Source organism: Triturus cristatus, chromosome 12, assembly GCF_964204655.1.
Source record: "Triturus cristatus chromosome 12, aTriCri1.1, whole genome shotgun sequence".
Classification (NCBI taxonomy): domain Eukaryota; kingdom Metazoa; phylum Chordata; class Amphibia; order Caudata; family Salamandridae; genus Triturus; species Triturus cristatus.
The window spans coordinates 754,176,070-754,320,248 of record NC_140595.1 but is presented as its reverse complement, the minus strand read 5'-3'; the positions used below and the strand labels follow the sequence as shown (position 1 = coordinate 754,320,248).

Here is a 144,179-nt window from a genome sequence, read left to right as displayed (position 1 = left end):
TAAAAATGTCCTCCTCTGTCTGATTCAATGGTCACTGGGAACCCATACCTTGGGATGAACTCTCTTAACAGTAACTTGGCCACTGTTATCCCATCATTTCTTCATGTTGGGTAGGCCTCCACCCACCTGGAGAACAAACAGACCACCACCAGGACATACCTTAATCTATTGACTTGGGGCATTTCAATGAAGTCTATCTGCATTCTTATGAAGGGTCCTCCCACACTGCCTATTGTTCCTAGGCTCACCACTGTTTTCTTTCCAGGATTGAACTGCTGACATATCAGACATCTCTGACAAAGACTCTCTGCTATCAGCCTGAATTTTGGACTATACCAGGTCTGCTTAAAGGCCCTTATCATAGCATCCCTCCCCAGGTGTCCTTGGCCATGATACATCCTTGCCATTGTTGACAGCATGCTATTTGGCATGACTGGGCTTCCATCCCTAGAGACCCACACATGGTCTTTTTCCCTTGGTGCACGACCTGCTTTCACCCAATCTTTCATTTCCTCATCTCCTGCCTCATCCTGCAGCTGCTTCACTTCCTCCCATGTTCCCACCGCATTAGTAAACTTTGAGGAACAAGAAGACGTTTCTCTTTCTTTACTCCGATTAATGGAATGATTATTCCTTGCACAGTATTGTGCTATGTCATTGGCAAATTTGTTCCCAACGGTGACAAAATCATCACCTTGACCATGAGCAGCGCATTTTACAACTGCTAGTTCTTTAGGCAGCTGTATCGCCTCTAGCAATTTTCCAACCACTTCAGCATTCTTTATGGGAGTTCCACTTGAGGTCAGGAAACCTCTTTGTAGCCATAGCTGGCCAAAATCATGGACAACTCCGAAGCCATACTGGCTGTCAGTCATTACAGTCACTCTCACATTTCTTCCAATCTTGCAAGCTTTCGTTAGTGCCACCAATTCTGCCACCTGAGCGGATTTAACTCCTTTCAAAGGTGATGCTTCCACAACTCCTGAAACTGTACACACAGCATATGCAGCACTCAGTGTTCCTTGATCCGTTCTCAAGCAAGATCCATCCACAAACAACACATGATCACTCTCAGGCAGTGGCAGAACTCTTATGTCAGGTCTTGGTTTTGTACAGTAATCAAGCACATCCAGGCAGTCATGATCAACTTCATTTCTCACTCCCACACATTCAGCATCAGGCAACAGTGTTGCTGGATTCACATTCACACATCTCTCAAGGCTCACATTTGTTGCACCAAGAATGACTTTCTCATATTTAGTCAGCCGACTATGAGACATAAACTGTGTGCGGCTCCTTGTTAAAAGGATTGCCACATCATGAGGTACGAATACCCGTACAGGATATCCCATTATGATTCCCTCACTTTGTTCTAGACTTCGGCATGTAGCAGCTACTGCTTTCATGCAACCTGGTAAACCCACAGCTACTGGGTCAAGTGTCGATGAGAAGTTTGCAATTGGCCTTCTCAGACGTCCATGTTTCTGGATTAACACTGAAAGTGCACATCCATTTCTCTCACTACAGTACAGCTCAAATTCTTTTTCATAATCTGGCATTCCCAGGGCAGGAGCTTCACATAGCCTGTACTTTAACTCCTTAAATGCAGCCATTTCTTCTGGGTTTAATTCCAATGGGTCTTTCACCTCACTTTTGGTCAATTTAATCAATGGCTTGGCAATCAAGGAAAAGTTACTTATCCACTGACGACAGTAACCAACCATTCCCAGAAACATTCTTACTTCTCTTTGTGTCATTGGGGCCATCATTCCCCTGATGATATTAATCCTGTCAATGGTCACTTTCCTCAGGCCTTTCTCGATATTATGTCCCAGATACTGGACTTCTTTCTTGCAGAATTGCAATTTGGCTGGGGGTACTTTTAATCCTCCATCTGCCAAGTGATTCAGTAAAGCAATGGTGTCTACTTCACAGGCTTCACGTGTTTTTGATGCCACAAGCAGGTCATCAATGTATTGGACCAAAACTGAATTTTCAGGCATTGTTAAACTCTCCAGAGATTTCTTCAGCAATTGATTAAATATAGAAGGGCTCTCTGTATACCCCTGTGGAATTCGGCACCATGCCAAAATTCGCTCTCCAAATCTAAATGAAAAAATTGGCTGGCTGTCATGATGCAACGGGATTGAAAAGAAAGCATGACACAAATCAATTACTGTATACCATTCTGCATCATGGGGAATCTGATACAAAATAACTGATGGATTTGGCACAATGGGACAGCATGACACAACAATCTTGTTAATTTTCCTCAAATCCTGTACTATTCTGAACTTTCCATTAGGTTTCTTCAGTCCCATTATTGGTGAATTACATGGGCTGCTCAATATTTCCCTTACCACCCCCTGCTGGATCATTTTCTCGTTTATAGGTGTTATACCTTCAATTATTTCAGGTGTCAGTCTGTATTGTGGAATGTTTGGGTAAACCACTCCTTCTTTTACAGTAATTTTTACTGGATCTACATTTCTCATCAGGCCCACATCTTCTCCAGTAAAATCCCAAACTGCTGCTTTCACTGTCTGTTTCAATTCTGGGGGTAATGCATCTGGATTAAACACAGCATATGTTCCCAAAGCTTCACTTTCCCTGTTATCTAGGGTCATTCTGTATAGGACATCCTCATCTGGTGTTTCAAAGGTTATTCCATCTGGTGTACAGAAAATAGTGCAATTCATCTTGCACAGCAGGTCCCTGCCTAGTAAGTTCACAGGACTAGTGTCACACACCACAAATCGGTGCATGTCTGAGAATTTCCCTATTCTAACCCTTACCGGTTCAGTAAGAAGAGTTTTAATCTGTGTGTTAGACACACCAACTACTTGGATTGCTTCATCCGAGAGAGGAAGATTCTTTATATCAGCTGACCTGACAGTTGATCTCGTAGCTCCTGTGTCAACTACAAAAGTAACACTTTCACCATTGATTTTTCCATCTATAAAAGGTCCTGCCTGGTCTCTTTCTAGAGTTGCGCCAAGTACGCACTCCTCCTCCTCTCTTCGGCACCGTCAGAAGTCTCCCTCAGAATCACTTCCCTCATATTTCAGCCAATATTGAGACACAGCGCTTGCGCGTTTTGGCTTGTTTACCTGCTCTTCATCGTAGAACCCCGACTCTTGACTCTACTTCTGGGATCCTCTTCTCTGTGGCAAGGGTGGTTTTGGCACCTGATTCTGCTGCTTAACAGCCTTCTGCTGTTGCTGATGCTGACCACACCCCTCACTCTGCACCTGTGAATTCAATGATGGATTGTCATCATTAGTAGACGGTGGATTCTTACACTCGGATTTCCAGTGCCCTAATCTTCCACAGTTGTGGCATGGAAATTTCTTCTTGGCTTCCTCAATATTGCCTTTCCCTTTTCCTGGACCAAACCTGGGTTTATTTCCTGGGTTATTTGCTTGTTCAACCAACTGAGCTTCCTGTCTTTCTGCAACCTTCACCTGCGCCCACATTGCCTTTTCTTTCAGTTTCCTTTGTTTCGCCTCAATCTCATCACTGAAGTATTTTGCATGTCTCAGGATCTCATCAATCATTTTGCTCTGCCAGTCTACGGTATGCTGCCTTATCATTTCACTGATTTCTGGTCGCAGGCCATACACAAATCTATATACAAAATGTCTCAGATCCTTGTCACCCAGATGTTCATCTCCACTGAATTGTTTGAAAGCCAGTATTAGTCTTTCATAATAAGCATGGAGTGATTCTTTCACTTCTTGATGTGTTGGATCTATTTTAACCCAGTCTGTTTCCTTGGGGGGTACCTTATTTTTCAAGAAGGCCATAACCTGCTCATACTTTTTCATGACCTCCGGATCTGGAGCTCCTGTCTTTGGATCTCTCGGGTACTCTTTAGTGGGCCAGTCTATGACTATCTTACATTCTGCCCACAGGTCTGCTGGTACAATTATATCAAACAGACTATTCAGGTCGATCCACAGCACTTTTGACAACTTCACAAATCTGTCGACCTGTCTATACCACTCAACGGGCTTTTCCCTTAGTCGAGGGAAATCATTTGTAAATGACAAAATATCCTGTCTGGTCCATGGAACATGTACATACCCACCTCCTGGAATCTCCCTCATGGGTTAAGCTGTCACTGCTTTCTCTTTTTCTTTCATAGGGAATGTTAAGTAAGTTCTGTCTGCGGCATCCTCTCGCTTTCTATACCATCTATCTTTCCATCTTTCCACATCTCCCCATTTTCTCAGCAAAGCAATCATCTCCTTAATCTGCCCTGTTCGGCCTGCATTGTTCAGATTCTCAATGTCCTCATCTGTAAAATCCACTCGGTAAGGCTTTTGTAAAGCTTTTACCTTTTCCATGTCGATCCCCATTTCACTGGCTATTCCTTTCAACCTGTCATGTATGTTCTTTGCTCTCCATGTGGTACTCTTACACAGAAATAGAATCTCCCCTTCCTGATAATTTTTCAGCATTTCTGTAGGGATTGTTCTTACAATCAGCTCCTCCATTTCCATACGTAGTCTAGCTACATCAATTCCCTGGTATTCTTTTTCTTTCCTCTGCAAAGCCTTCAGCCAATCATTCAAATCTTCAGCAGTTATTCCCATGGATTTTTCTGCACCCCCTAATTCTGTCACTCTTTGTGGTTCTAAGATTGATCCTCTGTTCCCTTCCACACATCCAGGGTTCAAACCTGGGTTAGTCCGCACATTCAGCTCTCCTCCACATATGATATGTCTCCACTGATTTTCTCCCGTTCTCCACTGATTTTCTGCTGTTCTTATTTCTGCCTGCTCTGGAGGAACAATCAATCTATTGCCCACATATGGAACTGTCAAACCACTTTCAACAGTCCTCTGCTTGTTGAAAATCGGCATAACCGGACCTATTGTCACAGGCCCCGTAACTGCCTCAAGATTTTTAGTCAGTTCTCTGATTTTCTCTGTCAATTCAAAGGTAGTTCTTGCTAGTTTTCATCCTCAACTTTATTCTCCCTTTCTCTCTCTCTTTCTCTCTCTCTTTCTCTCTCTCTCTCTCTCTCTCTTTCCGCAAGAGAACAACTGTTTTTCAACTCAGGGGTGGTAACCTCTGTCTTTATAATCCGCAGGGTGTCTCTCATTGGGGTAACTGCTGTTCCTACCTCTGGTTCTCGTCTATACGGGGGTGGTCTTTTGTAGAGCATGTCCTCTAGGACATCGTCATCAGACTCATTCGCCCCATACCTCCTTGTTTCTACATTATGTTCTTTTTCTGTACACTTTCTCCCTTCAGTCTCCTCTGCTGTTCTTACAGGATATAATCCCTCGGTCATACTGGCATCACGCCATCTTCTCATCCGGTCACGATCATACTTTCGCCCAAACATATACAGGTAATTTCCTCCACTCCTCTGCTTTTCTCGCTCATGCATTTCATCTTCCCATTCAGTCAATGCCTCAAATTGCGTTGGCCTAGGCCGAGGCTCTAGACACATCATCTGCTCCCGTAAATTCCTCAGTATGGCCAGATTAAATGAGCCATGTTCCGGGAAAGCTAAAACTCCATCCTCTTTAGTATACTTCACCCAGTTGTCTAACCAAATACAGGTATGATACCCATACTTCGCAACCATGAAGGATGCGGGGGTTCTTATCGGGGGCAGTAACTGTCCTTCCCTAGTCACAATATCCTTATCCTTGTCAAACTAGTTCTTAACCTTACTAAACAAGGATTTATTTTTCTTTTCCTCAGCGTGGTAATACATTTTCTTATTTTCCCCAACCCTTTTGTCCTTCCTACAACTGTACGATCTCCTGTCCAATTGCAGCGCGACTCACACTAACGCACCAATCCTGGAGCATCTACGTCACTGACTCAGTCCTCGAATCCCAGCGCGACTCACACCAACGCACCAATCCTGGAGCGTCTACATCACCCTGGATGTCTCCCAATCCTTGCGCGGCATACACTAGCACACCAATCACCGTGCTTCCACCGTTCTTACCCACTGTCCAATCACAGCGCGGTCTCCCTGACATCAGCAGTCGCTGCAGCAGCTCCTGCTCCTGTCTCCTGTCTCTCTCGTCTACCCCTCCTTTACAAAACTAGTCAGTAGACTTTGTTTCAACTTCTACGAGTCTGTTAGTTACAACATACAAACATCTCCATTGTCTGCTTCGCTAGCCACAGAACAGCAAAAGACCTTTCCCACGAGAAATCCGCCTTTCCCGAGAGCAGCGCTTACCTCTGCCCTACTACGGAATCGTTACTTCCGTTGATAAAGTAGCATATCCCTCTACTCTACCCTTCTAACAAGCACCAATTAACTGTTTTCTCCGGAATGCTCCTAAGAGTTTCACAATTAACCAGAATGCCTTCCCATTCACGCACTTTCATACCAGAAAATGTAGTACATTCACACAGAATTCTGTCTTTCCCGAGAACAGCGAACAGTCTGTCCTACTACAGAATTATATCACACGTTAACAAAGCAGCGCTTACCTCTGCTCTGTCCTTCTAACAAGCTTAGAGAATACCTATTACCTTTCTAGTGGTAAGCGTTAACGGAATGCCATAAGGATCCCTGATACCTAAGACCAGAACTTCACAGATAACCTTCGCTATCATATACACTTCTCTCACACAGAAAATAAGTTTCTAATGGCAACACACGACAATGCTACCTCATCGAACCCAGACAATGCGACGCGCAACTTCAATTGTCACATGTTTTCCCCTGTCTACATACGGGGCCAACAATCCTGCTTTTTCCGAGAGCAGCGCTTCCCTCTGCCCTACCACGGAACTGTCACCGAGTTCCTACGTCCCAGAAGCCGTACACACTACATAAACTCAATACGACTTCAACATACAGTGTTAGTACATATATCAATACCAATCAATAATCAATATGCTTATATACACGCAAAATTTACCAGATCAAGACAATAGTTAACCATCATTCTGCTACCAAGAAACTGGTGCAGATCAGAGCTTCCGAATCCCCTCTACTTCCACGGACGGTGTGATTTCACAGTCACACACGCACACACACATCACACGCTGGTGGGGACCATTACACCAACATTCATCCTACCACCCTATCCGTGCCATGTATAAGGGGAAACACTTTCGATACCTAACCAATCTGCATGTATCCTGAGGTCAATAGCATCAACTAGTTGCTATAGATCTGGTGAAACATTTTACAACAAGCAAATAAATTCAATAAACATGACAATAAATAACCACCCGACTCAGTAATTCAAACAGAATATTGTTTATCTAAAATTGTAAGAAAAGCCAATTAAATGCAAGATCATTCTTTCATATTTACCTATTCTGGCTAAAAGTGGTTTTCTAAGTCAGAACTGGTCCTCAGCAAAATAATCAAAGTTTCTAGCCGTCATGTAGAGTCACCGTCCTCCCCGTCAACATCGGGACCTCTGATCATCAGTTCGGGAAGAAGTGGCGCTAGACCTCTCTAGTCTACTAATATTTATACCAATTTTACATACCAAATGTTGCAATCATATCTTAGAAAACAGTCGAATGGCGGAAATCATGTTGTCTTGGTACATTGGGATACATCGACAGTTTTTCTCATACATTGATCGTCTCAAATAATTAATAGAAATAAGGAGTCCATAACTAATTTGTTACTTCTACGGATGTCTCTTTAGGGTAAATTGTATCCCATTCGTGGGACCACTATAAGTTCAACAAGTCGGTATTTGGATTTAGCAACAATCTTCACGTTCAGGGGCATTTGGCATCTCTCCCGGATTTGTCGTCATGATCATGGCTCTTCAGTTCACCAGGAGGGCAAGGTCACAGTCAGCGCGAAGCCTCCTTGCAAATTTTCCATCTACTCGAATGCAGGCTGCGGGTGGTAGCCATGTTTTAGTAGGCCACATTGGTCAACTTAAGTAAAATGAAACACAAAACAAAATTACTGCACGGAAATGATTATACAGTGTTATTCCCCTGCTAATACCCTTAGGTGTATGTATTTATCTAGCCATTTGCGACATCAAAAGTCATTAATGCATATTAATTATAAGCGCAAAACACAATAACATCACATAAGCAACATCTATTCTGTCAATTTGCTCACCAACTTAGTTCACTTATTATTTTAGCCATGCAATAGCATTCCCACGTGTAATTCTTCTGTTAATAAGATTGATTAGACCAGACTCGAAAAATCTTTAGTAATTATTAATTTATCAGTAGTACTTTTAATAATAACATACGAAAATGAAACAGATATTTGGGTTTAAAGTAAAAACCCTGCTCCATCACAGGCAATCCCCCATCTACCTTGCTTTAAGGATCTATCCACTGCTTTTGATTCAGCGGACAGAACCAGGGTAGAGACAATGTTGCTTGATCAAAGAGTGGACCCCTCACTGATTCATTTTTTATTTACATTACACTTGGATTTCTCGGCTACAGTGCGCTTAAATTCCTATGGCTAGCTTTCGGCTGCTTTACCCCTGAGGAGTGAAATGTGGCAAAGATGCAGATTGGCCCATCTATTATTGATTTTATAGATAAATGGGCTAACATCTCATTTAACTTATCACCCCTTAGATATTCCTAGAATAGCAGGCTCTCAAATCCCTGTGCGATTCTACTCTGATGATGCGGTGCTGTTCACCCTTACTCCAAATTCACAGATGCTCCAGGTAGAGATATTCACCTCTTTCATTTCAAACCTGAATCAGAAAACCAATTACACAAAGTTGCACACCATGTCCTGTGGACCAGGGAAAATAAGGCTGAAAAAAATCTGCCTCAATGGGCAAGATTGAATGGCTCTGGACAACTTTTGCAACCTAGCTTTAACTTTTAGCTTCTCAGGGCCTTGGAACCCCCACCAGGTGCAGGCCATCCTAAAGCTTTGTAGATCTGCAGGGACTGTCTGCAATCTGTCAAGAGCAGACTCCAGAGGGACTGTGGGGTGGGTGTCTGGGGTTTTAACAAGTCGGGTGGCTTTCAAACCATGGAAAAACATTTTCTTTGGCGGTTGCTGAGTTTACCACCAGTGACTTCCAGGCTTATTATGCACTCTGACCTAAGTCAGGCCTGTATTTTGGACAAAGTATTAGTGGCACCACTCCTACTATGGATCAGCATTTGGACAAAGCCAGTGGCAAATATGTAGGGATCTCATATTCAACTGCATTGCACACAAAAAATCCTCTCTATCCAATGGCTAATTTACATTCGGAACACCTTAGGAACCCAGGGTCCATCTGCCTGGTTCTCTGAACCTAACAGCATTCGTAAATCTGCAAAGGCAGAGGTGAAAGCAGCATACGTGGAGCATAGTGAACACCCAAGAACAACAAGCATTTGCAATGCAATAGGTCTCGCATTTATACGAGTTTGAGCTATTGGCATTGTAAATGACAATGCCTTTTATTTATGTTTTAAAAACCCACACATAAATAAAAGGCATTGCCATTTACAGTGCCAATAGCTCAAACTCTTAACAACTGCGAGACCTATTGCATTGCAAATGCTTGTTCATCATAGGATTCGCGAAATCTGTGCACGTGTGGCTATCCCCTGGCGGGAGCGAGCAAGGACACCATATGTTTGTAATTAACTTGCAAACATATGGTGCCCCTGCTCGTTCCCACAAGGGAAACATGCGCAGGCTTCATCCCGTTTAGGCAGCTGCTTCTGCGCCTCTAAGCGCTAAGGGTTACAATGCTAGAGAGGCACGTAGCAAGGGTCACATTGAAACATCAGAAACCCAAAACGTGGGATACTTAAAATTCGATATAAGATCATATGCAGACTTCAATTCCACAGAATACAGGCAGGTGATTCGTGTTGAGAGGGAAATGAAAAAAGATGCGCCCAGAAAATGAATGACTGCGGCCTGGCTCGTTACGGTCACATAACCATGGCCGGGCACCCAGTTCCGTGCGCTCGTCATGTATCCCCGTTGCACGAGAGTGCTTTCATACAGCACAAGAGCAAATCAAACAACAAAATCTGAAACACATAACAAAATACACGGCCCTGAAAGGGTACACTTCTTAAATTACAAAAACGTTGACACCTTTTATGTATGTTTTTTTGTGGGCTTGATGTAGAAAAAATGAGGGGGGAATAGGGAATCCGTCAATTGTAAATGTTACTACCTACTTTAGAGGAGCAGTATCGTTACAGAAGTGGACGCACAACCCCCCCCCCCCCAAATGCGCGAGGATTCAGCTACTCAAGGCTTCCAAGCACACCAACAGCCACTGTACGGAGCGCCCTTCCCAGGAACGCAGCAGAGCTCGGATGGGCACAGAGCCAAGTGCAGGGATAGGAAGCGCACCGCGCAGCCAATTAAGAAAAGTCCCCGCTTTGCTGAATATGGCCACCACCCAACGACCTTAGTCAAGAAACTGAGCGTCCCCGTTTGTGTATTTTAGTGTGTCTTCAAGCTGCTGACAGTGAATATGTACGATTGGTTCAGGCACGCACTGAATATGGGTAAACTGATTGCGCTGCATCTCGCTGCTCGTGAACATGTAAATATAAAACTAAAATGTATTAATAAGGAAAAACCTACTTGGTCAAGCCGACGCTATACAAATACACACCAGTCAGGTGGGCAATGCAATGACATTCTATAGTCTAACTGTAGTCATTCTATAGTGTGGTCTAACAAGCGCGCACTGAAGCTGACGGAGTGGGAGGGGGAGTGGGGGCGGGCACGCAGGCTGCCAAATGGTGCGATGAATAGTGAAAGCGAAGCTGACGGAGTGGGAGGGGGAGTGGGGGCGGGCACGCAGGCTGCCAAATGGTGCGATGAATAGTGAAAGCAAACAAGTGGTTGCAGGACTCCAAATGGTGCGCGCGCCCGGACGGGTCACATGCACTGTAGTTGGAGGCCTGCAAAGCCACTGTTTGCACTTCCAAAACGCGCTTACTATAAGTCTCGCCAGAGCCAGCGCTAAAGCGCTGGTCAGGCGAGACCTAAAAAGCGAGCTGGTAAAATCTTCAGTTTCGACCCACTACAGATTCTTTTTACCAGATGTACCTCCTGTGTATCTGTCTTTAGACCTTACAGGATGTGAGAGATCGCTTCTTTTCAGTTTCAGGGCAGGATCCATTTATTAATGTTTTTTTTAAAAATCCCTCTCCTTCCGCTGATAACACAGACTTGATCTGCCACCACTTACAGTTTTTAAGCTCATTCGAAATTTCATACTTCATGTGTGCTTCATTGAAAGCAGCCATTTGGGCCAGAAAAACTATGGATGGACAATTTTCTTGCACTGGACCCTCCTTTTGTTTCTATCTATGTCTGTGTTTGTGTCTTTGTGACTTGATTTGCCCTGTGATAATCAATCTGCACATTCATTTTTGCACTTCATGTTTTTTTGCAAATTGTACAGTCTATCTAGTACATACTCACTTAATCCAGCTTTTGTTACGCATGCTAGGTTTTCGACAGAGTAGGGTAGCCCTGCTCCACTTACAGTTTTTAAGCTCATACAAAATGTCGTACTTTGTGTGTGCTTCTTTGAAAGCATTCATTCGGGCCAGAAAAACTATGGAAGAACAACTTTCTTGCACGGATCCTTCCTTTTGTTAGATGGTATTAGGTCAAAGTGTTTTCGCTTCTAATTTTAAAATTAGCTAGGAGCACATGGCGGACCCAATTTGAGGTTTTTGTCCTCCTTTTTTGCCTAATATTTGCGTCCTTGTGTCCTTGTTTGTGTCTGTTTGTGCCTTTTTTAACCTGGTTGTACAATGCTCAGAGACCTACAGTTCACTGATGTAATCACACTTTTACTCGTATTTAATGTAAATTTGGATTTATACTATTGTTACACTGTGGATTTGTTTCTGATATTATGTGCTTTTATGGTCTTTTTTAATTGGCCCAATAACGCATTTGAAATTAAATGAAATTGAAATGAGTGCACTAGTTATATGACATCTCTTCCTTCTTACCACAATTTGTGCACCTTTGTTGAGTCGAGTCACTGTCCTTGTAGCACCATCATCAGTATGGTGCAGGCGGATGGGGAAAGTTTCCCTTATTTTCATGAACAAACCTCCATTAAAATGAGAATATGCCCTCTTGGGATTTCCCAGGAGTGAAATGTGTATCTAAGCAATGTATATTACTGAAGAGTCTCTACATGCATCTGCAGCCCTTTCCATATAACATACGTGCATGGGTGAATGGAATGTTAAGGAAAAATAATTTGTGAACATTCTCGTTAAAAACAACTTAAGTTCTCTTTGTTAGTTTGACCAAATATGTTGCTTGTGGGTTAACATTTTCTAAAAGCCTTTTCTTTATTATTTAAATGAAATACAATAAAACAGTCTAGTTTTGAAGGACATATGCATCTACAGGCCTTGATTCTGCATACGTGTAGGGGATCAGCCCTGAAATTGGAATTTGCCTAGCATTCAGGGATTGGTTGGAGCCCTTAGTAAGTATGTCAGTGAATAGATGCCTGTTCACTGATGCATACACATTGGGTCACACCGAGTATGCTAACTCCACACGCTTTTGTGGCATTAATATTTAACTCCACCGGTGAACAACCTTTACAACGAAACTTTTACAACGCACTACCATTACAACGAAACTGTTACAACGCAAATGCATTGACAACGCATGCCATTACAACGCAAGTCTTTACATCGACTTGCACTAGATGGCGTGCTAACATTAAAAATAGTGTAGTTTACTATCCAAACACCTTCCCTACTGTTACGTGGACTGGAGTTAGAATAGTAAATTACACTTTTTTAATGTTAGCACGCCATCTAGTGCAAGTCGATGTAAAGACTTGCGTTGTAAAGACTTGCGTTGTCACTGCATTTGCGTTGTAAAAATTTCGTTGTAACAGCATGCGTTGTAAAAGCATGCGTTGTAACATCATACATCCAACTCCACCACTTCCATAGGACAGTATGCTTCTTGCCTAATGCAGGTAAGTAAATACCCATAAACAAAGGGGCCCAAATGCCCATTATTGTTCAAGGCATCACTGAAAGCAAGATTCAGCTTCTCAGGGGTTGCCTCACTCTGAAACATGTTGTATTAGATTGATAGCTGAACCAACACTGGTTCCTGAGGGATGGATTTTCAATTGATGGAACATTAGCTCACTAGAGAGTCCTAAGAGTGAATAAAGCGGTGATTTTATTTGATTCAGGTGACTAAAGGACAATGAAGGTAAAGGTACAGAGAAAGCCAATATGTGTTTCACCCCATAGTGTGAGTCCTACCTGGGGTTGGAGCCATATTTAAAGCCACATTTTAACTCACGAAGATTGCCATATTACTTATCTCTGACAAAGATCCTATAGGTCTGGGCGAAACTGTAGTCATGTGGTCTGCATTGAAAAATGTTTCTAACTTCGCATATGACCACTGGTTGAAGCTAGGAGGTGTACTGTATGCCTCTGGATTAGCTTTGCTGTAATCTTAGTCGACAATATTGGGGTAAATAAAATAGAGATTTTTCTGCTTTTGTAACAGTTGTTTCTGTTTTTCTCAGTCTTGCAGCTATTTTATGGTTTGTGAAACTGCAATGATGTCCCTGCTTATGATGTCATCAGAGGAAAATGTCAGTGACTTCACTTCCTAGAATGACATTGGTCGTGTAGTGTCCAAGAGCAGGTGATGTCACTTCCACTACCTCTGGGATTTTAGGGAATTGATGTCCATGGTTATAGCACGAAATTTAGGCAGTGGACAATTTTTCATTTTTCTGTCAGATCCCAACTCCCTGCCAATTTTATACCCTACTATTATGTCCGTTCCAAAATGCCCTTTTAATGTGAATTCACCATTAGATTTGCAATATGTTTGTACCACTCTACTTACTGTTTTAACACCGTTTTGTAATGCATGCTCAAATCTTATTTAACTACCAATTCAGTGCAGTTATTTTGTTTATTTAGTTGTGTTGTGAGTGCATTTTAATGGCGAGTTTAGGCGACCAATGTATCTGCTCCAACCCCTCCTTCACCTGCTTTGGGAACTGGTGACTTTGAAGCAACTGCGTCCTCTTTCCAAACAGATTCACTCCCTGGTGGCCTTCCGGGCTCTGTGCCTGTCAGATTGCCATATTCCAGAAGGAACAATTAATTTAACTGCATTCTCTCCCCGACGGGCCGCAGCATCCAGGCACTCTGGCTATAAAGTGCACGCGCTCTCTGCAGGTCTTTCTGACTGATCTTTGAATGCCAGAAGAGGGACTGAGTTCCGTCCGCCACATTCACTCCTTTGTCTAAAACTACGAAACAAAGAAGATGGAAAGAGTAGATGTTTCAAGCAGTTCAAATCAATATTTCTGCCAGGCTGCCATTGTACTGGCTCGCATGATGAGGGTGGAAGGAAGCCAGGTCTGTTTTTAAACGGTCTAATCTCTGGTCTTGCTGGAGAGTAGCCGTTATGTGATCTTGTACAAATCATGTTCTCGCTTTCTGAGTCTAAGGGGTGCTTGATAAGATTTAGAGTTATTTAAGGAGTGTTATTCTGCCTAAATCTTTACTTTGGGACAAAGGAAAAGACATATCTGAGTACCAGGCTCCTCCAACCACGAGTCCCCCATATCTCACAGGACTGTGCTTCCCACAGATGTGGCTGCTTTACCTCCTGACTCCCTGCCTGCTCCCGGTGTCTGGTACCCAAATGATGCCCCCTGGCTGCCACCTACACACCCCGAAAGCAGCAGGGTTCTCAAGGACAGGGGATGTCCTGATTGGTGCCACCTTCCCCGTTCACGGAGTGAAGGTGAATCCTGAGGCGACCTTCGAGGACAAACCAGCGCCCGTCGCCTGCCACACGTGAGAATCTTTATATGAAATATTTTATTACTTTAAATACTTTGGGGCAGATTTACAAGCCCCTTGCCCTGCCAGTACGTCACTTTTTGTGATTCACCGGTAGCGCATTTCTTTGCCCCATATTTACATAGGACAGGAAAAGCCTTTTAATCTACCATTACTTGGCGGCCACTACTACGACTTACCATTACTACGCATTTTTTACTTAGCAGAATCTTTTACTTCGCATGCTTTAAGTTTGCATGCTTTTACTTCGCATATACCTTTACTTAGCAAAGTCAATTACTTTGATGACTATTCACATCGTTGTTTGGAAAAAGAGGCGCTTCTGTTTCCAAACAATGACGTGCAGCTCTGACGACGCCTGAAGCAGGAGAAGAGAGGAAGCATGGTGAAGCGGGGGACCACGAGGAGAGAGAGGTAAGTGGGGAAACATAGTAGTAAAAACTTGTGAAGTTATAGTCTACTAAGTAACATCATATATTCCGCAACACCCATGGAACCAGACACATTTCCAGATTTGCGAGAAATCGTAAACCTGGAAATGCGTCAGTTTGCTAAGCCACCCTAGGGGTGGCATAGCGATGCACAACCAGGAGAAATGTTTTCATTTCTCCTCGTTTTTCCCTCTTTCAATGCGTGCTGCATTCTACAGCACGCATTGAAAGAGAAAATGGCTGTAGTGTTTGAACAATCTTCCCATGGCGCAGGCATCTTTAGACCACGGTGCAAGGGTGCCTGCGCCGGCACATGGCAGATGTTTGTGCACCAGCACAGGGGAGAGCACAGGAATGTGACATATCAGTGTAGCTATTTCGCATTCCTGTGCTCTGAAAGTTCCGCTGTGTGGCGCAGCCAAAGGGCTTGAAGTGCTGCGCTGCGGCACTTTCTTGTAGATCTGCCCCTAACTTTTTGCAAAATTAGCACCCTTGCATAACTTTCCTATACAATATCTTCTAGTGTCTTGCCACTTGCTGCTGCACAGTTTATGTAAATTGTTAAAAGTGTAACGCTATTAAGTTTCTCTACATACAGATAATTTGCTATCTCTATGTTTTAGAGGCGGGATGTACAGTAATGGTATACATTGGAAAATCCACTGGGTTTATTCTGAGATCTTGGGTATGAGGATTAACCCTGGACTAAAGATAAAGAAAACTTAGCCAAAGGATGAGTAGCTAGGCCAGTCTACGTGGAAATGAGAGCGGCATCTTTCAGATGTTTATCTAAATTGATTTAAATGACTGATGAAGGGTAGAATGCATCTCATCACCCAATGCAAATTTGAAGTTTCTTTCTGAAAAAATAATATTGCACTGAAGATGTTGTCAATCATTGGATAATGCTCCAATCCAACTGGATTTGATGACATTGAATAATCGCAACACTAGAAGTGGTGTATGCCACTGTCCGGAACTGAAATTGGCGAATCAAGAGAGAGTCTGTCCTATTTCCCGCATCTTGTTTAATTTTCAGATTAATGTGATAGTGACTTATATTGAACATGATCGATAGTAATTCATTCTGAGAAGCTTAGAGCCCTGATATCAACGAATAATCTTCATATTTGCAGATTATTGCTTTAACACTTGAAAGCACACCTATTGTTATGCGTATAAGGTTCACTGTAAAGAGGGATTAATCAAAGTTACAGAAACAAGCAGATGCAATGAACATGCGAGTGTTTTGCACGCGAGTGCACACTCTGGTTGGCATCCTTCAGACCTGATTCAGAACACGCGATGGAAAGACACACAAATCCATCATCTTGCAAAATGTTGAAGGTGGGGGATGGGAGAGGGAATGTAAAAGGACCTTGGAAATGCAGATTTTTACGCTTATCCAGGGCGGGTTGTTGTTGCTAGAAAGGTAAGATCACAAGGAAAAAGACATGTTTCAGCTTGCACACGCCTAGACACAATGCATTGTGTGGTAGTACATGGTGTGTGGTGCACATAAACAAAGGTAGGATCAGAGCAGGCGGTTACCGGAGAGGGGTGATTGTGCACTCACAATCAAGTGTGATTTCTATGTTCTTGAAGCTGCATACATGGTTTGAGGCTTTTGGAAGAGTGACTTTCTCACCTCTCGTCTGTGCTCCACTCCTTTCTCTCCTCTACAATCACTTTTGTTTGCCTTGTGGAGATCCAGGTGTCTCCCCTGCAATTGCAGTTCTTTTACCTGTGAAGATACTGGTTTGCGATCACTGTTGATGCACCTGTGAAGATACCGGTGTTTCCCCTTCGATCACTGTTGTTTTACCACTCAAGATCCAGGTACCTCTTCTGTGATTGCGGTTGTTTTACCTGTTACATGCAATTGCTGCTTCTGTCTTGGGCAGTGAAAGGACTGGACTGAGTTTCTCCAAGGGCTTTGAGTAGAGCTTGCCTCCTTTTGGCAGTATCAGGAACATCAGATACTTCAAGTTCATTTGCCAACAACACTGGGAACTGTGTGTTTTTTGCTGCAACAGAAGAAAAACCACTACAACACTGTAAGCAGACTAGGCTTTTTTAGCGGGTTAACCTCCCTAATATTTGCTTTTTGACCTCCTTTTTGTTAGTTTTAGGACTCTGGGTAATTTTACCCCGCTATTCAGGGCTAAAGTGCAGATGTTATCCAGGTAAATTGTGTTACTGATTAGTATATCTATGATTGGCATATTTAATTTAAAAATAAGTCCCTAGTAATGTGCACAGATGTTTCCAGGGCCTGTACATCTTATGCTACTAGTGGGCCTGCAGCCCTGATTGTGCCACCTACAGAAGTAGTCTTTCAAAGGTGTTTCAGACCTTCCGCTGCAGTGTCTGCTTGCAGTTTTTACTGCTATGTCAACGCATGTGCACCCACTTGCCAGGCTCAAACCTTCCCTTTTCTTATATGTAAGGCACCCCTCAGGTAGGCCCAAGGTACCCCCATGGGCAGGGTGCAGTGTAAGTGAAAGGTAGGACATGAACTGGTGTGTTTTACATATACTGATAGTAAAAGACTGTCTATTTCGTTTTTCACTATTGAAAGGCTAACTGTCCTATAGGTAAACATGGGAGTTGCGTTGTAACATTTTTACAATCATAACTCTTCATTTGGATAAGATAGAGAAATGGAGTTTAGTATGCCTGAACTCAGAATAAAAAAATATCTTTTCGTGAAGATTATTTTTATGTTGTGTGTTTAAAAATGCCTCTTTTGTTTTAGAAAGTGGGCATTTTCTTGCTTAATCATCAAGTGTGTCTCTGCTGTTTGTGTATTCCCTGTGACAGGAGCAGGGGATGTGCATTCACACTGGATATAAGATTTGTGAGCGGTATTAGAGGTCGTCATAGATGGTTTGAGGGGAGTTAGGGTTTTCCAATGGAGGTTGTGGGGGTTCTGACAGAAGCTCAGATGTGAGTAAGAAGCAACATTTATCTATAGGTATTTCCTACAAACTATGTTAAACTCATAAATGTGTGAAGTTGAAAATGTTTTAACATGCAGCAAAATCCAGTGGGTGCTGCAGCACAAGAACATTAAGGCCTAGGTGAGGTGTCCTTGACAACAATACCAGAGGTACTGTGCAGGATGATTAAGGTTTATTATCAGATTCCTCCATTCTGGAATAGCAATGGACATGCCGGCAAGATTGAGATGCACTGGCTGAGCTGTGAATGAGTCCCAGTTTAGGAATAGCTGAGTTATTCCAGAAATTCACTGAGGACAATTGGCTGAGCCTCCCTCTGCCAGATGGTTGCTGCTTAGGAGTAGAGTGAATCTGGTGGCTGGAATTAGATGAACTGGCTGACCTGCGTGTGGCTCCTAAAGCAAGAATAGCCAAGCTATTCCAGGAGATCACTAAGGGCAATTGACAGATCCTTGATAAGGTCTCTATTCTAGGGCAGAGTGAAGTCACTTTCAGGAAAATTATACATTGGTAAAGCTGTGTGCTAGCCTAACCACATAACCCTTAACGTATATAGGTCGCTATTAAGCACTTTCTTAGAATCTGAATCCACATACTTTTATACCAATATACCCCATACCAATATAGAATGTCGTTGACTCATTTGCCCACATTTTGTGCTTATCACTTTTGTTGAAATATTTGTGTTTTTGAGTGCCCTAGGTTTGAATCACTGAAATATCAGTGGCTGCAGGGCATGACCTTTGCCATCGAGGAGATCAACAGTAATCCTGACCTGCTGCCCAACATCACCCTGGGATTCTGGATTTATGACTCCTGCAAGACACTGAAAAGGGTACTCGAGGGAACAATTTGGATGCTAACAGGGCAAGAGGAGACCATTGCAAACTACCGGTGCAAGGAGAAACCACCCCTGGTGGGGGTTGTGGGTGATTCTGCGTCCACGCGCTCAATGATCATGGCACGACTGCTGGGACTTTACTGGATCCCCCAGGTGAGTCTACTAAAACACAGACCTTTTTTATTAATAAAAACATCTTTCAATAAAATGTAAGCACTTGTAGAAAACTCTGAATCCTACTACCAGTTGAAATAAAGCTAAGTCATCCGAGACACACACAGTAGCCAGGATTTTCTAAGATTTCACTAAAAGTAGCACAGCAAGGGAAGTTGCGTCACTGCATTGCCTGAAGGGGAGACAGCAGAACTGTCCATATTTGCAAAGATAGCGTGCAGTTCTACTCTCTCCTAGTGCTGGTGCATGTGTGTCTGATTAGCACCAATGCGGACAGCTTTGCTTCATGTCACAAAGGTGCAGGCGTTATGGTCAGGATAATCATTATACAGGAAGGTACGTCTTCCTGTAAAAAAACTATTATTTTAGGATATTTCCTCTTTGTATGTGTGATGCAAAATTCAGGACATATGCAGATAAAAAAACGGAGGAGAAATAAGGTCATTTGTCCTCATACACCAGCCGAGGGTATATACCCCATTTTGGAGCAAACCCATTTTTACATTTCTTTGTAAATATTGGTTTACCTCAAGATGCATGGGTGGGTGTATGGGAATGCACATGCTCCACCCATGTAATGCCTACTGGACGCAAGATAATCCAAGGCAGCCCTATGTGCCATCTTGCGTTACTTTTGTTTATGAAGCCAGACAAACTGGGCTTTGCAGTACTTTGTAAATCACAAAATAGATTTTGCATCAGCGCTGTGCCAGCAAGTGATGCAACCTAGATGCAAAATCTTAGTAAATCTAGGTCTGAACATCCACCATCCTCTGATGGTTCGTTGGCCTGTCTGTCTCAATTGTTGGTCCAGATGAGATTCCAGCAAATTTTCTCCCAAGTGGATCTGTTCTAGGTGGGATCTACAACAAATCCCTATACCTGATCCAAGAGCATGAGGGAGTCTGTGCACTAATGAGTGAGAAGGCAGAAGCATATGAGACAGCGATAGTTGAGCGAGTTTGACTGAGCAATGTTGTATCTGTGTAAGTGTGTAAGAGACAGCAACAGAAAATGACAATTTTACTGGGTGTTTACAATTTGATCTCTTTAAAAATGAAATTCACACTATCCTTTGTTGGAAACATTGTGAGCAGGAAAATGTTCAGGCATTGAAAGCACAAGAAAGTTAACTTTGCACAGAGATAGGTTTTGAAAGGCCAAGGAAAAGCAATGCACCTGACTAAAGAGAAAACAGACACATGCCACCAGTAAAAAGTCATGTGCTTTGATTTCAGCAATGTACTCCTTATAAAAACCTTTAGGCCAGATGAACTAAGTGTTTTAATGTTCACAAATGCTCCAAAGCGGAGTTTGAATCCATTCATTAAAATGCTTTTTCGGATGAACGAATTCAGTATCGTGAAAGGGCGTGCTCTAGGCTTCCTCAATATAAACATTTTCAGATCCAATTCCAATAAGAAATCATTGATATTGTACCAAAACCTAAAAGGAAGTGGTAATGCAATCGCAAAAGAGACCTGTGCCATTTGTGAATAAAACAAAAAAACTTTGTTGAAGAGGAGGCAGTGGTCCAGAGGACCACTGACAACTCTTTAACAAAAAAGTAGTACACTTTACTTTCTAAATGCAGTCATGTTTCCTTTATGGAAAACCACTGCATTAAAAAAATAGCTTTATTAAAAAGAAATCACAAACATGTTGCCTCTTTTCCTGTTCTTAAAATACTGAATAGCAATTCTGGCCCTTTACTGGTACAAAGTTGAGAAAGGGAATTGCTTGTGTAAGCAAATAATTGGTTGCTCAGACTTGACTTATTGTGGTATTAAATTGAATTAAGAGTAGGGTACCAATTTAATCTTGCACTCTAGTCATAAGTGAGCAATTCGTTTTTTTAGGTTGAGCCTAGAGTCAGTGCACAAGCGCTGCTCTGTTGAAGATCTGCTGTAGGTCAGTATGTGAGGGAAGCCCTGCCCACTCTCCTGCCCATATTTTTCATTGACTTGTGTCTCTGTCCTTTGTAAATGCTGCCTTCAGAATCATTTATTGGCTTGTTAGTCCCTCCTCATTACTGCCATTTTGTCATTTGTATCCTCCCATGGCTACTGTCCCCTTTACTTAGAGTGTTACACGGTAAGTGTTATTTAGACTTTGAGCACTATGTTCTTTAAAGAGGCTCTCCTGCTGCCTTCAATTCTCCCCCCTCCCTCCCGTTGTCCGTGCCTTTTCACCACTGCCGTCACTCCTGTTGTCCATGCCTTCTTGCCCCTTCTACCCCCTTCCCCCATCCGCACTCCGGTTGCCCGTGCCATCTCCCCCACCCCACCCTCACTCTCATTGTCTGAGCCTTCTCCTCTCCTCCGCCCACCCGCACTCCCATTGTCTGTGCCTTCCCCTGCCCTCCGTCCCATTGCCCGTAATGACTACCGTTTGCAATGCGATAGTTCTCACGAAAATGCGAGTCCTATTTTATTGCAAATGAATGTTTGACATTTATGTTGCCACCCCGTGCAGTGCAGTGGCTGAACCGTGTCCCTCCATTGTGTGTTGGTCACGTCGAGTGATGAAAGAAAAGTGCTTCCAGAGGACGGGCAGCGCAGAAGAGGCACGGCGGAGGAGGAGGAGTCTTGAACAGAGGAGAGGAGCCTGAAAGGGATTGGAGGAGCAGCAACTGGAGGGGCGGGTCACAGGGTTTCAAGCTGAAGCCTGCATTGAGGCCCCGGATACCAAGAGCAGTGGTGCAGGGCTTAGCTGAAGGAGGATTTCCCTCCATAGCTCTCAGGTTGGGGTCAGCCCGGAACTGGTCCTCCATGTTTTCCAGCAGTCAGGAAGAGTCCTGTGGGCCGCACAAGGATGCGCTGCAGTATGGGCAGCTAGTGCTTTTGTGGTGAGTGAGGGCTCCTGAAGGCGGAGGGGAGTCTGAGGTTGTGGACATGTCCTGAGGCAGGATGTCCAGCGCCACGATACCCTGTTCCTGGGAAATCTTGAGCTGGGAACTTAAATGCTGTTTGTAAGTCATGCCCAGGGAGGCACAGTCACAGGACACTCTGGTTTGGGAGTCTTAGTATGGGAGTTCCTGACCTGCTTCTTCCACTTTCGGATATTTCGGATGGGTGTCTTGGGGGAGAGGAAACTCTGTGGGTTGGGGCCAGCAGGAGGGAGCCAGAGTTGGGCCTTTAGGAAATGGTTCAATTGGGGCGTCCTGAGGTACGAAGTTCGATATGAGCAGTCCGGGAAGATCTATAGTGACAGGCTTTAATGTTGGAAGAGCATGTGCTGGGAAATAAAAGGAAGGTAGAGAATGTGTTTGGACGTTCTGTCGTGAATTGATGGTAGTAGGAGGCTCTGATTCGGGATTCTTGGATCTACGAGACCCTGTATTAAGAGGCTTCATTTGAGAAGTTTTGGATTGTGAGGGGCTAACAAGGAGAATTGGTGGGGATGGAAACACGGGATGGGCATGGTAGATTGGGAGGCTCAGTTTGGGGTGTTCAGGTTTAGGAGGCTTCAGTGTTACAAAGACCTGCCTGGACTGGGAGAATGGGCGTTGCATGGTGCTGGCTTAGCAAACTCATGTAGGTTCTCCCAGAGTGGTATTGCCACCTGTGCATGGATGTACTGAACAATTGTAGATTTATTTTTGGAAGTTTATATAAGAGCAGACAAATCCTCAGGTGGTTTCAGAGCCCTCACATCTGCACAGTTTTTAATACATTATATGACATGAAGTATATATGAAAGAGATAATCACAAATGTGAACTGTGTGTAACAGAGTTAGCTTTTAGAGTCACAACTTTCCAAATCCCAAGACACTTGCTCAAGAATTTCAAGGGTTGAAATAAAGAGTTAAATAGTTTACAACACTCTAAAAACAGGTCTTTATAAATAGATACATGCTCAGAAAACACAACAAGGGTGCATCAGCTATATACGTAAGGATATCAAGTATTACATTATTTTACAAGCAAGTGAGATTTAAGGGAAACTTGAACACATTGAAAGAGTTGAGTAGTCAATTGAACACTGAGAAAGAGTTCCAAATCTTGGGTGCATGCCCTTAAAAGGAGTGGCAGTGGAGAAGCTTTTCATAAAACATTTGATCAATAGTTGATAGTTAATTTTAATTCTAACTATGATGGAGTCCCTGTAGATGGCATGTTTCTGAATGAGGTATTTAGCTGTATTTAAGTATAAAAACTTGTAAGTTAAATAGGCTGTTACATAAACTGTTTTTAAGGATGCGGAGTGTGGTGGATTCTGTGCAAGTACTTAGAGTGAATTAGCCTCAGTCAATTGTTGGGGGAGAGGTGCTTCATCTGGTTGCAGCAGTAGAGCCACTGCTCAGGAGGGAGATCCCTTTCTAAGTCCACACTCCATGCGATGCAGGCTCGCTCAGTGTTAGTGGAGGAGGCAACCAGTGTAAGAACGTATAGTCTAGTGACCAACTTCCACGGGGTGCTGGAGGAATGGACAAACTCTAGGGTCGCTCTGATCTAATAGTGCAATAGCTTATCGAGTGAAGCAGCGCTATCAGGAAGATGCCGGCTATGGTGTTGAGGCCTAGGTGCACTGCGCTGCAGGCCATGCCCGCTGTCTGCAGTGGGGGGAATGCTGGGTTGTTAGCGAGTCTCATGGAAGCTGCATACAGTGTGCTGGCACCAGTATATTTACGCAGCCTGTCCCAGGCCCAACAAAGTCATTTAACCATTTCGATGTCGCCGCTGGGGGGGTTTGGGCAGGAGAAACAGTGCAGTCTGAAGTGGCCATGGGGCAGCGAGGACCGTCTCGAATGCCACATGGGGTTAGAATGGAATGGGGTGGAGCCAGAAGTGGAGAATGCTTGCTTGGGCGCACAGCACGTAGAGCTTAAAATCAGGGGCCCGCATACCGCCCCTGACCAGGGGTAGTGTAAGGATATCATAAGCATCAGAGTGATAATGTTGGAACATAGTTTTGGGAAAAATGCGATGTGAGAGGGACAGGGATGTTTAAAAAGAGGTACAAGAATTTTGGGAGCACCACCATTTTTTGCAATGGCAATGCGCCCGGCTAGCGATAAAGGGAGTCTTTGCCATGTACGGATCCTTGTCTCCAGCCAGACCATCACCCGTCAAAAATGGGACTTCCAGAGTTCATCTACATCCCTGCTCAGCCAGATGCTGAGGTATCTAGTGGGACCCAATGTCCAGACAAAGGGGTAGTCAGAGGTGAAGGACTTTGTAGCATCCGTAAGGGGAGAAAGGACCAATTAACTTTGACTCCTGAGAGGCAGCCAAAATGCACCACCTCCTTGGTCATGGGCGCAAGAGTTTCCTGAGGATCTTGGACATACATCGTGACATTGTCAGTGAAAATGGATGTGACAAAGGCACGGGTCTAGAAACCGATGCCCCGGTGGGTGTGATGTTGGCGCAATCGCTCTGCGAGGGGACACCCCTGCCTAGTGCCTCTCGAGATAGCGATGGGCTCAGTAACCTGCACGTTTATCCTAATGTGAGCCGTGGGGAGTGTGTAAAGTAACTGTCTCTTACGTATGAAGTTTAGACTGAATCCCAAGCGAGGAATGAGGTTGAAAAGGAAGGGCTACTCCAGTGTGTCGAATGCTTTAGTACCGTACAATAGGGCAGCAACAGCCAAGAGTGAGGGGTTGATCTGGTGGAGGACTGAGAAGATGGTGCATAGGTTGTGAGAGGTAGCATGCTCCGGAATAAAATCATATTGATCTGGGCCCGCACTTAGCGGCATAAGGGGGAGGAGGCGGTTTGCCAGCAGTTTGGCGTAAATTTTATTGTCAGTGTTTATGAGGGACAGTGGGCGATATGAATCGCAGCACTCAGGAGGTTTATCCTGTTTTAAGAGAAGAGTATGCAGGGCCTCACGGAGGGATGGAGGGAAGCTACCACGTTTGAGAGAATCGTTGTACATAGCAGCTAAGTGGGGGACTAGAAGAGGGACATTTTATTTATAGAATGCAGGGGTGAGGCCATCCGACCCAGGAGCCTTATCACCCGGGAGTCCTGCAATGAAAATGGAAATCTCCTCCTGAGTGAATGGCTAGTCAAGGTAGTCTTGGTGATTGTTACTAAGCCATCGAAGTTCAATGGTATCAAAATATTGATCCATAACCTCACGTGGAGCTGCCTCTCCAACAGTGTACAACTGGGAGTAGAAGGCAAAGATTCTGTCAAAGATTACTGTGGGAGAGGTCATCCTGCCAGCGGTCTCATCTTGCAGTGCTGTTATGTAGGAGGAGGCATGCGATAGCCTGAGGAGATTCACAAGAGTGTTTCCGGGGCGATCACCCTCACCATACCGACGGGAGTGCGCCTCTCTACCGAGATATGTGATCTCCCTTTCCCCTTCTTATGGAATTTGGTATTTTGGCTCTGATTGACGCAAGTGTGGCAGAGCAGGGATCTCGAGATTGTTGGAGGTCCAAAGTTCTAACCTCGGTCTCCAGGTGCTCCAACATGCCCCAGATGGACCCAGCACCCCAAACTGCTTGGCAATCCACTCCCCCTGAATCACAACGTTAAATCCCTCCCAGAGGATCAAAGGTGACTCCACTGAGCCGACATTGTTCACAGTAAGCGGTTATAGCGCCTCAAACTTCTTCATAGAAAGCAGGGTCTCGGAGTGCGTTGGAGGGCAATCACCACGCAAACATACGGCGCAGTGTAAACTGGAGCTGCAAGCATATAGGAGCATGATCGGATAGGGTGAGGGCCATGTAGTCCACTGAAGTGGTCCAAGAAGAAACATTGTGAGTAGTGATCCAAAGATCAGGGCGAGACCAAGAGCCCCGCGAACCCGTGGCGCAGGTTCCCTTGCGCCTGTCAGGATACGCATGTCGCCATGCATCCAACAGTGAGTTGTCTGACATAATATAGTGGAGGAGGGAGGTGGCCTGGGTGTGTTGGGTACGATTGCCAGAGCGCTCCAGCGTCTGTGTAGGAGCTATGTTAATGTCACCCCCCCAGATCAGGGAGTGAGGTCCCAGGGAAGAAATGAGCTGCCAGACGTGCATGAAAAAGTTAGGGTTGTCTGAATTGGGGCCATATAGTGCTACCTAAATCAGATGCTGATTGTAAAGGGTGCCACCAAGGATCACATACCTGCCCTTTGAGTCAACGAAAGAGTGCGTGTTGCGCCAGGGGAGACCTTTCCAAAAGAGATTTGAGATGCCCCAGGAGTAATTATAATAGAAGGAGGAGTAAGATTTGCTCCAGTGTCGACACAGCAGCCGGGAGGTGGTGGCAGGAAGGAGGTGTATCTCCTGGAGGAAACAGACATCCACCTGGTGTCTAATAAGCTGCACATGCATAAGACGTGCCTTGCAATGGTTGTTTAGGCCTTTAATGTTCCAGGTCCTGAACGTAGTGTCCATCATGTAGATGTGTGGAGTGATTTAGAAGTGGAAAACCCACGATGTGGAGTGTAAGTGACCGAAGTAAGTGCCACGGTGTACAAAACAATACGGAGTGCAAATGTCAGTAACATGCCTAACACAAAACAGAATGATGAGAAGAACAGGCCTCTTGCAGGAGGTGCAAACGCCGTCGGGGGAATCTCCATCCCACCTGCTGCCCACTCCAACCCCCCAATTAGGTTGAGTATCAAAACCCCCCCGCCCAGGGAACCCAAACTTGGAGAGAGAGCCATGTAAATGGGAAAGGGAATTATCCCAACGGGGCATGGTTCCACCTGGCATACACCCCTGCCACATAGACAGGGTGGCCATTCCACGTTGATGATCGGATATTAATGAAGCAAATTATAACTTAGCATAGAGGCGTCCCACCCCAAGCAAAATTCGACACTGAGCTCATGACATCGTCACGTTGGATATTCTGTTACCTAGGCTGCATTGCAATAAAAAACAGTGAACTGATTCCAGCAGCATGAATTAGTCAATGTCACTCAAATGTCCTTTATCTTCATTGGCAAGGCTTTTAGCTGCATGATGTTTCTGCGCTTCTAACTTTTGGGCAAAAGCAGGCGCAGCCTTAGGGTTGCTGAATATGTGTGTTTGGGCGCCCCTCTGGATCTTGAGCTCGGCAGGGTAGAGCAGAGCGAATTGTACCTCAAGTTTTTGGAGGAGTTTTTTTGCGGGGAGATACTCTCGACAGGCAGCCTGCACCACCAAGGTGAAGTCGCGATAGAATGAGAGGAGATTCCCCAGGTGCCGCACTTAGCCCATCTCCCGCGCTGCTCGCAGCACAGCGTCGTGGTCACGGTAATTTAACTCCTTGGTTATGATCGGGCGGGCTGTCACCCCCGCCGGGGGACGCGACTCCAAAGATCTGTGTGCCCGCTCTACAATAAAGACAGAGGAGAGCACTTTGCCAAAGAGGTCCCGCAGCAGCGATTCCACATAGTCCTCCATCCTCGCAATGTTGGTAGATTCGGGCAAGCTTGTGATGTGAATGTTGCCTCACTATCATTTCCAACACCTTGTCCATCTTGAGCAGTTGTTGCTTGTCCGGCGTTGTTGCATCTTCAACCTCCGACACTCGTGCCTCCAGCTACGCTATCTGTGCCTCGTGTGTATCCACTCTTGCCTTCACCTGGTTGAGGCAAGCAGTCAGGCGGTACAGTTTGGAGTCTATCATGCCAAGGCTGGATTTGACTGCCAGCAGGAGTGCCTTCAGGTCGTCGTCTCATGCTGCGGTGGCATCTGTCTGGGTGGACTGCTCTTCAGCGTCTTGTGCGGGCTCCTCTTGGCTAGTTTCGCACCTATTTTCGAATGAGATTTTGGTCTGCTTCGCATCCGCCTTACCCATGATGCACGGCACCGGTGCCTAAGCGAGAGAATAGATGAAGAAGATACTCAATGCCTCAGGGCCGGTCCCTCCATGTAGGTGCTTGTGCAAAGCAGAGCGCAGCACTGATGGGCCATCGCACTAACGTTGCTGTTAGGGAGTGCATACCCTCTTCCCAGTGACTCACGGGTGCCGCTGGCCGCTGTGTCCACCCTTAGTGCCAGGTGTGCACCATCAGGAGGGGTAAAAATGCTGCCAAATGTGCTCTGTTACGCTTCTGCCTGGAAGGTAGTGGCCGACGTCTGCCCAGCATTGCCTGTGTGCGCTTGTCGCTCCAGCTGGCTTTACCGGGTCCCACCCGGGGGTGACCCACACAGCAGGGATCTTGGCTATGAGTGGTCCACCATCCGTGAATTAGTAGTGCTGTGTATGCCCTGCGTACCAATCAATCAGGCCATTACAATGAATGGTGTGGGCAATTCGGCACTGCAGGCACTCGTGGCCTCTTGTGCAGGTCATTGCAGGCGAGCCCCGATGGGCCGGAGACCCATCCATGAAGACACCAGGGCACACAAAGCATTTAGCAAGGAGTTGTAGGGTACGGGCTTGTTCTGTGATGCCTGCACTTCGCGCTTGCAATACTCCCAGGATTAGGCCATGAGACGTGTAGGGCTTCCAGACACTGTGCATACTATGGCTCCTGTAGCAGGAACACTCTGAGCAGGGAAGCCAGGGAGGTGCAGCGCTCCCATCGCGGGAAGAGCACAAACACACCAGCAGCCGGGAGGAAAGCTCCCTCTCCTCACCAGGCCTCGTCCGCTCAGCCCCAGTGGTGCAGCGCCCACACCTCTACCATGCCCGCAGCCCCACACTGCCGCAAGCCGCACCACTCACTTGGGCCTCTCAGTGATTTGTGGATCTCAACGGTTTAGTTGGTGGGTTGACTCATTTGCATTCTCCATGAACTTTACTGCTGTCTTTTGGATATGTGTGTAGCTTTGTTATTATCTGCTTCTGCTTGGAATTATATAGGTATGATAGAGATTATATGCAAATGTGCTTTTCTACCACACACTAGCAGTTGCCTTATATGAATTTGCACCCATAAATTATAATATTACACCATGCATGTGTAATGAGTAATAACCCTGAAGAATAAAATATCAGGTGTGAGCAAATTTACTCAAGGGGCGGGTTGTGCACTTTTGTGTGTGGTGTCCAATCTCAGTATCTGAACATCAAAATCTTGAGAGCTTGTGGGTATACAAAAAATCTGGTCAGGGACATTCCCATCATTCCTATGGTCTGAGACTTAAAAATAAAAACATTCAACAAGTGCAATGACACTAAGGCAGCACATTTCCACATATGTAATTACACAGTAGAATCCTAGAGCTACACATGGTAATTAAAATTGTCACAGCTTTTTTCAAACCACTCATGGATTTTGTTTGGAAACTCCTGAAACGTTTGCAATTTACTCCACAATTAGGTACATGTTAATGGGAGTGAGGCCCCATTCACACAGCTGTTGATGATCTCACTCTGGTGTGTTATTGTAGGCAGAAAAAGTCACAAATACACCAAGAATACTTCCATTTAACCTATTAGTACTCATTGATTCCAAGGATCTCCAGCATTTGGCCGTGAGTATTGGATCTATGCCACAATTTCAGAATATTCATGCAGGTTACATTTACAAACAGTGAATGTAAATGGGAATCATTACATAGTTATTACAGAGATCTGTTGTGAGTTGCATACTTATAGGCTAAAGATGGACACCCCGATTGATGCCTAAGTACAAGAGTCCTTTTGTGAATTGTTGACACCAAATGTCTTGATAAATTAATTATGTCATTAGATACTAGATGCCCCAAAATTAGATGAGGACTAATGGCTTGATTTACAAAATTTCCATTACCAAAATGTGGTATCATTGTGCACCAACTTTATGGACATGGATAAGAATTTTGAGAACCTACCTATGTAATAATAGGTCAGTCCACTAATACCAAATCATAGCAGATCACAGATCAATATTCATGAGGTAGTTCGCAAATTGTGTCTCACTACGATTGGAGGACTTCACAGGAATGATGGTCTGTTGAGATCAGCAGACTGCCATTTACACAAAGTGAACCTTTCTGTTTAAATGTAGCCTATGGTTTCCTAAAGGAATTGTGGCTGCATTCATAAATAAAATAATTTTGTTGGTTTGATGGCTGATAATGTTCCCCTAGACTGCTTCCTATTCACCAATAATGTTTTACTTTATTTGCTAAGGGGAATGGGTCACTGGGGCACCTCTTCCATTTTGGTAATGTTTACACCCCCACCTAGGAAGTAAGTAACTTTATATTGTTTTCAATTGGATTTTGGTCACAAAACATTTATACATTTCATAACAAATCACTGTTTAGAAGGGACACCCTAAACAAGTTCCATTTGTTGTGCCTTTCTAAACTCAATTTGCAATTCAGTAACCTGTTCCTGATTTGCACAATGGGGTTAATACAATTTTACAAATATCAATTAGCAAATCATCAGATTTGTGAATGCAAAATGGCTTTGTATAACAGGCCACTAATATAGTTTGCTTAGTAGTTTGCATAACTAACCTAGAGGTAAGACAAAACTGAAGATTAAGTTAGGCCTGCATTCAACAGCAGAAAATAGACAATCTAAATAGGCTTTGCTGTTTTTATCTGCTGGCAGGTGATTTTTTTTCTTATAAAATTCAAGGCGTGGCTTATAGGAAAATTAATCAAATGATATTTTTGGCAATAACAGTTCTGAGAATTTAGAACCCTATTTAAAGCGACTTCAGTGAATTTTTATTTTGTATATATTTTGCAGATATTATGCATGCACTAATACAACGGTTCTCACCTTTTTATCAAAATCAAGACTTACAAATGTACATCGATACATTAACCAAATATTTGGTAAAACTACAATAGTATGTAAATAAACAAAGAATAAGATTGTGTTACAATAAAGATTAGCACTATAAACCGTCTGCCTAATTTGTAATACAGGATTGAGGGGGCATGGACAATAAATAAACAGAGGTATTTAGAAATGATTTAATCTCAGTGCTAGATTCATAAGTATAACAAAACTCACAAGGCTTCTTTCAGTTTTTATCTGACAAGTAAACAGCAGGATATAATAATACAAGTGGTATATACAAGTTCCAGAAGGTATATGATTATGACTAATTACAGTGGTTTATGGACATTCATGTCAATGATGCTTTGTGGTACATTCAAGCCAGTAGAACATATATCATTAGATACATTTGAAGTTAAGGGAGACTATGATACAGAATGTTTTGGAGCTAGATTCAAGAGGGATATATGCACTCTATCAAATTTGTGACTGTGAAAAATTGAGTTCCACCACACACTATAGGATAATCTTGCAACATCTTTCCAGTTAGTAGAAATACAATGCAAGGCAATTGCTATTAATCAGTTAGACAATGTTCCTCTTTGTAGCAGATTCTCATAAATGTTGTGATAAAGCTACTAAGATATTTGAAAACATTTCTGAATATTCAAATTTCTGTTTTATTAAATGCAACATTTACACGTGTAAACTATATGTTAGTGAAAAAACATATGATCAAGTGAAACATAAATAGTTAAACAAGACCAACAGTTAGAGTTATTTATTATGTCCATGTTGAGCAATACCTGGGGAGTTGAAATGTAGCTTATTATATTTAAAAAAACAATATTTGAGTAGTACGTGCTGATATTTTCAAAAATATCCTATGTCAATTCTTAATGGATTTTTTCATTTTCAGTCTCTTTTTCCATATACATTTTCTTTTCGATGTATCCCTATTTTTTGTTGTCAGTTAAATATATGATGGTCTAGGTGCTATAAAAAATGAAGAAAGAGAAGACATATATTATACCAAGATTCTTCCTCATTCGATTAACTGATTGTTTGATAGAAAGTTTGGTATAGCGCTCAAATATCAGACTGGTGCTACACATTCCCAGAAGAGGAAAGGATAAGTGAAAAAAGAGCTAGGGAGGAAATACTTAAGATCCGAGGGATTACTGAAAGGTAAATAAGTGGTGTAATTTCTGAAGGCCGGGGACAAGAAAATTAAATGAGTTAGGAACAATACATGTTAAAGATGGGATACCATTCTAGAATGGTGAATCTTGTGAATAACAGGAGAGTTCACAGATGCAAACTCAAAGGAGCAGGATGGGATGCAGTGACTCTTCTTTTCCTGAGGGTAATGAGGTTGAGTTGCATTGAAAACACATTGGCATAAACATTCTAATTTGAATAAGCAGAACCAAGTAAGAGGAAGCCAATTACCTTTTTGAAAGACGGTGAGAAGTGAAAGAATGAAGAGAGATTGTGGATAAGGTGAGTTTGTAATTAAAAAGAAGTTAGTAAAGGAGGCCAGTTAAGTGAGAGTTGCCATAGTCTACGCAGGAAAGAATGACTGGTTGAACCACAGTTTTCCATAATTCAAGAGGAAGAAGAAAAACGATCTTACTCAAACATCTGATGTAGTTGAGTCAGCTAATGGAAACTTTGGAAATCTGAGGAGCAAAGGTAACAACTGAATCAAATGCAGTTTGCAGATTAAGTATCAGTTTATAGTAAATAGCAGTAAAACTATCTACTATAATAACCTCCCTTTTAACAGAAATTAGTTTCAAGCAGTTGAATGTCATCAAGCATGCGAGCTCAGACATGGAGATCATTGTCAAGCCTAATCATGACCTAGTATACATAAGATTCAGGAGTCAACAAGGACCTCTTCAGGACACAAAGAATAAGGTTTTAAGTGTTAACTTGAAGGTGCCTGAGTGGAGGAGGTGAGTAAAGATGAAAACAAGCCAAGGCTTGTTTGCAACTTCCAAATTCAGATAGGAAAGAGGAAGTGTGATATGGTGTCAAAGCTGCAGGAAGATTCAAGAGAATCAGTGTGGCAGAGCCCTGTGGTCTGCAATCATGCAAATGCAACCTGCAGCAAATAGAGCAGCATCTGTGCAGTGAGATTGTGAAAACTTGACTTTCGGGGGGTCAAGAAGCTTGTATACCTCAAGATTAACAAAATCAGAACAATGTGGTTGCCAAGATTGTAATTTAATTACACAAGAGGGATACAGGGAGATACTAAGAGTGGCAGAGATTGTGGAGTATTTCAAAATTGCTTAACCACAAGTGTAGTTCTCCAAACACAGAGGGCTCCAGTGGCAGATTTTACTGAAGAATTGACTAAATCCATTATGATGGAACTAATAGAAGACCTTGCTTTGAGAAGTAGGGAATGAAGGGCAGGGATCTGTAGGAGATCCAGAAGTAATAGAAGGGAAATGTTGAGAGATACATTCAGTGAACTGGCAATGAAGTCATTACAGATAGAGGTATTGGAAGAGGAATGGTTGTAGTCAAGTTGCTAGAGGCAGGGGTATCACAATTGTTAGCAATGGAAGTAATATTATTTTTAACCCTGGGCGTAGTTCGCGAAGTAGCACTTCGCGAAGCTACGCAAAGTGCAGTTTGCACTACGTGAGCTATGCGTAGCACTTCGCAAACTGCGTAGTACCTTGTTCGCACTGTGCCAGATGTCGTTTTCAATGATTGCACAGTGCGGACAAGCAGCCGGCACTGTGCAATCAATGAAAATGGCATCTTGCACAGTGCGAGCTGTAGTTTTCTGCTGCTCAAGTAGATTTTTACTCGAGCGGCAGCTTTCTCAACGCAAACTGGTAGTTTCTCATCGCGAGCGGTCGCGAGCATACGCGACCACTCGCAATGAGAAACCTGACCTCCTCGCGTTGGGAATCTCACCGGGAGGTTTATTTTCCATGCTCGCGATCGCCAACTTGAAGTTGCTGATCGCGAGCAAGCAAAAAATGAGCGCAGCACTATGCAACACTACGCTACGCGTGTTCACACTGTGCTACGTGCAATTTGCGTAGAGCGAAGTAGCGCGAACTTCGCAAACTACGCGAGCGTAGCGCAGTGCTTTGCCCAGGCTTAATTATTTTGCAAAAGACAGAACCTCACAGTACTGAAGAGACATTTATAAGGTAGTAATAAGACCACCTGACCAGTTTTGAGAACTTCATAAATTAAGTTATTAACCTCCTCAATTTTAGAGCAATAAAAGGAGGTATGTGCCTTTTTACTTTTTTTCTTATATGACTTAAAGATAGTTTGAAAAGTAGCTGCCTCCACTAAAATAGGAATTTTATGAGGTACTTACAGTGGTGTTTCATGAGCATGTTTTAAGGAGTGTACTACAGGGAGGACGGATGAGTACTGGTTTTGTCATAAGGCCGAGGGGAAATGAGTAAATCAAGAACAGAGAAAAGCCAAGAATTATAATTGTTGGCAAACTAAGTGGAAATTTGATTAGCCACCCTGATTTGGGATTCTGGAAAAGTAATACAATTGGTGGATTCAAGATAGGCCCATCAATGAGAAAAGTTATAAAGGTGGAAGGAGGCGAAGGGGCCAAGGGAGAATTGACAAGAAGCCCAAATGGGAAAAAGAAAGTGACCAGTCCATGTTAATCGGCATGAAGGACACTGTTACTTCATCATGAGAAGTGAAGATCGGGTTTAGGCAAGGTGGATGGAACAGGAGAATTTCTGAGAAAGGCTAAGTTGAAGAAATGTTCAGAGGTGTAGAAGTAGTAGATGAAGTGAAGCTGCTGTAAAATATTATTTTCATCCTCTGGAAGGAGGATTTTTTTAACTTTATTATTCCATCCTTGCATAATACACATGCCTTTGGCATACAAAATCAATGCAACTCATGCAACATATTCAACAACATACATTTCACAACCAGCTGCGGCCGCTGCAGGTAAGAGCAGTGGGGCAGCTGGGCCAGGTGAGGGGGGATTTTGAGAAATGACCACGAAGGGAAATTAATTATTTATTTAAATTCCTCTCCTCCCTGCAGTGGCCATGGCTGTTCACAACTGAACATGCAGCGCAGTACATCCAGTTCAAGCCAAAATCCGTCAACCACTACATCAGGGGCCACGATCACCCCTGCGTTTCTCATGTAGGTGTCAAACGCCACTTCTCTAGAGTCCATAATTTGTGACCTCATTGCAGCACATCTGGGTGCTCCAAAAGGAAGATTGTCACAGGGTCCCAGATATCTTTTGGCCTGGAGGCAGCCGGCAGTTCCTCAGCATAAATGTCCAGTTGTTCTCTGCAGTACAAAAACCAGAGCAAGGGACTCACGTCTGAGCATACCTTGCCAACTTATGGCGAACAAAGCAAAAACCAAAGGAAATGATGGACGGAGTGTTGAACATTGCAAGCTCTCACCCCCAGTCAACTGATCTTGGTTTAATCCATCACCGTTCTTTAGCCCACTCTGCCACCCCAGTTCAGACATGGCCATATGCAAATCAGTCTGACCTGTGCCTCATGGAAACAGTCCAGCCCGAACTGCCAAGCCATGTCTTCCCTGAACCGGAAACAAGCTTCCTAGGACCGGTTTCTGGCATTTCAGCCGTCTTCAGCCAGGCTTGCTTGAATCCAGTGGCAAAGTGAGCAAGGGACTCACGTCTGAGCATACCCTGCCAACTTATGGCGAGCAAAACAAAAACCAAAGGAAATGATGGACGGAGTGTTGAACATTGCAAGCACTCACCCCCAGTCAACTGATCTGGGTTTAATCCATCACCGTTCTTTAGCCCACTCTGCCACTCCAGTTCAGACATGGCCATATGCAAATCAGTCTGACCCTGTGCCTCATGGGAACAGTCCAGCCCGAACTGCCAAGCCATGTCTTCCCTGGACCGGAAACAAGCTTCCTAGGACCGGTTTCTGGCATTTCAGCCGTCTTCAGCCAGGCTTGCTTGAATCCAGTGGCAAAGTGAGCAAGGGACTCACGTCTGAGCATACCTTGCCAACTTATGGCGAACAAAGCAAAAACCAAAGGAAATGATGGACGGAGTGTTGAATATTGCAAGCACTCACCCCTAGTCAACTGATCTGGGTTTAATCCATCACCGTTCTTTAGCCCACTCTGCCACCCCAGTTCAGACATGGCCATATGCAAGTCAGTCTGACCCTGTGCCTCATGGGAACAGTTCAGCCCGAACTGCCAAGCCATGTCTTCCCTGGACCGGAAACAAGCTTCCTAGGACCGATTTCTGGCATTTCAGCCGTCTTCAGCCAGGCTTGCTTGAATCCAGTGGCAAAGAGAGCTAGGGACTCACGTCTGAGCATACCCTGCCAACTTATGGCGAACAAAGCAAAAACCAAAGGAAATGATGGACGGAGTGTTGAACATTGCAAGCAGTACACAATGTCATTCATCCAGCCAGTGACAGTAGGTGTGGGCTTCCCTCCCCAACTCTTGGCTACTAGTCTTTCAGCCAGCAGCAGTGTGATAGCAGCTAGTCTGCGGTTACATGGTTGAATGGATTTGAGCAGACCCAGCAAACATATCTGAAGGGTTCAATCTACCTGCTCCATAATCATTTGTGACAGAATTTGCATCACTTTAGCCCAATATAGGAAGACATACCTACAACCCCAAGTAAGGTGCATAGAGCCTGCATCTTCTGTGCCATATCTCGCACAGCAGGAGTCCTCCCGCAGCCCATATCTATGTAGTCGCTCTGGCGTAGAATACATTTGATGAAGAAATTTAAAGTAAATTATCCTGAGATTACAATTCACTGTGAGGTGACCAATTAGTGCACAACATGACACCCAGTCCTTCCACAACTTAAACGCGCCAAACAGTTTATTCCTTCTATCGTGAGCCCCAGAAGTAATCATTGGATTTTCAGTGAGTGCTGTATTGTATAGTCTGGTTATCAACCCTTTTCTATTCTCCTTGGAGAATAGCATTTCAAGTGCATTTAACACCAGCAGTTCACTTTGGATCTCCGAGTACAGCACCCTAATAGCCTCACCTAATCTAGATTATACAAAGCCCATCATCGTCGTATAAGGCTTCTTAGCATTGAGTGTTTCTAATGTTATGAATAGCCTGCTATGATATAGATCACCCAGTGTAGTTACTCCAACTCCTTTCAATATTTCCAGTGATCCGTGTTCATGGGTAATTGAAATGTCGGGGTGCGCCACCACCACCAGGGCCGGAGCATATATATAATCTCTACTCGCTCTAATGCACAGCTTCTTCCATGCATCAGAAGTGCAACTTACTATGTTTATGTGCGACCTGGGATTCATAGGTCTGTTATAAAGTATCATAGCTGGGAGTGGGGTTGGATAAGCATCATCTGCTTCCACAGCCAAATGTGGTAGATATTGCTTCGGATACTACCAATAATGCACAAAATGTGCTTGCGCACATAGATAATACAGTTGCATTTCTGGTGCCCTGAAACCCACCGTCTCTTACGACTGTATATTATAGTTTTCCAGTTACAGCACAGCTGTTTGACCACCTACACTAGGGTGAGCAAGCACAAATTGAGAGACTTGAAGAGCATTCCAAGCAACACAATGGGAATATTTACAAAAAGATAAAGGAATTTAGGTAATATCGTCATTTTAATACCTACGATATGATCTGAAAGAGATAGTGGAAGACAAATCCATCTAGCCACCTGATCCGTTAGATTCACTATCACCCACCCATCATTCATATTTACCACAGCTTCCGGATCCCTGTGTATCCAAATACCTAAATATATTACCTGCTCTGTAGCACAGGTCAATGGGAATTCCAGCTCATGTGATGTAGTGCATTGTGTGAGGGGGAATATAACAGATTTTTTCCCCAGTTGGTATTGAGGCCTGAGTACCCTCCAAATTGCACATACTCCCTGAGCAAGGCCACCAGATTCTTCCCAGGCTCCCTCACACCGAAGGATATGGCTAACGGCTGCTGTCTGAACCCCAGCACAGCCTGCCCATTTCTTTGCCTTATTTTCCATTCTAGAGGCTCCAGCGCAAGAGAGAACAGCATTGGTAAAAATGGGCATCCTTGCCTAGTTCCCCTACCAATACGGATAGGATTTTGTACAAACTTGTTGACTCCGGTCCTTGGTGTAGGACCGGAGTAGAGAAGATGCACCCATTGCATAAATGGAGGTGGGATCCCCATACGACTCAGCACCGTGAACATGTAGCTCCACTGTATGGAGACAAATGCCTTAGCTGCATCTAACAGCACCACAGCTGCCTTAAGCTCAGGGCTCAATTGATGCAGCACTGCAAATAGGGTTCTTAGATTAGGCGTTGTGGCTCTATCTTGCACAAATCCAGATTGATTGGCCAGAACTAGAGCTCGCACCAGCGGCTGCAGTTTTGGAGCAATTATTTTAGCTGGAATTTTCACGTCTATGTTCATTAAGGATAAAGGTCTAAATGATTCACATCTCTTGGGGTTCTTGTCTAGCTTTAATAATATGACTATCAGAGCCTCATGTAAAGTGGGGTGAAGACAGTATCCCGCTATAATATGCTTCTGCATACACCTCTGTCAGTCTTGGTGCCAGTCTATCCTTATATGTTTTATAGAATTCGCAGGGCAACTCATCCCCTCCGGCTTCCTTCCCACTAGGAAGCTTTTGAATGGTCTCCTTAACACCCCAGCACTACATCATCCGAATATCTAGCTACTTCTGCATCCATAGCAGCCGGTCGGTCCGCATATAGATCAGCATAAAAAGCAGCGAACACAGGTAACATCTCCGATGTCGTGTAATGAGGTACATCGTTTTGATCTGGTATTTTAACTACATTACCCTGTCCATTTTGCTCTGATAACTTGGAAGCAAGTATTTGCCCTGCTCTTCTACCCTCCCCATATGTTCTTGCCGTCCAGCACCTGGACCTATGTCGCACCTCTTGCTCCGAAATCTCTGCATGCTTAGAAAACAATACTCTCATCTGTGCAAGTGTATCGTCAGTTGGCTGCACTTCATATTACCTCTCTAGATTATGCAACTTGCTCTTGATATCTTGATGTTTATTGCAAAGCGATTTTAAAATGCCAGCCGGGACCCTCATATATTCCCCATGGATAGTAACCTTAAAGGCTTCCCATAATGTTCCTGCTCCTTCCACCAATCCTTCATTTTCATGACAGAAATGTGGGATGGTTGACCGAATTGTGGTATGAAATACAGTGTCCAATAGGGATATTGGCTGCAATCACCACTGAAAACGAGGTCTGGCATAAATTGGGATTACCAGCTGCAACAATGCAGGAGCATGATCAGATAATGTTCTGGCCAGATGTACCGCTCGTACTGTCCATGTACACACCTCTCTGGAGACTAGGCAGTAGTTCAGCCTTGACCATGAGTTATGCACAGAAGAGACAAATGTGCCTTCCTTTACACTTGGATTTCTAGCTCTCCAAACATCCATCAACCCCTCTGCCTCCATAATCTCTCAAACTGTTTTGGCAGCTTGCTTTCCATGCCAATTCGTGGTAGCAGATCTATCTAGCACTGAATCTAAGTATATGTTTAGGTCCCCTCCCCAGATAACCATTGATGTGGAAAGTAGCCCCAATCGCCTCCAGATCTCACTGTAAAATGCAGGATCATCAAAGTTAGGCCCATATGTATTGACAAACACACCACTGAGCCTCCTAAGGAGCCTTGTGCTAGCAAGAACCTGCCCTGCTCCTCAGTTTCAGTGTGCATCAAGGTGAATGGGGTACCTTGTTTACCAGAAGCATTACCCCTCTTGAATATGCCAAGTAGGATGAGTTCATCCGCACAACTGCCCATCTCTTCCACACGTTCTGTTATGTGTATTTGGTCAGGTGGGTTTCCTGCAACAAAGCCACTTGGATAGTGTATCTGTCCAGATACGCCAATAATAACCTAATTTTTGAGGGGTTATTAAGACCTCCTGCATTCCACGTCATCATTTTGATAAGGCCTCCCTGATTGGCCATTTATGAGGAACAGTCACCATAACCACATGAGATGCCACACCCCCCAACAAGCATCCAGCATAACACGCCCACACACATCATGTACTGCACCTGCAGAACAATCAACTGCGGGTCATATCCAAGTTGACCTTGTCCTTACTCTGATATCCCCTGTCTCCACACAATTTCAGTCCTATTCATCGTTCCTCTGTAGCGTTTTTACAAATCCCATTGCACTCTTAGGTGTTGTGAAAATTTTCTGTTTGCCCTCCACGTCAATCCACAGCCAAGCAGGGTATAGCATGGCATAGGGAATGCGCTTAGCCTGCAATTTCTTTTTTACTGGGAGAAATTCATTCCTCACCACCTGTACTGTGGCAGTGAAATCTGGATAGAACTCAAGTACATTGCCTTTGTAGTTGATGGTTTGCTTCTCCCTTGCAAAGTGCAGAACTGCGCCCCTATTGCAGTAATTAAGCAACAGCGTTATTATTGGATGTTGCGGAGCACCCGGGACTGGGCACCTGTGGGTCCTTTCTACCAGTAGCACCTCTGACAGGCCGACTTGCCCAAACACTTCCTGGATCATTGAGTCTATATAGAATTCCATCCGGCCCATGCTTGTGGTCTTCGGCAGCCCAGTAATGCTGAGAATATTCCGACATGACCTCGCCTGCAAAACCTGTTTTTTATCCTGAATCACCGCTAACACCTTCTCCATGTTCAGACTTTTGGATGTGACGACTTGAAGATTGTCCTTCATGGTCAAATTGCGCTGCTCCTCTTCTCCCAGCCAAGTGCCTTGTTTATCCAGTCTAGTTGCAAAGTGGTCCATTTGCTTGTTAAGTGCATCTATTTTCCCACCATTAGCGTCGCCACCAGTGTAGAGGTACTTTTTTCTGGCAGTTCCTGTTCATAGTCAGATAGTGCTTGTTGCTGAGACCTAGCAGGTTTACGAGCCTCAAATTTAAGGCAGTTACACAATATTGGGGTTGACCCAGACACGTCACTAGGACCTGGGTGAAACTCTGTACAAAAGAGGGGGGTGATCCCAGTGGAAACACAATATTACATTGACATCAACATGATCAGATCAATCAATTACAAACAATGTTTGTAATGATTGATCAGGTGATGTTGATGTCTATGTAATATTGTGTTTCCACTGGGACCACCACCCTCTTTTGCATTAAATGTAAGGCAGGCCAGCTGTTTGTCCGTCTTCCCCATATTGGTCCTAGTAGACACCTCTTGCGGCAGTATCTCACCAGTACTTGTAATCGGTATTCTACAATAGGAGCGATGTCACATACATGGGCACTTCACAGCATGCTCTACTCAGATGCCTCAACATGCATGTATAATGGTGATAACAGCCTGCACCCTTTAGGTCAATCTGAAGTTACTGCCTTCTGCAGGTAATTTTCATTTATTGTTTACATCATATGGCATGCCCATGATGGCCCAGCTCCAGTCTCGACCTCGCTAGGCAGAAAGTCTAGTTTCCTCCAGGCTAGCAGGTGCAGACATCCAGCTGTTTGCCAGCCAATAGCACCGTTATTCCAGCTGACCTTTACCGGATCTGCCCGCTGGACCCGAAGACACGATTCAACCGCTCTCACAGACCCTCAATCTCCTCATCACATGGCTTCCATGCAGCCAGGGTGGTGCGCAGCTCCTTCCACAGTCACAGCCTCTACCTAGCAATGTCCACCCAGTCAATCCGAGCAGGGATCCAACCGCACCTTACCCTCGCTCATGTCAGCTGTCCGCAGCTTTGTCCCAGATCACCATGGCAAATCAATCCAACCGCTATTGTGCATCCGTAAGCTTATCGCGATCAGTCACTTCGATCCCCTGCAGCTGGCAGCTCAGCATCGGCATCCTTCATTCTGCAGTTTACGCACCACTAGAGGTCTCAGGTGGCCACCATCTTGTCACCTTGTTGTGCGGCCAGGCAGAGTTGAAAGAATACCCTGCTGCTGTTGTTGTAGGGGTGTTTTGTTGCCAAATATTTCATACAGTGCCTTGTTTAGGCAGCAACCATGTCAGACAGCTGTGTATGGCAGCTCATTGCCAGGATAGTTGCCGGATGGTTGCACTCAGCCAGCTGAGCTACTCTAGAAAGCAGCCATCTTGCCAGCGGCACTCTATCACCCCTCGAGAAGGTGGATTTTAGAGGCTTTTTCAAACTAAATTAGTCATGTTGTGATCTGAGGCAAAGATCACTGATTAAGTAGCCAACAGTTACAGACACAGTATAGTCAGATTGAAAATATACATACAACTAAGAGCTAGATAAATTGCCAATATTAATTCAGTTCATTGACCGAAAAAACGTAGCTGTATGTTAAATTCTTTCTTTAAAAAACTAAAAATCTTTTCTCACTTGAAAATAAATAATTTGCAATCTAATATATCTTAACTAACACATTTACAGGAGGCACAAGGAATTGTTCTGAGTCTCCTTGAATAGACAACTGCTTGTAAGGACAACTAAACTAAGGGGAATCACTCCATTGCTTGACTCTCCTACCCTATCTCCATCATAAAAGTCCAGGGGAGTTGATTGTGATAGGCTTTTCACACACTGTAGGACCCACATACCACTCCTGGACCTATGTGGATCATAAGGAGGACTGCCCTGCTATTTGAAGTACCAGAAGGAAGACTGGGTCTGCTTGTCCTGGACCCACAACCACAGAAGTGACTCCAAGGGTCATTTGGCTGACCTTTTGTTTGAGCTACAACTTTGCAGTGGCCCTCCCTCTCTGCATCTGCCCAGCTGGTCAGTTTCAACTGGATCCTTTTGCTGGCCTTTGTTGGAGTGTGTTCTAATCTCCAAATGGTGTCCACAGATCCAAGAACCTTTGCTGGTGCTAAAGTGTACTCCTCCTTTCCACAATACAAAAACGTATGCATGAAAACGTTTTGTCAACTTTTCATCTAGAGAACTGGTGGGATACCGGGATTGTTTGCAAGCTGAAGCCATCAATGTCAATTCATCTGATGGATTTACCTAGCTGGTTTGCTTGACTGATGGAGGTCCGATTCCCAGAAAAGTTTCTTAGTCCGAACATAAAGTGCCTATCGGGACCGATGCAACCCAATGACATGGAGGTTTCCTTGGGACAGGCTTAGGACTTTGCCCTCTCTGAGCTCTCTGTACCGGAACCTCGCTTTTCAGCAACCCATTGTTATCTAACCCTGGTTCAGATCCAGCTTGCAGTTGTCCTTCAGTGACTTGTCAATGACCACTTTTTCTGCATAAATGTTTCTAAGTTAGATCTTAAACGTTACAACAGGATGAACTTGGTCCCTGTACCTGAGCCTGAACCTATGACTTTGGCCCAGCCTAGCATGACCAGATAATCACCATTAGCACTTTGTTGGTAATTTTCATTCAAGCTTGAAAAATAATATCCGTGTTTCTACACAATAGATTTATGTAATTATGTGTCACTTTATTTATTAAAATGTACTCTGTTTTTCTAAATATATTAGGGATTGAGTGCTGATTAAACTCCTGATACATCGCCTCTAAGTTTGACTAAATGTGTGCAAAGCTATCAAATTGTTAAACACCGATTTATTTAGTTTACCTTCATAGTTCACCCTGACAAGTATTGTGATTATTGTTTGAGGTGGGTTCTCACCCCCTCAATTTATACTCCCAATTTTGGAGTCTTTGAGGTGAGCACAGGGCATGTTACAGTTTTATCAGTTCCTGTTACCTGCTAAAGCTGTTATAAATGTCTTTTGAGCTGGCCTTTGTTTATCTGACTGGAGAGTTTTTACAGGATACCACATGGTGTCCATTTGAAACTATTTTGTATTAAGGTATCTTCTTGTGCTATGCTGCAATGAAGTGTAATATTATCCATCTATTCCAATGCGATGAGCAAACCAAAACCTTCAAAATTAAAGGATGTGACTTGAAAAGTGGATAGTTGTGCAAAAGTGTTTGTTCTGGACTCGGTTTCACCATTGATTCGTTAATAAAGTTAACCCAGGAAGAAAACTGACCTTTATTGTGTTTAATTTGCAGCATTCATGTAACACTTTTATTTAAACATAGATTAAGTCTAATTTGTGTTTTAGAATCCTATTTTGTATACTATGATCTTCATTACAAATCGATAATCTTATGGGTGCTTCAGTATCTCAAAATTGAATCACATTCAAACTTCATTTACTATATAATCAGAGACACTTCTGAAGCTGGCGTGATAATTGAGAGCGTAGTCATGTATGTGTTTATGAACCAGGTTGAAAGCTCATTACAGTGGAATCAGTGAAAACTTTGCATGCTTCTAAGATAGCTCAGTGGGTTGATTCTGAGTAAATTATCCTGATCTGTAATGCAACCTTGGTACTCCTGGTGCTGTGTATTCTATGAATGGTAAGCCATGGCATAATGTATCTGTGAAATAAACCGTCTGTATGAAAATCTGCATGATGCAATAACAATAGTGCACTAACTCTGGACTAGTGTGAAATGAAAAAGTTGTGGAGACTATAGACTAATAACAAGATCTGCTCATCTCTATATTTTTTGCTTTGCCAATGCTTGTTTATTATAGATTTAATCAATTACATTTCCAAATAAGAAGACATGTTTTGTTTTCAAAACAAAATCTGTAATGAGACTGGTTTTGAATAAGCCCTTTTGGACCCAAGTTAACCACCAAATTATTGTCCAATTCAATTGCCACTTTGCCAGTAATGGCTAAAATAAACCAAACAAATGGTTGTAGCTGAACTTCAAATACTTTGAATACATCAGGACTTTCTAGATTGAAATCAGTTTTGTGAATGACTTTCCTTATGGTGTGACAACTCCTTGCTAATGGAGTGAGTTTTATGGTGATGTTTAAACGCTTTGAACTAAGCATAGCATTTCACACAGGGGAGCATGGTATTTTACAGGCAAGGCTCCACCCTGGCAAACAGATCAATATTAGCAATGGAATTATTGAAGTGACTACTAAGTAAAAAGGAACAATAATAACAGAAAATACATTACCAATCTTCAAGTGACACTATTCATTGTAATATCTCTCAAGACCGACCAATGTTCCCAGATGTATTTAATGATCATATAATATCCACACTTTCCATAATTGTTTATGTTGTCGTAAGTGTTGCATATTACATGAATGCCATTCAGCTAGATCTTGAAATATAATGAATCCATATTCCAATTTAAACAAGTACAAGTATATCTGAACAATTACCCAGACTTCTTTGCTGAATGCTTAGTTGCAAATTGATGCAAAACAGACTATATCCTTTAGAGTGCTCCATAACTGAACAAGGATGGATGGATAGATGGATGGAGAGATGGATGGGTGGATATCTAAAAATCATGTTCTATTATTTAGCCTCTCTTCTTGAAATTGCATGCTGATCTATTTTTAATATAAACCATGATGAGGAGATACCTTCTTTGCTCTGCATTGCTCTACTGAGAAAGCACTAAGATTTATAAAAATAAATTCGGTGCCAGTAGTCTGCCTTTGTGCTTCTGTGTTTTTTGGAACCAATGTAATCTCTTGAAATTCTTCTTCTTTAATTTGTTCTAAAGGTCAGTTATTTCTCAACAAATCCACTCCTGAGTGACCGGAAACAGTTCCCTTCTTTTTTCCGAACCATTCCAAGCGATGACTTCCAGTCTCTTGGGCTCGCCCAGTTGGTAATGCATTTTGGGTGGACCTGGGTGGGTCTCCTGGCAGAAGACAGTGATTACGGTCAACAGGGAATTCAAATTGTGAAACAAGAACTCATGACAGCTGGTGTTTGTATTGCATTCTCTTTGAACATTATCCTGGGAAAAACTGATAGAAATGCCTTACACATCACACAGGTGATCAGGGCCTCAACTGCCACAGCCATTGTTGTCTTTTGCCTTGATGCAGACCTGGCCATCATTTTGGATGAGATGGTGAGACAGAATGTGATAGGAAAGGTTTTTATAGCCAGTGAGGCCTGGTCCACATCTGCACTCCTATCTGTAACAAAGTACTCAGACATTGTCACAGGCACTATTGGGTTTTCCATCCGTAGTGGTGCAATGCCAGGATTTGACCAATATCTCAGAAGTGTCCACCCTTCAAAGTATCAAGATGACATTTTCATTCATGATTTTTGGGAAGACACTTTTGCCTGTGAATGGTCAGACAAGCAAAATCACTTGGGTTCCAGGGCAAATGCCAAACATCTATGCACAGGAGATGAAAACCTGAGCAACCTGCCTAAATATTGCAATGTCACCTACCAGGGGATTACCTACAATACCTACATGGCAGTTTATGCCATCGCTACAGCTGTGCATGATCTGATGTCCTGTGAAAAAGATACCAGTCCTTTCATTCGGGGGACCTGTGGAGATCTAAGTCATTTGAAACCATGGCAAGTAAGAAATTCAAACCCTGCACATAGAAAAATTGTTATTTGGTCACACATTTATATCTTTCTGTACCATTTTACAATGATGTTATTGTTTAATACACCTGGACTTGCCATACACCATAGTAGACTTTATCCCTGCACATAATTCATTGTCAGTGCTTGGGTACTCTGTCACAAATATAATGGGTCGCATGTCTGCCTTTCTACAAGTGCATTAGGGTGTAATGCATTTGTAACAAGGCAGCCAGGATATCTGTCTCATTTGTGATGCTGAGTCCACCAAACTCTAAATCAGGCCCCAAGTCTCTCTTTACTAGGGGCGGGCGGAATTTGCTAAATTAACTTTCGCAAATTATCGCGAACATGTTTAAAATTATCGCCAACAAGCGGAAATATCGCGAAGATGCAGAAGTTTTTTTCCGGCATGTTCGCGAGATTTTCTGCATGGTTGCGGGTCGCCATCTTACCCATGTGGTTGCTTGCGGGCGCAGCCATCTTGTTTTGAGTTGTCTCGCCGTGCATGATCGCGAGAAGAAAGACGTGATCGCGCGACGCATGACGTCACTGCGGGCGCGAACTGTCGCGAGACAGCGCAAATGGCTAAAAACAATACATCTCATGGAGAACGCGACCGGATCAAGAAAACTTGTCGGTGAACGCAGGGATTCAGGTAAGGCGATCGCGCGCGCGCGAGAATGTATTATTTTACAGCGTGAGCAAGAAACAAATTATCGCCAAGCTGCGGAAACCGGAATTTTTGACATTTTCGCGCTCTCCGCGGAACGCGAAAATGTCAAATTATCGCAATTTCCGCGAACGGAACAAAATTTTTGCCCAGGCCTACTTTTACCTCGCCTTACAATACAGATTTTTGAAATCTTTCACTGTGTGCAAGATTGAATCTGCAACTAGAGTACACTCTGAGAAAAGGTTTGTGAACTTCATTTAGATGAGTAGCCCACTCGCATTGGACCCTCCTTACTCCCCCTGGCTCAGAAGCAAAATCTCCCATTGCCTAAATTGTTGAAACAATGCTTTTTAATCTTTCTTCCCTGGAAAAAAATTGTCCTTTTAATGTTTATTTTATTCATTTTCATTTATAGAACACTGGGTCTCATTAGGAGCATGGCAGAATGTGGGCATATGTCAAATAATAATGAAAGCTCCATCACCCAAACTGCTGCTATCCCATGAGGAAGTGGAGGGTTTCTACCAACTGTTGGCAGTTGAAACCTGTGACAGGGCATCCTGTCCACCACTGGACTGCTAGATTATTGTGAATGCTAGCCCACCTTGTTAAGGGTCAGACACCCAGCCACAGGTTTCCCTGCCTTGGACTATCATGCAAGATGTGGAAAATAAATTTGCAATGCATGAAAGTTTTTGGGATTCGCAATATAGGTAATTGCAACTTCTTGCGGTTACCTTAATTGCACATGCAAATAGGGAATCACAATATGCCATTCCCTAATGCATATGCAAGAACCCTTTCCTAAATGCAAACTGTGCATTTAGGAAACGCTAATTAGCATGAACTTCAAGGTGATGCTAATATGTGCATACTTTGAAAACTGCATAAAACTGCATTTTTCAAAGTGCCAGGTAGCACACACATGCCCTTAGGACAGGTGTGTGCCTTACATGCGCACCTGTTTTTTGTTGGTGGCGCCTCATGGGCCTCATGGGCCTTGAGGACCATAGGAAAGAATGGAGTTGCAATAGCAAATAGCTACTCCCTAATTGCGTTTGTGATTATTAAGAAATCACTATTAGAGAATCGCTATTTCAATACTGTTTTAATGCATTGCATTTTGCGCTTACCAAATAGCGATTTCTCAAAAATCGCTATTTTGTAATCGCAAAAAAAAAACTTTGATGCATATGCCCCAGTATCCTTAAATACCCGAGCCTCAGATTTCCTGTTTTACTTTAGAAAAAATCCAGCTATGGGATTTTGCACCAGGGAAACAAAAAATTGAAAAAGCAGGACAAAATACATCAGCAAATTACTCATTGAGTGCAGGGAGATCGCAGCTTGGGAGATGGGCATCGATATTTATGGTGGGCAGTTTCCTACAAGGGGAGCAGACTCTGGAGCCTCTACCGCCATTGTGGGCCAGCTGGTCACCCTTCATATTAAAAATGAGCTGCAATGTGTATACAATTCTGTACATAATTAGAAAGTGCAGGACACACACCCACATTTCTGTATGGCATAAAACTCTTTGGAACATAGAATTCTAGTGTAAGGAGGGAAAATGGTTACAGAAATGTGTGTTTTCCTGGTAAACTGTAAGACAGAAACAGATAAATAATGTGAGATTAATCAGTAATTTAACTGAAGACTGTGGCAACGCTCAGAAGCATTAAGAGAAACAGCTGACAATTGTAGAGGTACACAGAGGAATAAGCGGCATAAGAACGGATGAAGAGGTTGAGCATAGAGTGGGAGACAGAAGGAAAGGATTGGGTACAAAGGGAAGATTTTAGTTGTAAAACCTTGAATATATATGAATGAAATACTGTGTAATAGTTATTCAAGAAAGAAATGAAAGCGAATATGGTAGGTAGACCCAAAGTAATGAGGGACATGTGAGGAATGATTGTGTAAGAAATTGGGTTATTTGTCAAGGAGGGTGGCTAGCCAACTTGATTAACAATCAAAATCCTTACTAACTGAGCACAACACCATAGTAGGTAGGACAAAGTTCAGGCAAGCTTAACTTAGGGTAATGTGTAAAACATTTATGCAGTTCCAAAACAGTAATAAAGTTAAAAAAAAACATTCCAGACCAGATTCGAAAAAATAGAGTAAGTTTTAATACATAAAATGACATGAAAGCACAAAAAACTCAATAGGAGCAACTGGAGATATGAATTTTAAAATAAAAATAGAGCCAAAAAGGGTTTAATGCCAATTGCAGTCAACTGGTCACGGTAGACCACGACCTAGATGCGATTCCAGGCAAACCACAAGGGAGCGAGGGTCAGATACAAAAACCATGTTCCACCCAGGTGGAGTTTTACCTTGGAACTCTAGAAAAATTGAATTACAAAATCTTCATCGAGGCAAGGCAGTAGGCTGTAGCCAATGAGGCTCCACAGAGCAGAAAAATAAACGGTTGGATGTAGTCCCAGTGAAGCATTTGTCTCTTCGCTGGAAAGCCCTAAGTGGGAGGAGTTTTGAATTTTGCAACCTGGAGTCCCTCTAGCAAGCCATAATTTTTGCGTCTCACCCAGTCAAGATTTATCCATTTGTACTTAGTCACTTGTTTGAAACTCAGAATCCTTCAGTTGGTACTGGCTGCAGTCTGTAGCCGAAGAGGGCTCCACAGGCCAAATCATTTCTCTGTTGAGGTTTTGCTGAATCAGATTTGCAGCTGTGGAAAAGCTCAGAGTGGGAGAAGCCTGAATCTGCCCAGTAGTAATGAACCTGGGCAGATAGTCTTGGCAGTTTTTTCCTGGCTCTCCAGAAGTCTCAAGGTTGGAAAGGTTTCTAAGTCCCTGGCTTTTGAGGCTGGTAAAAGAAGTCCAGGCTGACATAAGCAAGGGTTCCAGGACCTCAGAATCTTGGGGGTCAGGACTCACTTCAGCGGGGGCCAACAGCAAAGTCCAGGGCAGGTACAGTTGACTCTAGTCAACTTAACATTTGTAGGAAGAGGCCTCTTGCAGCTGTCTCTGTAACTTGAATAGAAGGTCAGACGTATGACCCTTGGAGCTACTTATTTGTCTGGGGTACAAGAGAAAACAGTCCTGTCCTCTTAAGTCACAGACAGCAGGTTCTGTCCTCTTATGATCATCATAAGATCTCTATTGTGTTTTGAAGATGGTGCCAGGGGTTGCCACAATTAAGCCTGTGGGTGGCGGTGACTCCTAGCCTCTTTCTAACTGATGGAGCACAGGTTCCACGTGGGAACCCTAACGACTTGTGCAACAGTTCCTGTCTGCCCTTCTGCAAACAATCCTACTGTTCATCTCACTCCTAAATTCTAAAGTGATGAACCCCTTCTCACTATGTGCAGAGCCTGTCTGCTCAACTATACATGTGGCTAGGGTTAAAGAGAACACCCTCCTCTGTGGTCCACCCCAACTAGATCTGGACCAGATACCTTCCCAATGTGATTGGTGCCTGACTGAGGGAGCAAATAAAAGGGTTTGTCCTGGTGTGATCTGATATCTACCTATGACAGGTGAGCCACATTTAAAGTTATTTAACTTCCTGGGCATAGTCTAAATCTTCCTAAATCTAAATCTGGACTCGGACAGTAAGCCTTGGGCACCGCTGAATGCCCACCTTCCCAATCTAACCCTGGCCATGGGCACTGGTGCAGTAAGGAAAATGGCCCTTATGCCTGGTGTTGTGGTAGTAGATAAAAATGTGATCAGGATGCAATGGACTCCGAAGGGCGACGGCCCCCGTGCCACTGCACCTGGTATACCAATAGTAGCTATGCCCCTGATGGTGGGCCATACACCTGCTTGACCTTCAAAAACTCCCAGCTGACAGCCTATCTGCCACAGACGGATATCTACGAGTGGGAACGTCCTCCCATCTTGGGACAGGCCTTCCCATACAAAGAGTTTACTTTCTGGTCTGCCATGCTAAGCAATGCAGAATAGAATCAAAGTGTATACACTGACCAGGAAAACATTCTCTGGGCAGGCTGAACAATATATTTTTTGTCTTTCCAAAACAAAGGACTGCTTCTCATTTTATTTTTTAAAAACCAGATGCATGCCACTTATTATTTCTATGTTTGACTTGCACAGCTAATTCGTATTTGGAGACAGCTTTTCTGAATGGCTATCTTAGTCTAGCTGCTTGAAAAATGGTTGTAATGTAAAACCTGACAGAGGAGAATCCTTCCTTTTTAACGCATACATCTTATCTCATACCCTATAGCAGGAATTTAGTTAGATGGTGAAACAAAGACAACAGACAGGTGCTCTGCAATTAATCATTGATTACAAGATACAGTTGATCCATGATCTATTGTGTCGGAAGGTCGTTCTCTGAGAAGTTGGGCTTTTTTTGTTTTTTTCTGAATTGCAGGAACTTTACAGCCATTCTACTGGGATTGTTGTTCCAGATCCTGTCAGAAAATCGGATAAGAAATCTGACACTTTAATCACTATCTCAAAACACTAAAACCTGAAGACACTCTGGGATGTGTGACTGTGATCTTCCATTGTATTCTTTCTCTGGTGCAGGTTCTCCACTACATAAAGAATGTACAGGTTTGGACAAAAGCTGGTGGCAAATTACATTTTGACAAGAATGGCAACCCCCTCGCTCAGTACAATGTTGTGAACTGGCAAAGGAATGCTTCAGGCACCATCTCCCATGTGATTGTGGGAAGCTATGACTCTGTGGTTTCATCAGGAACGATCCTAAACATCAACAGAAGTGCCATTCTTTGGGCAGCAGGAAATGTTCAGGTGCAGTATGGATCAAGCAAAATCTCTTTTGTGAGCTACAATTGTGAAAATCTGGATCACCGAACACTGGGCTAGCTTGTCTCCCTATGACTTGAGACTATGGGTAGTGCTAAATCTGTGCAACTTGGGCAAGGTTGATAGTCTAAGTTTGTGTTGGGTTGGCAAAGGGTGGTTGGTTTATAACATATTGTTTGAACGTAGGCTTTTTAGTACATGTTGTAATAATAAGAATAATCCACATTTGTAAAGCACAAACAATCACCAGTAAGGGTCTCTAGGCGCCGTCAGGAAGATTAAGCAAGCTATTGCCCAGAGTCACATGGTGCTGGGCTAATCTGCCACCGGGGATTGAACCGTGATCCCCAGATTCCAGAGTCAGTCGCCCTGGCCGCGGCTCCACACCTCTTCCCCTAACTAACAAAACAGCTTATATCATTATTGTCTTAGATCCTCAATGCCCACATAAAAGCTGTTGCCTCATTTATAAAAACCATGATTTAAAAAGGTTTCTAAACAAATATATTTATTCTATATTATGCTTTCAGGTTCCTGAATCTATCTGCAGTCCCAGCTGCTCTCCTGGTTTTTGGAAAGTTATCAGGCCTGGAGAACCTGCCTGCTGTTTCCAGTGTGTCCCATGTTCAGCAGGAGAAATTTCCAACCAAACCGGTATAGTGATAAGAATGAAAAATGTCAAAGTGCTTTAGTCTTTATCATTTCTATAACAGCTGTCAATGAGTTTCCTAAACAGCCTGGTTGATTTATTGTTTCAGATTCCACTGAATGCATCAGGTGTCCATTGGATCTTTGGCCTAATTGGAAACAAAATCACTGCATCCCAAAGACTGTAGAGTTCTTATCTCACAACGACTCATTGGGGAGCACATTGTTGGTCACCGGCACTTTTTTAGCAGTGTTACCTTTAAGCATCTTTGGACTCTTCATCCATTACAGAAACACTCCTATCATTAAAGCAAACAATGTTTTCCTCAGCTATCTTTTGCTCTTGTCCCTCTCACTTTGCTTCCTGTGCTCATTGGTTTTTATTGGTTATCCCACTACAGAGAAATGCCTAATTCGCCAGGCAACCTTTGGAATCACTTTTGCTCTTTGTATCTCTTGTATCTTAGCCAAAACGATCACAGTGGTTGTTGCTTTCAGAGCCATTAATCCCAACAGTAACCTAAGAAAATTGTCGGGACACAAACTGTCCTACATCGCCATTAGTGTTTGCACGCTCATCCAGGTTCTTCTATGTGTCTGCTGGTTAATTCTGTCCCCCCCTTACTCAGATTATAACTTCCACTCTGAGCCTGGAAAGATAATCATTGAATGTAATGAGGGATCTTCTTTTGCTTTATGGAGCATGCTGGGATATCTTGTTTTGTTGGCATTCATCAGTTTCATTGTGGCTTTTCTTGCTAGGAAACTGCCTGACAGCTTCAACGAGGCTCAGTTCATCACCTTCAGCATGCTCGCCTTCCTCAGCATCTGGGTCTCATTCATTCCAGCCTATCTGAGCACAAAGGGGAAGTACATGGTGGCCATGGAGGTTTTTTCTATTCAGTCCTCCACTTTAGTCATGCTTTTGTGCATATTTTTTCCAAAGTGCTACATCATACTCATAAGGCCAGATTTCAACACAAAGGAAAATTTATTGGGGAGGAAAGTAGCCAAAGATGATATTAAAGTTGAATGATATCCCATTGATTGGCTTTCAGCTGTTTCTCCATATTATAGTTAAAATGGATTTGATTTAGAGAAGGATAGCAGCAGATAATCCTTCACAAAGAAGTGGTATTTACTTTGGATTCCTGATTTCCACTGTCATAATGTGCATGGCAAATTCATTCCATGAGAATAGTGAAAATTAAAACGTAAACAGCTACTGTTGGAGGATTTTAAATTGTCACCATTGTTAATGCACATTAGAGCCTTTCAGTTTGTTTCTATCTTTTCTGAAAGTTACATGTCATTGATCATAATTAATACATTGACACATATAAGGGCGTTATCATACATACCAGGGTGAAAAAAAGAACTTTAGTCATTGTGGGGTTAAAATTACTTAGTATGCATGGGAAGGACTTATCTCTTTATTAAATGAAAAAGTTATCATTGTGGATAAACTTATAATCCTAGTTTGAATAAGTAAAAAAAGAACTTAGACTCTTAAGTAGCTGGTGATTGTTGTAAGTTGTTTCTTCCACCCTTCGCTCCCAGTGTTCACACTTTCATGGTTAATTGCTGGGAATTTTGACTACTGGACCAACTCCCAGGGAAATCTTCTCTCGCAGTTTACCTCTCTCTGCAGCCACAAACCTATCCACTTACAATGTCCTCCCTTTCCATAACTCACTGGTAACCTACCTCCTCACACTAACTGCTCATTTCCCCTACTACATTGCTGAACCTCTTCTCTTTCCTCTTTTTGTCTCAACACTGATTCTTCTGTAATCCTTCAACACCTTCTAATTCCGCTGGCCTGCATTTTCCCAATAACCAGATTCACACCACTTTGCCTCCTACCAACACTAACACTGTCAAAGCACTTATTAAATTTGTGAGCCAAGGAGATAAATATTCCAACTCGATTTCAACTTTAATTTTTCCTCTCCATCTTTCTTCTGAAGAGCAATGGTTCATTTCCACTAATCCCCCACCTCTATTTTACAGAGCAGTCCTCTCCTCACCACACAATCAATGAACAGTAAGCACTTAAACATCTACAATCGTACTTAGGACACAAATCTGGACCGCTTTTTTGTCAAAACCTTGCAAGGACATGATGCAACCACACACAAGTGAATTTCTCCTGAAATAGAATCATCAATACTTCCGCAAGAAGACCAGAGAAAGATAAGCAATAATTTTCAAGGACAGCTTAAAATCCACAAACTTTCTTGAATATTTTTATGGCTGAATACAAATATTTTCTTACAAATGTTCTATTTCCCATACATTCTTCTGCTCCCTCCTGCTACTATATAAATATCTGCTAAACAATTAAACATTTGAGGAAACTAACTCAGTAAAGAAAAAAAAAATTCTGCATCCTGGGCGACCTGAACATCTGGTTCAACTATCCCAACCTCACCCAACTGAAATCTCTCACCATGAAACTAAAGCACCTCAAACAATCTAAGCTTGTCTCTTGACTAATACACTCAGCAGGATACATCTTAAACCCAACCGTTTCTCCCCAGGACTCATCATAAAAACAGGAAACCTCTGATAATCTAGTGTGATCACTGCATCCTGCTCTTCTTTGGTCATCTCCTCACAAGAACAACTATTGTTAGTATTAGTAACCAATGGCACTGCCTACAGACAGTGGAATAATATCATCCTCTCATCACTTGACTTTCATCTCACCACCATCTTTACTCTTAACAAGAACATTGGTTTATCAAAGACTGAAATAAATGAATACCCTTTAATCCATCCATAGTCTGCAGATATATAAAAAGGACCGATGGATAAAAAAAAAAGACAAGGATACTGATGACAGAATTTGGTAGTTTAGAAAACAGTGTCAGAAATCAAACAATACAAATGTCAAACTATGCAACCAGCGCAAAACAGGATTGACAAATCATCCATGAAGAATGTAAAACTTCACTATTATGCCAAGTGTATCGCCATAGCCAAATCTCCTTTCAAGTAACTATTTAGTATCCACTTAGATCTCTGCAACCCATAGTGCACTTTGCCAAATTCCCATTCTGCAATGGCAATGCAGAAGGGTTAGATGTCTCTAAACCAAAGAGTCTTTTTTCAGAAAGCTGACTTCAAAGAAGGCTCTGACCTACTCTCTGACAGCTAAGCTCCCCTCTCTGAGATAGAAGTACTGAAATCACCCTAATGTTAGGCCAGGGCAAATATTAAAATATGTCAGCATAATTTGCGTAATTTAAGGTACTTCACGTTATGCTTCTTGTGGGTAATTCCAGAAAGAATGCTCAATCAATCAGTCAGGGTTGGAAAGAGCAACTACTTACCCGTGAAGGTCTCAAGGTGCTGGGGAATATGCTATTATGCCACTTTGTGTAACAGTATGACATTTGTGGTGAACATTTTCTGTGAATGGAGCAAATTGCAGCAACGCACAGGAGCTACAAAACGTGAGCAGCTTTTGCTCAATGCATCATTGTGCCAAGAAATTGATGCAAGGATGCACTTCATGCAAAAATATAGTACAAAATCACAGACTTCCATTTAGGATAATAACACATAATATTTTATAATTTTGCTGTAATTTTGCATAATTGCTTGAAAGCAAAGGACATTCCTCACACTCGTGCCTGTTCTCAAAGTAGGATGACCTAAAAATGACTTCTACTAAAGCTTAATATGATGCCACCTTTAATGCAATGTCATGTCAGACCCTTCAGAGAAACCTAGACTGGATCTATTCTTCATTGTATGGCAGGTTTAGCATCATCTCCTAGACCCAGGATCATGTGCGCTCCTAAATTCAACATCTCACCACAGCCTCTACATCACTTCACTGAAAAGCTTCATATAATCCTTCATTCGAACTTACAAGTTTGGTGGTCCTACTGTGGACGGTGCAATGAGCTGTCTGCTGAAGGACCGAAAACCTTTTGTGCAAACACCTGCCAGATGAGGAGTTTATTCCATGCGGCGTGCGGTCATTTAATGGTCTGACAGTAGTGGTCTGTCTGGCTCATAGAAGTGCCTAAAATGCAGACCTCTGCTCTCACAGCACTGCCTGCACCTTCCTGCATGGTGTGGCATGCATGCCACACCATGCAGGAACTGGGGGTGCATATGGGCAAGGGGGCCCTGTTAGGACTCCCTTTGTTGCCTCACCACCACCGTTTCCTAGTGGTCTCACCACCATGGAAAGGGTGGTGTTGAGGCAACTTTTAATATGCTCAGCTGTGCTGCTGCAGCACTGCCAGCATATTACTGCCTCTGCCTGCTGCAAGACAGCCGCAGGATCCTGGACCACTGACAGTTGCAGTGTTCCTGTGGCAGTCCAACCACCACACTCTTAATACTGCAGACGGGCCCGCAGTGTGGCGGCTGTCAGACGGCCATCACAGTTTCGGTGGCCCTATAGACCCCCAAAATCATAATGAGGCCCTAAGATAATATCAGTGAAACAGATTATCTATAACTTGAAATCTCTAAGGTATATAGACCTTAGATCTTGACCACTTCTCCTATTCCATTGATCAATAGATGGGGAAACAGTGTTTACAATGTTGTCATTACATCGTGTTACCTTCACAATGTGATACCTTTGCATTGCAAGTCATTAGATTGACTTTCTGCCGGGGCACTCTAACCTAAGGAATGGTATAATTTACTATTCCAACACCTTCCCTACTGTTGCGCAGGCTGGAGTTGGACTAGTAAATGATACTATTCCTAAATCCAGCGCGCCCCCTACAGCAAGTCGATGTAATGACTTGCTGTAGGAAGGTGGATATCTGACTATGGTTACCCCCAAATTTTTGCCTAGTGTCTAGCTGGTTTTTCGACTTAGTTGGCCTGAGATCCTGCCATTCAGGCTCTCAGGCTATCTGCTCTCTCTGTAAAATGGACTCCATGTACCCTAGGTACATACCCAATTGGTTGGATCACCCTGTCAGCCCCTGTACCAGTGTACACTAGGTACCCAGGGCATTGGTGTACCCAAGGCCTGCCAGGGGCTGAAGCATGTATTATGCCACCCCAGGCTTGGCCTAACAATTTGACACAACTGGCTGATCACTCAGCTGGGGTAAGTTGGTGTAATCACCTCTTACTTAGGTGTAGTATACCTATACCTAACCTTAAATGGGACACCTGGTAACCTATAAGTCACTCCTATGGCAGGCCTTAACAATCCTGAAGGCAGAGTGCGTGGTTCCATGTGAGATGGTGCTCTGGCATGAGCTGAGCCTGTCTGCAGTGGTCGGAACAACTTCCTTCTACTGTTTCCAGATATCGTCATACCATATACTCTTAAGTGCATTATGAACCTCGCGGTTAAATGCTATCTTTGGTTTGGCTTTATCAAAACATGTCGAGTAAGGTGTCATACGAATTGGAATACTAACCCCTCGCCAATTCTGGCGACGGGGTTAGCATTCCACCCTTCTAGAGGGACACGACATGTACAGTACCTGAAACCCGGGTAAAATCAGACATAGCCTCAGCTCCACAAAATGGATGCTGCCACCACAGACACAAGTCTGCCCTCCTGCTGCTGGGAGTCCTTCCAGCTTGGGAGGTGTGGACAAAGGGTTTCCTGCCAGGGGAGGTGCGTGCACCACCCCAGACAGGATTTTGTGTATTGGTCAGGTAGGGCTTGAAAGAAACCAGACATGCCTGTGGCTCACAAGGAGCCTCGGTGCATATGCCAGTTCAAACCGGTCCTGGGGCACACCAGTCCCGGGCCTGGGGCGAGCTGGACAAAGGATTGGGGGTGTAACCACCCCCCTTCCTGGTCCCACCCATAGGGAGGGACCTAGCAGGTAGTCCGGCCCCTAGAATCCGAATAAAGGTAGGAGCTGTGTCCTAAGACTTCAGACATCCTGGAATCAACTTAACACTAAGAAGAAGACGGGAACTTCGACGCTCTGCTGCACAGAGGACTGAAGCCAATCTCCCCTGTGGTCAGGGAGTGACCACCTTGCTAACGCAAGCACCATCCAGCGAATCAACGTCTGCTTTGCCGCCGCCTCCCGCCGGAGCCCGAGCCCAGAGACTGACAAGACCTGGACCTCCAGACCTCTCACCGCCCGATCCACAGTCCCTGAGAAGAGGAGACCCATGGAGGCACCGAGACACGTGGAGCCAGCCATCTTGGATCGACTACGACAAGCTGACAAGTGCAACAACCGAGGCTCCCTCCAAGTTGTGCTTTGGGATCTGAGAAGCCCAACTCTCGAGCAGCACTTGCACCAAAGGTGAGCCCTCCAGCATCTCCACGATCTGCGTGGGGCCCTTCTGCATTTTGCCACTCGACGCGCCTAACCGGTTGCTGGCCCGCTGGCTAGTGGCCATCTTGGCGACGAACTCTACGAAAAACACCGCTGGTCTGGTTGCTCCAGACTGGCCCTTGCTCCTCTCCAAAGGAGCAATCCCTCTGACCTTGCTGGTCAGAACCAACAGCTGATTTCCGAATCCTCCTACAATTGCTTTTGCCAAGGCTTGTTTGCTTCGACCAAGTCGCCGACACCGCCGACAGCGAGAGCCTGCGTGGGACAGCTCGTGAGCCGACTCCTGGACGTCGTCGACCTTCAGGGACCACGTGGCTGCGGAGACAAGCTACCCCTCATCACCTGGTTGCACCCGACATCGCCTGGTACCTACCTGGTGCCACGCCGGTCACTGGCTAGTGACTGTGAACACTGTCCCCTCTGCTTTCAGGTCTTCTGCAACTCCGATCCACCCTTGGATCCACCACATCTCTCCCGGACCGACCGCCTGCAGCATCTTTGTCCCAGGCTCAACGGAACCGATAGAAGAAACCCGACGCACTTTGAGGCCTATGCACCCGCTTCCTGTGGGTGAGGTAAAGCTGGTACTCCGGTGCCCAAGTGTAGTAATACATCTCTAGTGCCTGTGTTCCAAATCTTAAGCTCCTAGTTAACCCGGAAGATCTCCTTTGCAGTAACTTTGTACTTTTTACGCACCCATTGAAACCTATGGGAGCACGCGTGTGACTATTTGCTCTGCACACGCCACTCGTGGACCTCCTGGTCACTAACTGACGTTAGCTCCTTGTAGGCCCAGCGATTCTAGAGGCCCTAGGCCTTTTCCCTTTCCTGTTCGTGGTACTTATACCACTATTTTAGTATATGGTTCGAGTGGCCACCAGGGCCTATCCATATAAAGTGCAACTTCTGTGTATTCTGTGATAATCTTGTTTGACGATTTGTGCTCCTGTGCTCATAAAGAGACTAGGGGTTACTTTGAGAAATAAATACATATATATTTTGAATATATATCTGTGTGGTGTCCTTTCATTGGTATAAAAGGGGGTTGCATTTGGTAAAACAGCTGGCTTAACACGCATCACGAGTTTAGCCTCAAAGACTGCTTAGCCTACGCTACCACTAGGGCAGCTAGTCCGAAAAGGTTGACTTACAACCACACCATAAGGGTTGCTTGGCATGGTACAAGGTGATCACTTTAACTAGTGAGCATCATATACCAGGCCAACTTCTCACACTTGCGATGTAAAGATATTGCATTCTAACAGCGCAGTCGAAGTAACGACCGCCTTGTAAAAGAATGCGATATAATAGCATGCGTTGTAACATGCTATATTCAATAAATGCTGAGGAATCATCTTAAACTTAAATATCAAAATCTGAATCCCTTAGCAGTAATATGATTAAGGAACTTCAAACGTACATATCTTTAGTCAAATGAACTCAACCTGTCACACGCAAAATTAACTGAAGTAAAAAAATACCAGAGTAAATATAAAGTCTAGCCTTTTCCTAAATCTCCAAATAACCATCTTGAAAAGCACATTTTACACCCTGAAAAATCTTTGACACATCTTCTTTTATCTAGATTAACCATAGCAGCTACAGACCAAGATTTATAATCTCATGTTTCACCTAGGTTTCACAAATTGTCTCAACTTGGAGCCCTGTTCTACATTGTATGAAATCTTCAAAGAACCCAAAACACTGCAAAAAGACAACCCCAAACTTTTGCATATGGGAGCAAATCATTCCTGTTCTCCAATTGCTTCAGTGGCCCTCTAGGCACAGATGCCCTCCATTGGACTTGGCCCTCTCTGCTGGGTCATACCTAAACTTTTTGCCTTCACCCTCCTGTTTTCTGAACCCTTTGTTTGGGAAGTGGGGGGCTTTTAGGACTCTGCATACTGTACCACTTCTAACCATTGCTAAAGTGCTTGTGCTCTCTCCCTAAAACATGGTAACATTTGCTTCCAACTAACCAGCACATTAAATTTTCTTGCAAGGCTCTAGTAAAGTGGTACTGCCTGTACCCATGGCGTGTAAACTAAATGTTACTGGTGGGCCTGGAGCACTGATTCTAAAACTTGTAAACATGTCTCAGGCCTGCCTTTTCAGCCTTTGTGTGCAGTTTCAAACTGCCATTTCAACCTGGCAAAATAAACCTTTTGCCAGGAAAAATCTTCCTTTTTAATACATTTAAATCACACCTAGGTTAGGCCCTAAACGGCCCATAGGACAGGGTGCAGTGTATTTAAAACGTTTGAACATGCACTTGTAACTTTTACATGTCCTGGTAGTGAAAAATCCTTACATTCGATTTCAACTACTGCAGGGTCTGTCTCTCCCATTGGAATACACTGGCTTACCTTATTTTATTATATTTAATAAGTGATGACTTTCAATTGGGAGCAGGTAGGATTTTTGAGTTTGGTGCCTAAAAAAATCATAATTTAAAATCCTCTCTAATGGTACTGTTGAATTTTAAGTCACTATTCTGAAAATGCCACTTTCAGAAAGGTGGCGTTTTCTTGTCCCACCCACTTGGTGCCTGGTGTTCTTATGACTAAGTGTAGCTAGCAGTTGGTCTTTCTGTATTGCTCCCAGACAGTGAGACAAAGGGGGAATAGGTGTTGGCAGGATGGGCCATCTCTGACTTGATAGGGGTATGGAGCTATCACCTACCATGCTTGCACATCACAAAGACTCAGCACACTTAAAAAGCGTTTCACAATAGTGATTTGTGGTCCAGGCAAGCTGGGCCAGGATAGAAAGGCAGGAAGTTCAGACTTCTCTTTAGGGGAAGGACTCTAGAAACCTCTCTCACTTCAAAGTGGGCAACAGGTATAAATAGTGGACCCTGAAATCCAACTTTTCAGATCACTTCTGAACCTGTGGACTCTGCCAGGAAGAAGGACTGCCCAGCTTTGAAGTCTGCCCTGCTGACCTGCTTGCTGACCAAGCACTGCTTTGCTGTTCAAGGCCTATTATTGCTGCACTAGAACTCCTCTAGTGCTGTTAGCTACCCCACAAAATCCAGCCACCTTATGTGGACCCTGAACTCCAAATAATCTCCATGGTTCAGTTGGCTGGCTCCATGTTTAAAGACACAGTGCATAACAGGCTTCATTGACATTGACACATCTCCACACATCGTAACGCAGCCCACCGTCAACGCCGGCCCGGCACCACCCAGCTTGGGTTCAATGTAGATGCACCTCAGTGCCAGTCCTTGCAAGTACCTGTGGCTGGTGCATCCTGACTTCGAGACCGGACTAGAATAACACGCCGTGCCCCCTTGCCGAAGCATCGCACTGCAAGTCTCAGCAGTCCCCATGGGCTTCCTTGACGATGACACAGGACCTCACATCGCAGCTCCTTGTGATGGTCATTGACTCTACTGCTGTGCAACGTATCTCGATGTCGTACCTCCCATCACAGCTTCTCGTAGATGGCTTCTCGATGCCAACCTGCACATCTCGACCCCAGAACTTCGCATTATGACGCCCAGGCCCACAAGGTGTCTGCCCCATGCTCGATCGGGATCAGCCTGAAGCTTTGACTTGGACCCAGTCTACCATGTCCAGATAACTGGGAGTGGTGCTTTTTACTTCTTAGCGCTTGATCTTCAAAACACTTTTAAAATTGCATATCTAAGGTTCTACTGATTGGATTTTTTTGTCTGATGTCATATAAGTGATTAATTTTACTCTATTCTTGGTGTGGGTTTTTTCTTGTGTTGTGTTTTCACTTTTACCTTACTGTGTGTTTGCTGCTTACATTCTTAACACATTGCCTCTAGGGTAAACCTGACTGCTTTTGTGCCATTCTACCAGAGGGTTTAGAACAGGTTAATTTGGGGTTTGTTTGTGTTTTACCTTGTCAAGAATTATGGTTGAGGTTTCTCCCCCCTCAAACAGTAGCCTAATTGCCTACACCCCTCTTCAAGGTACATTGTTTTTCTAAAAGGGTTACCCACAGTAAGAGCTCATGATTCATCCATGCAAAGTTCCAAATATACTTGCAGAGCAGAAGCCTCTTCTAAAAACTGACACCTCAGTTGTCCTTCTCCCTCCAATGAGAAATGCATCAGTAGTACCTCATGCTCCATGCAAGCACCATAATGATGGAATTATATCATGACAAGTAGAAGAATTATCTAAGCTACTTAGAATTCAGGAGGGTTAAGACATGACTGTTCCCAAAAAATAGTGCGGGTTTCCGGATTCACCAATAAACTGATCCACTCTCCAAACAAGAACATGAACATTAGATGACTCAAGATCATACCATCCCAAGAGCCAGAACCAATTCTCCGCCAAATGCACTATTATTTTTCACCACTTCTTTTTTGATTTCAGGTATAAGTTCAATTAAACAAGAAAAATAATTTGCAATACTGAAACGTTTCACACTTAGGCCACACTTATAGCCCAACACCTCAAAACTAGGCTGAACAATAATATGAAGCTCAATCATTCTATTCCTCACTGTCCTTCACTCCATTACACATATAAGGACAGTGACAGATAACAGGATAAGAGTGTAACTTTAGACACCTTGTATGACATCAAAACAAATAACACTTTGGCCACAACAAACCCCAACCTTCTTCCAAAAGAACACTACCTGCTGTATTATGGTTTGCTTTTTATGACTTAGTAGCAGAGGTGCCCACCATTTTCTTCACTTGTTCATCATGACCCCAGGCCTTTGGGTTTGCTAATTAGTTAATGTGGATTTATGCTTATGATCATATAAAAATCTGCACTATATAGGTTTCTTGTTACATATTTTATGTAATGTATTTTATGTAAAGGCTGATATTAAAGAAAGGGATGGTGGGTTTAAAGTAGAACTGTAATTGTATTCTCAAGCCTTTCTTTTCACCTTACATCAGGCATCAAGTGGACACCTTTATCATAAAATTGCTGAGAAATAACTTAAGATAAGGGCAACAAAGTAGTTCTCAATGAACGTGCACAACCGACTCTACTGATAACAGCATTTGGTTGTAGAGATACAATCTAGCCTAGTGCTACAGTCATGGTTTGGATCCCAAAAACGGAAATGAAGTTTAGGTATGCCGCAATAAATATATAATTACTAACCCCCTTCAGAGAATGTAAAACTTTATTTGGTAATACTTTTATTGCCTAGACTATATACAAACAGAATTTTCAAAATGTAATTTTTTTGCCTGGTGTTATACAGTTTTCATTGTGTTTATGTGTAATTGCTAATAATATTTTCATAACTGCAATAAAATTTCTACAGCTACTCTGCAATAAACCTGTTTTTAGAAAAGCCTTAAAAATAAAAGTCTGGTATTTTGCGTGTGTTAACTTTAGGGGAGATGGTGCAAATAAAATGCCCGTATGACCTCTGTCATGTTTGTTACATGACTAACACACATTTGTTGCAGGTAAGTAAGAAAGAGATATGACAGTCATAACCTGTCTCTTTTCCCAACTCAAGGTAGTACATTGCTCTACCTGTATTACCTAAGAGCTAAGAGAGTTCTAATAGTCTTCATCAGGAATGACCCTTGCAATATATTACTACTGTGTAGCATGCTACCTATCCTCTAAAGTGCTTCAGCACCTCGACAATGGTATTTGAGAGGTATATTAAGGCAACTTCATACAAGATGTCTGCAAATCATAATGTTGTTATTTGAAATTAAGGAACTGGTAAAGCTTCCTAACGAATGTGGATATTTGGTCTCAATGCAATGTCTGTCCACAATCACTTGACATCAGTAATGCATGTGTTAACCACACCAAGCGCTACGTAGCTGACATGGTTCCTTGCAGCTAGTCCCTGGTACGCTTTTGCATATGTGGTTGTTACCTCTGATGAGGCTTGAACTTATTCTCAGTTGGCAGGGAGAAGGCTTTTCCATTCAATGTGCTTTGTTTGTGGATCATGGGCTCATTGTGTGGTCGTGAGAGAAGAGTTTTGGTTTTGTGCTGAAGGAGAAAAAGGAGATTCCTCTAGTGTGACATCAATTATTATTTATTATTATTTATGTTCTTTTATAGCGCAGGAACTCAACCCCCGAAGGGGTATCTCCGCGCTTATGGTTACCAAAGAGCACAGGTCATTATCTTATGCTGGAAGAATACATAACAAGAGCCTAAGAGCCGGCGAATAGAAACGTTTTCAGGGATTTTTTAAAATTAGAAAGGTTAGTGATGTTTTTAAGAGCAGGGGGCAGTGAGTTCCAAATAATTGGTCCTTTGTAGGACAGGGCACGTCCTCCCTGCCTGACTTTTTTTATCCTGGGAACTATAAGTTGTTGCTGACTGCTAGAACGCAGGGTACGACTAGGCGTGTAAGGTTTGAAAAGTTCTTTTAGGTATTTTGGTCCATGGCAGAATAAACAACTATGAATAATACAGCAGATTTTAAATTTTACCCGCTGTATGATTGGTAGCCAGTGAAGTTTTGCCAAAAGGGGGATTGACGGAGATCTTGGCTGGGCGTTGAGAACTAGTCTCGCAGCCGTGTTTTGGACTACCTGTAGTCTTTGAAGTTGTTCCTCATTAGCCGCGACCAGCAAGCCATTACAATAGTCGAGTCTGCTGATTATCAAGGCTTGGACAAGGGTCTTCCTATAGGAGTCTGATAGAAATGGTAAGACTCGCCGGAGCATCCCAATGGTCTGAAAGCATAAGCCTGCTACTTGATTAGTGTGCTCTTTAAACAGAAGAGATTTATCAAGACGCACACCAAGATTTTTAACAGTCTGTTTAGGAGTAGGAGTAGGTCCTAAATCAAGAGGCCACCAGTCCGGAGACCACAGGAGTGTAGCATCTCCAAACAGCATAACCTCTGTCTTCCCCACATTACACTGGAGGCGATTGTCGGCCATCCAGTGGGATATTGCCCTCATTCCGTCCGCAAAAGATTTTTGGATTGCGGGCGTCAGGTTTTTGAAGGGGAACATAAGCTGAGTGTCGTCAGCATACGAAACAGGCATGAATCCATAAGATCTTACGATATCTGCCAGGGGGGCTACATACACATTAAACAGTGTGGGGCTTAGACATGAGCCCTGTGGCACTCCCTTGGTGAGCTCCCTAGAGATAGAATGGTGGGAGCCCAATCTCACCTCTTGTTGGCGTTCTGAAAGAAAGCTTTCCAGCCAGGAGAGAGCCACACCCTCTATACCTCTTTCCCTTAGACGATCAAGGAGTATCTCATGAGACACAGTGTCGAAGGCTGCGGATAGATCTAACAGCACTAAAATCATTGAATTGCCTCCATCCAGTGACATTTTGATGTTGTTAGTCACTGAGAGGAGAGCAGATTCAGTGCTGTGATTGGGCCTGAATCCAGATTGGGAAAAGTCTAGGCCCTCCGTTTCCTCGATGTATTTAGACAGATGAATGTTAACATGTCTCTCAGTCATCTTGCCGAGAAAGGGTAAGAGGGAAATGGGTCGAAGGTTTGAAAGATCGGTCCATGGAATCGCAGCATTCTTTCGAATAGGATTCACTACAGCTTTTTTCCATTCCGTAGGAACAAATCCTGTCCTAAGGGAGTGGTTAATCAATGATTGAATGTGGGGCCCGAGCAGAGGCTTCAGAGATGCAGTGATTGTAGCGGAAGGGAAGTCATCTGGGGAGCCAGATTTAATATGGCTCATAAGGGAGGTGAGAGCCGAGTCACTCACTGCTGGAAATGTCTTAAATGTGGCTTGATTACGTGTGAGCAGGGTAGAGGGGGAGGAGGGACTAATGTTATTTTGAGTGACAGCTGACAAGATTTTATCATATATTAGATTAATTTTGCTTTCGAAGAACAGGGAGATTTCATCACAAAGTTGTTGAGAGAATTCATCAGGGCTTTTGCATGCAGAGGGTTTTACAAAGTCCTGAAGAATTTTGAACAACTCCTTAGAACGGTTTCCCGCTTCTTCCAGTTGTTGGGAGATACTGTTCTTCCGAGCAAACTTAATGTTTTTGTGATAATTAGTCTGAGCCTCCTGATATGCTATCTTATTTTCTTCAGTTCGTGTTTTCCTCCATTTTTTTTTAAACCTCCTCCATTTTTGTTTTTCTGTTCTGAGCTCCTTAGTGTACCATAATTCCCGTTTGGTGACAGGGTTTTGCTTATGCAATTTTAGAGGTGCTATTTTATCAATAGCTTCTCTAAGAGAATTATTAAATTTAGTTAGCATAGTTTCTGTACTGTCTGACTCTGTGGGAATGGGTTGCCTCCATTCCTTTTGTAGTTCCTCTACGGTGACTTTATGCCATTGTCGGCGCCAAATGGGTGGAAGAGGGTTTTTATTAGAGGATTTATCCACCATAGGTAATAAAAATTCCACCACAAAATGGTCGGACCAAGTTATTTGAGCCGGGGAGAGGCATTGTATAATGGGAAAGTTGGTGAACACTAGATCAAGAAGGTGACCACCTATGTGGGTGGGCTCATGATTGCGCAGAGTCAAACCAAGGGAGGATAGTTCAGAAACCAAGGAGATTGTTTCAGGGAGTGTGGGATTGTCAGCATGGACATTAAAGTCACCAAGAAGAATGAAATCTTCTTTTGCTTTGAAATGTGGGGCCAGCATTTCTAATAAAGCCAGAGATAGGCCGGTAAAGGGCCCTGGGGGACGATATACTAGGGCACCTTTCCAGAATCTATTAGAGGCATATTGCGTTTTAAAGATCAATATTTCAAAGAGGGGACTATGCCTCTGCTCTAGTATTGTAACTTTCAAATGTTCTTTATGCACTATGGCTAGGCCACCACCTGTTTTTACTGGTCGATCAAAATGCACAAGCTTATAGCCAGAGGGAATCCCCACAGCAATAGCAGGAATAGTGTGGGGTTTCAGCCAAGGTTCCGTTAGGAAACAAAGGTCGGGTTGGGCAGAGTGTATTAAATCCCATACCTCTAGTTGATGCTTAGGTAGTGAACAAACGTTTAGGAGGAGGCATTTAGTTCCCTCAGTCCCGATGGATGGACTATGTTCCCTAATGTTTGACTTTTTAGAACAGGGTGTAGTTAAGGAAGTTTGGAATTTGCAATTAACGCAGGAAATAGGGGCCTCGGGGCACGTCCAGGAGTTTCTGGTACAGGTCGGGGGAGGAATGGGTCTGAGTTGTAGTAGCATTTGTGCCGTGTACCTGACATGCGGAATATTGACAGATACGAATGGCAAAGGTGTCCGGGTCAGGGTCCCTGGTCCCGTCCTGTCGCGGACGGGCGCAGACGGGCAGGACTCTGGCACGACTCCGGCGCAGGTCCGGCGTGTCCGCTGTTCGCGTCCGCTGCGCGGAGTCATGGCCGTACCTTTTTAAGGCGCTGCTAGAGCACGTCACCCGCCTGACCCACACCCAATATGGCCGCCAACAACCCGGGAAGCCAGCCCTCGGCGTCAATACTCGGCCGAGGGTGGTCCGGAGGCAGGGAAGGGGGAAATAAGCACACAGCGCCTAGGAGCGCGAAGATGTAGTTAAATGCACACCGCTATGTGAACAAACGATTTGCAGAGTAAGAAATGCAAATACAATCAAATATTAAAAAGCGCTAGAGACACACAAAGTAAAATGATACACCTCCCGGCTTTCCGCCTCAGGAGTGACAGGTTGCTGCAGTTGGTAATCAAATAGATGCCATGTTTGCTTGCACATGGATGAAGTGAAGAAAAGTGCTCTCCATGCCACTGGAGTCTAGCTATCCTGGCTGAAGAGGGGTGAAACCCCAAAACCGGTCCTAGGATGCTTGTTTCCAATCCAGGGAGGACCTGGCTTGGCAATTCGGGCTGGACTGTTTCCATTGGGCACAGGGTCAAGACTGATTTGCATATGGTTGGGTTCAAACTGGAATGGCGTGGTGAGCAAAAAAACGATGGATTTAGGCCCGGATCTCTGTACTGGGGTGATGTATGACATTGTTCTGCAATCTGTCCATCAATTGTTGTTTTTATATTTGTCACCCCGAGTGGGACGGGTATGCCCAGATGTGTGTCCCGTGCTCTCCATGCCACAGGAGTCAAGCTATCCTGGCTGAAGAGGGGTGAAACCCCGGCACCGGTCCAAGGATGCTTGTTTCCAGTCCAGGGAGGACCTAGCTTGACAGTTCGGGCTGGACTGTTCCCATTGGGCACAGGGTCAAGACTAATTTGCATATGGCTGGGTTCAAACTGGAATGGCATGGTGAGCAAATAAACAATGGATTTAAGCCCATATCTCTTGTACTGGGGTGAATGTATGACATTGTTCTGCATTCTGTCCATCAATTGTTGTTTTTGAAGTGAAGAAAAGCCAGAGATCAAACCACATATGCAGATACACACTATACTTGGTATAGTGGCTGCATCATTGTATATAGCTCTTTTCTTGTCTTCTTATTGAATCTTCATTTAAGGTAGTTCTAATGGCCTGATAACAGATTAGCTGTTTACATTAAAATAATGATTTGTAAACATCTTGGTCACATTCCAGAAATTCTATTTATATATCTGGCTTCTGAACAGAGAATGATGTACCACAAAGCTTGTGTTTTAGAGGGTGAGTTGGCAATCTTGAGAGAAAGGTCTTACTTTGTGGTTATCACTGATGTTTCAAATCCGGTGACAAATAGCCCGGGCTTAGTATGGCTGCTTGGAATAATCTGAATGCCTTCAAGGCGGACCTTGTGGCCCTTGCAATCCAATAAAGAACATGTAGGCCTAGAATAATGTGGTCACGTAAGTATAGTCCTTATCGTTGTTAGACAGCCGTGTTTTGCATTTTCTGTGGTCTTCATTATAGATGGAGTGTGCCTTGAAGGTATAAACTGTAGGCATGCTCCAGGCTTTGTTGTAGTAGGGTAATATTGGCCACAGTTTACCAATGGACACCTAGATGAGTCAAATTGTAGTGCACAGTTCAGATGATTCAGAAGGGGCTCCTTGTAAATTTGTTTGTTCGTAGTGTTAGGAATAGTTACCAGGTTACACTAACACTGCGTATAGTATCCAGGAGAAGCAATGCTCTTTTCTATCACTCACCACTCCTAACCAGTGATCACATTTACAGAAATATGAAGGTCTGTGGTAGAAGCAGGGAAAGGAAAATGAGGCAGGGATGGAAACAGACAGAGTGTTCCATCAGTTTCCCTCTTCATTTTTGTTGGGCGTGTAACTTTGCAAGCTATAGTGGATCTCCATAAAAAAAGAGATAATGCAAGTACTGTGTCAGCATAATTAGAAGTCAATATTATAACTTAACAATATTTCTATACTTCAATATGAGACAAAGAATTACTGAAATCTACAAATATAAAAAATAACATGTACACGTATAAAAAGTATCTAAAAACACATTTGCAATAACAATTCTGTCTATGTTTTGAATACCTATGTCAAGCTTTGACCCTATGCACCCATTTGTGGGTGATAGCTAATGCTTGACTTCTGTAGAACCACAAAACATATAATACAATTACCATCCTGTTGTTTCCAAACATTGACAGTTTTATATGTATAACTAAACCTAAAGGATATTGCTTTGACTTATACTGGGTGCTCCCTTGTGTCTGGACAAAGCTATGTCTCTCTTACAAGCACCAGTCAAAGGGAAACACATGTGTAACTGCTTTTATTAATTCCAACTTGACATGAGGTTATTTAACCAATCCAAAGCGTCAAAACCTTGCCAGGAGTGGTAAAAGGCATTTGCTGTTTTTGAGCTTGGTGTAAAAGGCACTAGCTTTTTTATGTGGAAAGACTTGGTGCAAAAATGTCAAGAGACTTTGTCAGTTCTCTAGCTAAGCATGGATAATGTTATGCATAATTAATGCAGAAATCTAACATTGAATGGTTTGATGTAACTTTGTTGTGTAGTTTTCAAGAAAATAGCCTTTAATAGGTGCTCGGTATGGGCATGAAAACCTTACATTTTAAAGATATGTGGACCTTTAATTCCCAGAAGATCTGCAGATCCATATCTGTGAACCCCCATGGAATCACAATTAAATATAACACACATTTAATTGGCTGAGGGAGATTTGTTTTTGTCAACCATTTATGGACCACATATCCAGAAACAGATCCATGATACTGAAGTGGTCCAAGTGGCTGGCTTCAACATGTTGAGCCCACTAAACCAAGCTGTGGTACTCTGTCTCCACATTCTGAATAAAGAAATGTGAGGGACCACAGAGAGCCAAAGCGAGCACTTCCTTGCTTTTTGTGATGTAGTACAATTAGGACCTCTGACCTTGTAGTTTAATCTTAAACAATGTCTCTCAATGGGTCCTACAATGGACCACTGGGACAGTGGAACCAGTATTCGTACAGTGGTAACTGCAGCTGTTATTTATCTGGTACTGTGACACCTGCGGAAGCCTTGCAGACTCTTAGACCTGTTTGCCTTAGGGTAGCTTCACCCAATCTCCACCAACTTATCTCCAATTTTTGCTGGATTTTTGTTTTTGTTGGCCTTAGGATTTTGTGCACTTTAGCAATGCTAACCCGTGCCAAAGTGCTCGTGCTCAATTCCCTAAACGAGATTTGATTGGCTTATACCAAATTGGCAGATTTGATTTTCTTATATATCCTTTGTAGAGTGGTCTACATTATGCCAGGGGCATGTAAAAATGTAATGCTACCAGTGGGCCTGCAGCACACATTGTGCCACCCACTTAAGTAGCACCTTAAAACATTTCCAAGTCTCGCATTGCAGCCTATATGGAATCATAAACTAAATACATCACAAAGAAATCCTTGGGTCTGGAGTGTAAGAAAGGGTAAACAACGTTTACCGCGAAACTTTGTCCCCGCAGGGAAGCACAACGCGGTCGTTACAACGACTATGTTGTGATTCGCAATACCATTACTCCGCAAGTCGGAACAACGACTTGCGGAGGGGGGGAAGGTGTTGGATTTAAAATCCAACACCTTCCCTAGTGTCCGCACGGACTGGAGTTGGAATAGTAAATTATACTATTCCAACATCCAGCATCCCCCTCCGCAAGTCGTTGTTCCGACTTGCGGAGTAATGGTATGCGGAATCACAACGCGGTCGTTGTAACAACTGCGTTGTGATTCCCTGCGGGGAAAATGACTGCGTGATGACGAGATAGGTTCGTAAGAAAGATGTGCAGAGATACTGAGAGAGATAGACAGAAATGTCTATGGGGTGATCCCTTTAAGGACGTAATCCCTCACCCACCATAGGAACATGCTTCATCATATGGGATTCTCCTCTTGGTGGGATGACCTAGTCTCACCGATGGCTACAACTCCCTCTCTATGAGGGAGGAGCTCAGGGATGTTTTAGATCTACTCTTTAAAGGATTTACTAAATCCACCAAATGAGAGCATTGTGAACTGGTTGAGGGCGCAGCGCAAAAGAAAACACAGTGCGGGACGTGATGTTAAACTAACTAGTGAGAACAAATTACATATTTTATTAGTATGTTGCCACTGTCAGGATTATAAACAATGCACCTGCAGTATGGATATGAACTGCATGTGTCAGACGAAAGAAAAGGTCAACATGTTTCAGCCGTGATGACCCACTAGGTGTAAGGGCTTTCGTCAGGACCTAATTAGATGCTGCTGCGAACAAACAAGTGAATGGTAAGCACATAGTTTAGAAAAATTGATGCTGAAATACAAATCCCATTGTACTGCTGTTTTCAGACCAAAACATAATCGGTGTACCTATTGGGAATAGATACAAAAAAGATACTTCAATACCTCTGAGCAAGTATTGGCTAAGTTAACACAATTGTGGGAACCTCAGTCTCACCACAAATCAGAAATGCAATTAGCCTTTGTTGTTAAAAGAATTTAGTTTGCTTACCTGTTTCCTGCAGATAAGTTACCTCACCTCTACCTTGCGACAGCTCAGGGAAGGGGGGCACCGCTCTAAAGAGATGTGAATACACACATATTATGAACGCATCTCGCCCAGTCTCAGGGAAAAATAACCAAACTGGGACGTAAAGGGTTTATGAAAGACTTGCTTAATACAACAAACCTATCTACCTCAAGAAATGGACTGGATGCTACTGGAATGTCCACGTCATTCATAGAACACTCAGAGAGGCACTGAAGGTCTCAAGAGTCTACCCTATTGCATAGAATCTTGAACTGTGAGCCGCCTAGTACTTATGTCCGCAAGCACCTACAAATATCAGAATTTTCATGAAAACTTGCTCCCGAGTCACCCTGAAACGGACATTAGACTGTATCAATATCCTTGTTCCGAAAGTAACTAGCCTTAGTAGTAGACACAGTACAAAGAAGTCCCTTAGTGGGACCCAACTCATTTAATATTGGTATATGGGTATGCAAAACATGTCTCCCGTCAAGCACTATCACCCGGTCAAGGACCTGAGAGATAGGAGACAGAAAAAGTAATTGCGTCTCCTCACATGCTGTACTCAGTTAACACATAAACAGGGGTCACTAGTCCAACAGAGGGCCGTCCTTTACAGACTAAGCCAGTTGTACTGGTGCAATATGAGCTTGGGCATACATGTAAAAGCTATCGCTTACTGAGACTACTTTCCGGTCTACATCCCCAACTAAAGAAAAGCATGTTCAATAAAAGGAAAAGTTTTTTTTTCAAAATAGGCAACAAAGCGACATAGACACTCACTTCTCCGTTGATACCCCAGGCCATATTAAGCCGTAGCCGGAGGTGAGTTGTAAGGTGTAGTTGCTGCGCCTTATATAAACTCTCCTAATTCTCGAGTGAGTGCAGGTGCATGGTTACCCAGGCATGCCTGGAAATGTGATTGATCTGCCGTAAACGCACGTGTGACCACACCTATATCTCATTAAATCCTTACTTTTTTTCATTTTCAAGCTGATAATAAATTATTAAAGACTCATAAATCTTAATGCAAAATGATCACTAAAAAAAAGTGTAACACACCAAACCGCAAGTGAATAGGAAGAGTGACACAAGGTTGTGTAAGGTGTTCGCTTCCGCATGCTCATAGGTTGTCACACTATTTGTCTCTCATATTTTGTATAGCTAAATATTTCAAAGACATTTATAGCATTTGTTCAATCATCCTGTGAGGGTCAATAGGCTACAGACCTAAATAAAAATGAAACGTAATGCTATGACTGACGTGTCGGTGGTGAGACTCTAACCCTATGAATAGAGGTGCATGTTGTGCGATAGTCACTCAACACTTCTACTGCGCCACAGAATTTCGCTTTGCGGTGCTGTTACAGCAGTGTGCTAATCCTCACTTATAGCCTGTTAGTCTCTATTTGTACATAGTGGATGGGAGGTTTGGAATGTACCAACTAGTTTCAGTCGATTAATACAGTGTGCAGCAGACTGACTAGAATTCATAACATGTTCACATCCCAAACCCTTTGTTATACTTTTCTTAGGGACCCTTGTCACCTCTAATCAACCCACCCTCACTGGGAGAGAATATCCAACTGAATTAATTAATGTGATCTGTAATGTGATTGAATGTGTGGTTCAACAGATAAAGGATTGCGTCAAGGACCTCGTCAACTGCAGGAGAAGACCTCGTCGTATGGTGATATTTGAAGTCTCACCAAATATCTACTGCTCATTCCTGGGTGTGTTAGAGACAAACAACTAACTGACAGATCACAAGGCAACCCATGGAATATCTTCATTCAAACCAGTGGTGTCACTCTGTAATCTATGCACCCACCTCTGCTCTCGTCTAAATAGATAGGTCAAGATAGCTGTCATATTGGACAGGGATGTATGGTTGTTCCAGTACCGTCCACCTGAGATCGTTTGGTGCATGATTCTTCTCGAGGAAATGATTTGTGAGTTTAGTTGCAGATTTATTACATCGAATGGTACTTTGTGCTCTAGAATACGTGTCTTCACCTTGCGTGCGGTCATTCTCACATAGCGCATATCACAAGGACAGGTGATCAAATATATAAGTTTGTCACTATTACAATTAGTGTGGCGAGAGATTATCAATGGTTTATTGGTGCCGATCTCGATAGAGAGAGTGTGTGTCGTCTGTGGACATACTGCACAGGAAACTCATAGGAAATGCCCCTTCACCGCTGGTAATCCCGACAGAGTGGCTTGATTTTAGGGCCTCTTGGATTTGGGCCTTGTGTGGACCAACTGATCTTTAATGTTCATGCTTCTCTTGAAGGCACAAAAGGCTGTGGAATAGAGGTGTTCCCAATATTCAAGATTTTCCAATTGTGAAGTATGCTTTTCTTAATTTGGTTAGAAAAACTACAGAAAGTATTCACACATGTGAATTGTGTGGTCACTTCTTACGGTGTCGCTAGTTCTAACAGAGCCTCTCTGTTGTTGTTGGCAGCCCACTTACTCGATCTCTGTATCAATTTCACAGGGTAGTCTCTGTCCTGTAACTGGGAGGTCAAATTCTTTGCATGGTCCTCATATTTTGATCTTGAGGAACAATTTCTCTTAATGCGTAAAAATTGTCCATTGGGCAAATTGTCTCAAAGAGACTGTGGGTGATAGCTATTATATGATAATAGCAAATTTCTGACCATAGGTTTATTAAAGAATTCGGTGCCTAAACCGTCACCTTTGGGGAAAATCCAGATGTCAAGGAACGGTAGGCTGATGTTGCTATATTCACATGTAAAGTTCAAATATTTATTCCTGGTGTTCAGCCATTTGTGGGAGTCAGAAATAGTGCTGGGTGTCCAACGCCATACGACAAACACGTCTTCAATATAGCGTTTCCATACTAGGATGTGGGCTCTATATGGATTTGTCTCTGTTAGGATATGCTCTTGTTGAAAAAGATGTACATAAAGTTTCACCAGGCTGCCCATAGGTGTTCCAGATATTTAAAGAAATGGTGGGCCAGGGGGTGCTAGAGGGCGCAACGCAAAATGGCTGCTCCGAAGAGCAGCTCCGCAGGCTGAGACGAACATCTGACAAATATCTGACAAATATCCTGGTTGCCTGGCGACATCAACCCCTCTAACACAGCGGTCCAGTGACGGAATATGAGGGTTACACTTCGATGCCCTGTGATGCCCAGGCTGTGAGACGCTTACGGAGAGCGGAACCGTTGAACTCTAAGGCCTGCAGCACCGACATGGCAACCCGGAGTGAGCTCTGGCAGTGGTGACGCGGTGAGTGCGGAGCAGACCTAACTGCGACCGGATCCGAGGGGTTTGGGGGGGGTCGCTGGTGGCCGTGTGTTGTGGGGGCTATGCTGTTGGCGAGAGCTGGGGCGGGCCCCAGAGACTGCTGAATCGGCCGTCGGGACCACGGCCGTCCCTGCCGAGCCTCGTGGGGCCCTCGGATCGTGGGCTGCTGTGACTGCCTCTCTCCTGTTGTGGCTTAGGGCCTGGCGGTTGGTCCGTGACGGCGAGCCTGCTCAGTCCCTCTAGCGGGTGGCCACAGCCCTGAGCGCAAATTGCGGTGTGTGCCCTCCTCACCTATCGGCCTTCCTCCATGTTTGCTGCAACCTACGCGCCTCTTTGCCACCGGCTCACTAACCCCATGGGCTCGCTGATTGCGAACCGGCGCTGAGGCCCACTGCTGCGGTTGCTCCTGGCTACACTGCCCATGCGCCCTCGGCCCTGTGAACTTGCGGATCTGGTGTGCTCCAGCCAGTGGCTGGGATGTCTCCAACTACCTCAGACAATCTGCTGTGCTGCCACACGCGCTGAGGCCCATCCTACTACTAAGCCACTATATTCGCGAATCACTGGAGTAGTGTGGCCCTCGCCCTGCCCGGCCTGCCCGTGGGCCTCTCCTCATTGTCCAATGTCTCTCCAGCACGATGATGGTGGTTGTGCTGGCCTCAGGCTCTACTGGGCATTATCTCCTGCCAATTGGGATCTGCCGCAATCTCATCTTCAGCTACGTGGCCCAGTCATAGACTCTGTCGGCCATTGGGGGCCAAGATTGGGTCTGGTGCCCTGCTCACACCTGTGGATCATCCATGAAAGAGTCGGGGATCACTGAGCGCACTGGTGTGCTCTCCCTGCTGCCGATTTAGATCTCTCACAGTTCACTGGATCGGCCGCTACTGGTCACCACCTACGACTCATCTACGAGTGGACGTGCCCACAACGCTGACCGTCTCCTGTACCACTCTGTATTCCGTTCTAAGCGCGCTTCCATGGGTCTCACTTTTGAGCCTCATCGGTCCACCAAGACGGCCCAACAGGCAGCCTCGGACTCGGAGCTCGATGGCCCTAGCGACCGTCTGTCTAGCATCGACAAGACTCTTCTCACTGTTCAATCAAGTCTCCAATCCATCGATTGTAAGATCGATAATCTGAACCTCCGTATGGACCATTTGTCGCAGAAGCTAGACAAACATGCGGTACGCATTGGGGAGGCAGAAACACGTCTTTCGGATGCAGAGGATGGCCTACAGCAGGTGACCGCAAAAACGGCTTCCATGGAGAAGGTGCTTGCTGTAATTCAAGCATGTAATGAAGATTTGGAGGCTAGATCGAGATGCAACAATGTACGCCTTACTGGTTTGCCAGAATCCACGAATACAGGCCGCCTTCAGACATATCTTGAGAAATTACTGTGCAATATTTTTGGCGCTGAACATTTCTCCAAAGTGCTGATAGTAGAGCGATTTCACAGACCCCTGGCTGCTCAGCCCCCACCTGGCACTTCTCCTCACCCCATCATAGCCCATCTCTTAAATTATAGAGACCGTGATACCATCCTTCGACTTGCACGTGAAAGAGGAGATGTCACTCATGAGGGCAATAAACATGCCTTCTATCCGGACTTCACGGTGGCGGTACAGGAGGCTCATCGAGAATACCAACCTGTTCAAAAGCTCCTCATCTCTGCTAAAGTGTCATACGCAATGCTTTATGGCTGCGCATTGATGAAAAGGGTAGACCTCGGTTCTTCAATTCTCCCAAGGCGGCTATGGAGATTGCGAAAACTTTGACCAGGCGCGGCCGCACCCCCATTGCAGCGACAGGGAGCGATGACAGCTCCACAGCCGCAGTGGTGACCACTTGACACCAGTGTCAGGATTTGTGTACTGAGACCTGCATCTCGTCTCCTCAGTGTGCTTTCCCCTGAATAGACATAGTCTGTCCTGTTATATTGTTCCCTTTCCTCTTTCAATGCGGTGTTAAAATGTCATGTTGTGCTGGGTGGCACGCACGGGGCCTGGTTCTAATGTACTGTTCCTATTCAATCTATTGCAAGCCTGTATCCTCCTAAGAGGGTTCTCTTTCCTTGCTTATTGCATTATTAAGTATTGCTCACTAAGCAACTTTACTGTAACTACTCGGCCACCTCCCACCACACCGGGAGGGTTGTTGTGTTCCTGTGCCCCCTACGGGTGTTTCTCACTACTGCTTTCCCCCTTCGGCCGTGTCTCAAGGTGCATTTCTTGAGGTTTGGGATGGCTTTGGTGTGTTGGTGCTGCTGAAGTGGGTCGGGCTGAGGGGAGGAGGCAGGGTGTTGGGGGTTTTGTTCCGTGGCCACTTTTAGGTTCAACCTTATGATTGCTGTGTATGTGATTATGTATTATACTGCATTGTCATGCTCATGATATGTTCTAGTTCCACATCACATCCTGACCACACTGCAGTTAACTGCCTAACTTGGAACGTACGGGGGCTCAACACATCGAAAAAGATCAGACAGGTCTTGGCGTTTCTGGACAGACATGAAGTTGCTATCTCCTTATTACAAGAAACGCACCTCACGCCCCAATCTGATGGTTGAGCTGGGTCACAGTGGGCAGGTTATCGTATAGCGTACCCCTACTCTTCTTACTCCCGTGGTGTCCTCACACTTATTAAGAAACAACTGCCCTTCACTGAGATTCACGCCTGTACAGATGATGTTGGGCGTTTTACTATGGTACATGGGAAATTAGCAGGCACTCTTATTACCATTGTAAACACTTACCGCTCAAACACCGATGACCCGGATTTTTTCGAACGTGTCATCTCCAAATTACGTATCGGGCCTCATGCTGTAATATTGTGGGGAGGTGATTTTAACACACATCTTAACCCAGGGAAAGATAAAGCAAGCGGCAGGGGGAGTCACTCACCTAAGGCGTCACAAACTATTAATGATGGAATGGCTGAATTGGGTTTGCTTGATGTTTGGAGACTGCGGAACCCAGAGGTGCGAGAAGGCACGCATGTTTCCACTGCACACAACAGTTGGTCCTGCCTAGATTATTGGCTCCTGAGTGAGACAGCAAGTGGGTGGGTCTCCAACACAGCTGTTTTTGCCCCGTACTCTGTCTGATCACAGTCTGGTGCTTGTGTCCCTGCACCTTCCCTGCATCACTCGTCACGCTTTCACATGGCGTCTCCGCACAGAGGCTTTCCTTGATCCTCTCTATGCCATGATCATTTGTGACTCAATACTTTGAGGACAACAAGAGTTCAATACACAACGTATCAACCCTCTGGGATGCCTTCAAGGCCACTATCCGGGGCAAGTGCATCGGCACATCGGACGGCATTTTACGGGATTTGCGAGGACAGCTTAGCAAGTTGAGTGCTCTTGAGAGGGACTATGAGACCTTACCTTGCGCTCAAACGCTAGCAGCCATTAAAGAAGCCACAATAGAATACACTGACACGGCTGAACGGGAGGTTGAATATATTTCCCGGCAACATGTGGCCCTCGCTTTTGGGGAGGGAGGGAGACCTGGACGGCACTTAGCCAGACAAATCAAAGAGCGCATGACCAATCAGGTTAATTCCAAACTAACTGACACCTTCGGACAAGACCACTACACCATCTCGGAGATCCTGGAACAATTTAGGCTCACATATTAAGCATTATACACCTCACAAGGGGAGACAGACGCGGATGACTTGCATATCTGTCTCTCTGACATAGCCATAGCCTGGTTATCGGACAGGCAGTGGGAGTACCTCGGGCAGCCGATCACTGAAGAAGAAGTCTGTGTGGTTATTCAATCCCTCCAGAACAATAAAGCTCGGGGCTCCGATTGCTTCCCTGGTGAATTTTACAAGGAGTACACGGAGGAGATAACGCCTTACCTATTAGAAATGTATGCTGAAGCCTTTGACTCTGGCACACTTCTGCCCACCATGCGGGAAGCTCTGATTATCACACTTCTTAAAAAAGATAAGCCCAAAAATAGTTGCGACTCATACGGGCCCCTTTCACTTATAAACATGCCAAGATCCTGGCTAAACTGTTGGCCACCAGGCTACAACCGCTGATGCAAATGCTCATCCTCCCAGACCAATCTGGTTTTATTCCCACTCGTTCCACCTCTCACAATCTGCGCGCTCTTTTTGCTACCTTTCACATACTAGAACCGAATCTGCCGGCAGCAGCTGTTATGCTCGATGCTACCCAAGCATTTGACTCTATTGAGTGGAGTTATCTGTTCGTCATTCTCCGTCGCATGGTCTTTCCCCCAATATTTGTGCAGTGGATAACCTTATTGTACACCAACCCCATAGCACGTGTTCGGGTAGAGGGCTGCATCACAAGGGGCATGAGGCAGGGTTTTCCCTGTTGCCTCTTCTATTCGCTTTGTCTCTTGAACCTCTGGCCTGCATTATCCGCCAACGTCATTGGGCCGCAGCTCTGCGTTTCGCCCACCGCCCTGTCAGTATTTCCATGTTCGCGGATGACATGCTGTTATTTCTACATGAACCCCAAAATTTTATGGCACCAGTGCTGCAGGAATTTATCCGCTTTGGTCTGTTTTCAGGGCTGCAGATACACTGGTCCAAATCAGTAGTAGTACCGCTTACGGAGTGCACTACGCCCCATGACCTGGAATATCTACTTGAGTGGTCTTTGGACCCGTGAAATATCTGGGGGTCTGGGTACACAGAGACCCCGACATGGTGATATGTGCAAATTACGGCCCGTGTATGCCAAATTGGAACAGCAGGTAGATAAATGGGTGCGTCTTCCATTGTCCCTGGCTGACCGTATCACGCTAATAAAATTGGTAATACTGCCACAGTTCTTGTATCTTTTTAGTAGCATACCAATCCCGCTCACTCAACACTTCCTTAGTACTATGCGCACACAGCTCCTTCGGCTGATATAGGGGGGTAGACAGGCCCGGGTGTCATGCTTATCATGAACTACAGACATGGGGGCTTTAGGGTACCCAACCCATATCTGTATTATCTCTGTGCACAAGCACAATATGCCCACTACTGGATTGACGTGCATAAATTCATCCCCCACATAGCGAAAGAAGATGGTGATGCCCATCCTGTCCCATTAAGCTCCATACCGACACATACTAAGAGGGGTACCCCCATACAGAAATTAACATAATTAACACCACTATCAAAGCCTGGCAGGTACTTGGCTGCCTGGCTGGTAAGCTACCACTGTACTCCCCTCTTTTACCCATTGCTTTTCATCCTGATCTATTGGTAACACACGAGACAGGGGCACTGCGCAGTGGGTATTGTTAAAATGCAGGACCTCTTTCCGGAGGGCTCCTTCTTGACGACTGATGACCTAGACTACATACAGCACAAAACACCATAATTTAATTTCCTTGTCAATAGACTGAAGAAAGTGCTGCAAATGCACTACCATTCCTTCCCCACAGAACCCGCGACCCTGAATACCCTCCAAGTTCTCCTTCTTAGCTCAACACATCACCACCTACTCACCAAACTATACCGCGCTGCCAGGGAGGAAAGACCGTAGCCCCCTAACCGTAGCTTGGATGTCTGGAATACTCATGTGGACCCACCACTGTCATTGCCTGACTGGGAGCCATGCTGTCAGCTCACGGGGACCCTGACCTTGAACTGTATTCTTTGAATCATACATTACAAGTACCTACATCAAGTATACAATACTCCCAGTAGATTATGTAAATATGGGCTTCGAGACAACAACCTCTGTAAGCGATGCGGTGCATCAGACACTGATTTCTGGCATTTATTGTGGGTATGCCGCAGGGTGGCTCAATTCTGGGCGGGAGTGATCCGAATTCTGTCCACAATGGTGGGTGTACAGTTACAATGTTCTCCGCCAATCTGTTTGATGGGGTTAGTGCCTGCTGTGAAAGGGGCTCTGGACAGGTTGGCGAGAGTGGCTCTCCTGACTGCTAAGAGGCGAGTGGCAATGACCTGGGAGAGCACGGCAGCTCCCAAGACTACACAATGGCTCTAGGACTTGGCGAGCTGTCGAGGCCGACTCATTCTTTATGTAGAGGAGCACCCCTCCTCATCTAGACCTGCTGATATATGGGAACCCTTTTGACAATATTTACGGTCTGTGTCCACAGATGAGCCCCCATAAGGTGTTGCAAGTTAACTTCAAGATGTATAGACCAACAGCATGATACTATTCGGCTTATTGTAGATACATTCACATGTCAATAATTCATGGTTCATAATGTTGGCCACGTGTTATGAAACTGTTTTTAGTGATTTGTATATGACAGTTGCTGATGATATTGTGCATTGTACATGCTTAATTAATATCCCAATAAACAAAAAAAAGATATTTGCAGAAATAACACCTAGTGGGACATCACGGCTGAATCAATTTGATGTTTTGTTTCGTCTGACACATGCAGTTCATATCCATACTGCAGGTGCACTGTTTTTGACAAGTGCGAGATCTAGCGAGCGCGCCCTTAGGGCCCGGCCCTCCGGACCCGCGCCACACCCGCATAGTCTGGTCCAGTAGCCTGATTGGCTACTGGCCAGAGGTAGTACTTCTGGGTCACCCGTGACAGGTGTCCGGTCCAAGTAGAGATCTGGAGGGGTGGAGCCAGGGTGGGGCTATTTAGGCCCCAGACTCACCTCCACTATTCCTCATTTTCCTGCCCTTTACACCTGCCTGGACCAGAGGAATTACTCGATCTTTGGATCGCGCTTGTGGGGTTAATCGGCGACTGTTTTTGCAGTCGGTGGAGTCTCGTCCCGGTTACTTGAAGCGTCTCGGGCGTCGCCGTTTCTGAGGTGAGGTGCCCGGGGCGGTGGGGAGCGCTGTGTAGCCTTCGGGGACATGGTGGGTGGCCAGAGGTGCGTGTGTTTATTGTGCCATTGGCCCCCGCTGGACTCCGGTGGCGGCTCGGTGTCCTCCTCGAGTTGGGTTCATGCAGTGATTCGTTGGGTCGGTTTTGCTAGCAGAGTAATTGAGGCATTCGCTTTAAGCGTGCGGGGGCGAGTGGTGTTTGAGTCGGTTTGCGAGCTTATTAATCTGTGCATTCGTCTTCAGCGTACAGGGGCGAGTGGTGTTTGGGTGGGTTTGCGAGTGAAGTAATTGGTGCGTTTCGCTTTAAGCGTGCGGGGGGCGAGCAGTGTTGGTTTTTGAAGTGCTGCGGTATTTTCGTGCCCTTTCTGTGGTACAGCTCGGTTGCGAGTGGGTTGAGTGTTCCGGCCGCTTCAAGAGTGAGCCAGAAAGCGCTACGTATTGCAGTGGTAACGGCCAGGGTTTAATACGCCCCCTTTTTTGGGAATCGGATCTCTTTAGCGGGGTTGCTCTGGTGGCGATTGCACACAGGACAGTGCGTGGAGGCTTTTAATCGGTGGCAGGAGCGGGCACCCGACATTGGTAGCACAGGCAGTACTAACGCGGAGCAACGTGAAGGGTTCCTTTGCGGGTCAGGCAGCCGAGACGTGGCAGTGAATCTGCTCGGAGTAGCACGGTAGTTATAGTCGCACAGCAGAAACTAACTAGTGGGTCTTGCGGGCATTCCCGCGATTTTTCAGAGCAGTTTGCTCCTTGTGCTTACGCCCATAGCAATATTGGAACAGCGTGTCCCGCGTTAGGGTAACGCGTTGTGCCTCAGGGGTTCCGGGGTGCAGCCTGCTTAGTACAGTGGGCAGAGTGTCAGTTTGGTAATCAGAAGGTCCAGAGTTCAATTCTCTAGTAGGGCTTTTATTAGGTTTGGTTACGAACAACAAGGTTGAGGCCGTATAAGGGATTGAGAAAGGTTGCAAGGTGGAGTTAAGGGTGTGTGAGTGAGAGTGCTTGTCAATCTTCAGTATTTAGCACTGTGATCAACTAGTGCTTCTTCTAGCTTGTAATAGCACGTGTGGGGAAGTGAGGAAGCGGGTCCTTTTCTGAACACCCGGAAAACTTACAATGCCACCCAAACGCAACCCGAAGAGAAAGGAGGGAGAGTCAGAGATAGTACAGCTGCTGAAGCTAGTGCTAGCAAAATTAAACAGTGATGATGATAGGAGGAAGAACATCCTGAGATAGCGGGGGGAGTGGCTCCAGAGTCAGATAGCGAGGAAGTCCCTAAGACAGTGACTGGTACTCGCCCTCGTAGGACCATAGTCCCACCCAAGGCAGCCTTTCCTCCATTGGTAAAGAAGCCCAGGGAGAATAAGAAAGGAAAGGGGGGCAGGGAATTGGACGTACCTGCACCAGCTACCCCGGTGCCCTCGTTGCAGCCGGTACTCCCGCTGCCTATTGGGCCCACAGCGCCAATAGCTACCGCACCAGCACCAGCGCTCCCATTGCCTCCTGCGCCTCCAGCGCCGGGGCCTATTGTTCCCTTACCTATTGTACCTCCAGTGCCTGGGCCCAATACAGCCCCTCAGACTCCGCCCAATGTACCCCCACACCCAGTCAGTGGGGTACCAGGAGAGGGACGGGATGAAGTGAGCTTAGTATTGGCCGAAATTAGAGGGGTTTAGAAGGCCTTGACACCAGCCCCCAATACCCAATACCCATAGTTCCAGAAGTGATACCAGTGGTAGCGCTAATACTGCAGGGGGGAGCACCAAGTGAGGTAGTTCCCATCCCCCCGGTGCAACTGGGGGCAGCAGTGGAGGAGGGGCAAACAGCCACAGCCAGTATATTGGCTACAGTAGTAACTCTTTTGGCACAGCTAGGGGCTCACGCAGTAGGGAACCCGATTGGCAGTGCAACGGTAGCACCATGGGCTTCACCGGCAGGTACAGATGGGGTCCTTGACGAGTTGAGTAAGCAGGTGGCCCTCTTGGGCAAAGCGCAAAAAAAGGATGTGAACACGCCCCTACAAGCGGTGGGTCAAGCGGCCCCCGCACAACCTTTGACGGCAGGGTCCACTGCAGGTAAGGCAGTGGAATGCTCAGACAAAGAAGTAGATAAAGAGTGTAAAGCAATTAATTATCAAACACAATAAATACAAATGTATAATTACTTTATTATAATTAAATTACTTCCCACCCTATTCTCCTATAAACCCACAACCTGTTACAAAAAAACAATTAATATATTTACCAATTAATTATTAATAAGTAACAACCAATTAATAACTAATTATTGATAAATTAATTACCACAATTACCAATATTAAATATTAAATACATAAATATTAATCTATGAAATACATTAATTAATTATAATTAAATTACTTCCCACCCTATTACCCTATAAACCCACAACCTGCTACAGAACTAACACAAAATGTAATTAAAAAATAATTAATAATTACTAACATTTAATACATATATTACAAAATAAATACAATACTTAAACAAAAATATGGAATACATACATTTAAAATACATACTAAAACACATAACACTAATTTAAACATTGACATTATTAACAACAATATTTTTAAATGATATTACTGTCTTCGATATTAAACAACTCGGTATGTCTTACATTACTGTCGATATTCTGGTCACCGATAATCTTCCTTTGGATATTTTTGTACCTCGATATTACAAACTCGATATTACTGTAGGTCGGAGAAAAAAACCTCAATATTATGTCTGTTTACCTTCCTGAGCTATCCAGAACGGCATTTGTTCAAGTCTAGTGGGCATTTTACCCATAAGTGCGTGTAGCATTTGTGAAGCTTTTTTAGTTGGAGATCCCTGAAAATGTCCTGCGTGTATAGTCCTTGTTGGCTGAAGTGTGAGTATTCTCATCAAAAACTGTGTCAGGTTTCTGTAAAGTTTAATTTATTTCTTTGTGTACCAGACGTAAGTCTGCTGACGGCATTGTGTCAATGTCTGGATGCAGTGTGTAAGCCGCTAGGACCGGTCAAGTCACTCCATCACTGCCAAGCGGACTGATTCTTACTTTATCTTTTGTATGTTGGAGGGTGCCTTTAAATCAGTAATGTGCTCCTGGTAAGTGAGCGGAACTTGAAATGTCCTTGTATGGACAATATTTATCTGGTATTTCTTCATCAGTGTATTAGTGAAACGTGTTTGTGCATGAATCTGCGGGTGGGAATTAACTCTGTCCTGTATGACTCGTATGCCTCAATCATGAATGTTACTGTCCCGCCCCTAGCTGTTACTTCATAATCTGCTAGTGTTTAGGCAAGGTCATTTCTGACATTTCCAGATGTTTATTTTGCCTTCTTGTTCTCCTTCCTCCATTGTTGAAAAGTTTTCAAGGAATCTGAGATACGGTTTTATGTACAATAGGCACCGTTTTTCCCTCCAGTTTGAATAAACCTACAGCCAATACATAGGCTATGCCTACTCAGCTGTGGAAGATTTTCCCTCTCACTACAGACGTCTCTGGAATAATGTGAGTAGGAGTCTCAGAAAAGCACGATTGAACTACTCAGATTTGACTGTTTAATATCATTACCAAACCCACGTTGGCGGTGTCATGTTGTGTAGTTCCTATAAACCTATATAGGATCTGCACGTTTAGACAACATAAACTGTGGGATTGGTGTCCAGACTGATTCCAGACACCCCTACGGGCATGTTTGCCTATATACCAGCTAGCTCACAGTGCCACTGTAAACTCCTCTTACCAAGGAGAGAACAGTTCTTGGTAACTATCAAACATGACAACCCTGTCCCATCAGGGATCATGGAAACAGTGCAGTATTTTTCGCGTAGTCACCCCAGCTCACTTTCTCTCAGAGAGATACACAGAAATAAGCAGTGGGGACGTTTCTCAATTAGCATTTATTGAACCAGCGTCATTCCAGTGTAAAATAGGTGTGCTGAAACAACCATAAGACAGAAACAGATATAAATGATAATAAGCACCAATAGGGTAAAAGGGTGGTAGTTTCCTACCATAGTGCTAAAAGAATTAATACAAGCAGGAATAAAAATACATGACCGTAATAATGCGTACTCCTTCTATACAACCCTAACTAGATGTACCTAAGTGCACCTATCATGTATTTAGGTGTAGAGCCACTGTGAGCTGGAGTGTCTGCGTGCAGGAACCTCTGAGTCTTGCGTCAGTGTGTCAGCATGGAAGTCTTTCTCCTCTCCCTGACTGGGCAAAGATGTGGTGTATATATACCCAAAAGGTACCCTCAGGAGATTCTACCTTGCTGTGTCATGTTGGTCAAGGATGACGGAAGGGATGAAACTTATACATAGTTTTTATGCAGAAGATGGTAATTGTGCTGTGATTCTGAGAATCTTCATGCATGGTTACTGAAGCTAGTTTTCGTGAAAACCACAAAACATGTAATGCAGCGCTTAACTAGGTAAAAGGTTAATATCAAAAACCCATTATGTAGTGTAATGGTACAGTAAATGTAGGTGAAGGGTCGGTTGAATACTTAGGCCAATGTTGGGGTACCCTATGAAAAATAACAACCGGAACTGCATGAGGTTTTGCGCTTGAGAAAAGTAAGTATGTAAGTAAGTAACGTATTTGTAGAGTGCACTAATGCCGAGGAGTCTTGGCGCTGAGAGTAACATGTCAAATGTTATCCAAGGACACTAGTGGAAATATTTTGGGGGAATAGCCATGTCTTAACCATTTTCCTCAACTGAAGTCTATTAGGCTGCCCGGTAGGATAGGCTTTTCACTTTATATCTGGCTCTCTGGATTTTGGGGACCTAAACTAGTCCTGTGTTGGCTGATCTGACATCCCATCGCATGGAGTACCAGAGAAAGAGTTTCTGCATGTCCAATGCTCCCCCACCATACAGTGCCTTACGTACCATGCAGAGGGCTTTAAATTCGACTCGCTGTTGAACCACAAGCCAATGGAGCTGCCTGATGCTGCCAGAAATGGAGTGGTATTTAGGAATGTTAAGCAGCACTCCCACTGCTGTATTCTGCAACGACTGAAGTTTAGCTACTTGGAACTTGTCAATGCCCAGAAACAATGCGTTACCGTAATGTATTTTTGAGAGAATTAGCACGGCTACAACCATGCTTCTTAGATCCTGGGGAATGGAATGCAGAATCTTATGAAGGATCTCAAATAAGTAAATACATGAGGAGGTCAGGAGATTGAACTGTCCTGTAAAGTTTAACTGGTCGTCGAACATCAATCCTAGGTTCCTCGCATTAGCAGACAGGAGTAGGCAGATTCCTACCTCCATTGGCCACCATGCTTGATTCCATATAGGTGGACCCTTCCCAAACTCCATGACCTCTGTTTTGTCTGTATTAGGTTTGTGGAAATTCAGATTCATCCATCCTATAATGCACTTCAGACAGTTATGGACACTGCTGGCTGCGATTTCAACGCTCGAAGAGATAGATATAACTGTCTGAGTGTCGTCAGTGTAAGATATCAGTGACAAGCCATGCGCTCTGATGAACTTGGCCAGAGGGGTGATATAGATGTTAAATAATGTTGGCGATAGTGCTGAACCTTGTCATACCATACATGGGAGACAAAATCTCTCAGATTTCAAGTTTTCTCACCACACCCTCTGCTCCCTAAATGTGAGAAAAGAAGAGAGTAGGGTGAGAGCCATCTCTTCAATACTTTAATACCTATTGCCTTCAGCTGCCGTGTTAGCACCGAATAGTTAACGGTGTCAAACGCTGCTGATAGGTCAAGTAGGATAAGGAAGGCTCTTCCTCACCCATCCAACTGTTTTCAAATCTCCTCTGTGGCCAGTCACCAGATCTGGGTTTGATCCATCACCGTTCTTTAGCCCACTCTGCCACCCCAGCTCAGACATGGCCATATGCAAATCAGTCTGACGGCTGAAATGCCAGAAACCGGTCCTAGGAAGCTTGTTTCCGGTCCAGGGAAGGCATGGCTTGGCAGTTTGGGCTGGACTGTTCCCATGAGGCACAGGGTCAGACTGATTTGCATATGGCCATGTCTGAGCTGGGGTGGCAGAGTGGGCTAAAGAACGGTGATGGATCAAACCCAGATCTGTTGACTGGGTGTGAGTGTTTGATTGGTTCTGATGCTCCGTCCATCACCACCCCCTTTTGTACCGCTTTGTTCGCCATAAGTTGGCAGGGTATGCTCAGACGTGAGTCCCTTGCTCACTTTGCCACTGGATTCAAGCAAGCCTGGCTGAAGACGGCTGAAATGCCGGAAACCGGTCCTAGGAAGCTTGTTTCTGGTCCAGGGAAGGCATGGCTTGGTAGTTCGGGCTGGACTGTTCCCATGAGGCACAGGGTGAGACTTATTTGCATATGGCCATGTCTGAGCTGGGGTGGCAGAGTGGGCTAAAGAACGGTGATGGATCAAACCCAGATCTGTTGACTGGGTGTGAGTGTTTGATTGGTTCTGATGCTCCGTCCATCACCACCCCCTTTTGTACCACTTTGTCATAAAAGGTCAGCACACTATCTCTTGTCTCAGCAGCAGATGATGAGAAAGAACCTCCTGGTCACAGGAACTGCACAAGGTTTCGCGCACGAGAAAAGCAAGGGTGCAACCACCTCCATCAAGGATTACAGCGATCTTTCCTCGGTGGAAATGAGGAGAAAGCACACCATTTTAGCCATGACCATGCCCACGAAGTTAGGCTGATAAATGCGTTACAGAAGTGGAACTTCAACTCAAGCACCTGCTTTCCTTATATCTGTAAGTGCTTCATGTTGAGGTTTACTTGTAGTAACACTAGCATTGTGCCAGGATGAATCCTGCCCTGCATATTCAGCCAACAAAAGGCGAAGGTTTTGTGCAATGCCTGTACTTGAATGGAGTACTTTCTGATGGCTAATCAGTAAGTGCTCTCTCTACGGGTAAAACATATGGTGCATCTCTTACACTACATTGCATGAAGGACCCTCAGAAATGAACCTTTTCCCACAATGATGGACAGCTTACTGAAAGCACCCCAGTGTGTTTTCCGCTCAGTGGAAAAATTACAGAAACACAAGGTCACATGAGACATTTCTTTGGGTCCTTCACGCAGCTGTAGAGTAGGAGATCCATTATACATTTACCCATCGAGAGAAAACTTACTGATTAGCCTTCAGAAAGTACTCCAATGGAGTACAGGTATTTGACAAAATGGTGGCCTCTTCATGGCTAAATATGAAGGACAAGATTCATCCTGGCTTGATGCCCGTGTCAAAAAAAGTGAATTTTTACATGTTGAGGAAGGTAAAAATGTAAAAAACCTATTCACACTCCCTCTGTCGGCAATGGTCCAGGCCGTAAGACTTGAATTGGAACTGACCTCATGGAGTATTTTAGCCGGTATGGCCCTACTTCGTTTCTGGTAACGCATAGGAGTAGGTGAGAACTCCAAAATACCACAATGGTGTAAAAACTAAATCCAGAATAGCGAATTAAAATGGGTGAGAGAGACCAGAGCTATCATGACGAAGTTGTGTCGCCTGATGAAGGTTAAATTGTGCCCCTTTACCTACATGATTAATATTGATAAGAAGGTACTTAGGATGCAGGGGAAAGAAATATCGCAGGTACAGGACCAAAACTACCTTTCGAACAAAACTTCAGTACATTTTATGACTGCTGCATGGAAAAAACGGACAATGCTTCCCCTACATTGACAGGTTACCCGATTGTCATTTACGAAGAGAGGTTTTAAGGGTAAGAATTGGGGTGAACCCTTGTTATGTAAATAATGTTGTAAAACGCTCACTGATTGATAAAACGAGAAGTTGTATTTGCACTTTGGGCTCCTCATGTGACCTGCTACATATTTTACCGGCTTGCCAGAAGTTTCTTGATATTCGAATTATGTTTTTAAGACTGATATTTAGAAAATATGAGATCAAAAATAGGACACAGGCAGTAATTTTGGTGACTGAAATGAGCCATTTAGATATTGCCGTTGGGAAATTTATGCAAAGAGTGAAGGCATTTTTTCTTTCTTTATTTTAATGAGTTTTTAATACTTACCCTGATATAATTGATGGCGGGTTTTATAATAATGTGTGTTTTAAGATGTGTTTTAATGTATTTAAGGATGTGTAATTTTACATGTATTTTAACAAATATATGTAATGTTTGAGGACCAATGGTCCAAATAAACGTGAATTAAACCTAAGATAGTGGGAGTAGAGTTGTAAGCTTATAGTGACATTTAATGGTATTTAGAATTCACCAAACCCAACAAATCAGTTCTACTCACATTCTATTTAGACTCCAGCAGTTACCATTTTAGTTTCTGCAAAACAGATGGAAAAATCACTCTCCATGTGCCTCAGCTTGTACATGAAGACCTCAATCGTATGCCAGGTGTAATCCTGGATCACATAGACCCAGTAAATAATGCTACTGTGGGGGTTTTGTATTTACCACTGTGCAATTTATGCATCCTTCTGAGTATCATCCTTCATAATGGTTGACAGCACCGCATTTCTGTATATTTATGTTTTTTCTGGCACCATTTTCCCCAGATTATTTGATAAAAATATGCAAGACACACTCATGGGGACCACAATCACTTCCCGATTTGTAATCCGGTTTCAGGATTTTCAGCCAACATAGAATGAGATCCTTCGTATGTTGGCAACACACAGGACCTAATTCAAAGGATCACTATTTTTTGGGTGGTAATACTGCATCCGGTAAATAAAGATCCTGTGGAGTACAATATTTACTGGGTGCAACAGCTAATTCCCATGCTGATTTAGGTCCAGATCTCTGACTGAGGGTGAGTGTTTGACATTGTTCAGCATTCTGTCCAGCAACTGTTCTTTTTGCACTTAGTATGTTGGCAACACACTGGGCCTTATTCAAAAGATCGCTATATTTTGGGTGGTAATAACACTTCTTGTAAATGAAGATCCTCCAGGGTTACAATATTGTTATTGCATTTGTCACCCCCAAATGGGCGGGGATGCCCAGATGCGGGTCCATTGCTCACCATGCATCTGGATTCAAGCTACCCAGACTGATAAGGGGTGATACCCCAAATCCGATCCTAGGATTCTTGTTTCAGTTCCAGGGAGGACCTGGACTAGGAGTTTGGGATGGACTGTTCCCATGGGGAGCAGGTTCAAGGCTGATTTGCGCATGGCTGGGTCGAAACTGTTTGATGTGGTAAGCAAAAACATGATGTGCTCAGGCCCAGATCTCTGACTGGGGTGAGTGTTTGACATTGTTCAGCATTTCGTTTCTCAATTGTTGTTTTTGCACATAGTATGTTGGCAAACACAGGGCTTGATTCGAAAGATCACTATACTTTGGGTGAGAATAAAACATCTTGTAAATAAAGATCTTGCAGGGTACAATGCAATTATTGAATTGTTCACCCTTGGTGGGACTGGGATGCCCAGATGGATCCAAGCTATCCTGGCTGATATGGGGTGATTCCCCGAAGCTGTTCCTAGGATGCTTGATTCCGGTCCAGGGAGGACCTCGCCTGCCAGTTCGGGCTGGACTGTTACCATGAGAAGCAGGGTCAAGACTGATTTGCATATGGCTGGATTCAACCTAGAATGGCATCATGAGCATACAAATGATGGGTTTAGGCCCAGATCTCTGACTAGGGGTGAGTGCTTGACATTGTTCAGCATTCCGTCCATTAATTGTTCTTTTTGCACTTAATATGTTGGCAACACACAGGGCCTGATTCGAAAGATCACTGTATTTTGGGTGGTAATAGCACATCTAGTAAACAAAGATCCTGCAGGGTACAATATTATTAGAAATTCATCCTTTTGCCCTGTTCACCCCCATTTTTTGCTGAATGAGACTGGTGTTAACTGACTCTAATTGTACCTTGAGCTCTATTAAGCAGGCCCTGGGCCAGTGCTATGTTTAAAGCGTTACATGTCATAGCGTACACTTACACTTGGTATTGACAGACCCTATAAGTCCCTAGTATATAATAGGGTCAGGGGGTGCAATATAGTGATAAGTCCCTAGTATATAATAGGGTATGGAGGTTTGGAGGCCCAGCACATTTCCTGTACTTGCATGTGTGCACTGCTGTGTGCCTGCTGTCTTTTTGAAGGCAATCCTGCCTTGCAGTCTGTCTTTAAAAGTACATTCTCACAACTGGTATTGAGAGCCCCTATAGGTTCCTAGTATATATTAGGGCTAAGGGGTTTAAACTTCCTATAAGTCCCCAGTGTGTAATCGGGTATAGAGGTTTAGAGGACACCAGATTTCCTGCACTTGCATGTGTCCACTGCTGAGTGCCTCGTGTCCATTAAAGGCAGCCAGGCCTTGCACACTGTCTTTAAAAGTAAAATTGTATGCAAACTTGACTTTGGTGGTATGGGCACTTCAAGAGTGATGATCTATTTTATGATTACATATTAGGTCTCCCCTATGTGTCCCAGTGGTGGGGGTCACGTAATAATAGTCAGGGGCCTTACAAAAGATGTGTACATGCCCTTTTGAGGTAAACACTGCCCCTTTCCTACTCCCATTTGTAGATACTTAGGGGTAGATTTTCAAAGAGTTTGCGCTGGCACTTGCATGACGGAAAACGGTGCAAAACCACCCACACATTTTCAGATATGCGCAAATAAGTATTTGTGCCATATTTTAAAGTTAGCGTGACACACAAACGGTTTTGCGTCACTCTGCGCCAAAGTCGATTTAATGTATACAGAGTGGGGGGCAGATTTACAAAGGTCGAGTAGAATTTGCGCTGCGCCAGAAAACCTTAGCACTGCGTGCGTGAAAGTAAATAGCGCTGCATCATATTTACAATGTGAGACATCACAAACTAGCCCATGCGCAAAAGTAGTCTCATGTCGCAGCGCAAAAAGCATGTCTATCACGCACGTCATTAAAAAAAATCGCAAAACATCGCAAAAAGATGCAACGTATTTTGGTGGAAGGCCAAACACAAGAAATGGCAGAGAATCTTGCCCCACAACCCATTCCTGTAATACAGCAGTCAGTAGAGGATCCAGCTAACAGTATCTCCATGTGGATGAGTGATATTCTCTGCTTGTAGATTATTTCCTTCCTCTGTGTTTTCTTTTTTGCCAAGGCAACTATCCGCTGGTGGTGACGGACAATAACAATCTCCATGGTTGCCACAGCCAGTAGATATTTGTTGTGCTTACTCTGGTAGTTCTCCCAGTAAATGGCTCCAGCTCTTTTTGCGCCTTTTTTGTACACGCACTATTTTGTTCTGCGCTAATCTTTTTTGGGCTGCTTTGCGTCACTTTGCGTGACTCTTGTAAATACCTGTGCCTGCAGGGTTTTGGAGCTTTAGGCATGGGTAACACCTTGACACACCCACTCTGCATACATTAAATCAACTTTGGTGCAGACTGACACAAAACCGTTTGTGCGTCACACTAACTTTAAAATATGGAGCAAATACTTACGTGCGCCTATCTGAAAATGTGTGCGAGGTTTTGCGCCGCTTTGCGTCATGCGAGCGCCAGCGCAAACTCTTTGAAAATCTGCTCCTTAGCTCCATAGGCTAACATCACAATATTTTATGTAGTTATAATGCTAGGAAAGGATTCAAAATATCATTCAAGGACTTAAACGATTGGTATTGATAAATACAACAACTTTCCAATGTTAAATTTATCATAACTGGTACAGAAGAGAAGTTACAGAACGTTCTCTTCTATAAGCCAAAATCCATCTTTCTGGTGGTCTCTGATGATTAGTCAGTCTTAACAGGCTTAGCCAGGAATGTTTTGATTAGGTGATGAGTGGCCTGGCAGGAGCAAAAGCCATCTGATGGAGAGCCCTGCAGCTGAGGAGAGTGGGTCCTGCAGATGGGGCTGGGTAAATCAAACTGAGCTCACAGAGAGAGCAAATCAGTAAGAAATGCAAACCTATTCCCACATCCGCGCTCCAGCAAGATAGTAGGTTTAGAAAAAACATATGCAGAGGTCAGGGGGAAGTAGAGCTAAAGGAAATGAGCAACACTGGGGGTTGGTTTAGCTAGCTCTTAATCATCTTGAGAGAAATCAACCATGTTGGGCTTTGGAAGTGCAGTTCTTTGTGGGGCAAGAAGATGCCACTTTTTGGATAGTCTCTCAGTCTGCTGCCTGAAACTACAATGAAAAGAAGGACTGCCCTGCTGGAACCTGAATATGCATTCAAAGATTTGCACTCTTAATGACTGCGCCTGTTGCACAATTCGGTACTACAGTCCTGGGGACTGTGCCTTGCTTCAAGAACGATTAAGAAGTGGACTCTCTGCAAGCTAAAGGGTAACAGAGCCCACCTGTATCATCTCCACCAACAGTCCCCATTCTGGAGCGCATCCAGTGGATGTTTAAGGATTTGGTCAGGTGCATTGTGGGAATTGTAGTCAAGACCTTCCAGAGACCATCCAGGAGATTCCCGACCTTTAGATGTGTGTTTTGGGCACTTTTAACCCACAAGAAGACATTCAGGAAGCATCACCTGTAGTTTGAGAACTTTGGAGAACTTTGGGGGAAAAGCTCCATATGGTGACCACCCCGAGCTCGCCAGGTTTCAGGTTCATCCTACTGAAAGCTCCATACTTCCAGGATTTGACCAGGGTCTCACAGAAATTCAAGCTGATCAACCCTCTCCAAATCCAGCCGGTTGAGCATTGTCGAGTGCTTTTGGAAGAAAAAGCGCCAGATAAGCTTCTAAGTGTGAATGTAAAATTTTGACAGGGGCCTACCGCTTATTGTATCACAACTCGACAATGGCTCCATCTTGGTCAACCTCAAATCTGACTTTGTCTCCGTCAAGTGTGACCAGATGTCCCAGAGTGGCGTTATAGGCTTTGAAGCACTATAAAGTGGTTAACCTTTAAAAATTCATATCTCTGGTTCCCTAAATTGAAGGTTTGTCATTTTGGTGTCTATTTGTTCATAAAAATATGTACTATTATTATAAATTGGTGTGGGATTTGTATTGTGTGTTGCATCTTACTTATTAGTTTAATGTATTGATTTTTTTTAATACTTTACACTTTTGTATCTTAAGTTAGGCCTGACTGCTTGTTGTCAGCTACTGAGGGTTGAGCAAGGGGCTAATTTATAGAGACCTTTAAATGGCCCTATACTGTGTTAGTGGCTTTAATAGTAATAGTAAGTGCATACATACCCATACCAATAATCCAATGTCCAACAATTATTTTCTGGGTGCAATAGTTAATGCCCATTCTGGACCTTGGACTATGGGATACATGATGTTACTACAGGTTTTGCCCATTTGCAGATTCAAAATTTGGTGTGTGCAGTATTTTTCCAGCAAAAAATCCTCCAGGTTTTACCAGTTGGTTTGTAATGAGGACCCTATTGTGGAGCAATGTCTCTAATTTTACACATCACATTTTTAGGGAAAGCAGGATGTGAACAATTTTGTTTGAGCTTGGGGTATGTGGACATGCAGAGCTCTTTGTTGCTATTGAAATGTATTGGGGATGTGTCTGTTTAGTACATCCCCATATGCTACTGCAACGGGGCCTGGGTACAAATAAGACACACAGGGCTTGATGTTTAAAACCATCAGATTTCGAGATCAGTTGAGAATGTGCCTGCTGAAAATCACTCTCATATCATCTCAACAGAGAAGATGGTAAACTATGAGGCTTCCATGATATTTCTGAAACCAAGCTGACTCTTTGTGAAATAAATTCTCATACCTATCCTTTTCTATGTTTAGCTCTCTTTTCCACTACCACAAAGTCAACATCGGACCTCTGACTGCTGTAATTTGTTACTGCCTTTAATCAGCGTTAGTATGCCGTTAGTATGCCACTTCTATGATGTATTTTTTAACATGAATTCACCCTCACATATGCAGATTGTTTACACTCATGTACCTGGCCATATTTATGACCCTTGTGGGCTAGGGAGCCCGGAAAATCATCTCATTTGCTGCCCTGCATCACAGTGAAAGGGTAGGAATACACCGCATCTATCCAATACAGTCCTTTCCCCTTGCTCTGGTGCCCTGTTGGCAGCCATGGTGCCAGGGTGCCCGTGTCATGAGCAGTAATATTTTTATGAAGGAAAGCCCACCTTGCATAGAAACAATCCTGAGAGATGTTTTCTTTTGATGTGTACGGCATTCGACAGCACACCAAGAAAGAGGAAAATACGAGGAAAAATACAGATATTTCTCCTCGGTACGCTTCAACTGAGGAGGCGTATCTTTTTGGCGCATTCCCAGGTTTACAAGCCCTTGTAAATCTAGGAATGCATAAAAAATCATGGGAGCTGCGTGGGAACACCCATCGCAGCACCCATAGAACGCCTCCCTAGCGCAGAGCGCAACGCAGCGATTTGAGATGCGTTGCCTTACTCCAAATGTCTTAAGCCATTCAAAGCCACGTAGATGTAGAGAGCCATCCGGCCGATACCCTACAGTGTATCTCGGCACCACCCCTCGTGACCAGGCTCGGTCCGAAGGTATAAATAAATGGACCCCAGGTCACACATGACCTTCGGCCGACACCATAAGCCATGTGTGTGCATTCTGTCTCTAAGTGCGCTGCGCAGGCCGCAAAGATTATCTGTGCTCAGCACACCCCAGCAAAGTGGCTTTGTGTTGCTTCAAAAATATGACTTTAGGTTTGCGTCGCTCCTGCACTACCTTGCCTGGTGCAAGAGTGATGCATAAATATGGTCCCTGGTGTTTTAATCATTGTTAGCAATGCATGCACGTTCACTTCCTCTGTCTATACTACCTAAAGTATTTTTACCCTGTACGATGCAGATATGTATTACCTATTTTATAATCTTTGTATGGTTTTTGATCCTCTTGTGCTTCGTGTACGTAACGTTTATTACCTCAGCTGATATTTTTTTGTCTATTTAATGTGATGATTGTTCTTTTATTGTGTTTAACAATTGAATAAAGACAATACAGTCTGACTGACTGAAGACGTGCTTGATTGTTTTGTGTGGCGTGTCAGTCCGCCAGGAAACTCAAACTGAAAGGGCACATTTTACGAGCTTAACTTTCGTCTGTAACAACTGCTCCGCCCCCAATTCCTGTCAATGAAGCAACAGTGCCTCCGCCCCCAATTCCTGACAATGAAGCAACAGTGCCTTCGCCCCCAATTCCTGGCACTGAAGCAACAGTGTGCCCCCGGGCCCCTGCGAGGCCTCTCTGGCGGCCCTCCTTCCGCTGCGCTGTTGGCTGGGACATCCCAAGGGGTCAATTCGTCTAATGTGAGTCTCCCCCCTCTGGCCTGCAGCATCCAGGCCGGCGTCTATAAAGCGCCGATGCTCCCGGCTTGGCAGGCTCTTCTGCCCCATCTCTCTGTGCCGAATGTAGGTCCAGGAAGCTGCTGTAGAAGCCGCAGGAACCCTTGTAGGACGCCCCATGTGACCGCCGCGCCACAGTGGAACAAAGGACTGGACTTGTCACTGGGCTGTGAGATTCACCATTCTATACGGCATCTCGTGCGCAAATAGAGATGATGTCACTCACGCTGTTGTTGTGCACCTTGCATTAAGACGGAAGCCAGTACTTGTCTTAAATACCCTGCCCTTGACTCTTGTTGAAACATTGACACTGTGTGATCTTGTGCACATCGCTGTGTCCTCTTGCGTCTAAGTGACTGAGAAAGATCCAGAGATCCTTGCAGTATGTTTTCCTGGTGTACATCCCTACTGTAGGACAAAGAAGAAACGCATTTCATGTCACATTCAGATCAACAACGCACCAGTGTTACGGGCTCCCAGATCATGTCCCCCCTGAGGCTCTCCAGACTGTGCTTCCGACAGATGTCGCTGCTCTACCTCCTGACTTCCTGCCTGCTCCCGGGGTCTGGTACCCAAATGATGCCCCCTGGCTGCCACCTACACACCCCGAAAGCAGCAGGGTACTCGAGGACAGGGGATCTCCAGATTGGGGCCACCTTCCCCTTTCACGCGGATAGGATAAATACGGAAACTACCTTCCAGGGGCAGCCGGCCCCCGTTACCTGCCACACGTAAGATCATCTTTACAGCACATATTACAGTGCATTGAAATATATCTTTTTGGAAAACTTGCTGTTCTATCCAGCGTCTGTGCCTACCACCCCTGTTAGAGTTGTGTAAATTCCTGATACCGAGTTTATTCAAATTGCTAGGCATATAAAGCTGTCAGTTCCTTTACCTGCTGAGACTGACTGTCCGTTTCAGCTAAGGAAAGTCTTTACCTCACTCACCGTGCGGTGTTCACCGGGTTCTCCATGCGACACTCTATAGACTCGTCTCTGACTCCACACACAGGTAGATTCTGGGCCCAAGGTGGCGCAAAGGCTACCTAAAGCGGCACAGGCTGGCTAATCATTTTCGGATTGGATGCTGCTGTCTAAATCCGAGTTTAAACGTACGTTCGAGGCTTGGATGCAGCTGGGCTCAGGCCTTTACCTGAAGAATCATTGCAGAGCAGACCATTGTCAGTCCTTCTGAGGGTGATCATGGTACAGTGCATGGGCCCCTGTGCTAGTTGGAGCTCGGTGGTGTGGGGACTGGGTAATCTGAAGGGGGTACATTGCTTTCCTCTCACTTCGGTTTTCCGACTAGTTTGACTGTGGCTTTTACTCTGAACTCCATTTACAGTGATGAGAGGCAAGCCCGCTTTATACTCCTTTGAGGGAGGGTCACATCTGCTTGAGTTTCTCTACATGTGGGATAAGATGTACATAGGAACAGATAAGGCACAGTGGAGTTGCTACTAGTCATTGCGTGGTGCACATAAACGGTAGGTGAATGAACAGTGGGTGATAGTGCACTCCCAATCATATGTGTTGTTCATATGACTGAAACTGCATGCATGGAAGAAGACTGCAACACATACAGGTGGGAGTGCGGCTGACCCACCAACATGCTGTGTCCCGATCCCTTCTTCCAGTGTCACTTCTCCAATGACTGACGTTGTAACTGTGAAGACATTGATGAAGCCTGATTGTGCACAATCATTTGGTGCTGGCCCACCAGTAGAACAATTGCATCAAGTCCATTTCACACATGTGGAAATCAGTGGCGGGCGGTGACCCTCAACAGTGGAGGGTCGTCCATCTGAGTGCCAAAGCCAGTGGCATACACTGTAATAAATCACAATGCCTTTAGGCTCACATTCCAAAGCTCTCAATCATGGCTCGTTAACAGATTTTATACCGGGCCATGACCGAAAACTCCGGAATTAAGCTTGAATGCAATGGAGGTTTCTCACAGTGCCTGTCATTGAGCCAAAAAATGTAAAATCTAAAGTTAGACGTACTCACCCACGCTTCCTCTGCAGTCAGCTCGAATCCTCCTGGACCCTCTCCAGATGCCGACACTGCTCTCATTCTGCAGATGAGCAGCATGAGAGCAGCGCCAGGATTTGGATGGAGTGGGCTGCCTCGACGCTGCAGCAGGCACAGGGGAAGTGCCCGCTCCCAACACAGCTGTCTGAGACAGCTAGGTGGAGAGGTTTGCACTGCACATGTCAGACTGGCTGTCACAAGATAGCTGTCTAAGTGACATGCGTATTGTAAACTGGTAGAGTGAGTACAACTCCCCGGCTGCCAGTCAGCAGCAATGCCCGCCCCCAAACACTCTCGGGCTGGGAGCAGTGAAAACCAAAATGGTAATTCATTGTATTACCATTTTATTTTTCACTTTTGCTGCACTGGCAGCAGGGGGCGACACTCCTCCGCCCTAATAGGGGGGACGCCTCTAGTGCAAATACAGCCTGCAATTATATTCAAAAGTGCTCCCACTGTTGTGGTATATATAGACAGCCCTGGGCAATTGGAAAAGTCAATTAGTGCTGAGGGTCTGTGGCAGACTGAAAAAGACCACAGTCATAATTTATTGAAAGGCCACACGGCATTTAATGTTGCAATATTGCAATTTTTACTGTAAATTGTATTTATATAGGGCTTACCAACCCCGCTGAGGCATAGAAGTGCTTTGTGGAGAGTAGCACTCTTTGCGTTCCACGTTCCGCGCCGAGATACCGCTTTGGGGGTGAGTGGAGCGCGTAATAAACTAAACTAACATAACATACCACAACATAACATTCCAGAGCACAAGATTAGCGGTAAATAGGTAGCAGATCAGTAATATGTGTTTCCTTTTCCTGTTATAATGACAAACGTCCTCTAACTTGGGACCCTCTATGGACAGGTTCAGCATTGGCATACTTTAGTGGAGAAGAAGCAGATCAGGATCAAGTACGTAGGTGGACCTTCATGGGGATATCCATAGAGAAGCGTGTGGCTGCTGAAGAGCAGATGAAGCTCTGCATTATGATTACGCCTGGGCAAAATTTAAATTAAGCCAGTGTAATGTGCATAGATTGGAGAATTCCACTTTATGCTTGGTACACAATTTTCCCAAAATTCTGCCATTCTGCCATTGTACATAAATACTTGACATTTGCGGTAAAAAATTACAATAAACGTGCCATTCGTGGTAACTATCTATTGTCAATGCACAGGAAATCAAAATGCAAGTAGCTTTTGTTTTGTTGCACCTAACATCAAAAATTGATGTGAGAGCTCATTTTGCACTAAAATATAGTGTGAAGTGTCAGACGTGCATTTCACATAATTTTTCAGAAATTTCAAATATTACGAGAAAGCAAATGACACAATTTTTGCACAACCCTATTTGTGATGTCACATTTCAGAGCTGATTTGAGGTCTCAGTGAAAGCATGCAGTGGGTAGTATCTGCGGTGCAAGTATTATATTACCTTTGTGTCTGCCTCAGTAGGCGAGTAAAGGAGGTCGACCATTTTTGTTGCGTGCACAACGGATGAAGTGTTAGCGGATACTGTTGTTCAATATTAAGGTTCACTGTTGGCAAAATCATCCCTAAACCTTTTGCTTTAACCTCTCCCATTTTTTTAACCCATTGTTTTTGGCTTTAGGACTGTTAATCAGTGCTAAAGTGCTTGTGCTCTCTCCTTTAAACATGGTAAAATTAGCTTACACTTCATTTCACATTTAAGTTACTTATAAGTACCTAGTAAAATGGTAATCTAGGTACCCAAGGCCTGTAAATTAAATGCCACTTGTGGGCCAGCAGCATATATATATTGCCACCCACATAAGTAGCCCTTTAATACATGTGTCAGACCTGCCATTGCAGCTTGTGTGTATAGGTTTACACTCCAATTTTGAAATGGCAAAATAATGCCGAGCCTCATACTCCATTTTAAGACATATCAGTCACTCTAAGAGTAGGCCCTAAATAGCCCATAGGTACATTGTATTTAAGAAATTGGACATGTATTTATAATTTTTACATGTCCTGGTAGTGAAAAACTCCCACATTCGTTTTTTCACTACTGTGAGGCCTACCTCTCCCATAGGATAAAAGTGGATTTACTTATTACATTTAATAAAAGATAACTTTTGTTTGGGAACAGGTAAGAATGTCATGTTTGGTGTCTGATGAATTGCGATTTAAAACCCTCTTACATTGTAAAGTTGCATTTTAATTTATATTCTAAAAATGCTACTTTTAGAAAGTTCAAGGATAACTAGAGCTAGATGCTCGAGACAGGAACTGCACTACCTATGAAACTCTGAAATGAGTATATAACAAAGTTAACGAAACGGGTAGAATGCTTTAGGTGACTAAGAACAGTTGACTTTGCTGTGACAAGTGTATACAACTGTGTTGTCCAAAACCATACAAAATGTGTGATGAAACAATAAATTAAGACTTCTTCTTGCTGAAGTGTTGTTTAATCACACTCCTTCTTGAGGCTTCAAAGTCCAAATTTCAAGTTCATAGAAGAATAATCCAAATCAAATGTAGAATAATATAGCAAAGCTCAATTTGCGTTCCCAATGCATTTCGGGTGAATCTCTCACCCTTCTTCAGGGGTAAACTACAAGCAAAGTAAAATACATATGTTCAATAATGTGTGTGAACAGGAACAAACTTAGAGATGGAAGGGCTCAACGCCACCAAAGAATGTAAAATACTGTGAAGTGGGATAAGTAAGTTGGATGTGTGAACCACATCGCCAGTGATGGTAAACAAGACTGTTGAGGGTTCGGGGAGAAAGAGCGGGCTGTCGAATGCAAGAGTACGAAAAGCTGTGGAACTTTTAGAAAGTTGGCATTTTCTTGTCCTACCCATTTGGTGTCTGCAGCCTGTATCCTGAATCACATGACTATGTGCAGCTGTATTCCTCCCAGACAGCCACACAGTACAGGGCCTGGGTGTTGGCAGGCTGGACCATCCTGACTTGATGAGAGGGGCAGAGTTGTCATCAGCTTACAGGCAAAGTACTTCACAGTAGCCTATTGTGCCTGCAGACAGACTGTGACCAGGGCAGGGAGGCAAGAAATATAAAACACTTTTGTAGGTGGAAGACTCTGGACGTTTCTTCCACTTCAAAGTGGGCACCAGGTATAAAAATAGGACTCTCAGCCCCACTCTCCAGTATGCTCTTGGTCTAATGGATACTGCAGAGGAAGGACTGCCTTGCTGCCAGAAGACTGCCTTGCTGCTTGAGGCCTACCCTGCTGTCTGAGAAGGAAGGCAGGACCTGCACCCTTCATCCCAGGCTACCTGAATGACTCCAATAGTTAGTTAGCTGACTTTTTGTTCTGAGCTACAAGGAGACAACATACTCCAGAGGCCCAGCTGATCTGCTGCACTAGAGCTCTCTGAGCTCTGCTGACCTCTGCTGGTGTGAAATCCTGATCCCCAGGAGGTGACTCACAGGTCCTGGATCCTTGGTGTGGTATCAGTTGAGCTCCTCCTAGAAGAAAAAACAGAGAAATACTGAAGTTTTGGACTCTTCAGGACCTCATTTGGGCCAGTTCACACCAAGATTATGCTCACCCATGCTGACTGCCAACGCGAAGCTCGACTAACTTCGCACTACAACACTGGCAGCCTGCGGTGACAGCCAAAGTGAAGCTCCAGCAGCGACCATCCGCAACTCATGACAAGATCTTCGTGCCATATCGAGGACCATCCGAGATACTCTCCCTGCTTCTCGCAGCCCTCTCCACCATGAACAGAAGTCTTCACGCTGGAATTCAGAATGTAACTTTTTCAGTGGTGCAAGTCTGGTCCCTGAATATGGCTCGCACTCCATCGCTGTTGGCCAGAACTTATGACTTTCTTACATGACCAGATAACTGCAGGCGGTGCTTTGTGCTTTTAAGTGCTATGCTTATTTTTAATCTTTAAAATTACATATCTCCGGTTCCTCTGGTTAGATTTTTGTCATTTTGGTGTCAAATGATTTATTACATTTGACTCTATTTGTCTAAATTAGAGTGGGATTTTTTGTGCGTTGTGTTTTAACTTTATTATTGTTTGAGTGCTGCATAAATACTTAACACATTGGCTCTACGTTAAGCTTGACTGATTTTGTGCCAAGCTACAAGAGGGTTAAGCACAGGTTAATTCAGTGAACTTTTGTGGTTCACCCTGAAAAGTATTTTGGCTGCTGTTTGAGAAGGGCTCGCCCTTCAACCAACAACCCAATTTCTCACACTCATTAACCGAACTCTGAGTAGGTGGGTGAGGAATGGAAGGGTTCCCGCAAGCCATGATTGAGGTACATTACCAGAAACTACTACTCTAGAAAATCTGAATTGAGGTGAATTGGAGGAGGTGTGTGTCAGTGTCTGCACATGACTACTCTTGAGTTCTCTCTTAGTATTTTGCACAGAGTCTACATAACCTGTCTTTGACTTCACTACAAACATTTTATTTGCCCTTTTCTCGTTTACAATATTATAGGTTTACATCCTTAGTTTATCAGTGGCTGCAAGGCATGATCTTTGCCATCGAGGAGATCAACAATAACCCTGACCTGCTGCAAAACATCACCCTGGGATTCGGAATTTATGACTCCTGCAGGGCGCTGCGGAGGGTGCTTGAGGGAACAACGTGGATGCTGACAGGGCAAGAGGAGACCATTGCAAACTACCGGTGCAAGGAGAAACCACCGCTGGTGGGGGTTGTAGGTGACTCTGGGTCCACACGTTCTATGCTAATGGCTCAAGTGTTAGGGCTGTACAGGATCCCGCAGGTGAGTCTTTTTGCGAATCCTACTAGCTTTAATGCGTACTGGACAGTCGCTGTCCCCAAATTGATAGGGTCTCATGACATGGTGAAGTTTGCTTTTTCCGCAGCAGACAGTTAAACAAAAGCATTGGTTTGTGCATTCACCATGTTTTTGATCGATGATCAATATGAGATTCCAGCCTTTTGAATCCCAAGAAGATCTGTCCTGGGTGGGTACAACAAAAGGTTATCCCTGATCCAAGGGTGGCAGGAATTTGCGGCCCATACAAGTGCGACTCACTATTTGGTTGGGAAGCCCTTGGCACGCCCCTTACTAATAGTGACTCGCAAACCTTATTTTGCGAGTCAGTAATTGGTTATCGACTCGTAGAATAGGGTTTGTACATGCCACCACACTTTTCAGCGGTCATAAACGGACCAATTTCTCATTTGCGAGCTATAGAAAGGGTTGTAGATCTGGCCCAAAGAGTGTTGGTGAGCAGGTGTACCGATAGGAAGAACAACTCCAGGCAAAGTGCTTGTTTGCCAATGGTCACCTGGTAATATTTTGCCTTCCTGCAGCTTTTTTCTCACACTTTGTGTCAACAACAGATGAATACTGAAAAAAGGAAGACCCGATCCACAAATTCATTTCCTCAGCTAAGGTCAACAGTGGTGTACAAATGTCATGCTTTTTAAGTGAGCAATTTTGGAGTTTTTAAAAATCAATCCATTCACACATATTACAACAGTAAAGGAGTGAATCAGAATTTAGGGGTGAGAACTGGGTGTTACAGGATGAGAATGTCTTATAAAACAGATGATCAATGAGAACATTGTCAGTTGTTGTTATACACAAACTTCAGACTGCACACATTCCCACCATGGATTCGATTGGAGATTTGTTCCTGTCAAGGACACATCCATCGAATGTATGTGTGAAAAGTTGCTCCGTAGTTTAAAATATTTTCCATGCAGATAAAATAAATATGTGAGCTAATTCATTTGCACTTGACTAGGTACTTTGCATGTCTAAATATACATGGGTGCAGTAATTTAATTTAATTTAATAACGATTTCTAAAGCGCCTGGTGACCCAAGGGCATCCCCGCGCTGTAAGAATTGTGATCCTGTAGAGGGGAAGGGAGAGGAGAGAGACACTTATTGAGGGACTCTATTTCGGGAATAAGTGAGTTTTTAATTTTTTTCGGAATACCATGTAGTTGGGTTCCAGTCTGAGGGGGCGAGGAAGAGCGTTCCATCCAGCAGCTGCTTGAACGGAAAATCGTCGACCTCCTGTACGAGTCCTTTTGAATCTAGGAGTGTTGGCCAGGTTCTCATTCTGGGATCGTAGGGATCTGGGTGCTGTGTAGGGGGTGATCATGTTGCTAAGGATCGCTGGGCCAGATCCGTTGATCAGCTTATGCGTCGTGCACATGGCTTTGAATTGCACCCTTTGGCGCACAGGGAGCCAGTGCAGAGCTTTGAGGGCCGGCTGGGCGGACATTCTGGGGGGGAGGTTGGCTAGCATGCGTGCTGCAGCGTTCTGTGTCCGCTGGAGTTTCGTCAGGGTGGCCTCAGGGGCTCCCAGGTAGACCAAATTGCTGTAGTCTAGGCGAGACAATACCAGTCCCTGGATAAGCAGTTTCCTGGAAGTGGGTGGCAGTAAGGGGAGAATCTTGCGGGTCGTGCGCATAAGCCCGAAGCAGGTGCCCGAAGTTTTAGCTGCTTGTGTCTTCATAGACAGCTCTGGTTCGAGCCACACCCCGAGTGTCTTAATTTCACGTTTCGGGGGGGGAATTTCCCCGAACACGTTGGGCCAGAGTGCTGGGGGGATGGTCGTCCATTGTTTCCCCAGGAGCATCACCTCCGTCTTTGACCCATTAAGTTTTAATGATGAGTTACTCATCCAATTGTGGATTTCTATGAGACAATTGGTCAGGTTTTCTGGGTGGTCAATCAGTTGGGCTAAAGAGACGACCAGCTGAGTGTCGTCGGCATAGCTTACCATTTTTATGTCAAAAGGTGTAACTACGTCCTCAAGGGGGGCCATGTAAGCATTAAAAAGCGTCGGGCTCAGGGAAGAGCCCTGAGGGACACCGCTGGTAAGTGGAAGGGTGGACGAGTGGTGATTGTTGTCCCACACTTGGAACGTGCGTCCTGTGAGGAAGGATTCAATCCAACTGATGTTAAGTGACCCCTCCCCCCATTGTTTTTGAATAGATTCTGCTGGCAAATTTGACTTTGGGCATGGTGGAACTTCTAAACTGTACCCTAAACATGATACAAAATTAGCTACCCCTGTTGGCATAATTAACATTTTAATAAGGACAAAGTAACATAGAGCTTGAATTTTACCAGTGCACTTGTGGACTGCATTGTTCATTTAACCCATCCGCATGTGTGAGCATTTCTTCTGGCATGTTGCTGGAGTCCTGAACTGCTGTGAGCCAAAGCTACAGCAGGCCTATGTCAGAACCTAATTTTTACTTTAATGAAGTCACCTATAATTAGTGCTTTGGAACCCGCAAGATTTAAGTGATAAATGTGAATAAATGTGACATGCTTAAAATGTAATCTGAATAGTCAGTGCAGTGGCAGGATGCTAAAGCTCTTTTAACTGAAAAGGTTTAATAGCTTTTTCTTAGGAAAAAACCTACTTGTGCATATAAATCACAATTTTAAAAGACAGATTAAGAAAATTCAAAACCCTTTGTGCACAAAAGCAATCCTTAAATGCAATATTAATTTTCTATGTGTGATGTCGAATGCATTAAACATAGAAAAAGGAAGTAGCAAGGAGAAATAACTAAATATATTTCTCCTTGTTACGCCTGGGTCTGGGAGGTGGACCATTTTGGGGCAATCCAATGTTTAGTGATCTTGGGAAGTCTTCGATTGTGTCAAAATCCATGCGTGGATGCATGGAAACACCCTTTCTCCGCCCATGGAAAGCCTCCCCGATGCAAAATACTGCAAAGCAGCACTATTCATTGTGTTGTGTCAATTTGTATTTACTAAACCACGCAAAGTGGCTTTGCCTGGCTTAGTGAATCCCAGATAAGGACTTGTGTTGCCTTGCAACTACTTGCAGCACACAAGGACAATGCAAGTTCCTAATGAGTCTGGGCCAAGGTTTTTCAACACTCATTTGCCGAAATTCTGTTTAATCATTTCCATTTCTATGATCATGCTGATTTTTTGATAAACGTCCTTGATTTTCTTCTACAGGTCAGTTATTTTTCAACTAATCCTCTCCTAAGTGACCGAAACCAGTTCCCTTCTTTTTTCCGGACCATCCCTAGTGATGAATTCCAGTCTCTTGGGCTTGCTAAAATAGTAATGTATTTTGGGTGGACTTGGGTAGGTCTCCTGGCTGAAGACAGTGATTATGGTCAACAGGGCATTCAAATAATTAAGCAAGAGCTCATGACAGCTGGTGCTTGTGTTGCTTTCTCTGAGAACATTATCCTCAGCAGGGCTGACAGGAATGCCTTTCACATCGCCCAGGTGATTAGAGATTCAACCGCCACAGCCATTGTGGTCTTTTGCTCTGATACAGATATGGTCATCATTGTGGATGAGATGGTGAGGCATAATGTGACTGGGAAGGTTTTCATCGCCAGCGAGAACTGGTCCACATCTGCCCTCTTGTCTGTAAAGAAGTACTCGGACATCCTCACAGGCACCATTGGGTTTGCCATCCACAGTGGTGAAATGCCAGGATTTGACCAGCATCTCAGAAATGTCAATCCTTCAAAGTATGCCGATGATGTTTTTATTCAAGAATTCTGGGAAGATAGTTTTGGATGTGTCTGGTCTGATCATCAAAATCGCTTGGGTTCCAGGGTTAGCAACATGAAACGGTGCACAGGACATGAGAATCTGAGCAACCTTCCCACGTTTTACAATGCCACATACCAGGGGATCGCCTACAGCACCTACATGGCAGTATATGCCATCGCCACAGCTTTACAGGATCTGGTGTCCTGCAAAAATGATAGAAGTCCTTTCATTCAGAGGAATTGTGCAGATTTATTGGATTTTGAACCATGGCAAGTAAGAATTTGGGCTGAAGCAGAAATAAAGATTGAAATTTGGTTAGTTATATGTATATTTTCTAAACATTTATTTATGTATTTAAATATGATTTATTTGAATTATGGCTTCAGCCAGAAACATATTATAAAGCGGTACATAGCCAAGTAAGAGTGGGGTTGTTAACATATTTTAGATGACATGCAGAATTGTCCTAAGTATGACTCGAGCCTATTGCATAATAGTAATCGTTGCAGATGCACATATCAAATGCTATTTTCATATATTACTAATGGATCATACAGGCATGACAAGTAGATACAGAACTGGGAAATGGGAGGTTGACATTCAATTATTCTGAGTTGCAGATGATGACTAGGCAGCATTACTTTGAGGTAAAAACAAAAAGCTCTGGTTGCAGAAAGTTCTAATTCTAAAGGTAAGCTTCAGAAGTGGGTAGGACCAAATGATACAAGGTGATATAGGTGTAACTAGAAAGTCAAGGTTGATGGATCTTTGATTTCAAGTAGGTGTCTACTTGGATAATAGAGATAGTTTGAAGCCAGGGCATTCACAGCTCTGGAAACAAGTGTCAGTTGCTTTTGTAGGACACGGATGTTGGGGGAAAGTCAGCTGGCGTGGTGGCAGAGGTTGAAGTTTGTGTGGGTTAGTTGTACATATTTCGGGTAACAGAATTTACAACCTTATCTTGGAGGCAATCTAAAAGATTATTACAGTAGTCCAGTATTATTTGTATAGCTGTTTGTCTGTGCTAAATAGTATATTTGAACCTATCTAATATATATTAATTGATTAAAAGTATCCTGCTGTAGCTGTGTTGGTAGTAATGGTCTCCATTTGAATGGATTGTCTGAAGAGAACAAGGTTACTGGCTGTTGAGATGAATTTTAGAACATGAAGGGAAAGCGGAGACCATCAGTTAGAGAAGTTCCAGGTGTTGGTGACGGAAAGAATAGGACCTTGTTGTAATGGAGTAGCATATTAATATGGTATCCAATGTCTAATTGGTGATGCAGTTTGTACTGAATTACTGTAGGTGGGGGTAAAAGTTGTAAAACAGAAAACAATGGATAGTGTCATCTTAAAGGTAATAAGTGAGATGAACAAAGGAGATGGTTTCTGGCACAGACCAGTGGGAGGGCCATTGATACAGGGTTGGGAATGACTTCTATAAGTGTCAGAAATCTGAATGGGAGATTGGAGAGGTAAGGGAAGACGTTGTTTGTGCTAGATCATGATGCCTAGTTAGTGTGGTCAAGAGAAAGAAGAGAAGAGGGGTCTTCAGTGTTGAAGGCTATCATGGGATTGAAACTGAAGACAATTGATTGTGATTTCCACTTGCAATAAAACTGAATGTCTGTGATTTTTAAAAATATTTTTTATTTCATTTTTTTACATGTAAATTTACATACTAATCACCCCATATTGAGGATTTCAGGTTGTGGATGGGTCTAAAAGTGCCCTTCCTTGCCTGAATGCTATAATGAGTAAGCATTAGATAATAATGGAGGGAGGGTTCTGCCACTGAAATAACTTATCTATCGTGTGTATGAGAACATCCTCCTCTATGGAGAGGGAAGGTAGAACTATGGTGAACTTGGTAGGGGGAACAAAGGGGAGGGGAAGGGATATAGTAGGGCCTGCTAACCTGGGACTAGAGTGTCATCTTCAGATAGATGACTGTGGCAGTAGGGGAATGGTCAGATCTAGGTGGGGGTGGGTGAGGGAAGGTCTTCTATCCCACCCATGTAGTGAAAGGATATATCCAGTAACTACAACCCTGAAGAGTTTCAAGGACAGTGGTTCACTCATCTAGTACCATGGTGGAGGGAGAATCGTTTTGTTCTTTGTGAATTGGGATAGAAGCGTATCCCACTTGTGGGCTATAGGTCATCTGCATAGGCCCTTAGTCTCCTCTCTGTGCCGGGCTGCCACCTCTGCCTCAGCCCATTGCCTGACCTCTACTCTTCAAGCTGCACCACTGAGAGGGGTAGAATTCTTAATTCATTCAGCATTATTGCCCATTTCACTAGTGTGAGTAGCAGATCAATAAAGCATGAGACGGTTTTGTATTTTTTCGTGGTCTTTTAAAAATCTCAAGGCTCCTACCTTCAAAATATCTAATTGAGAGTCAGCCAGGGCTGGACTGGCTGTAGCAGGCACCGGGCGTTTCCATTGTGGGCCGCCAGGGTGGGGGCTGGTTTTGGGCCCCTGGGGGGGGGCTGTTTTTGTTACAGGGCGTTTTTTGCAGCATAGCTGCAATATCGGCCCCTGTAACAAAATCGTCTGAAACCGGCCCTGGCAAACAGTTCAGCCACACCCTCAACCCCCGGGGGGCTGGCCAAGCACTTTGCCAGGGCTGGTTTTGGTTCACAGTCCGGCCCTGGAGTTAGCCTGTGATCCCAGAGTGCTTGCAGAACTTCCAGCCAAAAGTGAAAGAGAGTCAGGCAGTCCCATAGCATATGTTTGAGGTCGGCTGCTAAGAAGCCACAATGGGCGCAGGTGTCTGGGGCAGGTGGGAATATACAATAAAGACATGAGGATGAGAGGTAAGCTCTTTGAAGGACTTAAAACTATAACAGGTTGAAGACTGGCATTCACAGGATATCTTGCAGGGGTACACCAGAACCCACACCCACTATTTTTCTTGAAAAGCTCTGCTGAACTTGGCCTCACTTGTTTCCTATAAGCGTTGTAGAGAGACCCTAGTATTAGTCAAAAGTACCTTTGTGACCAAGTTATGAGTCTCTCTACATTACCTAATGTATATAGACAATCAACAAAGACGTTTGTGTTCTGTTCAGTGGCTTCTACTTGCCTTTGGTGCCCCATGAGTCTGCAAATGGAACTATATGTGTAGATTTGGCCTGGATGTAGTTTTTACTTTGTTTGTAAGTCATCAAATATTTGCAGTTGCCCGCTGTGGAACAGATGACTGAGAGTGCAGAGAACTGCACTGTCCCATAATTGCAGGTCTTGTTTAGAGAGAAAGCCTGTGTCCATGGTGAGGCATTATAGGGGAATAAAAGGCACATAGAAGGAGTAGATCTGGGTCGGCCAATGGCCCCTAGATAACACTATAGAGCTACTCGTGTCAAGCTGGGGAGCCATCTTAGTAAGCACACTAATATTGCGGCCACCAACAGTAATTTTCATCTGGCTCAAGGGGGTATAGAGGTCTTCATTACCTCTAATCCATGCCCTACCAATCATTGGGCGAGCCGCTGCAGCTGGGCTGCTAAATAATATAGCTCAAAATTCAGGGCAATCCAATGGGAGCTGTAGTTGCACTTGGATACCCTCCACCGGCAGTTGTGCCATATAGGATCTCCTAGCAATTTATCCAAGTCTCGGAACATCGTTTGACGAGGGATCACCGGAATATTAGCAAAGTGGCATCAGAGGTGGGAGAGCATCACCATTTTTGCCACAGCTAAGCAGCCTTTGACGGATAATGGTAAAGATTTCTGAAAGGAGACTTGGGTCTTCAGGGAGAATACTGCTGCTGTAAGATTCTCATCTAACAGATCTAGTTCATTATGGAAGATTTTGATGCCAAGATATTTGAAGGATCTGTCCTTCTAGCATAATGGGCCATCCTCCTTATCCAGTTGGGTTGGTGGTGCAGAAGGGAGGAGTAGGAACAAGCAAGACTTGGTCCAGCTGAGCTGTAGCCCCGAAAGGGTCCCAACCTGTCAGGAGGTAACCAATGCTCGAAAGGTCCTCAGTGAGGCCATTGAGGAGGGCATCATCCTCATAAAGTGAGATTGAGTGTGTCCCATCTCATAAAGGGATTCCCTAGTACCTCCCTGAAATACAGGCATGATCAGTCAGAGGTTTCATTGCTACAGCAGAGAGTATCAGGGACAGGGGGTACACCTGTCTGGTAGCCCTGCTTACTTGTACAGGATGGGAGATCTGGATTCCTGTGTGAAACTGCACCATCTCCTCTGTGTACAGTAGATGAATCAGCTTAATGGTTCAGACCCCAAAGCCAGAGCTGGTTAAAAAAGTGAACACGCTGCCCCACCAAGGGAGTCAAACACTTTTTCTAAGTCTAATAGTAGGGTGGGGGGTTCAGGATACCATGCGTGTGCTGCCTCCATAACTTAGAACAATCGCTTGATGTTCAGCAACGTACTTCTTTCTGGGACAAAATCACTTTGGTCTGCATGGATTAAGCGGGGGAGGATCTGTTGGATCTGGGTAACATTTTATGTGGGATTTTATAATCTATGTTTAGGATGGCAATCGAACGGTACAATGTTGGGTTTGTTGGAGGTCCTTCCTGGGTTTCAACAGAAAGACCAATAATGCCTCACGGACAGTGTCTGGATTTCGGTCGTCTTCCAACACACTTTCAAACAATTTCACTAATTGGTGCACCAGGGAAGTCATGTATGTTTTGTAGAGGTTTGCTGGGAGTCCGTGTTTCTCTGTGTTTTCTTAGTGGACAGGGCAGTGATAGCCAACCATCATCTGATACATGTTAAGGAAGGCTGCTTGAAGTAATTTCTAATTAGCCAGGCCTGAAGTCGACCAGACCTGCATCCCTCAGAGAGGGATCTGGCAATGTAGGAAACATACTCCAAACAGCACTGTCTTTTACACCAGCTTGGCAATGTCTTTTTGCATCCAAGCTAGGTGAGGACACCATGCGGGGTTCATCAACCACTAGACACTCCTCTGCAATATAGTACCACTCCGCCCACCTAACCTTTCACAGATAATTCTGTGTTTACCTAGGACAGTTCAGATGCAGGACCCTGAATGACCACATTAAAGTCCAATTCCATAGATGGAGAGTAATACAAGCCCTCATTGTGCTCAAAGTATCCCACTATCTGGGTGGACAATGTATCCTGAAAAATCCTGTCTTCAAGAGTCAATGGTTGTAACATCCACATCGGGATTTGGGGAGCGGGTCCTTCCCTAATGAAGTCCCAACAACAAGGGGTTGTGATCTGATAGATCTCAGCCCATGTATTGAAAGGCAGAGCTCCTCCAAACATACTATTCTGTCTAGTCTAATCTATAATCTGATGTATATGCCATTTGCCAAAAGTAATGAGAATAAATCTTGAGGCCCAGGTGTAGATGTATCCAAGGGTCTTAGAGGGCCCAATTCTGAAGATAGGTGGTCAGGATGTGTGCTGTATGGATAGTGGGAGATGTGGCCAGTAGTGAGAGGGACCAGTCTAGGGAGATGTATAGCATGCAATTAAAGTCCCCCCACCCAAGAATACATTGAAGATGTGTCCATTTTGCTAGGAAGGAGGAGAAATGGTAGAAAAAGCTGGGCTGGTCAAAGTGTGGGGCATTCATACTGCCTATTAAGAGGGCTTGACTGTCGGGATAGCCTATAGCAGAATGAAATGGCCTTTTGGGTCAATTTCCTGAGTCTGAACTTAGAAGGGGGTACCTGCCCACATCAACATGCTCCCTCTATCTTTTCTAGAGATGTTCAGCTTCTAGGTGGGTTATGTGTGATTCCTGCAGCAGCGCTATATGGATGTTTATGTGATAGATGTGCATGAATTTTATAGCACCGGGCCGGAGTCTGCATTCCTCTAATACTCCAGGAATGTATCTGAAAGATTTGTGTGGGAACCATTAGATCGCTAAAGTACCTACAAGGTCCCGACCTGGAAGTTTGGAATCCTCCCTCATCTGGATGTGTGGGGCTTTTGGGAAGATTGGGACAAACAGTGTGTTTGGAGGGATATGCCACTCATATCAGTAAAATCTTGAAATAAAACCTAAATTGAAAAACATTGAAGTCAAAGACAATAGAGAAAAAGCTTGACAGCTGTTGTCCAAACCTTAAATGAGCCTCCACAGTAGGGGAACAGGGTGGGCTGTGTTGCTACATATGGAGGTAGGATGGGCTGGGCTCCCCTCAACTGGGACGCATGAGTTCCTGAAGGGGTGCCTGTAGAGACTAGTCCTGGTCCTTTTAGATACCTAGCTGCTGAGATTCTGGTGGTGCCAAAGTACTGTACTCAGATCTCACAGGTACCAATGGAAAACAACACCACCCAGGCTAGCGTGAAGGCAAGTGAGGCTGCCCCTGAGGTTGAATTAACTAGTCAGCCAGGCAGTGGTTCAGAAGAAAATGGGCTTTGACCCTGGAGCAGCAAGGTCAGACTAGAACATCCGCAGTCTGTAAAGTCACATGGGAGGGGCAGTATCCTCTGAGGAGATTGAGGTGGGGGCCTCATCATCATCAGAAACCTACCCAGAGGATTTGGATGTTTGCGTCTCAGGGTCACAGAAAGCTGTGCTGCTATCCAACACAGATCGATAGCCATTTTGTACCTGTTCTGGAGATGGAGCCAAGGAAGTAGGGTGCCCGGGACATCCCTCCTCTAGAGCGGCAGAAGCGCAGTCGCATTCGTAGAGGTGGCTCTCATAGCGGCGTAATGTCAGTAAGTGTATTTTATTTATTTATTTTAAAAGTTTTGTATAGCTCAAACATGACCCCATAGGGTATCAGAGCGCTTTACAGAGAATTGCAACAACCATAAGGTGAGACAAATAAGGCAAAAACAGCAGCAATATACAAAAATAACAACAGGTACGCAAAGGCATATCAATGGAGAGTATCAGAACCGTAACTTTGCAAGATATCATAATTAGGTAGAGGGACATGACAAGGAAGGCAAAGGAACATGTAAGTAGAACACAGCAAAAAGAGTCATTGTAACAATAAATGAGGAGGAGCAGGCCGTTGGGCTGGGAGGACTCGCCAGATCTAGGCTGATATGATGAAAGGCCGAGGCTAAACTTCTAGCTCAGAAAAGTACTCATCAGTAAAGTTTTCACTTCCTTTTGAAGGACACTGTTGATGGAATCAGTCTAGTTGCCATAGGTAGGGAGTTCTAGATTCTCCGGGCAATACCTGAGAAGGATCTATTGTAAGTTTTAATTTGCTTAATTGTTTTTGGTTTAAACAACAATGTACTGGAGCTCCTGGAGGAAGGCGCACTACCTGAAAGTTCTAGCTTTTTTGCAAGGTACAGAGGAGTGTTGAAATGAAGGGCTTTATGGATCATGGAGGCAAGTGTGTGTTGTATCCTTGCCTCGAATGGTAACCAATTTAGAGATTTCAAATCCGGGGAACCGTGGTTGCTTTTCTTGGAGCCTGTGATGAGTCTGGCAGCAGCATTCACAGATGCCCTGAAAGGGGCCAGTCTGTACCTCGGTAGACCGCAGAGGGTCGCACTGCCATATTCCAGCCATGAGATGACTAATGCTTGCACAGCGGACTTGATGTCATCGGGGAAGGAAGGGTTTTAATTTCCTTAGGATGCTCAAATGGAAGTTTTCTCCTTTGGTAGATGTGCTGATGTGATCCTGCATGTTCAAGTTCTTATCCAGCACTATTCCCAGAGATCTCGTTGAGTCTATGATATGTGGTGTGCTTTTGAGAGCGGACAGATTTTTCATATATTTCTTCACGATGGGGGCCTGATTGGGCGGGGAGATAAGGAGAAATTCAGTTTTGAGGGTGTTCAGTTTGAGATGGTTGAAGGTTAACCAGTTCTGGGTTTTGTGCGGGGTTCCATTGAGTGTCTTGATATCGTCAGGAGAAGAGTTTTTCATGTGTAACTGGGTGTCATCTGCATACATGATACTAAATGTTAGATGCTTTGAGGATTTCAGTAAGAGGTTCAATTAATAGGTTGAAGAGTGTGTGTGAGAGAGAGAACTCTTGGGGAACACCCAGAGTGCAAGGACTGGAATTGGAGAGGGTTTGATTGGTTTTAACTCTCTGTGTTGTGTTATGGATAAAAGAGGCAAACCATTTTAGTACTGAGCCAGAGAGCCCCATCCTACGTTCCAGAAGTCTCAGGAGATGGTCATGTTTTACAGTGTCAAAAGCTGTTGAGAGGTTGAGTAGGATTAATAGGCAGGATTCATTCTTGTAAAGCATTTTAAGAGCATCTTCAACTATATAAGCGATGGCTGTTTCGGTGCTGTGGCCCTGATGGAAGCTGGAATTCCTCAATGTGGTTACACAGTTGTAAATGTGATGCAGATTGGGGTGTATAAAATCTCCCTACTTCCACGGATAGAGTAATTTCACAGTTACACACACATACACTCACCATACACTAGGGCCCATTTCACTAACATACCCTCAAATACTCCACCAGCACTGAACCTGTGGAAAGAAAACTCCTAAACTCCTAAACCCCACATCTACACCGAGGTCGATAAGACCTAGCTATTGCAATTGTCATAATCTAAACAATCTATACATCAATAATCAAATAGAGTACTCAATAATTGACATGAAATAATCACCAACACCGTATTTAAAATTATGATTCTTTATCTAAAATTAGTCAAAAGAAATTAATCAGAATAAATCATTTTCTCATAATTACCTATTCTAGCTAAATGTCAGAATGGGTCATCAGGACAAGTCTCTCAGTAGAAATCTCCCAAGTCACCGTCCTCTCAGCATCGATTCTCACCAACGCAGGTTTGGGCATCAAAATCCCGAATGCAATGAACGAACCGAATGCAATGAACGCAGACCCTCTCTAGTCTAGTATATTTATAATGAAACTTGCAATATTAAAGAAACATTAAATGTTTACACATCCGCCGAACCGCTGAGCAGAGCGAGCAGGAAAGGATGTAGCATCGCTACATTTGGAAAATCTCCGCTCAGGAAATCACAAAAATAAAAAGACAGAACAGGAACCAAAAATAAAAATGTATCCTTTAGCAACCACATTTCTTCAGCGATGACACAATGCTCAGAGTTCTTTCTTAACAGTTCCTTTGTCCTCCAAGGCTGTCCAATACATCTGGAAACCTGCCCAGAACTGCTGCTGTCCTCACGGAAAGTTTTAACCAGGCAAGGACTGTGATCAAATGTGTTCAGCAAGGCCTTCTCATCACAAATTCTCACTCGAGGCCAGGCTGCAAACGGCGGACATGTTTGGTTAGGCCAAAATGGACCATCTTAATTAAAAGAGACAAAAACAACGTTACCACAGCATAGTAATTAAACAGTGTTAACCCCACTAATACCCTTATGTGTATGTAATTATCTAGCTTTAGCAACACAGAAAAGCATTAATTCAAAAGTGTTTCGTGCTTAAAATAAACAGCACTCAGCAACGTTTATTTAATAAAACATGCACATTTATTAATAGCAATACGAAAGCATTCCCTCGTGTCGGTTTTCTTCTCATTAGTATGTTGGTAAGTTTAAACATGTACACAAAACAAATAATTAGTGATTATTAATTAGTAATGTTAATCTTATGACAAATACACAAACCAGAGCTTCAAAACCCTATAGATTTTCATTAGAAAATCCTGCTCCAGCAATCCCCCCTTTGGTGATTTTATCACCAAATAACCCAAAAAAAAAAATTTAGTGAAAATTTAGTCCCATTTTAGGAGAAATTGGAAATGTCTTTTTCCTCCTTACACATCACTACACACCAGACACTCTTTCATCATCCCTTTTTGTTTCTAAGTAGACATTCTCCCTTAATTCTTCTAATTCAATTTCTTGTGGTTCTCTTTTCAACCTTTTATTTCTCTTTTCATTGTTTCTTTTAATTAATTTCTTTTTCCCTCCCCTGTTTTTACAACACAAACACACCAATCTCAATATCAATAAAGCAACAATTATACAAGTTAAAGGAAACAATATCTTACCTATAATAGTACTACCTATTTTTGCAATAAAACTTTTAACAGCTATCACCTTATTAGCTATTTTAATCCAGATACTTTCAGCTTCAAGTGGTACTAATTCTTCATGCAAATCAGTAATATTTTTGATATAGACCTTCAGGTCTTTGCTTTCGTCTGGAATGTAAGTGCAACAATGTTGAACTTTCAGCATTCCACAAACTCCACCCTCCTTAGCCAATAGAATATCAAGAGCAAGTCTATTTTGCATAGACATAGCACGTACGGCAATTAGTTCCGTATTCACCAAAAGAAACCCTCCAGCGGTATTTGTCAATAAGCGATCCACCACTGTTGACAGTTTCCGAATCCCATTAGCATTTAAAGAAATTCCCACTGCTGGAATTAAAGCTCCAAAAATGTTACCCACAATTTCAGACCAAGTTTCCCTCTTGAAGCGCATTAGTAAATTAATATGTTCTACATCTTCTATTCTATCTATATGAAAAATCTTTGGAAAAACCAGGCCCACATAACACGTGCCATACCAATGGTCAGGCAACTTGTAATAAGCCTTGTTCCCACAAACATAATACACTCCTGGAAAAATTGTATCTTCTCCACCTCTGAAACCCCATCCTGTTGCAATGAAGTATGTATCATGACATTCACTAGTCCCAACAAAATATGTATCATTTTGGGATTTCCCTCTTGTAATGCACAGCTTACCCTTCTGTGGTGCATCTAAAGCTAAAGTTGGACTAGCTCCATTTCTCAATTCTTTTCCCATCTCAATGTCCCAAATTGTCTCACTCACTATATATTTCCCTGCCTTTTCATGCATACTCAATCTCCTCTCCTCCACCATGTTCAGGAAAGCTTTCTCCTCTTCTTCCAAACTACAAGTTAAATTATTCTTAAAAATGTAATCTAATGTTAATTCTTCTTTCTCAATAAAAATCTCACCAAAAATGTTAGCTTCTTTAGCTGGATTCAGCTCTTTGTTCATTGGCAAGTGCCCAAAAATACTATCTTTGTTAGACATCTTATAATCTATTTTCCCTAACAAATAAAAAACACTACTTAATACACTACAAGAAATTCCATACGTAGCTGGTAAATGGTGATAAGTAACACCCTCTGAAACGGATGCAGGTAATTGCATACAAACGTAGCAATCCCTTACTTCCATTGTTTTCACATATTCGTATAACAACTTTGAAAAAACATTACTAGAAAAATCATTAATTGACCTATCTTTATGCATGTAAATATTACTAATTCTAGTTGGAACTACTTTTTGCGAAATCTTTTCTACATTTGTCTCATTCTCAGTATGTATCTCAAATGTACCTATTGAAACTCTAAATGTAACTAATAAAGCTAAAATACCCCATAGTAGCATTAATAATCCAGTACAGCAGCAGCATATTCTACACCATCTTCTTAAGAAGGCACATCTACTTTGATTATTCTCTATGTTAGCCATTTTACTACTTTGACCTTGTCTTTTGACTTAGCCTCTACTACTCCACTACTGTAATTTCTCAAACTTTGGATTCCTTCAGACAGCTGAATTTCAGACTTTCTCCTTTTCACTTTTTCCAAGTGATTTCTTCAGTTCACTCAATTTGGATATTCATCACTTTTCACTCCTCCTTCTTCAGCAACATCAAATTGTATCAGATCATCAACAACATCCTGTGCATCTGACTCTTCTCCAATGTCAGTCAGAATAACTTTTAAGATTCCAACAGATTCTTCCTTTTCCTCAACCACTTTTCTCAAGATCCCCTCCGGATTATCTCGAGTCACTGTTTCTTCTTCTCCTTCTTCAGACAGTGCCACATAAGACCATTCCGGTGATCTGTACTTTTGGTTGGGTCTTCTAATTCTTTTTATTTCCTCAGGTTCTCTTGACTCCTTTTGCTCCTTTCTTTTTACTTCGTTTTGACTCGACACCTCATTCACTTGTTCAGCTCTCGATGTATTCCGTCTTATCAGTCTGTATCTCAGCCTCTTTACTCTGTTGTTAGGCCAAAAATCTCCTCTTACGACCTTTTTCGGTCTTGTTTCTGTATTATTTCTTTCTCCAATCCAAGTTCTCTTTCTCAGAACTCGACCCTCTGATTTTCCATTCTCACTTTCATCCGATTCTGTTTCAAATGCCTCTTGTTCTTCAGCAGTCTTCTTTCGCTTTTGTTCTTCAGCAGTTTTCTTTCGCTCCACAGTCTTGTTCACCACTATTTGAGACTTCCCTACTTCTTTCCCTCCTCGGGTCTCCAACACGCAATCTTCTTGCTGTCTACTTGTCCCTTCACCTAGCTTATTAGAAGTGTTCCCTACACCTCCTCGGGGGTCTTCCGCAATCTGTCCCTCTCTATCTTCTTCTGACCCTACTTCTTCAGATATAATCTCAAGTGGTTCTTCAATCTCCTCCTCTTCTGATTCAGGAGTAATTTCTGTAGAACTGCTCTTTTCTTTTCTTTTTCCTCCACTGCTTTTTGGAACTTCAGGCTCTCTTTCAGAATCAGATCTCCTTTCTGAGATTCTCAATGTTTCTCTTGAACTTGAAGCCTTTTCTGCTTCTTTTCCTGAACTTTGATTTTTTCTCACTGGTTCTGGGTCTTCATCATCACTGGAATCTGACTCTTCAAAATACTCTCTACCAGTCCCATCCTTTGGGTTTGGAACTCTCAGAGTATGACTCGAATGCACCCAGTTTTTCACACCAGCACACTTCACTGCAGTCGTCGTAGTTAGAATGACTTGTCTTGGTCTTCCCCACCTCGGAACCAAGCAATTTCTTCTTCTGTGAACTTTAATCCTCACCCAGTCTCCTGGACTCAGATCATGAGCTTGCTTCTTCTCAAGTGTAGTAGCTTCTTCTCCAATCTGGTGAAACACAGAATGAACTGCGTCAGCCAAGCCTTTACAGTAATCCAAAATCATGTCATCAGTTATTGTCATCAACTTATTGACAGGTACATATGCATGTCGCATTGCACGTCCCATTATGATTTCGTGCGGACTTAAACCAGTAGTTCTATCTGTAGTAGATCTAATAGTCATTAGCACTAGAGGCAAGACATCCGGCCATTTCATGCCAGTGGCTAAGCACATCTTACCAATCCTGTTCTTGATTGTGCCATTTATCTGCTCAACCACACCAGAAGCCTCTGGTCTGTATGCACAATGTAGCTTCTGCTGTATGCTTAATGCTTCACAAATCAAACTCATGAGTTCATTATAGAAGTGTCCACCTCTATCAGACTCAATCGTTACCGGAAATCCGTACCTAGGAATCAACTATCTTAACAGTAACTTTGCCACTGTTACTCCATCATTTCTCCTAGTCGGATAGGCCTCAACCCATCTTGAAAACAAACAGACTACCACTAGTACATATCTCAGTCTGTTCACTTGGGGCATTTCAATGAAATCAATCTGCATTCTTGTAAAAGGACCTCCTTCTCTGCCTATTGTTCCCAGACTCACCACTGTCTTTTTCCCAGTGTTAAATTGCTGGCAAATCAAACATCTTTGACAGATACTTTCTGCAATTGTCCTGAACTTTGCATTGTACCAGGTTTGCTTAAAAGACCTAATCATTGAATCCCTTCCCAAATGTCCCTGGCCATGATACATCCTTGCCATTGCTGACAGCATGGAAATCGGCATTACTGGTCTGCCATCTCTATAGACCCAAACATGGTCTGTCTCTCTCGGGGCACAACCTGCCTTAATCCAATCTTTCTTTTCTTCCTCCTCTGCCTCATCCTGCAACTGTTTCACTTCATCCCATGTCTCTAAGACATTAGTAAACATCACAGAACAAAAAGACATTTCACCCTCTCGTTCCCGATTAATGGACTGGTTATTTTTCGCACAATATTGTGCAATGTCGTTAGCATATCTATTGCCAACTGTCACAAAATCATCTCCTTGTCCATGAGCAGCACATTTTACAACTGCTAATTCTTTAGGCAGCTGTATCGCCTCAAGTAATTTCCCAATCACTTCAGCATTCTTTATTGGAGTCCCACTCGACGTCAAGAAACCTCTTTGTAGCCAAAGTTGGCCAAAGTCATGCACAACTCCAAATCCATACTGACTATCAGTCATCACAGTCGTTCTCAAATCTTTCCCAATTTCACAAGCTTTTGTCAATGCAACTAATTCAGCAACTTGCGCAGATTTCACTCCTTTCAATGATGATGCTTCCATTACTTCTGAAACCTTACACACTGCATATGCTGCACATAGCACACCCTCATCATTCCTCAGGCATGATCCATCCACAAACAACACATGATCACTCTCATGCAAGGGAAGATCCCTTATGTCTGGTCTCGGTTTTGTACAGTAATCAAGCACATCCAAACAATTGTGATCATCTTCTGTTTTCACACCCACATTTTCAATATCCGGCAACAATGTCGCTGGATTCACATTCACACATCTTTCAAGAGTCACATTTGATGCTCCCAGAATGACTTTTTCATATTTAGTCAACCGACTATGTGACATGTACTGAGTTCTGCTTCTCGTCAAAAGAATTGCCACATTATGAGGTACGAATACCCTTACAGGATATCCCATTATGATTCCCTCACTCTGTTGTAGGCTTCTGCATGTTGCAGCCACAGATTTCAGACAACCTGGTAAACCCACAGCTACAGGGTCAAGTGTCGATGAGAAGTACGCAATAGGCCTTCTCAGTAATCCATGCTTCTGAATTAACACTGAAAGTGCACATCCATTTCTCTCACTGCAGTACAATTCAAATTCTTTTTCATAATCTGGCATACCCAAAGCAGGGGCTTCACACATTCTGCTTTTTAACTCTTCAAATGCTGCCATTTGTTCTCGATCTAGTTCCAATGGGTCTGTCATCTCACTTTTTGTCAGCTTAATCAGTGGCTTTGCTATCAGCGAAAAATTAATTATCCACTGACGACAATAACCCACCATTCCCAGGAACATTCTCACTTCCCTCTGGGTCTTTGGGGCCTTCATTTCCCTGATAAATTTAATCCTGTCATCGGTCACTTTTCTCAGACCTTTCTCAATATTGTGTCCAAGATAATGCACCTCTTTCTTGCAGAACTGCAATTTAGCTGGAGATACTTTTAACCCTCCATCTGCCAGATGATTCAGTAAAGCTATAGTATCTACTTCACAAGCTTCACGTGTCTTTGATGCCACAAGTAGGTCATCAATATACTGCACTAATACTGAACTTTCAGGCATGATCAAACTCTCCAATGACTTTTTCAATAACTGATTGAATATTGAAGGACTCTCTGTATACCCCTGTGGGATACGACACCATGCTAAAATATGCTGGCCAAATCTAAATGCAAAAATCGGCTGGCTGTCATGATGCAATGGAATTGAAAAGAAAGCATGACACAAATCAATCACTGTATACCACTCAGCATCATGTGGAATCTGATACAAAATCACTGATGGATTTGGCACAATAGGACAACATGCCACCACAATTTGATTAACTTTTCTCAAATCCTGTACAATCCTGAATTTCCCATTAGGCTTCTTTAGCCCCATTATCGGTGAATTACACGGACTACTCAGTAGTTCTCTCAGAACTCCCTGCTGAATCATTTTCTCAATTATAGGAGTTATTCCCTCAATTATTTCTGGTGTCATTTTGTACTGAGGAATGTTAGGATAAGTAATTCCCTCTTTCACTGAAATTTTCACAGGATCTACATTATTCATCAATCCCACATCCTCTCCAGTAAAATCCCAAACTGTCCTTTTCACTGTGTCTCTCAGCTCTTGAGGCAAATCCTCCGGATCAAACACAGCATATGCACCAATTAACTCACTCTCTCTATTTTCTAGAGTCATTCGGTACAAAACATCCTCATCTGGTGTTTCAAAAGCTATTCCATCTGGTGTACAAAAAATTGTACAGTTCATTTTACATAACAAATCCCTACCTAACAAGTTCACTGGACTTGTGTCACAGACGATAAATCTGTGCATGTCTGAGAATTTCCCTATTTGTACTCTTACTGGTTCAGTAAGACGTGTTCTGATTTGTGTATTGGCTACACCAACTACTTGGATTGCTTCATCCGAGAGAGGAAGATTTCTAATATCTGTTGACCTGACAGTTGATCTTGTCGCACCTGTGTCTACTAAAAAAGTAACACCGTCTTCATTTATTTTTCCATCCACAAATGGTTCTGCCTGGTCTATTTCTAGAGTTGCACCAAGTATGCACTCTTCCTCCTCTCTTCTGCACCGTCAATAATCACCCTCAGACTCACTCCCTTCATTCTTTAACAAGTACTGTTGTACCTGGTTAGAACGCCTTGGTTTGTTTACCTGCTCATCATTGTAGAATCCCGAATCCGGATTATACTTTTGTGCTCCTCTATTCTGCGGCAAGGGCGGTTTTGGCTCTTGACTCTGCTGTCTCACAACTTTCTGCTGTTGCTGCTGTTGATTATTCCCCTCGTTCTGCACCTGTTGATTTAAGGATTTTCCCTCATTATTCACTAATGGTGGATTGGTACATTCAGATCTCCAATGTCCCAGTTGGCCACAGTTGTGACATGGGAACTTTTTTTTAGCTTCCTCAAGATTCCCCTTTCCTTTCCCTGCATACCTAGGTCTATTCCCTGCATTATTTCCTGCATTATTCGCCTGTTCCACCAATTGTGCTTCCTGTCTCTCCGCAACTTTCACTTGTGCCCACATTGCTTTCTCTTTCAGCTTTCTCTGTTTTGCTTCAATCTCATCGCTGAAGTATTTTGCATGTCTCAGAATCTCATCTATTTTCTTACTCTGCCAATCCACAGTATGCTCACGAATTCTTTCACTAATCTCAGGTCTCAGGCCATATACAAATCTGTATACAAAATGACTCAAATCCTTGTCACCCAGGTGTTCATCTCCACTGAATTGTTTAAATGCCAGTATCAGCCTCTCGTAAAAAGCATGAACTGATTCTTTTGCTTCCTGATGTGTTCGATCTATTTTAACCCAGTCTGTTTCTTTTGGAGGTACTTTATTTTTCAGGTATACGATCACCTGCTCATATTTTCTCATTACTTCTGGATCTGGTGCTCCTGTTCTCTGATCCCTTGGATATTCCTCAGTAGGCCAACTCACAACTATTTTACACTCAGCCCACAAGTCTGCTGGAACAATTATATCAAACAGACTATTCAGGTCAATCCACAGCACTTTTGACAATTTCACAAACCTGTCTACCTGCCTATACCACTCGACGGGCTTTTCTATCAATCGAGGGAAATCATTCGTAAATGATAAAATATCCTGTCTGGTCCATGGAACATGTACATATCCTCCTCCAGGTATTTCTCTCATAGGATAAGTATCCACTGGTTTTTCCTTATCTCTCACAGGAAATGCTGAATAAGTCCTATCCCCTGATTCTTCTCTCTTTTTGTACCATCTATCCTTCCACTTCTCAACATCTCCCCATTTTCGCAATAAAGCGATCATCTCTTTAATCTGTCCTGTTCTACCAGTACCATTCAAATTTTCAATATCCTTGTCTGTGAAATCCATCCTGTAAGACTTCTGCAAAACTTTCACTTTATCAATATCAACTCCATAGTCATTTGCTATTGCTCTTAATCTGTCATGTGTATTTCTCGCTCTCCAGGTGATATTCTTGCACATAAACAATAATTCACCATCATGATGATTTTTTAGAATTTCTGTTGGAACTGTCCCTGCAACAAGCTCTTCTAATTCTACACGTAACCTAGCAACATCAATTGCTTGTGAATCTTTATCCCTCTTTTGAAGAACTTTCATCCATTCATTCAAATCTTCAGCTGTTATTTCAGTAGATTTTCTCACTGGAACTACTTTCTTCTGCGGTTCTAAAATCGGCATCCCTGAACAACTAGCTTCACCAGCATCCAGTCCTGAATTAGACTCCTCTATTCCTTCATTACATGTGTCATGTCTGAATTTTCCTGCCCTTTTTCCTGAATCTCCTGAAGGACCAGCCAAACTTGTCAATCAAAAACAGGCATAACCGGACCTATGGTTATGGGTACCGTAACAGCGTCTAGATTCTTTGTCAGTTCCTTGATCCTTTCAGTCAACTCCGATGTAGTTCTAGCTAATTCTCTCGTATTTGCGCCACTGCTTCTATTCTCTCTTTCCCTGAAAGGATTACCACTTCTTAACTCAGGTGTCACATTTTCTGTCTCAATGATACGGTGCGTATCTCTTATCGGAGAAACAATTGGTGTACTCTCTTCTGGTTCTGGTCTATATGGAGGTGGTCTTTTGTAAATCATGTCATTTAAAACCTCATCCTCATATTCATTAACTCCATATCTTCTCACTTCTGCCTCAGGAACTCTTTCTGCTTCCTCTTCAACTGTTCTCATAGGATATAATCCCTCTGACATACTAGCATCTCGCCATCTCGTCTTCGATCATGATGAGTTTCACGACCATGTCTCCTCCCGAACATATACCTATAGTTGCCTCCAGACCTCTGTTTCTCTCGCTCATGTACTTCCTCTTCCCACTCCACTAAAGCCTCGAACTGTGTCGGCCTTGGTCTTGGGTCAAGACATAACATCTTTTCCCGTAAATTTTTCAACATGGCCAGATTAAATGAACCATGTTCTGGAAATGCTAAAACTCCATCTTCTTTGGTATACCTAACCCAATTCTCCAACCATATACAGGTATGATACCCATATCTCGCAGCCATGAAGGATGCAGGCGTTTTCGATGGAGGTAACAATTCACCCTCTCTCGTTTTAACATCTTTATCCTTGTCGAACCAATTTTTAATCTTTCTGAACAAAGATTTTTTCTTTTTCTCTTCTTGGTAATACATTTTAACGCTTACCAAAACTTTCAATCCTTCCGTAATACAACTACACAATATGATTTTTCAACCAATAACAGCGCGACTCACACTAACGCACCAATCCTGGAACGTTACGTCACTAGAATAGCTCCACCAATCCTTGCGCGGCTCACACCAACGCACCAATCTCAGCGCGAGCACTATTCTGATCTAATATCCAATCAGAGCGCGGTCTGTCTGACGTCAGCAGTCGCTGCAGTCGCTTCTGTCTCCTGTCTCTTGTCACTCGTCTACCCCTCCTTTACAAAATTTCTCAGTAGACTCCGTGTCAAATTTCTACAAAATCTATTAGTTACAACATATAAACATCTCCATTGTCTGCTTCGCTAACCACAGGGATTCTTTCATACATTCCTTAATTGTTTCCTCTAGGACTTGTCCAAAGAGTCTTACAATCAACTAAATATACGAACATTCACGCACATTCATACAAGAAATTATAGTACATACACACAGAATCCTGCTTTTCCCGAGAACAGCGAACAATCTGCTCCACTACAGAATTATAACACACATCAACCAAGCAGCTTACTTCTACCCAGTTTCTCAAACAAGCTCAGAGAATACCTATTACTTCTCCCGCGATAAGCTTTAACGGCGAACCTTACGGATCCCTGGGACTTAAAACCAGAGTTTCACAGATAACCTTCACTACCATACGCACTCCTTATATACCAGAAATATCTCTAATAGTAACATAACAATGTCACTGATTCCGAATCCAGACAATGTGACTTTCCTGCATACGTACAGGACCAACAATCCCGTCTTTCCCGAGAGCAGCATATACTTCCCTCTGCCCTACTACGGAACTGCTACTAGCTCCCAAATTCCAGAAGCACTACATATAACTCAACATGACGACTCCAACATATAGTATTAGTACATATACCAACATCAATCAATAATCAATAATCAATAAGCTAATGTACAAGCAATCTAATCAGATCGAGACAATCGTCAATAACCATCATCACTCTGCTACCAGGAACTTGATGCAGATTGGGGAGTATAAAATCTCCCTACTTCCACGGATAGAGTAATTTCACAGTTACACACACATACACTCACCATACACTAGGGCCCATTTCACTAACATAAACTCAAATACTCCACCAGCACTGAACCTGTGGAAAGAAAACTCCTAAACTCTTAAACCCCACATCTACACCGAGGTCGATAAGACCTAGCTATTGCAATTGTCATAATCTAAACAATCTATACATCAATAATCAAATAGAGTACTCAATAATTGACAAGAAATAATCACCAACACCGTATTTAAAATTATGATTCTTTATCTAAAATTAGTCAAAAGAAATTAATCAGAATAAATCATTTTCTCATAATTACCTATTCTAGCTAAATGTCAGAATGGGTCATCAGGACAAGTCTCTCAGTAGAAATCTCCCAAGTCACCGTCCTCTCAGCATCGATTCTCACCAACGCAGGTTTGGGCATCAAAATCCCGAATGCAATGAACAAACCGAATGCAATGAACGCAGACCCTCTCTAGTCTAGTATATTTATAATGAAACTTGCAATATTAAAGAAACATTAAATGTTTACACATCCGCCGAACCGCTGAGCAGAGCGAGCAGGAAAGGATGTAGCATCGCTACATTTGGAAAATCTCCGCTCAGGAAATCACAAAAATAAAAAGACAGAACATGAACCAAAAATAAAAATGTATCCTTTAGCAACCACATTTCTTCAGCGATGACACAATGCTCAGAGTTCTTTCTTAACAGTTCCTTTGTCCTCCAAGGCTGTCCAATACATCTGGAAACCTGCCCAGAACTGCTGCTGTCCTCACGGAAAGTTTTAACCAGGCAAGGACTGTGATCAAATGTGTTCAGCAAGGCCTTCTCATCACAAATTCTCACTCGAGGCCAGGCTGCAAACGGCGGACATGTTTGGTTAGGCCAAAATGGACCATCTTAATTAAAAGAGACAAAAACAACGTTACCACAGCATAGTGATTAAACAGTGTTAACCCCACTAATACCCTTATGTGTATGTAATTATCTAGCTTTAGCAACACAGAAAAGCATTAATTCAAAAGCGTTTCGTGCTTAAAATAAACAGCACTCAGCAACGTTTATTTAATAAAACATGCACATTTATTAATAGCAATACGAAAGCATTCCCTCGTGTCGGTTTTCTTCTCATTAGTATGTTGGTAAGTTTAAACATGTACACAAAACAAATAATTAGTGATTATTAATTAGTAATGTTAATCTTATGACAAATAGACAAACCAGAGCTTCAAAACCCTATAGATTTTCATTAGAAAATCCTGCTCCAGCACATGAACACATTCTCAAGGAGGTTTGCCAGAGCAGGGATGTTTGTTATTGGGTGAACGTAATTCAGATCCTCTGGGTCAACCATAGTTTTTTGAGAATAGGCAAAACCAGACTTTAAACAGTCAGGTATCTCACCTTGAAGTAGGGAGGCAGTGGAATTAGTGACCTTATCATCTCTTTTAAGAAATTGGAGAGAAGGGGATTGTTGAAGTGATTTAAGGGTTTCTGGGCAGAAAGAATGTTAAGAATGTATGTATTGTGAAGGGTGAGAATTGACTCCAAAGAACATTGTTTTTAGCGGTATGATATGCAACAAGATGGGGCTGTGGGGGTAGGGAGGAGTCTGGTAAGAATGATTGATCAATCAGGGCAGACCTAAGATCAGACTCGATCTTGTTAGAGTTTCCAAGGAAGAAGGCGGCAAAGTCCTCTCAGTTTGGTTATGGACTGGAGATGAGTGGCGATTGAGTTGTAGTGTTATTGGATTGAAGTTAAGTCCGATCAACCAGCATTTTAGGGCAATTTCTGGCTTTATCCAGTTGGCTTCTGAAGAAGGTTGCTTTTGCAGTACTGATGTGTTAGTTGTATAGACTCCTTCTCAGTCTCAAAAGCTTAAGGAGTTCAATAGATGGAGAGGATCTCTATAGGCGTTCTGCTAGTCTCAGGTTACGTCTGAACCATGGTTTGGAGTCTTTGTTGTACCTTCTTTTTAGTTGAAGGGGGCAATTGCATCCAGAACTTTCAGCATAGAGTGGTTGTAGTGCTCAGTGAGTTTGTGGACGTCAGACATGAAGTATGGGAAGGCATGGACAGATTGCTACGGGATATGAGCTCATTCACGTTTGCATTTTTCAGCAATCTTTTCCAGTGCCTCTGTTTCTTGGGTTGGACACTGTTGGTGTTCTATCGTTCTAAGATGACGAAGGTGATATAGTGGTGATCCGACCAGTCACAAGGGGCAGTTGATTCCAGCTGGATGGAGTTGGGATTGGAGAAGATAAGATCCAGGGTCTAGCCCAAGTTGTGTGTTGGGCTGTCACTAAATTGAGTCAGGTTGAGGTCAGCTAGTCAGGTTGAGGTCAGCTGTATCTCTTCTTTCTGCCCAGGAGGCGGCCTTTGCTGGATCTTTAAAGAAATGGGTCTGTTGACTGACCATAATTTAAGCCTTCCTGGGAAAAGTAAGGCATAATTCAATCTCAGTTCCCTGAGTTTTCTTTTGACCTTCAGGAAGGAGTTTCTCTGTTGGTGAGCGACTAGTATTTAGTCTGCAAATATGAAGTGCTAATGATTGTCCCAGAGGATAAGTCTTGCTCTCCTATTTATATTGTCACAATCTTTGTAATGAAGTATTTTGGTGACGGATGAATGCGGTAGCTCCCCAGGTGGGGGCCAGCAGGTGGGTATCCTATGCACCCTCTCCACTGAAAAATATGGTGTAAGTTCCTGGTGGAGAACCTGCTCACAAAGCTGTGCCTCTAAGAAGTCTTCAATGTGACAGCCTACTTTATCCTCTGGGAGGCTCTGATATTGCTGCAGCAGGAGCAGCCCTTTGAGTCATTTGCACAATCTTCCAGGAACCACACCCGATGAGTGAGTTACTCCACCTCGGTATGAAGATCTATGGTTTGGGGCATAAGGTAGCGAGTGTTTTGCTGAACGATTAACCTGCTCTGATAGTTTCCAATGGTAGTCCCTCAAGAGTATTAAGTCAGTAGCAATAGAGTGCACCTTAGTCTCCGGAGATATCGGGGATATCTCCATCACCTTCAGAATTGCTTCCAGTTTGTCCAGCTCTAATGGAAGGGTGGAGGTTGCAGCGGAGCAGTGCGGGCACTGGTCTGGCCTGGGGTGTTTCATACGCACCATGATGCAAGGTTTGATTGCGAGAAGGGGTGACAGTCACTGTTCATAGGGTAAAGAAGGTAGTGTGCACCCGCTTGCAACGGCCTGTGATATGCCTGCTATACTGAGCAGCACATGCAGCCCTTTGGCCACTGAATGGGCTCACTGGGCCAAGTGTGACATCTCTGCCCAGCGATGGAAGGGGGGTGGGTTTGCAGCACCCCCATGCTGCTAAGGTAGGAGGGTGTAGCGAAAGAAATAGCTGGTTTAGTTGTAGGGCCTGATGCCAACTCAGCCAGAGGGACATCTTGGCACTTGGCATTCCCTGGGGGCTACATGAGTACTGGAAAAGAACGGGGCCTTTCATTACCTCTCCCCTACCCCAGTGATTTCCACCTTGCCCCACAGAGAATGAGGCCTTCGATGTGGCCTGCAATCTACATGACCTCCAGCGTCTAGTGTGGTGGCTCCCTTGGCTAGAGAAAAGGTAGGCTTGATTGTGGGTGATCCAGCCACTATTCTGCCTCCACCACTCACTCATTACATTTTCGTCATGAGTCCCTACCATGCTCCCACAAAGAGTGAGGTCTCCAACGCTGAGCATAGGTTGTGTGGTCCTCGTTCTCTGGGTTGGGAGCCACCACCCCATTTGGAAAAAAGGAAAAACGAACTGCTATCAGTCTTTCTGAAGCTCCGTCTCTGCTGTTCCCTCTTGTTACTGTCGGCTTCAGGTCTCCTCCACTCATTGCTGTGGGTGGCTGCACCTCAACCTCCCAGCCCTGCGATGGCTGTGTCCCACCCTTGGAAAAGTTCACAGCTCTCAGTGGTTGTAACAATCATTGGTGCTGGACCGCCCTGTATCCGGTTTAACCTCAGGGTTCTCTGGGATGACAGATGGGGTGTATAACAGGAACCTGATGCCGGAGCAATGGGATTATGTAGCTGCCATTTTGGCCAGTTCAGTGTGATAGTATTGTTTCCGAGGAGTGTATCATCTGAAAATTAGATTGCAGTTGGTTAATAAGATTATTGGAGAAAACTTAAAGAGCGAGGCAATTAAAGACATATCGCTTCAGCGTCTTGGAGATAGTTTGAGGACTGTAATGGTCTAATGGTACACAGGGCAGATCAGAAACTCTAATTATAGGAGTGTACTTTGTTCGGGATGTTGTGACAAAGCGGAATGATGCCTTTTTCATCCTTCAATGGTTATAAAAGCTGCAATAACATGTGAAAGTACAGCTAAATAGAGTTAGATAATGGTGGGGCCATTAGTCATGAATATATTCGGGTGATTTATGTATAATAAGATCCGATTTAGAATTTTAAATTGCATCCTTTAATTCAATACATTTTGCATTTCTTATCACTGCTTGACAATTATACTGCAATCAGACAATTACATCTGTTAAAGAGGGAAGCCCCCATTCCAAATGTGTGGCCTGTGTCCTATTAGCCCATCAAAGTTTGTTTTGAATACACTCATCTTTATATACATACTCTTAAAAGGCTGTGAACTTTGGTTAGAAGGATAAATACACTCCCATTATCTGCCTCATACAGCAATCTGTGTTGTTGATGGAATCTGTAGAATCGTAGCAGGCAAAAGTGCAGGACAGTGCACTAGGACTCTGCTGGAAACAGCATGAAAGGTGACACACATACTAGTTAAGACAACCAAGAATTAAAGAAGCAAGCTCTCATATTAATGGCTGGAGTCAATTTCTTGGGTTGGTACACTACACCTGGCGATGAAGCAGGACTCAAGCAACAAGGAGACCAAGCCCAGTCGCCTGCGAGCAAAGAGGATGTGGAATGGGGACCGAAGCCCAGCCACCCTTGTGCCCCACACTGGGACCACAACGGTAGTCACTTACAGGCAAGGAAGAAGGGACACTGGGACTACAGCCCTACTGGTATGAAGGGTGACATTGGGGTCCTCTCCCCGACCCCATACAAGCAAATAAAAACGGCATGACTGCCTCCTGAGTGCAACCTAGAAGCTTTTTGCCATTGACCCCAGGCAGATAGTGTGGGACCCTGATGCAAGAAAAGAAAACCTAAGGCAAGCAATGCAATGCACATGACTGCAGCTCAAATGGAACGTGACCATTCACAAGACTGTAGTTTCGCAGGATGAGATCACAGAAATCTTGTGAGACGTAGGCACTCTAGTGCTGATTTTGAAGTCAGGCACTTCCCATAGAACTCAATGGGGGCTCAGGCAGGACCAGGACAAAGGCAAGCACCATCTTGAGCTAAATTTGAAGGGAAAGGCACTTGTGGAAAGTGTGAAACAATGGAAAATAAATGCAAGCAGAAGACTAAAAAGAGACGAAGCTAGACAATCAATTAGTGGAATTAGTGACCAAATGTGTCACAGAATGTTTATCACTTCCAAAACTGTGCAAAACACAGAACCACAACACAGGATATATGGGGCAATACATTTATGTCCACCGGATCACTTATCCCTCAGCACAGGTAGCAATTTGGGATCGCGAATGCAAGAATAACTAAGTCAATTTGAAGACTTCATAAAGGGGTCAAATGAAACAGCCAAGGAACAAATTACTAGCATTAAAGAATGTAGGGGCATATTATCAAGCCAGGCGATAAAATTATTGCCGCTTTAGCGGCAGAAAACTGCCGCTAAAACGGCGATAGTGGGCTTGATAATATGCTCTATGGAATTCCAATTGAAGCCAATGTTAGATGGCCTGGCTTGATAATATGCCACGTAGTAGGCAAAGGCATCAATCAAAAAATTAGATTAGTTGATGACCTACCAACAAGTAAGTGAAGCACTCAACAAAAAAAATGGCATAAGAACAAAAGAACTAGGCATCGGGGGACTTTATCACCTGCCTCAATCGTCTAGTGCAAAACTGCGACTTTAACAATTTCATAACTGAAGTCACCCTCCATCTTTGGCTCCTCAAAGGGCCCCAATCTGAATCACTTTGTTGATGACTGCTGAAGAAGAGCTACTCTCAAGACAACAAGGAGGAGCTGCCACAACTAAATTACTAAGCTGAGATAAAAGCACACAAGGAGATGATGGATGGAGCGCTGCAACATTTCAGTCACTCACTCCAGTCACAGATCTGGGTTGAATCCATCATCGTTCTTTAGCTCACTCCGCCATCCCAGTTCAGACCCAGCAATATGCAAATCAGTCTTGACACTGTTCCTCCTGGGAACAGTCCAGCTCAAACTGCAAAGCCAGGTCTTCCCTGGACTGGACAAAAGCATCCTGGGACTGGTTTTGGGGTAAGACCCCCTCATCAACCAGGCTAGCTTGAATCCAGTAGCAAAGACAGCAAGGGACCCACACCTGGGCATACCCTGCCAACTTAGGGCAAACAAAGCAAACACAAGGAGATGACGGACGGAGCGCTGAAACATTTCAGACACTCACCTCCAGTCACAGATATGGGTTGAATCCATCATCGTTTTTTAGCTCACTTCGCCATCCCACATCAGACCTAGCCATATGTAAATCAGTATTGACCCAGTCCAGCCTGGACTGCAGAGCAAGGTCTTACCTGGACTGGAAAAAAAGCACCCTGGGACCGGTTCGGGGTAACACCGCTCCTCAGCCAGGCTAGCTTGAATCGAGTGGCAACATGATGAACTGGGCCAACTGATTTGTATATGGCTGGGTCTGAACTGTGGTGGTGGGGAGAGTAAAAGATTTAAAATCTCAGCATCATTCAATGGGACTAAGAGACAAAAATAACTGGTCCACAAGCTCTCCAACTTCCCGCAATACTCCCTGAGTCACATCCATATCAGATTGCTTATGATTACAAGCATCATCTTTGCAATCTCCCCAATATACCCCCAGCTACACATTCAAATGGGAAGCCATCATGGCCAGTTCATCCTTGTTAGTGGGCCATTTCTACTTACATCTGTGTCACAAAATATGCCAAAATGAACCCTTGCCCAAAGATAAGATGAGCTGATGAGAGAGTGTACATAATGGATGGCCAAAACTCCAATGCCATGTGTTAGAAATTTCAAAACAAAGCTCACATATCTAGACAGGTCAGTGGAGACTGACATTCATGGGATTGATGGATTCACAATGACAGTTGTCTAAGCCTACATACGGCAGAACAACTGAAATTGGTGGCCATCCTCTACAAGGTTGAAGATAAGCATCCAATCATGCAGAGATATCAGAAATATGTCAAACTTTAAAGTCCAGTTGCACATTGGTGAGCAGGTGAAACCAGTAGTGCAACACCACCGAAAGGTGCCATTCCACTTTCAGAGAACTGCGGAGGATGAATTGCCTCTTGGACATCGGCACCATTGAAAGATCAAATGGGCAGACACTGAGGGTGTCCCATGTGTTTGTAGTGTCAAAGCAGAATACAGATCGGAAAGTACACAGGTGAGGTATACCGGGCCATACATCAGTCATGTGAGCACACTATTAAATGGGGCCAAGGTCTTTTCCAAACTGGACCGCAACAAGGGATATCACCAACTAGAGCTACACAAAGACTCTAGATACATCACAACTCACCAAGAACTGTTCAGATCTAAAATGGCAAAGTTTTGGCATATTATCAGTAATGGAAATGAACCAACAAGCCATCTGGAGATTTGTGTAATACTAAACGCTTTATGTTATAGTGACAATATTCTACTTTTTGGAGCCATGATGGAGGCCCATAACAAAACCCTGGATCACATGTGTCAGGTCCTCCAGAACTCCAAGCTAACACTCAATGCAGAAAAATGTGAATTTCACAAACCCAATCTAGTTTTCGGTGGACACATATTTTCAAGGGGGGTATGAGGCGAGTTATGAGGAGAGACTCAGACAAGATAAAGGCACTAAATAAGACACCCAGCCCAAGGGAAGTGAGTAGCATTCGGTCATTTCTAGTACTGGCCAGCTACTGCAGATGATACATAAAGGACAAGGCCACGATCAGCCACCATCAGCCACTCACTCTGAAAACTGATGAAACAAGGTCAGAAAATCTAATGGATCTTTAAGTGCGAGAAGACGTTCACAGAAATCAAACACAAAGCAGACTACACAACTAACCTCAATTATTTCAACTCCACACAGAGATCATAGTGGATGTCAGCCTTGTTGGACTGGAAATGATACTGGTGTAACATTGCAAAGGTGAGAAAGGATGCCGAATTATAGCATACCCAACCCGAAGTCTGACTAACACAGAAAGAGCCTACTCCCAACCTGAAAAAGAGAGCCTGGCGGTAGTATGGGCAGATGAACACTTCCACATTTTCATATATGACAAACAGTTCATCATAATAATTAACTATCAAGCCCTTTTGGCAATCTTTGGAAAGCCCCCAAGAGAACATGCCACCCTGAATTGAGTGGTGAGGACTGAGCATCCAAGAATAAACATACACCATTGTCCACAAGCCAGGTAAGGCAGAGACTCCTGCTGTCACGCCATCCCATTGCATCTAACCACATAAGGCAAACACCAGCAGAAGAATACCTCCACTTTGTAATAGACCAGGCCCGACCACCTGCTGTATCATTAGACACCATTGCAGATGCCACTGCAGAAGATGCCACCCTCTGGGAAGTCAAAAGGATCCTAATAAAAAATTAGTGGAGACATGTAGATGTTTTCCCAACTGAGGTGGACTCAAAGAAACTGATCTCTTTCAGACACATCAAGGATGAGCTATCAGTGGAGAAATGTGGAGTCATCTTAAGAGATAAGCATATTGTCATACCCAAGAAACTGCATCAGGGGCTCATGATCCTGCCACATGAAGGCCATATAGGCATAGTTGCAACACAGCTGACTCTGAGGGAGAGGGTCTGATTTCCCTACTTGGACCAGGTTTTTGAGAACACAGTAAATGAATGCCACCATTGTAAAGTCATCAGTCAAGGAGATCAGTCCCCAACCCTGCAGATGTCTGCACTACCAAACGACGCCTGGTGCCAGGTTGTGGTTGATTGTTTTGGCCCGCTGCAGTCTGGAAAGTACATCTTTGTCATTATGGATGAATACTCCAGATTTCTGATAGCTCTACAAATAATGTCCACCAGATCAAGGTCATCATTCCGGTCCAAGAAGAATTGTTTGTGGCGTGATTGATACTGGTGGTGGTCAAGACCGACAGTAGGGCTCTATTCAATGGGCATGACTTTGCAACATTCACAACACACCTGAATTTTAAATATCAGAAGATCACCCAAGCAAATGGAAATGGTGGAGGGGTTTATAGCCACACTGAAGAAAACTCTCCATGACATTGAACATGACAGACGAGAAGTGCAGCAGGCCTTAAATGAGATACTGGGAGCATATAGGAAAATGCCTCCGACCACTACTGGGAAATGTCTAGGAACCATTATGCTAGGGAGAGAAGAACACAGTAGAATCCCCAGTTCGGAGGAGTTGGAAGGAGAGTCTAGTCATAGAGAAGGAAGGATTGTTTGCCAAAGCGAAGTATCAAATGACAGCATGAAGAAATACACCTATGCATATTGAAGGGCTCAAAACTCAAACCTCAGGAAGGGAGACTAGGGCTTATCAAACAGGAGAAGAAGAAGGAAAATGGGCACCCGATTTTCCAGCAAACCTCTCCAGGTAATGGACAGAAAAGAAACTGTGGTCACCTCTGCAGCAGATGCCAGGGCGGTGACTTTCAATATATCCCATTTCAAAATATATGTCCCAGGAAAGGTGGTACTGGGTGAACCGGAAGAAAATGACATCTCAGAGGAACTAGTGACAGTGTCTGACCTTGCACACCTCACATGGATACGACATCCACTGGAGAAGATGCACTGCAACGGTCATGGAGAATTCCCCACAAACCAACATGGCTTATACCAAATAAGTGGCAGGGCCCTCGTCAGGAGACCACTGCTGCTTTCACCACCCATTACCCTGCCAGTGCTGCCACTTACCATTACAAAACAACTAACCATCACAAACCTGCAAGTGTGAAATTCAAAGATTATTCCAGGCCCCCAAAGCCATAAGAATTGGTTGTGCAGCAGGAATGAGTCATTTTAAATGTATATTGAATTAATCAACAACAGTCGTTGTGCTCATCTCTACATTTGGTAAATAATGCCACCAAGTGGCAGATTGTCAAAAGTGCCAGTGTTGACAATTAAGTGCCGGTGCTAATCACCAGAAACCAGTGACCGATTATTCTCATTAAATTGGGGAGGGGGGGAAGAGATATAGAATCGTACCAGGCAAAGGGTCAGGACAGGGCACTAGGACCCTGCTGGATGAACCAGTGACCATATGGTCCCTCCATGGGGTGGGCCACAAACAGTGTATGAAGGACCTAGGGGAGGAATTGCGAGGATTGAGAAAGGCATGAGAGGTGACAAACTCACTACTTAAGAGAACTAGGAAATAAAGAATCAAGTTCTCATTACAGTGCCTGGAGTCTATTTCTTCGCCTGGTACACTACACCATCTTCAGTTTCTGTGATCTAAAATTGAATATTTCATTGCCTTGATTGCCTGAATCAACATGCCTCGCCACCAGATTCTTTCCTTTTGATAAAGCAACTGTTCATTCATTTTTTTATTTGTATTTATATTTATTGGACTATTCAAAAAATAAATGCTGCCTTTAAGCAGAAAACACAAGACAAACCATTGCTAAACTGTACACAATTTAAATCTATTTGAAACTAGATGATGCCCGTGTGCAGGGAAATTTGTCAAAACAAGGAAAGAAAAGGTAAAATGGATGCTTTCAAATTGAATTCTAAGATATAAAGAGAGAGATTATGTGGTATTAATCAAGAATGGAATAGAGTTTAAAAGTGTAGGGCTATCACAGTGAAAGGAGTGGAAAACGTTGGAGGTGCATGTAAGAGAAAACATTAAAGGTGGAATCACAGTACTCGATACAGACACAGGTTGGGAATTTTATTCCAATTAGTCAACCAGAAAGGTGTGGAAAAAAACGAGTTGAGACCTACATGGTCATGTATACAGGAGAGTTACAAAGTAGAGTAGAGACAGGTTTATCTCAAAATCTTGAATCCAGAAGGCAGAAATTCCACAACAAACATCAGGATGGTTGCAGGATTCCCAAATGCTCCATCAAATGCTGGGGTCTGTCTCTCTTAGACTCTCAGGGGCAGATATACCAATATTTGGTGCAATGTAACACAGCAAGAAAACTTGAAAATGGTGGAATGTGCAATCTCCTAAAATATGGCACATTCCTGCTCTCCCTCTGCACTGGCACGGTTGTGAGTGCCAAACTGCAATGTAAGCACCCTTGCACCATGCCTCTGTTACAGTCAGGATTGTTTTTGTGCAACAAGGGACACCTTCCTGCACAAATCAATCCTCTGAGACTTTTTACTTTTTCTATGTGTGCTGTGCAAAGAGGAAATACTTTATGTCTTCCTTGGGACAGCATACCATTTTGACACATTCCCATGTTTACTTGTTTTAGTCAATCTGGGAATGCACCAAAAACCCACGTATCTACCCATGGAACACCTTCCCAGGGCAGAGTAACGCAATGCAGCAACTTGCAGTGTCTTGCTTTACTCTAGATTTACTATGTCATACAAGGTGGCTCTGTGTAGCGTAGTAGATCATATTTACAGGTTTTTTCTTACCCTTTCAAAACCTTCCTTGACACGAGGGCAACACAAACCCTTGATAAATCTGGCCCTGTTTTTGTGGGATTGCACACATAAATTCCAAAGCCATTCGAACACTTAGCCACTGAGGTAAGACTTGGCTCACGGCATCACAGCAACCATCAGCACTGGGGTCCGAAGACTGCACATATAAAGCAGGGTGTCAACGAGGGTATGTGGCAGAGCAGCATACCCTAAAATACCCATCAATTTCTACTTCTGACCAGGAATGCTGTAAACTGATCCTTTTGTACTCCTCCCTCTCAAATGCTTTCATTGGCTGGAGCAAGGCCATGTGAGTGGGCATACAGACCCAAGAACAATGAAAAGCTTACCATATTCAACATTCGCTCTCCGACGGCTTTCAAACTTCAACTTCTGCCCTCTGTGCCCCTGCCTTCCTCTGCTTTAGATCAGTGAGAGTTTCTCCTTCCTGAGACAGAATCACAACAGTCTGCATTGCAGTTGCCTTTGTATATGATATAATTCAACAAGTCATAAATCCAAAAATAATCTAAATAACACATGAGCATAGGTGATGAAATTATCAAAAAACATTTTCTGACATCAATACAAGAGCTACTTTTGGAGTATCTTCCTTCCGAGTAGACAATGAAATGTGACAACCCACATGCATTCAACATTTTTGTTCCAATTCAAGTGTGTGACTGTTTGATATAGAATCGTCCTGAAAACCATAGTGTTCTAGCTTGTCTGGAAGGTAATTGTTTGTTCCTTAACCATGGGAGGCTCCTCTGTTATAGTGGAGGAGAGTCACCCCCCTGCTGAAAGCCAGCAGAGGCAACCGACAAAACTAAAATGCTAATAAAACATTTTTATTATCATTTTATTTTTCCTCCTGCAGGCCAAGGGAGGGGAAGGGCCATCCACACTGATGCTGCAGCAGCAGAGAGAAGGGGGGAGAGGCAGGCACTGCAAAGTGTGCATGACTGTTTGGCCAGTCTTCTGGGGCCGGGCAAAACGGTCATGTGCCCTTAGGGTTTCTCCCCCTGAGCTGTCATTTACAGCTGGGTGGAGAGAGCCAACTTAGGCTCCCAGGCACTGTCTGAGCACTGGAACAGCTCAGACCAATACCAGTGCTGCTCTCCTGCTGGGAATAATGTTCCCAGCAAAAGAGCAGCACTGGGATTAGCACTTGGGAGCCGGCACAGTGTGCATCAGTTCCTGGACGTCCAGACGGCGAGGATCGGGAGCAAGTCGGCGGCTGTCAGAGCAAGTAAGTGCAATTTTATATAGGTATAATTTTTTTTTCCTTAGAATTCCCCCTCCCCCACCCACCACTTCACTGTACGACCGACCGCTACTGTCCTTAACATAAAACATGATACAGGATACTGCCTCCTACATACCTCATAGCATTTGTCTTGTAGCATGTAGAATGGATGTTGTGATATACTTTGTAATGTGTATGAACAATGGGTTTCATTAATGTTATGTCATGTCATTTTATATCATGTCATTATGTTATGCGTATTTCCATAGCGCTCAACTCACTCGGGAGGGTATCCTCAATGAAGGAAGAAGTCTAACATCTCCAACTTTGCCAAATGTGTAATGTCATTGATCAGAATTCTGACACTATCCTCATATCTGAAAACCATAACACCTTAAGGTATACAGATGTTTAACTATGCTATTAATTTCCATCCTTTTTGTGCTGCAGGTTCTCCACTATGTAAAGAATGTAGTTGTTAAGACAAAGGCAGGTGACACATTGAATTTCGATAAGAGTGGCAACCCCCATGCTCAGTACGATGTTGTAAATTGGCAAATGGATGCTGATGGCACAATTGCCTTTGTGAAGGTAGGAAGTTACGATTCTGCAGCCCCATTGGGGGAGACCCTCATCATCAAGGAAAGCGCTATCCATTGGGCTGCAGGATACACTCAGGTACGGTCACCTGGAACCAGTTGTTCTCTGTCATTTTTATTTCCTTGATCAATACATATTGGGATATATTGACTGTCACTGACATGATTTAAGAGATGGAGCTACTTTGGTGAAAAGTGGGCAGATTTTATTTTCTAATTTTTGGTAAGGTTTGCAAAGGAAATGTTGGTTCACTATAGATAATAATGACAGGTTGTCGATATGTGTTGGAAAATATTCTTTTTTTTGCATCACATGCAACAATTTATAATAATGTTACCTATGAATCACAATAGTTACAAACACATTTATGACAGATTTATATATGAGAAGGGATTGTAAGAGTTGCATGACCTGGATGTCTATAAAAAAAATATGTCAGATGGCAGCCATTATCTAATCTGATTTCTTTGTTTAGGTTCCTGACTCTATATGCAGCCCTAGCTGCCTTTCTGGTTTTCGAAAAGTTACAAGGCGTGGAGAACCTGTCTGTTGTTTCCAGTGTGTCCCATGTGCTGCAGGGGAAATTTCCAATCAAACAGGTAGAGTATATACAACAAAAAATTATGAGTGCTTTAAACCATACAACAGTTATACCATTTGAATGACATTCTCCCAAAAATTTAATTTTTTTATTTTTCAGATTCCACTGAATGTATGAAGTGTCCATTAAGCCTTTGGCCCAATCAGAAACAAAATCGCTGTATTGCAAAAGCCATAGAGTTCCTGTCTTATGAAGACATTTTGGGGTCTTTGCTCTCTGTAGCTGGCATTTTCTTATCATTGATTCCGTTAAGCATCTTGGGAATCTTCATCCATTTCAGAAATACACCTGTTGTCAAAGCAAATAACCGCTCCCTCAGCTACCTCTTGCTGCTGTCCCTCTTCCTGTGCTTTCTCTGTTCATTGGTTTTTATTGGCTATCCAACTCCAGTGAAATGTTTTCTTCGCCAAGCAGCCTTTGGAATCACATTTGCTCTTTGCGTTTCATGCATTTTGGCAAAAACCATCATGGTGGTCATAGCATTCAGGGCCACCTCTCCCAACAGTAGCCTTAAGAAGTTGACTGGACACAAACTATCCTACTTGGCCATCTGTGTCTGCACCCTCATTCAGATTCTTCTTTGTGTTTGCTGGCTATTTCTGTCGCCCCCTTTCTCAGAACACAACATCCACTCTGAACTTGGAAAAATAATTATTGAATGTAATGAGGGGTCTCCATTTGCTTTCTGGTGCATGCTGGGATATCTTGGTTTACTGGCTCACATCAGTTTCATTGTGGCCTTCCTAGCTAGAAAACTGCCTGACAGTTTCAACGAGGCTCAGTTTATCACGTTCAGCATGCTTGCCTTCCTCAGCATCTGGTTCTCTTTTATCCCAGCCTATCTCAGCACAAAGGGAAAGTACATGGTGGCAATGGAAGTGTTTGCTATCCAATCATCAACTCTCACTATTATTTTTTGCATATTTTTTCCAAAGTGCTACATCATCCTGATAAGGCCAGATTTGAATACAAAGGAACATTTAATGGGGAGGAAAGCAACCAGAAATGTAGATTGATGTTTTGTGCTCATAATGTAATGTATTTTATGTGTTTCCAAGTACTGTAAGAAGAATTGGCCTTATTGAGAGAATGCTGATAATATACAATCCTCATTAATTTAGATGTAATGTTCTTGTGTTCATATTCCTCATTGCTATGGTGTAGAATTAACATGCATTTACTGTAGAACAGCAATGATTATTCTGTGGAAAACTTGACTTGTTCAATGATTCTATTTCTCCACTGACCTTCCTCTCACCCCTTCAACAAATCTGTCCTGCGTCAAGCCTCACCACTTCATTGTACTCCATCTCACCCTACCTTGCCCTCTCTGCTAATCTACTGTGTCCTACTAACTGTTCATTCCCTATAACCTATCTACATTCTCATGCCATGTCTAAGCTTCATCTTGACTTACTTTGCCACACTCCACCTACCTTTTTCAAGATATCCCCCTACAAGCCTATCTAGCAATATTTCACTTTCTATGTACTCTTTCTACTTCTTCACCCTTCCCTATCCATTCTGTCCCCCGATATATTCCCCAAATGTTCCTACCCTACCTAAACCCTAACCCCATTTTACCTCCTCACACCTTACCTATTGCTTCTGTCCTCCTCTTTTGTCCCACTATACAGTCTACTCCTGTAATCAAAATTTCTCATCTTACCACCATTTTCCTTCCCAACCTTCCTCTAATAATCCAACCTTACTTACCCTCAGTGT

General features: G+C 43.7%; 2 protein-coding genes across 2 annotated transcripts; both read left to right on the top strand.

Moving 5' to 3' along the window:
* The first annotated feature begins 18,938 nt into the window (after positions 1 to 18,938).
* On the top strand, positions 18,939 to 53,379 carry LOC146782712 (extracellular calcium-sensing receptor-like). The gene is made up of 5 exons (XM_085637200.1): positions 18,939 to 19,196; positions 45,418 to 46,245; positions 51,453 to 51,710; positions 52,226 to 52,349; positions 52,454 to 53,379. The coding sequence occupies exons 1-5, from the start codon at positions 18,939 to 18,941 to the stop codon at positions 53,377 to 53,379; spliced, it is 2,394 nt and encodes a 797-aa protein (XP_085493326.1).
* A 29,034-nt stretch (positions 53,380 to 82,413) lies between these two features.
* Positions 82,414 to 143,470, top strand: LOC146782711 (extracellular calcium-sensing receptor-like). Its single transcript, XM_085637199.1, has 7 exons — positions 82,414 to 82,547; positions 104,322 to 104,613; positions 107,820 to 108,688; positions 141,048 to 141,246; positions 141,704 to 141,931; positions 142,329 to 142,452; positions 142,554 to 143,470. The coding sequence occupies exons 2-7, from the start codon at positions 104,356 to 104,358 to the stop codon at positions 143,468 to 143,470; spliced, it is 2,595 nt and encodes an 864-aa protein (XP_085493325.1). The 5' UTR covers positions 82,414 to 82,547; positions 104,322 to 104,355.
* The last annotated feature ends 709 nt before the right edge of the window (positions 143,471 to 144,179 follow it).

Bases quoted from the DNA above. Each gene is read 5' to 3' on its own strand.
- LOC146782712 (XM_085637200.1), top strand. From the start codon at position 18,939: ATGACCTTTGCCATCGAGGAGATCAACAGTAATCCTGACCTGCTGCCC. The intron at 19,197-45,417 runs GTGAGTCTACTA...TTTGTTCTAAAG, and splicing joins GACTTTACTGGATCCCCCAG to GTCAGTTATTTCTCAACAAA. The intron at 46,246-51,452 runs GTAAGAAATTCA...TCTCTGGTGCAG, and splicing joins GTCATTTGAAACCATGGCAA to GTTCTCCACTACATAAAGAA.
- LOC146782711 (XM_085637199.1), top strand. From the start codon at position 104,356: ATGATCTTTGCCATCGAGGAGATCAACAATAACCCTGACCTGCTGCAA. The intron at 141,247-141,703 runs GTCAGAGCAAGT...TTTGTGCTGCAG, and splicing joins TCGGGAGCAAGTCGGCGGCT to GTTCTCCACTATGTAAAGAA. The intron at 142,453-142,553 runs GTAGAGTATATA...TTTATTTTTCAG, and splicing joins GGAAATTTCCAATCAAACAG to ATTCCACTGAATGTATGAAG.